At 41.0% G+C, this 144179-nt stretch overlaps 7 protein-coding genes and 3 non-coding genes across 18 annotated transcripts in view; 3 read left to right on the forward strand and 7 right to left on the reverse strand.

Moving 5' to 3' along the window:
• Nucleotides 1–1272: 1272 nt before the first annotated feature.
• On the reverse strand, nucleotides 1273–18762 carry LOC133411167 (major facilitator superfamily domain-containing protein 8-like). The gene is made up of 11 exons (XM_061693144.1): nucleotides 18483–18762; nucleotides 17926–18111; nucleotides 16469–16531; nucleotides 16238–16357; nucleotides 15028–15107; nucleotides 13705–13996; nucleotides 8060–8133; nucleotides 7098–7311; nucleotides 2245–2367; nucleotides 1847–1977; nucleotides 1273–1445 (listed from the first exon to the last, which is right to left on the reverse strand). Exons 1-11 carry the CDS (start codon nucleotides 18592–18594, stop codon nucleotides 1365–1367), a joined length of 1476 nt encoding a protein of 491 aa, XP_061549128.1. The 5' UTR covers nucleotides 18595–18762; the 3' UTR covers nucleotides 1273–1364.
• A 5922-nt stretch (nucleotides 18763–24684) lies between these two features.
• kcnmb3 (potassium calcium-activated channel subfamily M regulatory beta subunit 3) lies at nucleotides 24685–36802 on the forward strand. The gene is given in 6 exon segments (XM_061693145.1): nucleotides 24685–24770; nucleotides 30322–30468; nucleotides 30470–30523; nucleotides 30980–31155; nucleotides 35238–35538; nucleotides 35540–36802. Coding segments are annotated over 6 exon segments (837 nt in total). The 3' UTR covers nucleotides 35613–36802.
• Nucleotides 36270–68636, reverse strand: LOC133411165 (phosphatidylinositol 4,5-bisphosphate 3-kinase catalytic subunit alpha isoform). 2 transcript variants are annotated; one of them, XM_061693141.1, is made up of 21 exons: nucleotides 68090–68636; nucleotides 65901–66301; nucleotides 63901–64110; nucleotides 63546–63796; nucleotides 63121–63366; nucleotides 62894–62979; nucleotides 62713–62818; nucleotides 60307–60459; nucleotides 59996–60130; nucleotides 59333–59457; nucleotides 59099–59180; nucleotides 58718–58882; nucleotides 58265–58368; nucleotides 49769–49940; nucleotides 47112–47218; nucleotides 46262–46383; nucleotides 45956–46034; nucleotides 41483–41653; nucleotides 41227–41344; nucleotides 41004–41155; nucleotides 36270–40056 (listed from the first exon to the last, which is right to left on the reverse strand). In XM_061693141.1, the coding sequence occupies exons 2-21, from the start codon at nucleotides 66250–66252 to the stop codon at nucleotides 39786–39788; spliced, it is 3207 nt and encodes a 1068-aa protein (XP_061549125.1). In that variant the 5' UTR covers nucleotides 66253–66301; nucleotides 68090–68636; the 3' UTR covers nucleotides 36270–39785. The 2 variants fall into 2 exon arrangements, with proteins under 2 accessions (XP_061549125.1, XP_061549127.1); XM_061693143.1 differs by lacking the exons at nucleotides 36270–40056; nucleotides 41227–41344 and having other exon boundaries at nucleotides 41042–41155.
• Nucleotides 68637–71278: 2642 nt separating this feature from the next.
• On the reverse strand, nucleotides 71279–74077 carry kcnmb2a (potassium large conductance calcium-activated channel, subfamily M, beta member 2a). Its single transcript, XM_061694380.1, has 5 exons — nucleotides 74067–74077; nucleotides 73882–74001; nucleotides 73576–73746; nucleotides 71649–71844; nucleotides 71279–71563 (listed from the first exon to the last, which is right to left on the reverse strand). The coding sequence occupies exons 1-5, from the start codon at nucleotides 74075–74077 to the stop codon at nucleotides 71279–71281; spliced, it is 783 nt and encodes a 260-aa protein (XP_061550364.1).
• A 10946-nt stretch (nucleotides 74078–85023) lies between these two features.
• On the forward strand, nucleotides 85024–116853 carry tbl1xr1b (TBL1X/Y related 1b). Of its 6 annotated transcripts, none has more exons than XM_061693828.1 (17): nucleotides 85024–85220; nucleotides 87811–87877; nucleotides 100612–100904; nucleotides 102552–102655; nucleotides 103475–103620; nucleotides 103748–103970; nucleotides 106424–106556; nucleotides 107740–107881; nucleotides 108007–108070; nucleotides 108145–108242; nucleotides 109720–109780; nucleotides 111087–111208; nucleotides 111323–111397; nucleotides 111492–111619; nucleotides 112091–112256; nucleotides 112329–112430; nucleotides 114609–116853. In XM_061693828.1, exons 4-17 carry the CDS (start codon nucleotides 102598–102600, stop codon nucleotides 114633–114635), a joined length of 1545 nt encoding a protein of 514 aa, XP_061549812.1. In that variant the 5' UTR covers nucleotides 85024–85220; nucleotides 87811–87877; nucleotides 100612–100904; nucleotides 102552–102597; the 3' UTR covers nucleotides 114636–116853. The 6 variants fall into 6 exon arrangements, with proteins under 6 accessions (XP_061549812.1, XP_061549815.1, XP_061549817.1 ...); XM_061693829.1 differs by lacking the exon at nucleotides 85024–85220 and adding an exon at nucleotides 85437–85635; XM_061693830.1 differs by lacking the exon at nucleotides 85024–85220 and adding an exon at nucleotides 85674–85931.
• Nucleotides 116854–126477: 9624 nt separating this feature from the next.
• Nucleotides 126478–131135, forward strand: b3gnt5b (UDP-GlcNAc:betaGal beta-1,3-N-acetylglucosaminyltransferase 5b). 2 transcript variants are annotated; one of them, XM_061694653.1, is made up of 2 exons: nucleotides 126478–126587; nucleotides 129789–131135. In XM_061694653.1, the coding sequence occupies exon 2, from the start codon at nucleotides 129994–129996 to the stop codon at nucleotides 131122–131124; it is 1131 nt and encodes a 376-aa protein (XP_061550637.1). In that variant the 5' UTR covers nucleotides 126478–126587; nucleotides 129789–129993; the 3' UTR covers nucleotides 131125–131135. The 2 variants fall into 2 exon arrangements, with proteins under 2 accessions (XP_061550637.1, XP_061550638.1); XM_061694654.1 differs by having other exon boundaries at nucleotides 129867–131135.
• Nucleotides 131136–138309: 7174 nt separating this feature from the next.
• eif4a2 (eukaryotic translation initiation factor 4A2) overlaps nucleotides 138310–144179 on the reverse strand; it is a 7694-nt gene continuing 1824 nt past the window's right edge. The window contains exons 2-11 of one of the 2 annotated variants that reach the window (XM_061694823.1): nucleotides 143666–143711; nucleotides 143460–143592; nucleotides 142295–142434; nucleotides 141741–141909; nucleotides 141546–141655; nucleotides 140896–141039; nucleotides 140408–140545; nucleotides 139795–139884; nucleotides 139151–139230; nucleotides 138310–138866 (exon numbers count right to left, since the gene is read on the reverse strand). In XM_061694823.1, the coding sequence (XP_061550807.1) occupies nucleotides 138860–138866; nucleotides 139151–139230; nucleotides 139795–139884; nucleotides 140408–140545; nucleotides 140896–141039; nucleotides 141546–141655; nucleotides 141741–141909; nucleotides 142295–142434; nucleotides 143460–143592; nucleotides 143666–143711 (1057 nt within the window). In that variant the 3' untranslated portion in view covers nucleotides 138310–138859. Of the gene's footprint in view, nucleotides 139082–139150; nucleotides 139231–139794; nucleotides 139885–140407; nucleotides 140546–140895; nucleotides 141040–141545; nucleotides 141656–141740; nucleotides 141910–142294; nucleotides 142435–143459; nucleotides 143593–143665; nucleotides 143712–144179 lie in introns of both variants that reach the window. The other variant, XM_061694822.1, reaches the window with a different exon arrangement.
• LOC133412174 (small nucleolar RNA SNORA81) lies at nucleotides 140664–140848 on the reverse strand. The gene has a single exon (XR_009769748.1). It is a non-coding gene; the product is annotated as a small nucleolar RNA SNORA81 (small nucleolar RNA).
• Nucleotides 141986–142058, reverse strand: LOC133412176 (small nucleolar RNA SNORD2). The gene has a single exon (XR_009769750.1). It is a non-coding gene; the product is annotated as a small nucleolar RNA SNORD2 (small nucleolar RNA).
• Nucleotides 143346–143417, reverse strand: LOC133412175 (small nucleolar RNA SNORD2). Its single transcript, XR_009769749.1, has one exon. It is a non-coding gene; the product is annotated as a small nucleolar RNA SNORD2 (small nucleolar RNA).

Raw genomic sequence — 144179 nt, forward strand, 5'->3', positions numbered from 1 at the left:
TTAAAGTTTGTTTATTCCAGATTCAGTGTTTAAGCAAAATTTAAGTTTGTTGTCAGTGATAAACTTTAACACTACATTTCTGCAGAAAAGGGAAACATGCACATCGCAGTGATTTTGTGAGCCCTCGACGTTGTCCTAATTTTTAATTTTGGGCCACCATGAATTTGAGTTTGACACCCCTGATGTAGAGGATTTCAACTCCTGTCTGACAAGCTTTCATTTAATCCAGAGGTGGCAAAAGTACTCAGACTCTTTACTTAAGTAGAAGTACAGAAATGTCTCTAGTATAAAAGTACTAGTACTGATGAAAATCCTTAAGTTAAAAAAGTACAGACTCAGTAGTTTATTTAAAGTCCCTCTAAAGTGAAAATAAATGTCTTTGACACCCTACAGAAACCAATGTTGTTAACAACCTTTTCAAATGTAAATGATTACAAAAATTGCCAAGGACATAAAATGAGGCTTCAGAATCATGACAAACCAAGCGACTGTCTCCGCTCTCAAATGCTGCGTCAGTAACTGTCAGTTAATTACCTCTGCTACGACCTGGAAAAATGGATGCTACTTCATCGAGCATCTTTCTTATGCCGACGCGGCGCAAAATTAGATGTTTGCGCCGTGAAAATACATTCACTTAAAGCCTCCAGTGGCTTGAATGTATCCCACCGGGTCATTGAGACTAAATTAAAACTGATACTAAAAGAGTCTTGTAAAAGCAAAGCTACTGATTCAACTCTTTTACTTAAGATGAAAAACCACAGACTCTGACATGTGCTTAAAGTACAGTTATATACAGTACAATGGCCTATTCATTTTGATAACCGTACAAGGGGAAAAAAACCTCTGCACAGAAAATAGTTCTCTCTTTTATTAACTTGCACCGTACTCGTATTGTGAAGGAGATAAAAAAAAATCACTTGACACAACTACATACAGGATAGTCAGGACTGAACTGACAAGTGGTCCTGGGTGAACAAAACCAAACAACATAACGAATTAACTAATGATAAGTGGAAAAAAATACACCTTACCTGTTGAATGTGTTTCTTTTGCTGTTGTTGTACAAAACAACACATTGAAAAACCGTAACAGCTTGTTATGGCAAAGTAAGGAGAACACAATTTAAATATATCTGTTTTCAAAAGTTAGGAAGTAGAGGTAGAAAGTCTTCAGAAATATAAATACTCAAATCATGTGTAGTACAGTAACAAAGTATTTGTTCTTTGTTACTTCCCACCATTGATGACGAGATGTTTTATTTCAAAATCAAAAGTTTTTCCTCCGCAGTCCTCCTGCCCTTCATCTCTCTTCTCGGAGATGAAGGGCCTTCCCCTCTGTGTGAAGCCTTTTCCGGCTCTTTCCGTCTATCCCCCACTGTCGGAGCTCCGTGCACTCTGCGCAACTCTCGGCTGAGTCAGGCGGCCGTACGACAACGCCGTCATAAACTGAAACATACAGCACGCAATCCCGCTTTACAGAATTGAACAGCGAGTAAAGGCTATTAAAGACATGTTGAGTTAAGGCATCTACATCCAGGTGTATCCCAAAGCAGTGTTGCTGTTTTTCTTGTTGGTTGGTTTGTTTGTTTGTTTGTTTTTTCACTTTTGGGGTGTGGACATATAAAACATCTTACAACAGTTGAATCATACCACTTCAATATATTTCTCTTCTTGCATTTCAGAAAGAGCACACACACACACACAAAAAAACATAAATACTGTAGGTGAGGAACGGTTCCACAGAAAAAAAAAAAAAAAAAGTGTATAGGTGAATTCCATAATCGCGGGGAGGGGTGGGGAGTGGTGGAAAACAAAGAAAACATGGTAATAACAAAAGTGACACTTACTGCGACCAATAAGAGGAGACCCAACATCATGCCTATCATTATGTATAAATGATTGGTCAAGCCTCCAGCCCACAAAGGACCCAAGATGGTGGCCAGGCCCCCGACTGATCGTCTTACACCTTGGCTAAACCCTTTTGGAGACACCAGAACACAATTCATTCCCATTATTATTATTACTTTTTTTTTTCATTTTTCATTAGTCTACTATATGGAAAATCCCTATACTATAGTGATTAGGAGTAACTGCGTTCGGAATCATTCACTCCTTTCCCTATTGCCTACTCACTGTAATATACATATTTTTCGTGTACTGTTTACCGACCTATATAGTCTACACTATATATATTTTCAAAAATAATATTACTGTGGTTTCGCTACGTGTGTGCGGCCAAGGTCACCTTGTGTTTTCTCCGCTGTGACTTTGGAGAAGAGAGACACCTGAGACACTGCCACAAACGGGAGCCCCAACAGCTGCAGGAACACTCCAATAATGAAGGCCGACAGCTTCCACTCGTAGCTGCCTAGAAGGCAAGGGAAGGCAAGTTTATTTGTAAAGTAGTCTCTTATTTTTCTACCCTCCTTTGCTTTGTCGATAGCGTACACGATTTAGCAGTGATGATTTTTGTTTCGTACGTACAGTAATTCAACAAATGTAAATATTGTGAATAGTATCTATACAGTACTTTTCCAGCTCACCTGCAGCCCTAATGAGGACAAGCAATACGGATTTATTTATTGAATGGATGGATGTAGAGTTTAGTTGTTGTTGTTTTTTTTTTTTTTTTGGTTTAAAGAATATAATAATAATAGATTAACATGTTTTTTTTGTTTTTTTAATTTAGAATGATTTCTTATCATAGCAGGGGTATCTGTGTTGATAGTACATTGCTATTGGAATATAAAAAATGAGTGAAAGAGAATGCTGTACTGTAGTTTTTGTGATAGGCATCTAAAAATGCCACAGCCAGATTTTTTTTCGCATTAAATTCAAATAAAAGCAACATGATATTATTGCAAAAAAATAAAAAAATAGCATTTTCCAGGAACAATCAAAATGCAGCTGAGAAACCTACAGTGGATATAAAAAGTCTACATACCCCTGCTTAAATGAGGTTTTTGTGATTTAAAAAAGACGCACAAAAATTATTTCAAAACGTTTTCCACCATTAATGTGACCTGTATTCTGTACAACTCGATTTTGTGTGTGTGTGTGTGTGTGTGTGTGTGTGTTCTGGTCCGATGTGACCAAGATTAAACTTTTTGGTCATAATTCCTGGCGCAAACACAGCACTGCTCATTACCAAAAGAACACCATGCTGACAGTCAAGCATGGCGGTGACAGCAGCAGCATGCTTTGGGGTTGTTATTCTTCAGCTGGAACTGGAGCCTCAGACAAAGTGGAAGGAATTACAAACAGTTTGAGATAGCAGTCGGTGTTAGCACAATATCTTCAGCCGTCCGCTCGATAGCAAAAATAATGACAGGAAAAGCTTACTAGAAGAGCTGAACTACATTCGGTGTTGATCAGAGGCACCTGTGTGCTGACTCCTATATAACATGCGTTTGAATGTGTGGGCGGCACGGTGGCCGACTAGTTAGAGGGTCTACGTCACAGTTCTGAGGACCGGTCTTCAATCCCGGGCCCCGCCTGTGTGGACTTTGCATGTTCTCCCCGTGCCTGTGTGGGTTTTCTCCGGGCACTCCGGTTTCCTCCCACATCCCAAAAACATGCATGCTAGGTTAATTGAAGACTCTAAATTGCCCGTAGGTGTGAATGTGAGTGCGAATGGTTGTTTGTTTGTATGTGCTCTGCGATTGGCTGGCAACCAATTCAAGGTGTACCCTTCCTCCTGCCCGAAGATAGCTGAGATAGGCTCCAGCACGCCCGCGACCCTAGTGAGGAGAAGCGGCTTAGAAAATGGATGGATGGTTAACAAAGTTATAAAAGGGTGTGCACACTTGTGCAACCACATTATCTCAGTTGTTTATTTTGACTTCCCCTCTCAAAAATAAAAAGAAAATAATTTTAAAAATGTCAATTAAGTTGTAAAGGTTACAGGTCACACTAATGGTCGAAAAAGGTTTGAAATTGTTTATCTTGGTTTAATTTTTTTTATCACAAAAAAATGTCATTTGAACAGGGATTTGTAGACTTGTGAAATCTCAGTGGTAAATGTCAGTTATTTACTTTCTGATAGACTGTGATCTTTTATTCACTTCTCCAGTCCTTCCCTTGTCCACAAATATTTTGGCAGGAACACAAAGAGCTCTATCTGAAAACGAAACCTCTGCCAAGCTCCCATTTTTTGTTCAGGGATGCTCTGCATCACGCACATGTTTGTGTGAATGTGTGCCCACTCAAAAATCTTGGATGTTCCTCTCTCAAGTGAAAGCCTGTAATCTCATTTTCAAAATGCAATTTTATCAATCAGACATGCTTCTAAATGGTCCGAGACAAAATCACATTTGCAGGTACGTCAACATTGAGATTGGTTTCTTTGTTTTGCTGTTTCAGCTGTAACAAATAGTTTACAAATGTATGATATGCTTTAACAAATAGCATTCTGGTCTAACAAGATTACCGTAATCCCTTTATATGTACTCAGGCAATTTCCCGCCCCGGCACCTGTCGTTTGTCATCACAGTGATAAACGTGACACGCCGAGGCAGACTCACATCGACATGGAGACACGGGATCCAGTTTGCCTCAGTGAGCTCCAGATGGCCTTACAAATGCTGAGTGATATCATTTACAGAGCACAGCCACTAAAGTAGGCGGTTCGCAAATGTTTGGGAGCCAGGATTTTTTCCAAGGTCCCTCTTATAATCCTAACGGCAATTAAACAGAACGACCATGTGCACCCCTAAATGTTGCTTAGTTTCCAGAAAAAAAAAAAGTTGTAATGTTAGAATCACAAGTTCGTATTTGTTTTAGAGGAAAAAGTGGTAATGATTTGAGAACAGAGACATATTCTTCAAGAAAAAAAATCATGTGGCATCTATAGGCATTAGGGGTTATGCCCAACCAACCAACAAAAACAGGTTGAAGCACTTCCTTCCGGTTTAAGTGACGAGTGGAACTCCATGGCGGGAGATCGGGATAAAGCACCCATAGGAACTTCAAACATCTACAATGTCTTTCTTTTGCACAAGACTTCAAGACAGCATGTGGAGGGTCCAAGAGGATTTTGCATGCGCTTGTCTTTGTTCTGGCAGCGTGCAAGTTCTCAAGGGTGGGTAGGGGGGTACCGATGATTTTTTCGGCAGATCGTCCGTTGCAGTCGGAGTTTGTCCTTTTTTGTGGCAGTACCAAAACAGACTGTGATGGATGAACACGGCACTGATTCGATGACTGCTATGTAGAACTGCCACAACAGCTCCTGTGGCAGGCCATGCTTCCTCAGAAGCCGCAGGAAGTACATCCTCTGCTGGGCCTTTTTGAGGATGGAGCTGATGTTGGTCTCCCACTTTAGTACACCTGAGAGACTGTCAGTTAGTTACCTCTACTACAACCTGACAAAATGGATGCTACTTCATCTCACGTCTTTCTTATGCCTATGCATAACTACATGTTTTAGCCGTGAAAATATATCCACTTTAAGCCCTAGTGGCTGGAATATATCCTAACGAGTCATTGAGACAACGAGGCACTCTAAAGTGATCACACTAGCGCGGAACCCTGGTTCCCATGCTGGCTGTCAAGTCAAGCTTTTTCCCCTCCCCTTCTTTCCCCTCATCGCGGTTTGACATTTCTCACAGAGGCCTGCGCGACTCATGGCCAACAACAAGGCACTCTAAAGGACTAATTGAAGGGAAGATGCATTTTAGGGGTGTAAGCATAGCAATCAGCTAACTAACTGCATATCGCAATTGTGCCAGATAATTGATGATGCAATGAAAGTTGCTCAAGCTCTAATATAGTGGGGGTGGGTTGACTTATGCTGGATGCCAAAGTGTGTCACTGGAAAACTGAAATAGTGATAAATATTTTAACGCTTAAGGGCCACGATTGATTTCTACATAGTTCTCAGTCTTTGCACATTTTCAGGAGTTACTTTCAAACATGTGATGTATTTAGAAACAAATCTCTGAATTCACTTTACAGAAATACAAAATATATATACAAAACGGATACTAAATGAGTCTTGTCAAAGCAAAACTACTGATTCAACTCTTTTACTTAAGATGAAAAACCACAGACTCTGACATACTTAAAGTACAGCTGTATACAGTACAATGGTCTATTCATTTTGATAACTGTACAAGGGGGAAAAAAATCTCTGCACATAAAATATTATTAACTTGCACAGTACTCACATTGTGGAGGAGAAAAAAAATCACTTGACACAGCTAAATACAGGATAGTCAGGACTGAACTGACAAGGGGTCCTGCATGAACAAAACCAAACAACATAAAAAAAAAGGTTAAATTAGCTTAGCTGAAGTCCACGAACAGGATCCTAGCGTAGGTCCCCGCACCGTCGAGGTGTTCTAGGATGAAGTGCAGTCCATTTTGAATGCATCTCCGCCGACCTTTTTGCTCGGTAGGCAAACTCTGCCAACGGTGCCATTTTTCCCTGTCGCTTCCTTATTGGTGAGTCATGAACACTGACCATACCTGATGCAAGGGAGGCCTGCAGTTCTTTAGATGTTGCCCTGGTTTCCTTTGGGACCTCCTGGATGCGTCGTTGTTGTGCTCTTGAGCTAATTTTTGTAGAACAGCCAGTCGTGCGAAGGTTCCCCACTGTTCCATGTTATCTCCATTTGAGGATAATGGCTCTCACCGTGGTTCGCTGGAATCCTAAAGCTTTAGAAATGGTGTTGAAACCCTTCCCAGACTGACAGATTTCTAGTCTGTTCTTGAATTTCTTTAGATCGTGGCATTTTGTTGCAACTTTTTTAGCCAACTTCATTTTGTCAAACGGGCTCTGTTTAAGTGATTTCTTGATTAGCAGATCTGGAGGTAATCAGGCTTGGGTGAGATTGGCTCAAAAATTGTGACTAACCACAGTTAATTCATGATTTAACAAGGGGGCTCATTACATTTTCCACACAGGGTCATGTAGCTTTTTCCTCAACAAATAAAACCATAATTTAAAAACAGCATTTTATGTTTACTTGGGTTATCTTTGTCTGATATTTGCATTTGTTTGATGATCTTAAACATTAAAGTGGGGGGAAACTTTGCAAAAATACCAATACCAATACCTTTTCACAGCACTGTATATGTGTTGCCTGGGCCGGTTAGTACCTCGGAGGTTGCAGAGGAACACGAGGCACCAGATACAGGCGGTGCAACAGATGACCAGGCCCACAGCCAGCACTGCACGGTCGGCCACCTTCCCGCTCAGCCAGCGAACAAAGAGGAAGCCCAGGATGACTTCCACCCCACACAGGCTGTACATCACACTGTTGCCCAACTCGTCGAAGCCGAAGTAGCGTTGCGTCAGAGGAGTCACCATGGTCTGAAACATATGGTTACAAAGGCATGAAATGCTTTACTCAGTGAAAAGGAGGACGCCCGCATGAGAGCAATTCTTCGCGTTTTTTCTATTTTCATACTAACCAGATGGCGATCCTGGTCAATGTAAGACCATTTTGTCAAAGTAGTTTAACGCTTCATCTGTAAAAGTAGAACCAAGGGGCTGTTCAAAATGGATTATGCATGCTTCACTATGAAGCACCAACTAAAAGGAGTTCTGCCAGTCAATCAGTGAAGGGTGATAGCCAGAATACTGCATATCATATTTTTTTTCCTCGAGTGTGAAAAAAAAAAAAAAAAACAGATACCGCGAAGAAGCGGGGTGTTCCGCCAATAACGGGGGATAAGTTCCCCCCGAAAAATTTGAGAATCGGTTATACCATTAATAATTGATGATCATTATAATGACCATGAAGAATAAAAAAAAATACTCCTGAAAACAACCACAAATATAATAACCACACAAGTATTTGTACCTCTGCTTAAGTAGACAGTGTGAGTACATTTGACACCTCTGGTTAAGTTATAGTATGTGGTACAAGTACTTGATGTTCTTTTTTTCCGAGATTCTGAATGTGCTTCACATCAGCTGAATTCTGAGAATGACGGCTCTGTTACTCATATTGATCTATTTTTTGGGTCGGAATGAGGCTCCGACTGCCTAAAACAGCGTGAATTGTGGACTTTGGGGGATTCGGGCTGATGGGTGCGGGCTGTGTGGCAGATCTCACCTCCAGCGCAGTCTGATTGAAGAGAGTGATGAACTGAGCTGTGAGAAGAACAATCACCTCCTCCCTCAGGAACTCTAAAGGATGAAAAACAAAAATGACAGAGAGCTGCACTGAGCATCCAAAGAGGGAAAAAATATCATAAAATCAGCTCAAGTGCTACCATTAAATTGAAAGCTTAAACTGGCAATTTATGCCGAGAAAAGGAGAAAAAAATAGTTGGTGAGTTACGATTGAAGAGGCAGGCTGTGCACAACTTGGCCCGTCAATGTTTTCCGTGGGAGATTAATGGCTTGCTTGTTTTTCCTCTGTCCAAAATGCAATAAAGACAAGAACAAAGTGTATTCTAATCAATTCCAAATTTTGAGTTTATCTTCTCCAGAAGGAATTGTTGAAAATGGATTTGGATAGGAGGGAAAACTGAGCTACGCTTGCTGCTAAATTTGGATGTGTATAAGCCAGATGGCTGAAGGGAACTGCTTGGTATTACAGTTCTGGATGCACACATGCTTTCTATGTGACTTTACAATCAGTGAAAAATGTACAGTCACTCAACACATTATTTACACCTTCACATCTAATCTATAATGAGATTGAATACGGTGTCAACCGTTGCTTCTATAATCCAATCCAAGTGTGTTTATAGAGCACGTTTACAAACAATAGGGTTGACTAAGGTGCTGTCCAATTTATTTGAAACACACACAATATAATAAAGATACAGTGGTGGCTTGAGATATGAGTTTGATTTATTCCGTGAGTACGCCCGTAACTCAAAACACCCTATTTCAAATGAATGGAAATGCTATTCATCTGTTTCAGCCTCCCCTAAGAAAAACATACAAAAAAATGTTTGGAATGTGTTCTTTAAAAATGAAACGAACATTCTATGATATTGTCAAAGGAGAAACCACAGCTTGTTGCTTGGTGCTCATTTGTTTCCCGACCCAACGACCTCACTTGCAGTGGCGATGCGATTCGAGGATTTATTGCCATTACAATGATGTACTGCGTTATTAATAGATGTAGCCTTTAGTAATAGAAGTGTTCTTTCTAGATTGTATAACTTAATACAGCCCTTACCTAATTAAATAGATCTAATAAAATAAGCATGATCTGGAAAAGGTTTCTGGTTGGAACATACTTGTGTATTACAAAAATGTCATGTACAGTAAAGTAATTGCTACTTTTAAAAGCTCCTCATGACACTCAAATTGATTCACAATGAAGGATTTATTTGGTTACATTGAACAGTGAATAGTTGCTAGTTAATCCACAGTTTAAAGAATAGAAATGTATGCCTCACCAAATGCATAAAAGTACGATACAAGGACTTTATTTTTTTTCTTGTCTGTCCAAAGGATCTGAAGAGGTGTTGGGCCTCAGCTATAAAGTGCAGACACTGATGTTACCGAAGGCAGAGATTCAAGTACAGAAATAGAATGCCGTACAAGTCATTTTAGAGTAATGGCATCTTTTCCGTAAGAAAGGGAACGGCGCTTCCTAAAAGTGCCACCACACTTTTTGAATTTTATTTTAGTTTTTTAACCTTCGTTACTATTGACAGACCTTAACAATTGACCTGATTTACAATAGGATGAATGTCCTGTTTCCATGCTGATATGGAAATTGTGTGACAATTGTTTCCATATCAAGACATTTGGCCCTGCGAGACTAGATATTTTAGATTCTTAAGCCATTCAAGTAGCAGTCTGTTAGTTGTTAGTTGTCAGTTAGTTGTTCTTGTGCGTTTTGATTGATTTAAGGGCAGAGAAACGTCTTTCACTGGAGGCAGTCCTAATTGGAGTAACTAATGAAATCTTGTTAAGTCTAAATAGTTCATGAAAACCCCACCATAGCTAGTTTTCGTGTCACATAAATATTAATGCACTAACCCCTTGACGGTTTACTACCACTGTATTGTAATAATTTTATAGTCACTTTTAGAAGGTTAAAGAGTTCACAGTATGATTATTGTTGTTATAGTTTGCTATTTGGGGCAGCACGGTGACCAAGTGGTCAGCACGTCTGCCACACAGTTTGTCGATTCTCAGTTAGGCTTTCGTGTGTGGATGTTCTTGCCGCGCTTGTGTTGCGTGGAAAACCATTGCAAAATTAGGCACAGTTTTAACATTAATGATGCGCTTAAATATAGGAATTAAAAAAAAATCTCTACTTAAATCATGACTTAAATATTTGTGTATTGTGCATAAAAGTTGTAGCTAAACATTTTTATTTTTTAAGCAAACAGTTCTTAAAGAATAAATGCAAAAGTATTAAATATTAAAGTTAAATACAACTGAACAGTGGTTAGGCAGTGATTCTTTCGCATACCACTAAAGCGAGCCCACGTATCCACACTGAGAATCACTGGACTACACAGTATGGCATTACCAGACTTTACCAGACATTACTAGACTAGCAACCCTTTATTGCGCAGTGACTTTTTTTTTTTTTTTGTCAATGTCTTTATGGCACAAAAGTGTTCTCTGTCAATTGACTGTCTGTTGTCGTACTAGAGCGGCTCAAACTACCGGAGACCAATTCCTTGTGTGTTTTTTTGGACATACTTGGCAAATAAAGATGATTCTGATTCTGATTCTGATAACGATGCCTGTGTGGGTTTTCTCCGGGTTTCCAGTTTCCTCCCACAACCCAAAGACATTCGTGGTAGGTTGATTGAAGACTCTAAATTGCCCGTAGGTGTTAATGTGAGTGCGAATGGTTGTTTGTTTCTATGTGCCCTGCGATTGGCCGGCGACCAGTTCAGGGTGTACCCAGCCTCTCGCCCGAAGATAGCTGGGATAGGCTCCAGCAGGCCCGTGACCCTAGTGAGGATAAGTGGAACGGAAGATGAATGAATTAATGAATGATGAGCACATTCCATGTAGTTTGGACCAATGAACAAAGCTCTCCCTCCACCCTACGGAGCGAAACGTTTAAGCTGTAGAGTGCTGCAGACTCACATTAGACAGAAAGTTACTGCAGAGCCTTCTGCTGCTGCAATGACTGTCTAAAATCAACCCTCTTTCAGAACTAAACAAGAGTGGACTGTTGAATCTATGACTGTATTCAGAAATAAGATCAATAATAAAAAGCTCGCTTGTTGATAGGAATGCAAATGCTCCCTTGTTTTGTTGCAGAATATTCCAGCCTGGTCGTAACTTTTCCCTCCACAAGAAAATCAATAGAAGAACGTTGAGCGAGCGCACGACCGTTTCTTTCTCCATTTCGAGTCGACACAGCATGCGTAGTCAATAAAGGCGCTGTGCTGTCCGTCTAGCTGTTCCTTTACCACATTTTCACAGAATGAAAGAATCAATATCAGGGTTTGATACATGCACAAATTCCGTACAATACACACACGCGCACTAACTTACAGTATGGAATATAGATAATCAATGCAAGCTTTCAATGGCTGTTTACATGTAAACTGAGACTAATCTTGCAGGGTAAGTTTTCCCAACCTTTATTGAGCCAAGGCACATATGTTACATGAGAAAAAAAAGCTCACAGGACCCTACCGGACAAAAATGGCACATAAAATATATATATACAGTATACTGAAGTAATGCTGATCTCGTCTCAGTTTTCTCACAAATTTACTCAGTGTGAAATCTGGGCCTGTTTAGTTCAACAGAAAGCTATTATTCTCTTGTATGAATGGCAGCAGGTGGATACAAAGGTTAATTGTACCTTCTGCCAACTACTGGAAGAACATTAATTATTCTGCCTGATACGATACTTCGCTAACACAGATAGATGGACAAAGATACAAGATTTGTTGTAAATAAAGTCATTTTTGGGCCAAATAAGACTTTAATTCATTCACTTGTGCTTGTTTAACGACTTCACATAAATTAATGGGGACTACTGGGTAAACTAGAATAACAATAACTATAGACAGTCTGGAAAGTAACACTGTTCAAATGGAAGGTTTTTGTGGTGTAAAGAAAATGAGCTCAAGTGAAATCATTGCAAAACTTTTCCTACAGCGATCGTGACCTATAACCTGTGCAACTCAATTGATTTTTTTTCTTTAATCTTTTTGAGAGGGGAAGTAAAAATAAACAACTGAAATAATGTGGTTGTACAAGTGTGCACACCCTCTTATAACTGAGGGCGTGGCTGTGTTCAGAGTTAATCAGTCACGTTGAAACTCACGTTTAATGAGAGTTACCACACACCTGCCACAATTTAAAGCGTGTCTGATTAACCCCAAATAATTTTAAGCTGTTCTAGTAGACTTTTCCTGACATTTTTTTGCTTTCGAGCAGAAGCCTGAAGGTTTTGTGCTAACACTGACCGCTAATTGCAACTGTTCATAGTTCCCTTCACCTTGACTAAGGCCCCATTTCCAGCTGAAGAAAAACAGCCCCAAAGCCTGATGCTGCCACCACCGTACTTGACTGTAAGCATGGTGTTCTGTCGGTGATGAGCAGTGTCGTGTTTGTGCCAAACATACCTTTTGGAACTATGGCCAAAACGTGTGTTGTGGTTTGTTGTGACCATACTGCATTTTCCTGTATTTTTTTTTTATGGGCAATGTATAAAAAATACTGTATGTGTGTAATATTAACAGAATTAAAAATAAAAACATTTGTTTTGTAGTTTAACCCTTAAAATACCTCTCCCACACACTGTAGTCACTTTGACACTTATTTAAATACTTTTTGAACACAAGACACACACAAAAAATGCAAGCTTAAAAATGAATAAAAACAATTTTAACAGAAAGATCTGTATTACAGCAAAGGATCATTGCATTTTGTACGTATGATCTCAAATGTCACCTGTATGATCTAATTAGATTAGAATTAAAAATATCTAGTAATGTGCTACATGAACCCTCGGCAAAGGACGAGGTCAGGGGTTGTTAAAAAGTGGGAGATAATTGGATTCTATTTCTGTTGAACAGATTTCTGGATTTTATGTCTAAAATAAACATAAGCAAGAATATAATTTTAAAAAATAATAACATTGTAATACTACTGTTAGATATATTTTAGTAGTTATCATTTATTTGCTTAGCTTGCATTAGTATTATGGACAATATTTAGATAGAAAGATGTCTCGCCTTCAAGAAGATGACTCAGCAACATTTGATGGAAGGGCGCCTTGACCAAGGACGTGATCGGATGTGGTCGGGGACGGGACAGGTGTCGTCTGGTCCTATGTTTTGTGTTGTGTCTTAATGCTTAGAATATTATGTCTTGTAGAACCCTCCTATTTTTAAATAAATGTAGGAGCGACGGGGGAGATTGTTTAGAGCGTGTTGAGAGGCTGTAACCTGAACAATCTCCCATGCGCCCTCCTCATGAGTAAAATGACCAACGTCTTCATTCCTTTTGTGTTTATTCATTATAATGTTTGGTGAGATAAATCCAACAACTACACTCAACCCAAACATTTGTCAACACTTAAATTCTGGGTGATTTATAACCTTAAATTTAAAAAATATGTTTTATTTGTGTGAAGGATACAGCAAAGGATTACTCTATAATGCCACAGTTACACTTGCAGGATCGACGTGTATGTGTGTGCCAGGAAATATGTATGAAACAAATCTGAATTTGAATGGGAATAGGAATAATGTCTCTTTTTGCCTGAAATAAAGGAACAATGAATTCTAAAAGATGGTTACTCACCTCCACTCATGCTGAAGTTACCTAACGCTTTGGATCCAACTGAGGAGGCCTCGTGGAGAGTTTGCATTTCAGATGAAGTGGGGGACTCCAACCGGTTGGCGTTGACAGCTTTGTAAGTGTGCACCTGCATACCATCCGATCCAATCAGAGGCTCGACTTCATCCACCTCGTCTTCCTCCAGTTTCATGTCTATCATCAGGACTGCCCCCTCTGTGGTGTCAATGTCCGGTAAATCCCAGTAGATTGCCAGGACCACAAACTGGAGCAGCAACCACAACAAGCACATGAAGAGCTGTGAGGAAGAATTGGAAACACATTCAGGAAATACATACACAGCGTTGACCTTGACACAGCAATAACAAATTATTTTGCATTTTTACAGCATAATAATTCCTATTGTTCAAACAGTTACTATTGCACTTCATCCTTAATAATTTCCTAAAAAGAAGACAAATTGTAAAAAGATTTAAGCTGTTGATGCGTCGTTATAAATAGCTTTCAATGTGTTTATACATAATATAAGCAATTTGTTACGCATTTTGATCCCTTTACTCAATGTGAACCGAACCATGAACTTCAAACCAAAGTATGTACCGGACCGTGATTTCCTGTAGCGATTATACATGCATGTGCTGGTCCCACGGGGATAAATAAAGTTTTCTGAATCTGAATTTCACTGTCGTTACCAAGGGCAAGCAAGTTTGACACCACTGCATTAGAAGCGTGATATCAAATATTTTGTCTTTAAAAGACAAAAATGCTCAATTTTGATCGACACTGTCAATGAGATTCATTTCACATTATTTTTATTGCTATGTTTGTACAGCTGCATTGTCTCGTATTGAATTATTTATATTTCGCCTCTGTAGGTAGCTAAATGAGGTAAACAAGATTTGGGCGAGGCTTAGGGAGCCCAATAAGAAAATCTCAGCTCTGTAATGAATTATGGAAATTGGGACTTCTTGTGGAGAGCAGTTTGATTCAAAGCACAGCTGAGGTGCCCTTGAGCAATGCACCAAACATCAGATTACTCGAGGCCCATGCTTATGTACGGTATATGCAAATAAAATAAAATAAATTAAAAAAAAACATTGTAAAACTGTATTTGCCCTTGAGAGGATAAAATTATTGTTTTTCCTCTTCTAAATTATGCAGGAGAACAAAATGAAGTGTTGATCGATGCGTGTCGTTGAAGGTCTTAGCAACAAGTTATATTCTTACTCCAAGGGAGTAAAAAAGGACACGATTAAGTCTTTCTGCACAATCTCGCTGTGCTGATGACGTTTTGTGGGAACCTTAGATTATTGATCAGGATGCTGTTACCCCAGGAGATGTAAACTTGTTGACAACAAAGGGTCCAAGTTTGAAATTACACAGCCGCAGAAACAGGTTGAACGCCGGCCCTGGAGAGACAGGAGGAAGTTCTTTAAAGATGAGACAGAATAAGACAACAGCTCCACCTTGGAGATATTGTGTGTGTGTGTGTGTGTGTGTGTGTGTGTGTGTGTGTGTGTTACTTTTACGCATTGTTAACCCATTTAAAGTTTTAAAAATAGCTTGAGAACAAATTTATTAATGCTATTGAAGCTTAACTAGTACCTAGTAAAAACTGGTAAGTATTGTAAAACTCTGCCTCTTCGCTCACTCTTCGGGAGCCGTGTGACATTGCCTCACGTTGCCTCAGGATTGAAAGTCTGGATGTTTGTTTAGACAGTAAGTTGTGAAAATATTTAGGTACATTGAAGTAAGCCTGTTAAAAACGGATCGCTGTAATGCTTAGGTGCAGAAGGAACTGGTTAGCCATGAACGTAAGTGCGTGCATATTCATTTCTGCCAATCAATCTACTTTGTCAGCTTATGGTTTTATTCATTGCATCACTCATGGCTCTAAGACCTTTAAGAAAGAGTTTGGGGAAATGGTGCAACCACAGCCGTTCACTTTTGTGAATCATTAAGGTTTTGGGGGGTTGTGAACGCAGACTTTGATGTGAACAGCTCGCTGTTGGCGTGCTGGCGACGTGTCCTACAGTATAATAAATCAGCCATTTTTTAGCATATTGAACTAGTGATGCCCGCGACCGTACTGAGGATAAGCTGTAAAGAAAATGAATGGATGGATGAGCTAGTGATTGAAGATAATTTGGAGTATTCTTCCTCATTCCTCCATGACGTCAGCATTTTTCCGTCCTCTAATTAGTTGGTCAGAGCAAAACTCCATACAGCCAACTTTGAACAGCAAAAGACGTCTGTAGCAATCTGCACAGATTATTACATTTGTCTATCAGCATCTGCTGAGTATGATGTACTTTATTTCAATGTTTTATGTTTTTATCATGATATCAGATAAATATTGGTTCTGAACTGTACCAGAGGATGTATTCGGCACAGTTGTGTGCTGTTATATTGGATTTTTGCATCGTATTGATTATTTCTATAATTGCGACATGATAGTGGTGGATTAAGTCACCACTGAAGGCCTAGGTACCAAATACACGGCCCGCCAGTGGTATGTGTCTGCGGGGAGGCGACTAACCCACAAGTAGGCCAACTTGTCGACTGGCCATGATGGCCGCAAAGACACTGGCTCGTTCCTCTGGCCGGGTGCTCTGAGTCAGGAAACCGAAGATGGAGGATCCCGCTCCTACGCCGACACCTGAGAGGACGACAGCATCATCCTTCTGTTACACACGCCAAAGGTAGCCATAGGCAGCTGCTGCATTTACACGTGTATGTGTGTGTGTGTGTACGTGTGTGTGTGTCAAACCTGTCACAAGACGACTGCCTACTAACAGCCACTTGGAATAGCCGATAAAATACATGAAGTTACCTGGAAAAACAATGACAACTACCGTTAGGACCAAACGTGCATCCCCAGAGTGAAACAAACACATGACTTACTAAGGCAGCAGTGTACCAATGTACCCAAAAGACCGATTTCTCTGTGAAATATTGTTCACAAATCTGTCTAAATCTGCATTAGTGAGCACGTCTCCTTTGCTGAAATAGTCCATCGACCTCACAGGTGTAGCATATCAAGCTGCTTATTAGACAACATGATTATGGCACATTATCCTGAGGCCACCCACAATGAAAGGCCACTCTCAAATGTGCAGTTTTACTGAACTGGGAGTGTCCTGGGGGGTAGAGAAAACAAGTCAGGAACTGGTATGAATAAGCAGTATCAAAAATGGAATAGGAATCTTATACATTTTTTTTTTTTTTTTTTTTTTTTCATAATCCCTTGTTATGACCAGAAGATTGATTGGGGCCGGTGAAATATGGCCTCAGTCCTCTTCAATGGCTGTGCAAAGTTGCTGGATATTAGCAGGAACTGCACAACCCTGTCGTATGCGCCAGTGATTCTGAACTGGTGGGTCATGACCCAAAAGTGGGTCGCGGTCCCGTTTTGAGTGGGCCGCGGACAGTTTGTAAAACATTACATGGATTCAGTACAAAGGAGTACCAAGTTCCCTCAGTGAATATATTAGGTAAGCATCAGGAAGTGAAATTGCCGCATGCTGTAGCTGCTAGTTTACTCAGCCTCTGGCTAGCGGACATCATGGAGAATGGTAATTGAAGTGGACTTATATTGGTATACTTTTATATATATATATTTATACATATCATGGCAAGCAATAGGCTTTTGGCGGTACATCAAAATTTAAAACATTTAATAATATAATGTGCTGTAAATGTGTTTTCAGAGGCTATTTTTAAACAAAACATTCTCTGTAGTATTTTCAACTTCTCTAAAAGTGAGTCGCGGCTTTGCAACAATGTGGAAAATGCAGGTCGCAGGGTCACGACGCTTGAGAACCACTGGTATATGCTTATACAGAGATGCGTCATTCCCTTTCTCTGCCTCCATTGTTCCACGGCGCCAGTAAACAACAACAGCCAATTCTGTAACAACCAGACTTTGTCAACGGCATTCAAAGTGACAAATGGAAACTATTTTTGGACACATTTTTCAATCCCAACGGTCCGTTTTATCCGATATCCTTTCATATTGAGGTCCGTTTTATCGAGGGTCCACTGTGTAATGTACTTAGAACCAAATCTCTGATTTCACCTTACACTTTAATGTGCATTTTCTTTGATGAAAACACATCCCAAATTCCAACATGTACTATCCACATTGTAGTATCAGAATAGACTCAGGACCCCAGGTGACTGAACGATCACTATATCATGTAATTGTGTTCATGATTTCCAACTCACCAGCAATCTCAAAAAGATTGGCAAAAAGAATAATAGCCTTGGTGGTTCTGCTGCGGTCTGACCAGCAGCCAAACAGTGGTCCAGTGAGAAGCCCGCTTAGACTGAAAGCAGACAGACCCAGACCCAAGAAATATGGAGGCGCCTCTAGGATCTGGAGATATCGCCATATTGTAGGCAGAATGACAGCTGAAAACACCAGAAGGGGATCATTGAATGACCACAACAACGTGTGAATTATATGTCCGTAAAAGCTGAAGCAATCTCCTCAATGGGAGGATAGAGCCAACATTTCTCAATGTTTAGTCAATGCTCTAATGACGTTATTTTTAGAGATGGCAAAAGTACTCACACTGTACCACAAGTGAGTAGTATAAGTAAATGATGAGTAGTACAGAGACTAGTGAAAGAAAAGTGGCAAAAGGAGAAGTACTGATTCAACTCATTTAGTTAAGTCATCAGAAAATGTTAACTGAAAAATCTACTAGGTTACAGTAATGAAATATTTGCACTTTGTTATTTCCCACCAGTGGTTATTTTGAAGATCATGATGAACTTACCATATTCGATGCCGCTGAGCATAAATATTAGTCCAATGGTAAAAAATGTTAGATTCCTCTTCTGGAGATTATCCATAGTGCTGTGACTTTTTATGCAATGACCTCTGTACATGTGCAGCAGAAACACTGTGCAGTGGTAAAATCACATAATTAGACACACCACATGTCCGATTACACTGCCTGAGCCCGACCATAAAGGGAATTTGTTGCACCATTTGAAACAGTCCTTTTGGAGCATGATGAAAATAGAGATCATGTGTTGAATTTCCACGGGGTGTAGAATGAAAAGCTGGTCAGAGCACAACAAATCTGTCCAGTCTGAAATTACAGCAGTACTGTAGTCCACTTTCCATTTGGTATTTATGTTAAAGATGAAATTCTCTTAGAGTCACATCAGCGATGAAGCTCAGCGTCACGCTCAGGGCCTGATGATCAAGGAAATGTCTCGGGTTACCAGGCGAAGTCAAGTACATTGAGCTTTATACATTATTTATTTTGTTGTCTACAGTTTCATCAAACACACTGAGTAACTGATGGCAAAATCAGCATTGCCAGTAAAGTATCTGCTCCAAATGTAGTCCAGTTTCGTTCAGTTTTATGTTGACTGTGAGTTAAGCTTTGGCTCAAACACCTTCAATGGGCTGATTTGTGGATTTGTGCCTTTGCTGTTGGCTTAATCGAGTAGCACCAAGTATCAGGAGCATTATGGGCCAAGGTACATATTTTACATATAAAAAAAATTCACGACACACCACCCACAAAAATGTCACAAGAAGTATACCGAATCTTCATTATTTCAATTTATACGACAGTTACTTCCAAGCAAACAATTGGATTGGACAAGTGTCAGTGCATGAGTGATGATATATAGTACAAGAGCATTGGGACTTATAACTTTACATTTCACACAGTCTCACAGGTGTCCTTAGCCATTAATCTGGCCTACATCAACAGTCAATCTCTTATCTAACATTACTGTGGATTGTTAAAAACGTAGCTTTGCAAAGATGGGCATATTTCCAGAAATAACAATTGATTTAAACTATAAATTGTCTTGAGATGAGGATGAAGGCAAATAGAGAAGCCCAGAGATGTCACTGCTAAATGCCAGGTGTTTTCACATCGTTAATGACACATTAATGACACATTAACGACACATTAAGTGTACAAACAGTAGTAAACACACGGCCAATAGCATGACGTAACTAGCCCAACCACCCCAATCCAAACAACACAGCCCGTGGTGGCCCCAAATATTTGCACAGTTCTGTACCATTCTAAGATGGGCCCTCTTGCTCTGTTTCATTGCAGCTAACAAACCCAGGACACGGTTGAAAATCCTTGGCTATAGATGTCTCTAGCTCGCTCTCTCAGGCATAGTTAAAACAGCCACTCCTACTCAATCCATCTGTCTAACTCTTTTAGTGGACCCCTGGGCAGTTGGTTGTTTCACAAAAAAGACATGCTGGCAGAGGAGTTGGCCCTGAAAATAATTACTCTATATTACTTATTAAGGGCCGCCGGTCAGGAACACCACCTGCTCTCACTTTCATCACGTTATCTTTCGTTGTCTTACCATTGCTAATTCATACAATTTGTTCACTGTCCACAGCATTAGGTATGCTTGCACTAATCTAATCTGGTCAGCCATTCATTTTCTATACCGTTTATCCCGTTATGGGTCGCAGGGACCAGGAGCCCATCCCAGATGACTTAGGGCAAATGGCCAACTACACTCTGGACTGGTCACCGATCAATCACAGGGCACATGTAGAGGAAAACAACCACTCACACTCATAGTCACACAGTCAGTGAGTGGGAATACAGACGTTAGGCAAGTAAAACCATAAGTAACTTAATCTCATAATTACTGCAGTGTTTTCCAACCTTTATTGATCCCAGGCACATATTTTACATGAGAAAGATCTGATGGCACACCACCTAACATTAATGTCGCAAAATGTTCACAGTAAATTGGAACCCTAAAAATATCTCTCTATATCTAAGTAATATCTTTCGAAAAAAATAAATATCTATCTTCGTTCTCTGCTTACCATACATACCACCACTTGCACTCTCCGCTCCAGTCGTTTTATTAACCTCTTCGTTCCCAAAGTCCACACTACTTTTGGTCAATCTTCTTTTCAATTTTCTGCCCTCAACAACTGTAACACTGTTTTGAATCTTTTGTTCACCGTGTGCTATCATGTAATGTACCGTAATCCATTATGTAACTATGTAACTATATCCCACTGTACAGATTTTGATCTATATATTTGTATTTGCTTTTATTTTGCTTTGTTTTACTCTGCTGTCTGCTGCCAGGTAAACATTGCAAATGAAAATTTCATGTCACTTGCCTTCCTTGGATAAGTAAAAGTTAAATAAAATAAAATAAATAAAGATTAGTAATTGCCTATAGATGCCACACGATGGTGGCAAAGCACTGTTTTTCCATTAGACAAAGCTATGGACCGACTAAATGAATCTCCTCTCCTTAGTTCAACATAGTTACTTGGCACCAAGATGCCACCAGATAGCAACAAAGCAAAACAGGGAAAAGGTGAGGGTTTTGGGGGGGTTTTTTTGCGGAAAACAAAGAAAACTTCCACCACACTCCTAAAAAATCTGACCATAAAATTTGCGACTGTCCGACTGCGAATATGTGAGGGTTCACTGTAAGAAGAAATAATGATGGTTTTGTCTCATTTTACTCTCAGATTGACCAACTCAATGTGTTCTCTGGGCCTTTTTAGTTGAACACAAAGCTATTATTCTGCTGCATAAATGGCTTCAAGTGCCTACACGGATTAATTGTACCTTCTGCCATCTTGTGCAGGAGCATTTAATTGTTCTGACTGTCACTTTATGTGGCTGGCATAGAGAGGTCAACATAGATAGTTGATTTTTAGTAAATAAATGGGCATTTTCAGGCCAATTAAGTCAAATTGCATCATTTCCGGTGATTGAGAGTCATTGCGATATTACACAATTTTTGTTGAGGGGAGCACATGGTCCAAGAGAGCAGTTTATGGCAGTCTGCCAAATAAATCTCTTGAATCCAATTCCAACTGGCGTCTGTCTATTGCTGTTTCCAGAGAAAATAGGAAGTCAATGTAAGTTGGAAACACCAGCGAGGTTGTGATGATGTGATTGAGCTACATTCGAGAAACCCCTTTCCACAGCATCATCATGGTGTTAAAAAGGCAACTTTTCGAGGTATAAAGGCATTATTATTGCAACTCATTTATATTGACAGTAATATTTTTTACTACGTCTTTTGTCAACCAGTTTTTTTTCTGTCCTTAGATTAAATGCGACAGGTCAGCTAACACGCTGTGTTTAAAACAGCAGTTGGCCGTGGTGAAATAACAGTGAGTCAGTAGTCACAAAAACAAGAAGAAATCTGAGCCAAGAACTTGAAAAGAAAAAAAAGAAACAAAAGTAAAATGCAACAAAAATTATAGGAAAAATTCTGCCATGTATACAGTACTCCTGCACAAATTCAAGAGTTGCATCAATAATAACCTTGATATTGCTCAGTTTTGATGGTCACTCAGAGAGGAATAATCCATTTATCTATTTTCCATAGTGCAGTTCATCATTAGGGTGAACGGGAGAGCTGGAGTCTCTCCCAGCTGACTTTGGGCGAGGGGGGTACACCCTGAACTGGTTGCCAGCCAATCGGAGGGCACTAATAGACAAACAACCATTCACACTCACATACTGACCTATAGACAATTTAGAGTCTTTGATGAACATAACATGCCTGTTTTTGGAATGTGGCACGAAACTGCTCCTCAGAACTAACACTGGGCTGCCAAATCGAATTACACATGCATTTAAAACAACCACACAGCTTTGCCTCACGAAAATCCTCTTAGTTGGTTCAGGCAACGGCGAAAGTTTTTTGTTTGGCTTTCCAAGTGAAAACGGAATACGTGACCAGTGGATAGGGAAAGTCGATCAACAGGGGAAGAAACGTGGTCAGCTATGGGTGCCTAGCAAGCATTCCAAACTGTGCTGATCACTTCGAAACGGCGTGTTTTGAGAAAGACTTAGCAGAAAGCATTGGATACAGAGGCAGAGGCTGAAAGCAGCTGCAGTGCAAAACTATTTTTCCTATGGCCATCAGGACCTCAACCGCCAGCAACAGAACTAAATCTCAAAAAACAAGAGGTGAGCATTTCCGTGTATACACCTACGACTCAATTATGGTTACTATGCACTGTGGAGTAGGAAAAAAAGACCCACGCAGTGCTTTTCAGTACTGTCGTCTGTACTTTTGCCTATATGACAAGCCAAAAGACACATGGCAAAAACTCGTGTGTAGCATGCTATAACGCTACTCAAGTGAGGGGCACACAATATATAGGAATACTGCATACTATGTAAAAGCTTGTGCCATGTCACTGAAACATATATGAATATATAATACGTATAGTCGTGCTCAAAAATATTGGCACCCCTGGGGTGGTATTATTTTAAGCCATGACTGTATAAAAGACATTCTTTGGAGATACCGTCACATCGAGCCAGTGGCGACTCTCTTTTTCTGTTGTACAGCTGCCACTTGGCTGCTCGTCGTCGTCACCGTCAGGTTCCGACCTCCTGATCGGCTCCAACATGTACGCTTTGATGATGCCAAGTTCAGTTGGGTGCTCCTGTACGTCGAAATCCTCCTCCTCCTCATATTCCAACACGTTGCTCGGCATTCCGTGTAGAGTGTAGCACGCTGTGTTTGGCAATTGCAACGTCACTTCTGGTAGCCCTTGGGGTGGATAGAGTAACCACACCCCGGTGTCTTGAACTATGGGTATGTTCGGGGACGACTCAATATGCGTCATAAAAACCTCATTTTTAGCTAAACTATGGTTGAAAACTTGCTGGAAGTTACGTGCATTTATTACATAACATATATACAATGCAAATATGAATTTTAACTGACCCCATAACATCTTTGTCATCTGATCTTTAATGCTCAAAAACTATGCAAAAATTCATAGACATGCTAACAAATAGCATGGCAGTGTTGTGTGGCAGTGTTAGAATGTCTTAATTAACGCATATTTGAAGACAAAAGGTGCAGTAACACATGTAGAGAGCCAATATAACAATAGTATGTCGACGAATACATCCCTCTGCCATGCAATGACAAATACTATGACAGCTTATTGGGTCATCTACAGTAGTTGTGAAAGTCTTCTTGGTTTGTGTCAGCATGAATGTATTCCCCCCTGGTGGCCAAGTCACACACACCAAATTAGGCACAAACTGTTTATTTCTTTGCATTGTATTTAATTATGTTATTAGTACTACATAAAACCGCCGTTCAGTTTTTTTTTATGTTATTATTATAATTAGTGTTATAACCGTTGTCTTTTTGTACTGTTTATACAATATTTTTGTGTTATCCATTGCTCTTGTTCTCTCATAATATATTATACAGTATGTGTTTAAATGTGTTTGTATTGTTTTCAAAATCTGTTGAAAGACCAAAAAATATAAGTACCTAGCCTAGGTTTTATTTAAATAGGGTGTTTTTATTTTGCAGATTTTCGTTCATTGTGAGGGGATCTGGAATGTAACCCCCACGATGAAAGGAGATTTCCTACATATGTTTTTATAAATTGAAATTGTATAGAGGGCTATTTGCCTTATTAAAAACACATGGGGACGCTGGAACAGATTAATGGCATTTTCATTCAATTTAATGGGGAAAGATGTTTTGAGTTACAAAGATGGTCAAATAAATTAAAACCATATGCATTGATCTTGAGCTGAAGTTGAATTTTGGTACATGACACATTGCTCCAACAGACAGCAATAGCTCCACTGCTTTAAAGTATAAAGCAAGGTTGTTGTACTCAGGGTTCAAACAAGTCATGATGTTTGTTTCAACCTCTCAGGCCCACTGAGAGGCCATTATGCATCCTACCTGGCTTACCTCGGCTGGTTTCTATAGAAACATACATGAGGGTGGAGGGTATTTTCACTCTAACCTTTAAGTCTGGGTAAACAACAGGGTTGTTCCCTCAGCAGCCGGCTCTCATTCATTCGGTTTTGTCACCACGGGCTCTGGAGCATGCAGAAGATAAGCCATGTTCAGCTGCTGACACAGAGATATTTGACTTTCTGCTAGATAGAGAGCAGCTTGTTAGGCAGATATCTGAGCCTGGTAGTGACTGACAACAGAATTGGAATGTTCTTGAACATGGCCTCTCCCCGGAGATCATTCAGCATCCCAATTAACATCAACCTGCAGGGTGCTCGCAGGCGGCAAACACGGTAGGAGGACCATCGACCTGGCCGGCCAGACTCTTTGGAGATCGTTAAAAACGAGTTTTTACCTCGGCTTCTCATTAAGATTCTGGGAGGGAGTTTGGAGCATACATTCTGCATTAGCAACTCTGTTTTAGACGGAGTACCACACTGCAAAAACCGGACTCGGAAAAACTAGGTGGAAAAAGTGATGAAATGTGGAATGTATTACTTCATGTAAACAAAATTGTCTGCCAATGCAACAATCTGCATCAATGCTGTTGATTTTTGTAACTTCTTGTGTGCAGTGGTTCCTTGAGAGACGAGACCTGAATTCAGTTTTTCGAGACACGAGCCGCTGTTCGGTTGATCTTTTGCTTTGACTTGAGGGATAAATGCTCCACTGGTGGCAGTCAACCCAACTCACTTCACAATAGGCAGCAGTTTAGCTGATAGTGAGCAACTCTTCAAAAAATACACTTCAGTCTGTTTTTTGTCTTGTTTTCTTTTTTTTTGCAACACTCAGCTAAGTTTACTGACAAACTAAACATAAAATAACGAGTATGACACATATATTTAAAACAATATAACTTTGCCTTAGGAATACCCCTGCTAGCCAAATGCTAATCCATAACGGAAAACACCGTAGATGGGCTAATGATTACCATTGATAGTCACTGTGTTATAACTATTTAAGCATATGATATTTGAACACAAACAGTGGAGTTGTGGAACAGACCTTAAATACAGTAAAACAATAAATTGTGGTTACAATATACTGTATAAGTACAAATTGTACGATAATTAACTTGAATGCACAATAATAACATAATGCAATCAATATTATTATTTTGTCTGAACGTTGAGTTGCACTATTCTAATATTTTTAGCCTTTTCTCCTTTGTTTACCCCAATGGAATCTATCTTGTTATCAGTAGGCTACTCCCGTTCCGGTCTCTAGGTCTCAGTCTCACTATTTCATAAAAACAAAACAAAACTCATGCTCTACAGTATCACAGCGTCACACTAGTTAATCACCAATCCTAAAACAAAACAACAACAACAAAAAACATTTTCCCAAAACTTACTTTCCCCCACAGCAACAGCTCACAACGCATTACATAAGTAATAACACGCACACATATACATACAACAGATCTTCCTGTAATCAATCAAATAACACACTTTCATCAAACACTTGGCCAAGATTGCAGCTTTGTGTGACATGTGTCGCATGTCGTATCTTGTTTTCATATCCTGGTTACACAAGAGGATTTGTTGAGTTGGGAAGCAGGCTGGCTTAGTCATGCGGTAGTTTGTCCATATTCTCTTTTATTTTATATAATTTGATTCCTGCAACTATTTTTTGTGTATTTAACCCACCATTAAAGCCGTCCGTGTTCAGCTATCCCTGTCTCTAAATATTAAATTTTATCAGGATCCTGTTTTTTTTTTTTTCGTTTTGTTTTTTTTCAATTTAATTTAATGAACTTCCAACCTTTACACTGCAGTGTATCCCTGTTTTTTATTTTACTACTTCCTTTCCCCATTTGAAAGAATTTGGTTCAGTGTAATACTACCTAGGGTAGTCTAGAATACTGTTTCTTTTCAGTAGGACGGTGATTCAAATTGACTTTCTGTGGTAATTCTCACTTCAACTCTTTCGAGTGGAGAATTCTTGCCTTTGCATCCACAAAAGTTCACCGTTTACTTTCCCACTGTTTTGGTATGGAATGAAAAACCTAGTGGTTTCCCATTTCCCATTTACACTCTCATTCAAACAGTTTTCATTCACACCGGCTCGTCAGAGGACTCCGCCGTCCTCTACGGAATTTAACTACGTCTGTCAACAGCTCGTTAGAGGACTCCGCCGTCCTATACGGAATTTAACTACGACGCCACGAAACTTTCCTAGTTTCTTTAACGGAATTTAAGTACGTACACGACTCCGCCGTCCTCGCGGAATTTGTCGGACTCCGCCGTCCCTCTACCACTTGCCAGTGACTAGTATTACACAAGGTTTATTCTGTCGCAGACTTCTTCGTCGTACAATTCACTCACTCTTTAATCCTTTTTCCTAAAAATAAATGTTTTTTTAAAATTTAACTCACCAAAGTCGTCTTCAATCCTGTGGATTGTCGTCAACCTTCAGATCCCAGTTGAGGAGAACGAAGACCAGCCCCGGAAAGGGTCTCAATTGCCGTGGCCACGGTCTCTTAACTGGATGTCGGCTCCACAGCTGGAATCCTCGGGTGTATTGACATCCGGCTCGAAGGACCAATTTAATGTTGGATTTATCTTACCCAACATTATAAAAAAATAGACACAAAAGGAATGAAGACGCTGGCTTCTTTTTCTCATGAGGAGGGCGTATGGGAGATTGTTCAGATTACAGCCTCTCATCACGCTCTAAACAATCTCTCCCGTCGCTCCTGCATTTATTTGGAAATAGGGAGGTTTCTAAATTTACAAGACATAATGTACTAAGCTACAAGACACAACACACTAAGGGTAGGGTTTCAAGGTGAAAACATGGGACCAACACCTGCCACGTCCCGGCCACGTCCTTCTCTCTGATGATTCCTGCTGAGTCATCTTCTTGAAGGCGAGACATCTTCCTTTATCAAAATCGTCCATAATACTAATGCAAGCTAAGCAAATAAATGATAACTTCTACAATATATTTAACAGTCTCTCAAACACCACGCACATACATAAACACACCAGTAATCAGCAGATCAGTCACACCAAGTCGTTTTCGCCCATAAGTTGAACACACGTCTTGTCAGTCAGTCTTATCTCTTCAGTCTCAAATACCTTTAAAGCATCATTTTAATTGCTGTAAAGCACTTGGTGTTACATGTGTTATGTACTGTAGATATAACATGCACACATAATACTAATTTGTAGCTTTAACATAATTCCCACAAACAACTTAGAAATCTCGGTGAGCAAATGGAGCGCACCGTTGTTGGAAACTGCCATACGTGATATCTATAAGGTAAATGTCTTGTACTCCACACAATCCCAGGCTTTTTAGAATGTCTTTTATAGCTCATCCCCAGGCTAAAATAAAATTGCAGTATAGTATCCCAGTGTATGTATATATTATTAGAGAATCTGCCCTCCTTTTGCTTACCTTGACTTTCAAGTACGGAGGGACAGTTACTTTGTGGCCGCAAATTATCAATTCTTACACACGTTATACCTAGTTAGTGGCCACAAATTAATACTTCATGCGCACATTATACATATTGCTTGGCAACTATTTAGTAATTTGTGCACACGTTACGGAATTACCTATTTGATAGCTGAAAATTTGTATTTTGTGCGCAATTTGTAGCTATTTCGTGGCCACAAATAAATATTTCATTTTGTGCCCACATTAAATCTCTATTGTGGCTACTTTTAAAAAATGTTCCCCGTGTCTGGGGCTGCGTAGTTTTCCAATAAGCCGAGTCGAAGAGCAAATATTCATTCATTCATTCATCTTCCGTTCCGCTTATCCTCACTTGGGTCGCGGGCGTGCTGAAGCCTATCCCAGCTATTTTCGAGCGAGAGGCAGGGTACACCCTGAACCGGCTGCCAGCCAATCGCAGGGCACATCTAAACAAACAGCCATTTGCACACATTCACATCTACGGACAATTTAGAGTATTCAATCAACCTACCCTGCATGTTTTTTGGGGGGATGTGAGAGGAAACGGGAGTACCCGGAGAAAACCCACGTAAGCACGGGGAGAACAGGCAAACTCCACACAGGCTGGGATTTGAACCCCAGTCCTCAGAAATCTGAGGTAGATGGGCTAACCAGTCATCCACCGTGCCGCCTCAAAGCGCAAATAGTAGCTTGGTTATTATGACTTGCTAAAAAAAAAAAAAAAAAACATGATTATAACCTTAAATCTTTAGCACATATTGTGCCTGGCGGGTTTCAAATGTGGCTGTGTATCATATTTTAAAGGGTAAGATGACACGTAATCACGCTTACTGTGTTACTGAAAATGTCTTTTCATAGCTTGACTTGTAAGAGCTTTTGCTGCTTTGATTATGTCACTGTCATCCCAAGTTTGACATGAAATATTTAGAGTGTCCCTTCAAAGTCATTCTTGTTAAATGAAACATTTCATGTTGATGTGTTTCCATGGCTCAGGAACGCACCAAACTCCTTTGTACAAAGGTAACAGATAATATTATTGATATTAAGCCCTGTGCCAAACAAAATAGTGCACTCATAAATAGACATACATGAAAAGACATACAGTATTACTATGCATTATGGATAAAGCACAGAGGGCATTTAAAAACAGTAGTATGATCAAATATATTTTTAATAACGTCTCACTTGACATAATTTGCTCTTTAAAACCACATATTAGAAGTTGCCCAAAGCAATGGCATGCTGGTGAGTAAACATAATGTACTAACGCCACTGGAACTGGCTGGTGAGGGGCAAAATCCCCTGAGAGTATCATGTGACCAGTGATCTTGTGCAAAGAGCATTTCTTGGTTGTTCTTGGTTACAGTGCATACTATACATAACACTAATTGATAATATACCAATATGTCATATATATAATGCATACTCTACTGTACTGTTCTGAGCAATTCATCAATTGCATGGTGCACACAATGTCTATAAATGTACAAAATATATTAGCAAGAGGGCGGCACGGTGGTCGGCTGGTTGGCACATCTGCCTCACAGTTCTGAGGACCAGGGTTCAAATCCCGGCCTTGCCTGTGTGGAGTTTGCATGTTCTCCCTGTGCTTGCGTGGGTTTTCTCCAGGCACTCCGGTTTCCTCCCTCATCCCAAAAACATGCATGGTAGGTTGATTGAAGACTCTAAATTGCCCGTAGGTGTGAATGTGTGTGTGAATGGTTGTTTGTTTCTGTGTGCCCTGCGATTGGCTGGCGACCAGTTCAGGGTGTACCCCGGCTCTCGCCCGAAGATGGCTGGGATAGGCTCCAGCACGCCCGCGACCCTTTGTGAGGATAGAGCGGTACGGAAAATGGATGGATGGATATTAGCAAGAGCATGTTTTGGTTCATTAAGTGATGATATTCAGAACATAACACTGATATGAATTGATTTAATCTTCTAAAACACAATTGAAACACTCTCACACAAAAGTGAAACACTCACATTACTACTACTAAAATGTTCTACTCTCACACACTTGCAACGCTCTCATATTCACTACAGAAACACTCTTGCTTTTTACTGAAACACTCACACACACGTTCTACTGAATTGTTTTTCTCTCACACACTACTGAAACACTCCATCTCTCACACACATTACTAAAAATGATTTTGCTGACATACACTACAGAAAGCTCCTCAACATTTTTGAAACACTTTTATGCAATATTGAATTTTCTGAATCTCTCATAACATACTATTGAAATGGTCTCACACACATTATAGAAACGCTCACATTCACTACGAAAACACACATACAACTGAAACGCTTTCATTTCAGATAAGCCAGAATTGTGTCCCTCATAGCCCCTCATAGTTTATACTGCAGACTACACTGCATGTATTAATGTCTGCTTGTGTGTGTGAGACCCAGAGAGCTCCTCGACAAGGTAACGGCCCGAGAAAAAGACGGGAGCGCGGTTGCGGAAGGCCATGGGGAGCAGCGAGTTCGGAGCCAGAAGCCGGTGGCGAGCATCGAGGAAGAGCGAGCCATCTTGTTGGGCTTCAGCACGATGGCCTTCTGCACTCATGTTCTTTGTGGTTGGAATCACAATGTTCAAACCGCATGTTAACAGGTACCTATGGTGCACTGCATCAGAGGTGGCAAACGTACTCACACTTGTACTGGAGCAGAACTACAGATAATTATGTAAAAAAAATATATATAATTTTTTAAAATGACTATTACAGACTGAATTGCACCAACTGAATCGGTAGGCCTTCTCATTTGCTGTATCTTCTGTTCCAGTGATATTGGCTTTCAGTGATGAGACACTGAGTGAGAATATACTGTACTGTATATACAGAACTTTCCTCCAAGCAGAAATCCATAAACATTTGGCAACATTGTTTCTTTCTCTGCCTTTGTGTGTGTGTGTGTGTGTGTGTGTGTGTGTGTGTGTGTGTGTGTGTGTGTGTGTGTGTGTGTGTGTGTGTGTGTGTGTGTGTACGTGCACGCGTGCAGGCGTGCGTGCAAGAAGCCTTCTCGTGGCTTTTGCTGAACTCGCGCTGCCTCTTGTCTTGTGCTGCAGTAAGTGGGAGGAGGAGGGCATTTGTGTGCTGCTGCACACTGAAATCTTGGCCGAGTGGGTAGACTGCAGAGGTGTGAGGAGCATGACATCCCTGGCGGTCACCGTTAACCTCACGGGCTCCAATCAAAAAGCCTTTCTGCACTATGATGAGGAGTCAGTGCTGCTTACGCCCCAAGGTAAAGGACTCTGTCATATCTGTCTATGACACTATACTGCATCTTAAGCCTTTTATGGCAAAAATAAATAAATAAACATTTGCAGTACAACCTCTAAACCCATTTACTGTATATTCCTTAGCTTTTAACATAGCTTAAGACTTGTGTATTTATTTTATTCATTTGTTTTATTGTGTTAACACTGTTATGATTGTTTCTAAATTATGTTGGTGTCAGTCAGTGGCGAGGCCAGCCTTATTTTCAGCCCACCCAAAACTTGCCATAGCCCATCCTATGAATTTGTCCCCAAGTTAATTTGAAGAAAAAAAAGAATGATTATTTTTTATTAAAACGTTCTGTAGTTTGGCACATGCTTTGGCGTTGACAAAAAATTAAACCTAGTGAAAATCGGTTCAGAAATGAGCAAATTATGACTTACTTTCAATGCCCATCCAAGGGAACATCGACCTTCCCAATATGGTCGCTACGTTGGCACGTCGGTTAGCCTGGATGCTACAGTGCGCCGGCGCATAGTCTTCATATCTATGGACTGAACAGCTACACACATTTCCAGCTGCGTTAGCGCTAATGACCAGGTAATGCTTGACTTACAACGCTGACACGATCTATGAAATGACAGTTTACTACTTTTCAATGCCTCCTCCTGTATGTTATGTGTCGGCACTCACTCGGCATACCGCATAGCTATTAGCTAATAAGCCACTAGCTAATTGAGTAGCAAAGAGTTTTTGTCTATCTGTATCTACGAGTATCTGATACGATATGAAATGTCTCCGTGAAGTACTTTGTACCAAAATAGGGTGTGTTCATATGTGGTGTGTGTTTTTGTTTTTAAGAGTATGGTCTGCAAAAAGTCAAAATCTTACCAAGAATATTTTATTTCTAGTCAAAAGTAATTAAAATTAGACGCATCACATAAAAATAAATAATAATTTCAATGAGAGTAAAAATAAATAAATAACTCGTGAGCTAACAGGCTGTTCTGTGAATTGTGGCATCCAGGAAAGATGCATTTTCGGAGTGTAGGCACAGCTAGCTAACTGCGTGGTGCCGTGGTAGAAATGGGCTTACTAGTTGTAACTAAGTAACTTGCAATTTTGCCAATAACCACTGATGCGAATGAAGGTGCTCAGGTGTATATAGGTGTGTGTAAAATAATAATAATAATAATAACTTACTCCCCTGGCAAACTTTGTGTCTACTTATTTCAAGTAAAGATTTGCTTGAAACAAGTGAAAATTGTCTAAAAACAAGGTGATGAGTCTTATTTTTTTTAAGATTTTGAGTTTTTGCAGTATTGGTGTTTATTTTCAGTTAAAGAAAAGTTTACGACAGGACACCTAATAAAACACTATATGGACGTATGCTATTTTTTTTCTTAAAGAAATCAGCCAGGTGCAGGTGAGACAAAAAAAAAACATTACTGCAAGATGCGTTTGTCTTTGTTTCTTTTTTGTGTAGTTATATGGTATAAATTACATTTCCAACAGTGTTGTCTATTGCTCAAATCAATCAAAACTTATTTCTTCTTTAATAAAGCTAGAGACTAGCGAAAATGTTTTTAATACTCCTTTCCTCTGTGATGAAATACTCATATTGTATTCACACTGTGACAAAAGGTCTGTGGTTTTCTGACAATAAACCAGACTTTTATAATGTATTGAATAAATAGCTCTATAGATATTACAGTAATAATAATAATAATAATACTTTGGGTAATCCACCAAATGGTATTTTTCAAGGTCTAAAAAGTTCAGAAGGGTGCATTCCAAAATTATTTAGGTCAAAATTAGGTCATGGGCTCAGCCCACCCAAAGTACTCGACCTAGACTCTCCCCTGGTGTCAGTGAAATCGGTGTAACAGGAAATTGTGTGCTGCCATATATATACTATATTGCCAAAAGTATCGCTCACCTGCCTAGACTCACATATGAATTTAAGTGACATACCATTTCTAATCCTTATGGTTCAATATGACGTTGCTTTGCAAATATTCATATTCATCCCAAAGGTGTTCTATTGGGTTGCGATCAGGACTCTGTGCAGGCCAGTCAAGTTCATCCACACCAGACTCTATCATCCTTGTCTTTATGGACTTTGCTTTTTGCACTGGTGCACAGTCATGTTGGAAGAGGAAGGGGCCGGCTCCAAGTGTTCCCACAAAGTTTCGGAGCATGGAATTGTCCAAAATCTCTTGGTATACTGAAGCATTCAGAGTTCCTTTCACTGGAACTAAGGGGCCAAGCTCAGCTTCTGAAAAACAACCCCGCACCTTGAAAAAACTTTACACTTGGCACAATGCAGTCAGACAAGTACCGTTCTCCTGGCAACTGCCAAACCCAGACTCGTCCATCAGATTGCCAGATGAAGAAGCGTCACGACACATCTCCATTGCTCGAAGAGTCCAGTGGTGGCGTGTTTTACACCACTGCTTCTGACGCTTTGCATTGCACTTGGTGATGTATGTCTTGAATGCAGCTGCCCGGCCATGGAAACCCATTCCGTGAACCTCTCTGCGCACTGTTCTTGAGCTAATCTGAAGGCCACATGAAGTTTGGAGGTCTGTCGCGATCTCCTCGCACTATGCGCCTCAGCATCCGCTGACCCCGCTGCCAGTCAGTTTACGTGGCCCACCGCTACGTGGCTGGGTTGCTGTCGTTCCCAAACGCTTCCACGTTCTTATAATACAGCTGACAGTCGACTGTGGAATGTTTAGGGGCGAGGAAATTTCACGACTGGACTTGTTGGATAGGTGGCATCCTATCACAGTTACACACTGGAATTCACTGAGCTCCTGAGAGCGACACATTCTTTCACAAATGTTTGTAAAAATAATCTGCATGCCTAGGTGCTCGATTTTATACACCTGCTGGGCAGGTTCTCCATAAAACACGGCAGGTTACGAAAGCTCGAACAACAGTGCAAGCAGACACGTTTGCCTAAGCATCCACAACCATTCATAAATTGTAGCGTAACTCGCACGGTGCTGCCTCCTAGTCTTAATAAAGCTGTGTTCTCCATCTGTCATCCATAGCTCCCACGCCGCTCGCAACTTCACTTTGAACGCCCTGTTTACACGGATGTCCAACAGTTCGTCAAGCTCCGAGTTATTGCACTCAGTCCAATGGTGACTGTAGAGACGCTTCTCCCGGCTGTTCGTTGCTCATTAATCCATTGCTCGAGTTGCTCTTCCAACTCGGGCCACCTCGCCTTGTTTCCGCGTTTTGTTTTTCTTTTTTTTTTTCGCGGAAACTCAGCTTCGTCTTCTTGACTTGGCGAAGCTCGTTTTCCTGCTTTCTCTACTTGCGAACCATGGATTCGTTGAGCTTGAATTCTCTCGCAGATGCGGCTGCTCGATTCCAATGTTCCTCCGCGTGACGAATAGCTTGCAGTTTAAACTGTGCTTCTTAAGCGTGTCTCTTCGTAGGTGCCATTTTCGGGGGTCCTTAGCCAAACCGATGCACATACCAGAACATACCGAGTCAATCGCTACAGACCTCCAAACTTCATGTGGCCTTCAGATTAGCTCAAGAACAGTGCGCAGAGAGCTTCACGGAATGGGTTTCCATGGCCGGGCAGCTGCATTCAAGACATACATCGCCAACTGTGGGCGTGTCTTTAGCCTCCTCTGTCACACGCACCCTACCCCCTTTAACGTCCGCATGCTGTCCTCAGTCACGTCCGCCTTCCTCTATATAAGCAGCGTGTCGGCAGGAAATGCTCCCAGTCAGTCAAGCGGAGCGCTCATTAAAGTCACACAACAACATTTACAGATTTTGGAACTCGGTGCACACATAAGGCGCGCTGCACTATAAGGCACCCCGTCCATTTTGGAGAAAATGTAAGACTTTTAAGTGCGCCTTATGGTCGTGAAAATACGGTATTTGAATGGGTGAGCGAAAACTTTTGGCAATATAGTGTGCGTATATGTGTGTGTGTGTGTGTGTATATATATATATATATATATATATATATATATATATATATATATATACACACATGCACACACACATATTCCAAGGAAAACATGGAATGTTATTTGATGATCACAAGTAGTGTCAGCATTGTAGTTAATGGTATAGTTCTTTCTTTGCAGTGTTTTTACATCCCCAAATGTAAAATGGATCAAACAGAACTTGAAGGTGAAGCCCTCAAGGTGAAAACCAACTTGGACTCTCAGCTGGGAAGTGCCTCCTCGTGCCTCACAGACCTCGCCAGGCACCCCGGGGATGTCATCTTGAGCAGAAAGTACACTCTGACGAGGACCCTGTATGCTCTGCTGTGGCCTAGCCTGATGCTGGCCGGCGGAGTCCTGCTGGTGGGCCTGGTGAAAATGGTGCACTGTCTTGTTCATCTGTCGGGGGAGATAGGCAGCGTGACGGCAGATGACTTCCAGATGCAGTCAGGGCAAATTCTACAAACTCATCCAGAGGTCGGCTGTTTCCTCGCCTATCTGACTGCGATGTTGACGTAAAAAATGTTGACTGCCCATCCAAGGGAACATCGACCTTCCCAATATGGTCGCTACGTTGGCACGTCGGTTAGCCTGGATGCTACAGTGCGCCTATCTGACTGCGATGTTGACTGCCCGATGATAGCTGGGATAGGCTCCAGCACGCCCGCGACCCTGGTGAGGAGAAGCGGTTCAGAAAATGGATGGATGGATGGATAGTTGAACACAAACGTTGCAGCATCACATATCAATACTTACAGGTATACATTCTTCATCCTCTGCAGAAAGCAACAAATACTACTGCAGGTTACTGTCACTTACGGTAGATGTGAAACTTCATTTGTCTGCGTGACATTGTACCGACCCCTGGTGGCCAAGCCACATACTAGAAGGAGCTTCAATTAATTTATCAAAATGCACTAACTTTCATTCTTTACATTTAATTATGTTATGACTATGTTTTTATAAAATACATTAGAGTGCTAATAATGGCATTAATTCATTTCAATCGAGGCACATGGTTTGAGATACGAGTGTTTTGGTTGGGCGCGGAACAAATTATACTCATATCTCAAAGCACCACTGAATTGAGTTTTCATACAGCATAAGCCCAGCCCTTAAGAATAGAATAAAGAATCTCCCTCAATAATGATTTATTGCTGGAAATGTTTTATTTCTTTCGTCAAAAAAAATCACAATTGAGCAGAAGTGCCATTACACAAACATTTCATGTTTGTTCACAGTAAAATAATAAAGATCATTATTTTTATAGGGAGAAATGCTTTATTTAACAATGGATACGTACAGTTTCTTATCAGACGTCATATGAGGATGACTAAAACAAGTATTTGAGGAGGCTTTATATTTATAATATATATGTAGATATGTACACAGATGGATAGATAACATATGGACCTTTTTTTTTTTTTTTTTTTTAAAAAGGCATGCAGGGTATCTTTTTTTCCCCTCATTGTGCTTTTTGTGAAAGCTGTCATCAACCCATGTCCTTCATTCATCCACTCAAACTTTTGTCTTTCATATTTTTTTCAACAACTACAAGCTGTCTACTGGGTCACTATGAGGATGATCAACATTTTTTGTTGGGTTTTTTTTGGGTTAGCAATTCCATATGAGTTTGATTATATTTCAAAAAATACAAAAATATATTACCTCTGTAGTTATTCAAGGGGGGGGTGGGGGGGGGTGCATTTGCACATATAGTAGCAGTAGCAGTTCTGTTACCTTCATTGTGACTTTGTTGTACCTCACAAGTAACAAGGTCATTTCTATACATGAAATTCAAGTAAACAGCATCAGGTCAAAAAAAAAAAAAAAAAAAAAAAGTTATTTGAGGACCTCGTACGTTATGCAGTTTGACAAAGCAAAAGAGAAGCAGTATTGTTTCTCCAAAAACTACATATAAATGGGGTCTCAGTTTGAATGGGTCCGGCCCAAGCAATTAACCAGGACTGGTTTTCTTTATCTAAAAAAGGGGAGAGGGGGGGGGGGATTCCAGGATACCACTCTGCGCGTGTACATGTATATGTGTGAATGCATCATTTGGTAAAGCTAGGTACCTGTTATGTCTGAGTCTGTGCGGCGCGTCATAGTTCCACACACAAGGGTGACAATCATCCGAAGGAGGAGGACACTTGGAAAGTTAAAAAGATTTTTTAAAAAAAAGTCAAAGTGTAATAAGCGCCAACAAGCAGATGAGCATAACTGACTGATTTCAAGTAAGGTTAAAAAGGCAGGGAAACAGTTCATCTCCTTATTAGGCTTTTGGAAATAAAGTCAATGATCCGGTTACAGTGCAGCATTGTGCATTATTTTCTTCCATGTGTATAATCTGTTTAAAGTTTACGACACTTCTCAGTTTGGGGCATTGCTTTCTTTTTTCTTGGCTTAACTGTTTTTTTTGTTATTTTTGCAGAATACAGTACTTAAGATCACAATTTGCATAGTGTAACAGCATAAAACAAAAGACAAAACAATTTTTTCTACCTCCCATTGCTTATTCCAAGTGAGACCAATTTACACCCAAGTGACCATGTGTTTAGAGAGGTTAGTTCAAATCTGCGCAATTTGACTGCGACCCAATAATACTGATAAGACAACACGAGACAACCGCCCCCCCCCAAAAAAAAAAAAAAAACACATACTGCAAAGATCAGTGCGATGAGAACCGGTATAGACGAGGGAACTTTTTTTTCGTTTTTTTCCAATAAGACTGCTGAGTAGAGGGGTTTACACATCTAGTAGTTTGGCTCAGTATAAATTGACTCAAAAATGAATCTGTGCACTGTACGTTTACACGGCGATGGGTATACAGGGAAAAAAAAAACATCAAAAGTCAACTAGTGCGCAATAACTTCTAAACTGCTGGCTAATTCAGCGAAACAAGGTAAGTCCAGGTTATAAATGCTATTATTTAAGTGTTTGCCACAACAATACCTGTCAGTTTTGTACTTATAGAAAGCAGTTTGAGAATTTATCCGATATCCTTGATATCCAGCTTAAGGTCCATGAACTAGTACGCTATTTGTCCTCAGTAGTCATACAATTCAACACACTAGTAGAACAACTATGTCTTACTATGCCTGTGGATATTCTCATTCATCCAGGTCATTTCATTGACAGGGCATCAAATCGAATGAACCAAAATGCCCACTAGTAGTTTTGCCTCATGTAGCTGTCCTACTAGTGTGCAGAAATACTCTTACAGTTGTGGAAGGCAGTAGTGGGAAAAAATTTACTAGTAAGAAACAGTCATTCTACTAATATGGTAAAATTGTCCTACTAGTGAGGACAAAGAGAATATTAGTGCATGGACCTTAAGGTGGCTATGAAGGATATCAAATAAATGCTCAAATGGCTTTCCATAAAGAGTTTTTTATTTTATTTTTTTAACACTAGTAGGACAACTACATGTTACTAGAGAGGCAAAACGACTAGTAGGCATTTTGGTACAACTAGTAGGGTCCAGGAGGCTACTAGTGCACAACATGTGCCTCACTAGAACAACTTTGTCATACAAGAAAACTATCTTACTACTGAGGGAAAACTGTAAACTAGATGACAACTACACGCTACTATTATTAGTGACATTCGTAAGTGACATTATTAGTAAGATGCAGTCATTCTGGTAGTGCACGAATTGTCTTACTAGTGATGACAAAGATTATACTAGTACATGGACCCTAAGATAGATAAAGGATATCGAATATATTTTATATTGGATTTATTTAATAACCTTGATATCCAGCTTGATATGCCCGCCAACAATTTTGCCTCACTAGTAAAATGTAGTTATCGTATTAGTATGACAAAGTTGTCCTATTAGTCTGCACAAGTGTCATAAAATAGTGGGAGGAAGTACTGGAGAAAAAATATATTGATTCTATGGGCGCACACGCTCTACTCGTGTGCTGATTTGTTTTACTACTGAGGACAAACAGGATACTAGTACATGGAGCTGGAAATCAAGGCTTTGGAATAAAATGCTCAAACGGCTTTCCATACGAACTTGAGTATTGCTAGTTCCTTTTTCAGGATTGTCATGACTAATCTGGATCAGCTTCTCTGTGCCCTTTTCTTTCTTCCACATGAACCAATATTGTCCTCACCTTTATCTATCGTTCATAATTTTCAATAAAGTAGTGGAAAAAATTTACTATGACTGTTCAGTTGTCCGGGATTAAAAAAACAAAAGATCCCTCTGTGCTCACAATGTACAACTTCATAGTGATGTTCCTTGTAATGCTGATGTCTGTTGATGGATATTTAAAAAAATAATAATAAAAAAAAAGGGAGGGGGTGGGGGGGATAAAGTGTCTCTAGTTAGTTCTTATGAAGACTGCCGAATGTGCCCAAGGTCCATTCAACTGTTTTAGTTCCTGTGGAGGGAACTGATGAAATACAACTCCAAGCCTTCTCAAGTTCATATAGTGCAGCCACAAAAGAAATTCACATGGGCGTGAAAACATTTGGTGTCCCTGATACAGGCTCTTCTTAGTAGCCCTGTGTTCATACTGCGCTGGCAGGTCATGGTTCAGAGTCACATGCTGGCGAAAAGACGGACCAGGTCTTAGTGTGGTAATTCATTGCTGCTACCGTGTTTTTGGTTCTCGGTGCGCATCGCTACGTTTCTGTTAACTCGACTACTGTGGATGCCGTTTCAGTTCATGGCGTGCTGGCGGATGGTGTGAAAGATCCAGTCCATTTTAGTAGTCCAGCCGCCATGGTGAGCGTCGTTCATCTGCTTCATGAAATAGTCGAGAGCCTCCTGCTCTGTCTTGTCCAGGGCCAAGGTCTTTCGGATGTAAGCGATGTCATCAAACGACTGCAACTCTGGCATCCCCGAGCCCAGCATCATGGAGAAGAGGTTGATGAAAAGGTTGGCGTGCTGCCGGATGGCCAGGTATGCCTTGTAGCACATCTCCTGGAACCTGGTGGGCAGGAAGCAAAGCCAAAACCTCGTTAACAATAACCTTTGTCACAAAGGTGGACGTACAGTGTTTCCCTACAACAGTGGTGCCCTGAGATACAAATTTAATTCAACTAACAATTTCTCTCGGTTAATCGATGAATTGGATTTTTTTTTTTTTAACTTCCATCCCTTTATTCAAAAACGGGACATCATTTTAAATTGACAGTGCAGAAAATACACAAATTGATGATGGTTATGATGACATTTAAGAAAATAAGCAAAAATGTTGATCACTGTTTTCCATAGTAAAAGCAGATGTTTGCAAATGTCTTATTTTGATTCCACACAAAGATGATAAGTGTGCTTTCATGGAGGACTGAAGAAATCTAAGAATATTTACAGTTGAGAGGCTGAAACTCAGAGAATTTGTACAGTTAATGTTCCTAAAGAATTCATCGCTCAAAATAGTTGGTTTATGAGATCATCGATAAGTCAATTAATCAATTAATTGTTGAACCTCTAGAGTATTGTTATATTATCTGTCGAGGTGTTGCTGCACCATTTGTGTTAAAATATCCGTTGCTTAAAAGGCTATAACACCGCCGCATAGATGCTATTCATTCGCCCGTCTATGGTGTTTCTCATTATGTGTGAGCATTAACCTAGCGGCTGGCAAAGTTGTGGTTCTTTTAACACACAGTGTAGTTCTCTCTCTTTTGTTTAGTCTAACAGTCAATTTCAACTGGGGGTGGCAGTGTTCACTATCTGCCTAATTGCTGCTTGTTGTGAAGTGAGCCAAGTTGACAGCCAGCATACAGTGCTCATATGTATATATTTAGCAAAACAAATGGCCTAAAAATCTCGAAAGTTGAGGTACCACTGTATAGTGGTGCTTTGAGATACGAGTGACACTGTGCTGGCCAACCATTAATAAAAACCCACATTCATATTGAGCACTGACTGTACCTTTCAAATTCTCTTGTCTTGGTACACTCTTGAGTTCCTTTGCTAATGACGATCAAGAAGTCTTGTGTCAGAACAAAGGGCACACGCTCTCTCTTGTATCCAAACTTCTTCTTTTTGTGGTCAAGGAAATGGCCAAAATCTATGTGGAACAGCTGCAAAAAAAAAAAATAAAGATAATAAAGTATAATGGAACATAAAATTTATGTCATATTGTGAAATTTACCTGTCCATCATCTTTAACCATGATGTTGCTATTGTGTCTATCCCCTATGCCCAGGATAAATGTGGCGACACAATAGCCTGCGCATGACCGCGTGAACAAATCTACGGCTTGGTCATACCTAAAATAATAATCAATAATAAATGTCAAGAATGACAATGTGCATCAGAATGATGGTATATGTCCTAATGTGTGTCTTCTCATTATTCTGACTAAATCACTAGCAATGCATGCACTAGCAATGGTTGATGCCACTCACATCTCGCCCTTGTTCTTATCCTTGAGCCACTGATGCAGCGTGTGGCTGTTGAACTGCAGCGCCCCCTTTAGGCCTCCTTTACACTGGATCTGCATGATGGTGTGAGAATTCCTCACCACCTCAATTAAACCAACGCAGTCACCGATGGACAGACAACCGTAGGGGAGCATCCTGGAAAAAAAGAAAAAGAAAGTTGAGCACTTAGATCAAAGATTCAAAAACCTTGCACACTAATTGAAAGGATTTTCAGTGGTTCCTCAGATCAGCTTAAGCCCCTTACACACTAGCCATCTAAGCCGGCTTTTTCCACTTTTCTCGAGGCAATGGTTCTCAAACTGGGGTCCGCGAGCCATAGTTTGCTAAATAACGTGCAATAATGATAATGTTGCGGCAGTACGGTGGTCGACTGGTTAGCACATCTTCCTCACAGTTCTGAGGAATCCCGGCCCTGCCTGTGTGGAGTTTGGACGCCCGAAGATAGCTGGGATAAGCTCCAGGACGCCAGCGACCCTAGTGAGGATAAGCGGTACAGAAAATGGATGTTAATAATGTTGTTTTATTTATGCATTCATGCATGTGGACGGTTGCGCCACTTAAGCAAACATACTAAACGAATGACTCCTCCTACCTTAGCTTTGTGGCCAGTTAAAAGTTTTTATATCATTGTAATATATCACATAAATCTGACATGCCTGCATGAATATACAGACCCCTCCACAAGTATTGGAACGTTAAGGTCAATTCCTTTGTTTTTGTTGTATACAGAAGACATTTGGGTTTCAGATCAACCGATGAAAATGAGACAAAAGTTCCGAATTCCAGCTAGATGTGTTAAACAACTCATGACAGAGCACCTTTTGTTTGAACCCACCCACTTTTCAAGTGAGCAAAAGTATTGGAATGTGACTGATGGGTGTTTCCAGTTGCTCAGGTGTTGCCTTTTAGATTGATTGCTTAAACATTAGATAGTGCTTGTTTTTTTTTCACATGTGAAAACTGCATTTGTTGTTAAGCAAACACAGACCAGAGAGCTGTCTCTGGGAGAAAAGCAAACCATTTTTAAGCTGAGAGAAGAGGGGAAATCGATCAGAGCTATTGCACAAACATTGGGCATAGCCAATACAACAATTTGGAATGCCCTGAAAAAGAAAGAAACTCCTTGTGTACTGAACAACAGACATCGAACAAGTCGGCCAAGGGTATAAACAGCAGTTGATGACAGAAACATTGTGAGAGATGTGACGAAACACCGAAAGACAACAGTCAGTGACATCACTGCCAACCTCCACAGGGCAGGGGTGAAAGTATCACAATCCACTGTTCAAAGAATACTTTGAGAGAAGAAATTTACAGGCCATACCACAAGATGCAAACCACTCATCATCAAAAAGAATTGAAATGCCAGATTGCACTTTGTAAAGAAGTTCAGAGATGAGCCACAAAAGTTTTCTGGACTGATGAGACCAAGATTAACCTCGACCAAAGTGATGGAAAGGCCAAAGTATGGAGAAAGAAAGGGTCTGCTTATGATCCAAAACACACAACCTCATCCGTGAAGCATGGTGGAGGTAATGTCATGGTTTGGGCTTGCATGGCTGCTCCTTGAACGGGCTCACTAGTCTTTATTGATGATGTAACTCATGATGGTAGCAGTAGAATGAATTGTTGTCTACAAAACAATTTTGTCTAGCAATTTACAGAAAAATGCATCCAAACTAATCGGGAGAAGCTTCATCATGTAACAAGACAAGGACCCAAAATACATTGCCAACACAATAAAGGACTTCATCAGGGAGAAAAAGTGGAAGGTCTTTGACTAGCCAAGTCAATCACTGGACCTTAACCCAATAGAGCATGCATTTTATCTCCTGAAAAGAATAGTGAAGGGAGAAACCCCCATAAACAAACAAGAACTGAAAGACGCTGCAGTAAAGGCCTGGAAAAGCATTTCAAATGAAGAATTATGACACCAAATAGTAAATGTTATTCACTTTAAATTAATTTAATGATGTCTGTTCCAATACTGGCGGTTTGGTGGACGACTGGTTAGCACATCTGCCTCACAGTTCTGAGGACCTGGGTTCAAATCTGGCCTCGCCTGTGTGGATTTTGCATGTTCTCCCCATGCCTGCGTGGGTTTTCAGAGTACTCCGGTTTCCTCCCACATCCCCAAAACATGCATGGTAGGTTAATTGAAGACTCTAAATTACCCGTAAGTGTGAATGTGAGTGCGACTGGTTGTTTGTTTATATGTGCCCTGCGATTGGTTGGCAACCAGTTAAGGGTGTACCCCGCCTTTCGCCCGAAGACAGCTGGGATAGGCTACAGCACACCCACGACCCTAGTGAGGATAAGCGGTACGGAAAATGAATGAATGAATGTTCCAATACTTTTGCTCACTTGAAAAGTGGGTGGCTTCAAACAAAAGCTGTTCTGTCCTGCGTTGTTTAACACATCTACATGTAAATACCATGAAATAAAAGCTGGAATTCTGAACTTTTGTCTCATATTAATTTTGTGATCTGAAACTTAAGTATACAACAAAAACAACGGAAATGACCTTGCCGTTGCAATACTTTTGGAAGGGACTGTAGTTTTTTTTTTTTTTTTTTTTTAAATAAATAAATACTAGTAGAATGAAAGGCGTTTTTTTTCTTCTTCAGAAAAAGGGTGTTATATGAGGGACCTATAAAGTTGTATTTTTGAAATTTGGTTGTTAACATACCAACACTGATAGAATATTAATAAAATAATATATTAGGACTTTTTCATGGAAAAATACAACTATACTTAACTATAACTACTATAAAATGGCTGGCGACCTATGGTTATGATCTGGCGACCTATGGTTATGATCTGGTTGTTGTTCAGTCATCAGATTTATCACGTCTCAGTTCTTGTAAAGAATTACTTTGTTCTTGCAACTACACCCTCCCCTATAGAGTAGGCAACTTTTTAATTCCTGTTGCATTTAGGAGTACATTGTGGGTGGCGTGGCGCAGAGGGTATGAGTACACACTGCAACCGGAGGATCGCCGGTTTGTATCCCCACCCGAGCGCATGCCGTCATTGTGTCCCTGGGCAAGACACTTAACCCACAAATGAACGTGGTTGGTTGTTTGGTGGTGGTCGGCGCCGTATGCACAGAATGGCACCCACGCTTCTGTCACACTGCCCCAGGGCAGCTGTGGCTGCACAAGTTGCATACGACCACCAGAGTGTGACTGAGGAGTGAATGAAGAATGCATGAAATTGTAAAGCGTCTTTGTAAAGTGCATTATTATTATATCATCACTGTTGGGTGTAAACCATGTATGACCCAAAATGTTCGATTTCATATTTTTCACATATCGATACGGTCGGTCTGTCCCTACGAGATTATTTTCACGCATTATTAACCTATTCAAAGTGTTGAAAATAGCGTGACAACAAATCTCTCTTAAAAACTTGAATTGTCTGAGAAGTAAAACCCCCTCCTCTTCCTCATTCCGCAGGAGCCATGTGGCATTATGTCGCTTCAAGCTTGAAAGTTTGGATGTTTTTCGACAATAATGAGTGAAAATAGGTTAGATATGTTTGAGTAAGCCTGTTTTGTTCAAAATTGATTGCTGCAATGCTTCACTGCAGAAGGAAGTGGTGAGCCACAAAGGTATGTATGTGTGCAGATTAATTTACGCCTATTAAACTACTTAGTCAAGCTCATAGTTTTATTTATTATATCACTTTAACCTCTGAGAAAGAGTTTGGGGATGATGTAAGCACAGTCATTTGCTTTTGTGAAGTACTAAAGACCTTTTTCTGGTTGTGGGGTTAGCATGAGCGCAGACTTTGATGTGCATGGCTGTTTTTTTTATTTTTTATTTCTTGAATAGTGATCTAGGAGACGTGACGATTCTGCCTGACAGTAACGATATATTTATGTTAAATTGGTGCTTGAATTATGAAGGCGTCATTGGAAAAGTTTTTTTTCCCCCCTGTAAAGTGTTCTTAAACCCAAAAGGTTTAAGAACCCCTGGTTTAAGGTACCGACGCAGGATGGGGGCAGTTGAATTCGACCTGTGAATGTGCTTGCTATTGATGTATCAGAACCGCGACCAGAGTGTCAACTTTAACACCAGAGACTCTCGCAGTCCAAGCAAGCCTGTTTCTTTTGGAAAGCCAACATAGCTGTCACACTGACATAGCCAAGCAACTAATTAGTTCATTGTGTCCAACCGCATTGCCTGTCCCTCTCTCACAAGTTCTGTCTGGAAGAGATGGGCGGATAAGTACAAGCTCTACTGTTACACCTCTGATGCGCCAATTTACCAGGAAGGCAATGTCAAAGCAGCTTTAGTTTCTGATGACCTTAGGTGGTTAGAAGGGTTTGCAAGTAATCTGCATTACGGCATAGATCAGAGAACATAAAAGTTATCCACCGCCTTATTAATGAACACCTGCATCCTTGCTGTCACCGTCAAGTGAGGCGCCTACCTGAGATCAAGGCCTTGGTTCTGCCAGATGTTCTCCATTATCCTAATGATCTGCAGCGTCAGCATGTCTTGCCTCAGATCTGCAGTGGAACAGTAAGACAAGGAAGTAGACGACAATGAGATGTGTATCAATTTGGAGCTCCTGTAACAGCAACTGTATGATGCGTTATGGCATTATGGAGGAGGGCTGTCAAAGTTACTTTGGTCACACAATGTGCAGTGATTTGGATACCATGAATATAACTTTCAAAGTAAAGAGAACGGCAATGCCTGTAGGCAAGAAAGAACAAATGTGGATAAAACTCACCATCTCCGTTTTTGAAGATGATTTCGTTGTTCTGAAACAGGAGCTCTGACATCATATCTGGATTTTCCCAATTAAGCCACAGAGGTCGCTTGGCAGATGACATCATCCGACATTCTTCCAGACTGGAACAGAAACCAGTAAGCAATCAGTGAGAAGCAGAAAAAGAATGTTATGACTAGGGAAGACACAGTTGTCTTAAAATATTAAAAATAAATAAATAAATAAATCAAGTGACCACCTTTTAGTCACGGTACATTCCAAACCCAACTGCGATAGGGTGAAAATCCATGCTAAAAACTTTTTTTCTTTTTTAAATTCACCCCCCAGGGACCAATATCAGCCATCTTTCAGGGTCCCCTCCTAGCCAACAGCCAGCAATAACTAGTAAAGGGCACGACACGGGGGAAGAGGTTAATCATCAGGTCAGGCCCAAGGTAATTGCTTAGGCTCACTAGCAGAAGCCTTAGAAGATGCAGGATGCTTGTGGGCCATTGTACGGCTTAAAACAAAAAGTTCAGAAAATATTCACACAAAAAACAGATGCTACCCGCTGTTCTGTCAGAGCTTTTGCGACGTGAATATCATTAACCAATCACAGCCCAAGAAGATGAAAATCCCACGAGACTGATCACAGTCCCATTGTTTATCATCGGGAGTTAACGTTCAACTGATTAAAAACACAAACACTATAAACCACAAATTACCGCAATATAGTGGAATTTTCCGATGTTGACAAGTAGATACATTCCACAAAAACAATTTGTGGTAGGTGAACACTATTCATTTCTCAAACGAGTGGGACACATTGGCTACCAGCGGTCAGGTGCATTACGTAAGGATTCTGAAGTACCGGAGGTTTCCCAGCTGATGTGCTGGATTCAGAGGGGAAGTGAAGCTCTGCAGTGCATCCATATAGTCTGGCCTCCTCATCTGCTCAACCAGAAATTTCATTTGAACCTGAGAGCAGAGAAACAGGTAAATCAATAAGGTGCCAGATGTGAACAGCTGGAGGAGTCAAATCAGAGCAGTAAATAGAAGCGTAGCCCATCTGCTGGTTTGCTTTGGAAAAATTACCAACCCTTCACAATGATGTAATTCTACTCTGGGCTGTGGGTAGGATTGGGCATCGAGAATCGAGAAACGATTGGGACCGGGACTAATGTTCTGGTTCTCCCGGAACCATTCAAATTAAAAAATTTCGGTTCCAAGTTTCGATGCCTAGTCCTCTGGCCGCGAAGAAGAAGTGGAGAACTTTGTTCAAATGAATGACCAGTCGCCTCAGTACAACACTTGGAATAAGATTATAGTGTGCAAAGGAGGCTTTTACGATATGTTGTCTGACGCGCTCCGAGCCTCAGCCTACACCTCGTCAACTGGGTGAGTGAAACAATAAAATATGTCTATGCAAACATGGAGACAGCTAACAAGGTAAACGGTTGGGTGCACTTTTGCTCTGATGTTTTTTAGCACTTATTTTAATCTTCAAACCAACGTAAGAGCCGATGAGGGGGGGAAAAAAAAAAAAAAAAAAAAAAAAGGCTTAACACTGGGCTAAAACTTCACCGTAGCAACTTTACATCACAATTAATTGGGACAAAATTCACAAATGTTGTCTCACTGTATCACAAACACTAACCCTGTGCCTCATCGGAGGGTAAGGAAAGGAATCAGCATTTTATAGCATTTGGTTCCATCCATTTATTAAAAAACACTGGTGCCGTGTGAAGTTACTTTTCGTGCCAAAATGCTGAGTTCCGGTCCGTACCCTTCAGAATAAAAGGCTACAAGCTTAAAACAGGAAGTCAAGTTAAAACGTGCACATATAAACCATTTGACATGATGAAACAGTCCCAAATAACTATTTTAACAATGCTATATTTAACTTTTAGCTGAAACGTTAATTAATGAATATTAAGCCAATTGGGTGAGTTCCACACACATTGCGTTTTAGTTCAAAGGTTTGATTTTTATACTGGTTATAAAGAACCTCGAGTCAAATGTTCATTTTAGTCTATGCAGCGGGCTGCTAACAAAATGGATGTTCCTAATTTGGACACCCTTTATTTAAACCATGCAAACTTGTTTGACCCAACCCCCTAAAAGAATCGGAATCAATAATTGTTTGGAACTGGAATCGCTCAAATTCAAAGGATGCCCAACCCTAGCTGTGGGGGTGAATATAAATGCCCGCCGGCCATGTATACTGTCCACACCTCTTGGCAATACCAAGCAAGAATGATGAAAAGATTCTGAAAACTACATCTGAACTAAAAACAATAATAAAAAAAACTGATGTACACTTTATGTGCTGTGTGGAAGATCAGAGGCCACTTCGCCACACAGATATCACAGTTGACTTGCCAACATCCATCTCTTTCATAAAATTTACCAGTTATGTTTAGCCTTTACAAATATAGTAATGCAAAGAAAGTAATGGTTTACCTACATCTTGAGCATTATAGAAGCACTGCTTCATAACAAGAGGTGTATCTAATATTCTGACTAGGGTTTAAGTTATATAATATTTTTTGCAGTATCGTTTATTCTACTGATTAAATTCTTAAATGAATGTGCTTATTACGTATTTGTTCTGTTAGGGTTTGTTCTATAAACCAAAACAAAAGACATTCTGTCTATTACACGCTCTTTCCTCCTGGCTCACCACCGTCGCGCATCCATATTTTCATACGGAATGGTGCGTGAGTCTGCTGTAACATTAGTCTGTGTGGAAAAATGATCATTGCGAAGCTTTGAGGTGGAGATTTTGCTTTCACCTTTTTTGTAATCAAATTATTCAAGTTGATCGAGTAATCGTTTCAGCACTAATTTGTAACTTCTCATATAGTTAAATAAGGTAAGCAAAATATTATAGCGTATAGAGATATCGTGTAATTTAGTGCGTTAAAGTAAAGCTGACAAGATCTATGCAAAAATGGATGGCTGTCTAAAGTTGACGTGGGATTGGCATCTTTGGTAAATGACAGAAAAATTAATGTCAAGTATGCATTACTACTACGACTACTACTATGGCTGATTGACAGAGTCAATGAAAACTGAGCATTATTAGCTGTGATACATCTTGATAGTGGATCTCATCACATATTGCAGGTGTGGATATACCCAGTGCTTCTCAAGAAGTCAGTGATACGTATATGACCTAGTTATTTAGGATTAGGTTGGAAGGTAACTTCATGCTAGCCAGTTAAAATAATAGTCCAACTAGTCATTTGCATTTCAAGGAAATTAGATTACATTAATAATGATAAGTGTGTTTGTCATTAATTTGCATACTATGAAAATGTTCACCGCTGCCTTTGTTAAACGGTTATAAAAAAAATAAAAAATTCAAATATTAGAACTCATCAAGCGTGAACCACGACAAGAAAACAGCAACCATTCCAACAGCATTCCGCTATAAAGTTTTATAATGACCTCCGTGGCCCCAGGGCCAGATGTTGAGGAGATTAAACAATGATTTCGCCAAGCAGCTGTCAGCAGTCCGATTACCTTCTGTGCTTCATCCTTTTTCTCCTGTTTGAGGAGGTCAGTGAGATTGATGAGTTTCTCCATGGCCTCCACCTGCCGGCTCAGGTGTTTCAGGTACATGCCACAGGCCCGGCAGTACGACTCCAGCAGGAGTCCAAACCTCTGGCTCACCGTCTTGTTGTGCATTTCTGATCTGAAGACATGGTGGTGAAGAAACATGGTTACATCTGTATAAGCATTTTTTTTATATTTTTACTGTATGTCCAACAGAAATGTATTAGTCCCACTAATACACTCTATTAAAAATACATTTTGGGATAATAATGAGAGAATAAGGAATTTGTACATTTGAAAAAACAGTGGCTATAAAAGGTATACACACCCCTGTTCAAATACCAGGTTTGTGTGATATAAAAAAGTTTTTTTTTTGTTTTTTTAATTTTAATTTCAAAATGTTTCCAGCATTAATGTGACCTACAAGCTTTACACTTCCATTCCAATATGCCACCACCACTTAGAGGTTATGAGAAAGGTGTACACTTTCATTCTAATATGCCACTGCGACCTAGAGGTTATGAAAAAGGTGTAACCTACACTTTCGTTCCAAAATGTATAGTACGTATGCTGCATATATGTACAGTTGTCTTCATAAATTTACATAGCCTGGCAGAATTTGTAAAATATATTTTTTTAAATACGTCTGATGACTGAACAACAACCATCAATTTCTTTATGGTTATGTTTTGTTTAATGATAATGCTTTTCTGAAATTCTTGACAGTTTAATTTGAATCCCATTAAAATAAATTCAGTGTGTTTCGCCTGGCCCTTCATGTTTTCTTTAAAGAATTGTACCCATCTTAGAAATTCTGCCCTGGGTAATCAAACATATGAGCACAACTGTGTGTTTTCTCATTTACTAAAAAAAAAGGAGAGCTTTGAATTTCAAAATAAGAGCAAGTAAATTAAAAGGATTACGTGTTCAAATAAAGTGCTTAATTTCAGAATAATTCCTTGAAAAAAACTAACAAAATACAGATAATACTTCATGTTTTGATCATATGTGTAGAATTGCATATGCATTATACATGGGTAGAAGGGTTTTCCAGAATTTTGAGGTTAACTTCGGGGGTGCGCATTATACACGAGAAATTACGGTAACTGGGACGAGGCTGTGCTCAGAATTGATCAATCACTTTCAAATTCATGAGAACTCATGACACTATTCAAAGTGCCTCTGATTCTTATTATTATTAATGACTATAATACCAATAATAACCCAAAATTAAGATGTTCTAGTAGGTTTTTCCTGACATTTTTTTAATTCTAGCAGAAGCAATGCAGCCCTATGGGGAGCACAAGCCAGTGCAAAGTGTAGGCCGGTGCCAAGCCCGGATAAATGCAGAGAGTTGCGTCAGGAAGGGCATCCGGGTTAAAACTTTGCCAAACAAATATGAGCGTTCATTCAAAGAATTCCATACCGGATCGGTCGTGGCTCGAGTTAACAACGTGTGCCACCGGCGCAGTCAACCTGCAGGGCGCCGGTGGAAATTCAGCTACTGTGGGTTGAAGAAGAAGAAGAGGAGGAAAGCGGTAGAAGAGGAAAGCAAAGAGCAGAGAACTGAATGTGGGAACTTTTTAAATGTTGGGACTATGACAGGAAAATCTCAGGAGTTGGTTGACATGATGATTAGGACAAAGGTTGATATATTGTGTGTGCAGGAGATCAGGTGGAAAGGCAGTAAGGCTAGAAGTTTAGGGGTAGGGTTGAAATAATTTTACCATGGTGTAGATGGGAAGAGAAATGGAGTCGGGATTATTTTAAAAGAAGAGTTGGCTAAGAATGTCTTGGAGGTGAAAAGAGCATCAGATCGAGTGATGAGGTTGAAACTTGAAATTGAGGCTGTTATGTATAATGTGGTCGGCACGGTGGATGACTGGTTAGAGCGTCTGCCTCACAGTTCTGAAGACCGGGTTTTAATCCCCGGCCCCGCCTGTGTGGAGTTTGCATGTTCTCCCCGAGCCTGCGTGGGTTTTCTCCGGGCACTCCAGTTTCCTCCCACATCCCAAAAACATGCATGGAAGGTTAAGTGACAACTCTAAATTGCCCGTACGTGTGAATGTGAGTGCGAATGGTTGTATGTGTCCTGTGATTGGCTAGCAACCAGTTCAGGGTGTATCCCGCCTCCTGCCCGATGATAGCTGGGATAGGCTCCAGCACGCCCGCGACCCTAGTGAGGAGAACCGGCTCAGAAAATGGATGGATGGATGTATAATGTGATTAGTGGCTATGCTCCACAGGTAGGATGTGACCTATAGGTGAAAGAGAAATTCTGGAAGAAGCTAGACAAAGTAGTTCTGAGCATCCCAGACAGAGAGAGAGAGTTGTGATTGATGCAGATTGCAATGGGCATATTGGTGAAGGAAATAGGGGTGATGAAGAAGTGATGGGTAAGTACGGCATCCAGGAAAGGAACTTGGAGGGACAGATGGTGGTAGACTTTGCAAAAAGGATGCAAATGGCTGTAGTGAACACTTTTTTCCAGAAGAGGCAGGAACATAGGGTGACCTACAAGAGCGGAGGTAGAAGCACGCAGGTGGATTACATCTTGTGCAGGCGATGTAATCTGAAGGAGGTTACCGACTGTAACTTAGTGGTAGGGGAGAGTGTGGCTAGACGGCATAGGATGGTGGTATGTAAGATGACTGGTGGTGGGAAGGAAGATTAGGAAGACAAAGGCAGAACAGAGAATCATGTGGTGGAAGCTGAGACAGGGCGAGTGTTGTGCAGTATTTCGGGAAGAGGTGAGACAGGCTATCGGTGGACAGGAGGAGCTTCCAGAAGACTGGACCACTACAGCCAAGGTGATCAGAGAGGCAGGCAGGAGAGCACTTGGTGTATCTTCTGGCAGGAAAGGAGAGAAGGCGACTTGGTGCTGGAACCTCACAGTACAGGAAATCATACAAGGAAAAAGGTTAGCTAAGAAGAAGTGGGACACTGAGAGGACTGAGGAGAGCCGAAAGGAATACATTGAGGTGCGGCATAGGGCAAAGGCAAAGGCCAAACAAGAGGCATATGATGACATGTATGCCAGGTTGGACACTAAAGAAGGAGAAAAGGATCTATACAGGTTGGCCAGACAGAGGGATAGAGATGGGAAGGATGTGCAGCAGGTTAGGGTGATTAAGGATAGAGATGGAAATATGTTGACTGGTGGCAGTAGTGTGCTACATAGATTGAAAAGAATACTTCGAGGAGTTGATGAATGAGGAAAATGAGAGAGAAGGGAGCGTAGAAGAGGCAAGTGTGGTGGACCAGGAAGTGGCAATGGTTAGTAAGGGGGAAGTTAGAAAGGCATAAAAAGAGGATGAAAAATGGAATGGCAGTTGGTCCTGATGACATTCCTGTGGAGGTATGGAAGCATCTAGGAGAGGTGGCTGTGGAGTTTTTGACCAGCTTGTTCAATAGAATTCTAGCGCATGTGAAGATGTCTGAGGAATGGAGGAAAAGTGTGCTGGTGCCCATTTTTAAGAACAAGGGAGATGTGCTGAGCTGTGGGAACATAGAGGTATAAAGTTGATGAGCCACTCAATGAAGTTATGGGAAAGAGTAGTGGAGGCTAGACTCAGGACAGAAGTGAGTATTTGCGAGCAACAGTATGGTTCCATGCCTAGAAAGAGTACCACAGATGCATTATTTGCCTTGAGGATGTTGATGGAAAAGTACAGAGAAGGTCAGAAGGAGCTACATTGTGTCTATGTAGAGCTAGAGAAAGCCTATGACAGAGTACCCACAGAGGAACTGTGGTACTGCATGCGGAAGTCTGGCGTGGCAGAGAAGTATGTTAGAATAATACAGGACATGTACGAGGGCAGCAGAACAGCGGTGAGGTGTACTGTAGGTGTGACAGACGAATTTAAGGTGGAGGTGGGCTTGAATCAGGGATCAGCCCTGAGCCCCTTCCTTGCAGTGGTGATGGATAGGCTGACAGATGAGGTTAGACTGGAATCCCCGTGGACCATGTTTGCAGATGACATTGTGATCTGCAGTGAAAGCAGAGAGCACGTGGGGGAACAGTAAGAAAGATGGAGGCAGGCACTGGAAAGCAGAGGAATGAAGATTAGCCAAAGTAAGACAGAATATATGTGCATGAATGAGAGGGGTGGTGGGGGAAGAGTGAGGCTACAGGTAGAAGAGATAGCAAGGGTGAAGGACTTTAAATACTTGTGGTCAACCGTCCAGAGCAATGGTGAGTGTGGTCAGGAAGTGAAGAAACGGGTCCAAGCAGGTTGGAACGGGTGGAGGAAGGTGTCAGGTGTGCTATGTGACAGAAGAGTCTCTGGTAGGATGAAGGGCAAAGTTTATAAAACAGTGGTGAGGCCAGCCGTGATGTACGGATTAGAGACAATGGCACTGAAAAAACAACAGGAAGCAGAGCTGGAGGTGGCGGAAATGAAGATGCTGAGGTTCGCTATCGGAGTGACCAGGTTGGATAAAATTAGAAATGAGCTCATCAGAGGAACAGCTAAGGTTCAATGTTTTGGAGACAAAGTTAGAGAGAGCAGACTTCGATGGTTTGGACACGTCCAGAGGAGAAATAGTGAGTATATTGGTAGAAGGATGGTGAGGATGGAGCTGCCAGGCTAAGAGAGCTAGAGGAAGACCAAAGAGAAGACTGATAGATGTCGTGAGGGAAGACATGAGGGCAGTTGGTGTTCGAGAGGAGGATGCAGGAGATAGGCTTGCATGGAAAGGATGACGTGCTGTGGCGACCCCTGAAGGGACAAGCCGAAAGAAAAAGAATTCTAGCAGAAGCCTGAAGGTTTTGTGCTAACACTGACTGCTATTTCAAACTGTTTATAATTCCTTCCACCTCGACAAAGGCCCCAGCTCCAGCTGAAGAAAAACTGCTCCACAGCAGGACGCTGGATAACGACCGAGTACTGCCATGAATAGCAAAAAAATCCATGAGTAACTGATGCCTTCCTAAAAAGGTTTATTTTTGTCTATAGCTGCCACAAGTTGGCAGCAAAAAAACAAAAAATAACAACAAATTTCAATTAGAAGGGGCTATGGCCTCCATAAATGAAGCTCCTACCCCCTCACATCAACATAGTTCCTCTGAACCAAGATGCCACAAGATGACACCAAAGCAATATTTTTATATTAGGCAGGGTTTTGGCCAAAGCAAGAAAAACAGCAAATAACAGAGAATAGGCTTCCCCAAAAAATCCATGAATAAGTGAATTTGCAAGTAGCGAATAAGCCTGAAACACTGTTCATATATCAGCATCAACATTTTTATTGATCCTTGTGTATAACATTCTAAAAATAATGTCTTGCACGTATGCAGCGTCAAATCAAAAGGAAATCTCAAGCTGAACTAGATCATTTTAAATGGACAATTCCATCTAACATATTTAGATAATTCTATCGCTGCCAAATCACATTTGTCAGAATAGTTTGCATTTTGTTCACTTAGATCCAGAGGAATCTCCTGATAATTTGTATGAAACTTATGTACTTTAGCTATATCAAAATCCTAGATCATAGCTATTAACTCACTACTATGCTTTGCTTATTTTATTTATTTATTTTTTATTCAATTTAATAATCTTCCAGATAGTGTTCCAGAGGCACACACACCCTACACAGCAGCTGTGCAGCAATGCACAGCTATCTTATGCTCACTGCTAATATCATCATCACCTTAGCTCAGCTCTGCAGTCTGGGCACTGACAGCTGCACTCTCCACCCATCTCCCCCCCCCCCCCCCCCCCCCATCACCTTCTCGAGTCACACACTGCAGTCTTCTTGGCACCCCACTGCTCTAGTTGTATTTTATCCCAAAAAAATTGCGCACTCTGACCGAGATGGTATACAGCAAGGGTGGGAGAAATGATTGATTCTTAGATGTATCGTGGTGCAGATGTAAATGACTGAGTGAATTAATTATTTTTACAAATGGATGACTAGATGAATAAGTCATTACATACAGTATAATGCTGGAAGAACAAAAACAGTGGGGGTTGAGCTATATAATGTACAAAATATTACTGTTATTGTTTATGTAATCTTGTGCTATTAACAGTACAGGATTCCCCTATTGTTCACGGAGGAGGGACCGAGCAAATAAAGCATTTTAAACATACAGTACAAGTGCAAGCGTTCTTGTCCGCACAGAACAAACAGTCAAACCAAAACAGCTCAGAGCAGTGCAGCAGCACGTCTGTATGTGAAGCACTGCGCCAACTTAAGCCATCTGACTGAACACACACTTATAATAATTTAGGGGGAAATCAAAATTGATTGACAATCAATTTTGAGTGGTGCTTGCAGCTTCTCTTTCTAGCTCCTGTCACTAGCACATCAAAGAATAAATTAGAATAAGAAAATGTTGTGGATTTCTGTATTTCAATTCAAAAACTCATTGTATAAATTGACTACTCAGAGTAAACTATTTTATGATTGTATTTTTGATTATTTTATCTTACAGCTGACAAAAACCCACATTTGATAATCTCCAAGAAATTAGAATTTGTGATGCACCGAAATTAAAATTCTTAGCCGAAACTGAAAACCAGAAACTGTCGAATCCATGGCCGAAAGCCGAAACACTGAAAAATACCATGAGAGCTGCCAACCTATAGAAATTCACTTCCAGAACTATTTGTCTTAATTTCCATATTTTTTTAATTATGGTCAGCAACATTACAGTGGGACAGTTACTGTAGTATATTATGTAATAGGATAAAAATATTCTGTATACTGTTCAATTTCAAAACAATCATTATTCTATCATCTTTAATAAATGATGGCTTCAATATGTGTTATTATAATGTATTTATTGCATCAACATTGGAATGGTGGACGCATTTGCAGCCAATGTCATCTCTTACATGCTCTTTTTGTATTTCCTGTATCCACTATCTCTGCTGAAATGATACAAATTTCTCCATAGTTGTACAAATAAAGGATATCTTTTATTATAATTTTTTATTATATTAATGTACTTTTGAACAACGTACAACGTTGCATGAACTGATGAAGCCTGCTCGGATGAGAGGCGAAACGTCTTCTAAGACAAACAGAAGTCCAGTTGCGATCAAATCAATGCCCTGACAATGAAATAACCTGGATGAATGAGAATAATCACAGGCATAACACTTGTCTAAAAGTGTAGTTTATTCGCTGTCATTGAGGCGATGATTAGTGACTTATGCTGCGTTGACAATTGACGGGAGGCGCACGTTCACCCCGGCATCGTGTTTAGCCACGTTACCTGTAGCTCGTAGGTAGCTGGGGCAGCGCAAAATAGCATGCAACAAGTATTCCCGTTTCCCCAAACAGCGGAAAGCAGTGAGACTGGGCTAGTAGCCACTAACATGACTATGGCAAAGCCACGTGGTTCCAACAATTCATTGCGACATGCAAATTTGAATTATTGCAGTAATAAAGACGTTCATCTATGTTGTTAATGTGTGTTTATGATACCACTGGCTCGTTGAATGTTTGTGTTATTTAACAGTCATATTTATGGTTGATTTATGGTGCACCGTGTCATTATCAAACCATGACTGTAAGTTGTAGGTAATATAGTGACCTCCCAGTCAATTCAACTGGATAGTCAGCAAAACTTTATTGGGCATTGCTTGTTAATAGTACATGTTGCGTAAGTATTGAGTGTACACACTCACACGTCAGCCGTGGCAAAGAAAAGAGCGAGCGGCAATAAACAGCCTGTTCTTTCGGTCCGAATCCAAAAATGCACTTTTGGGCCAGTTTTGGCCACTGAAATTTCAGTGCATCACTACTACAATGTTACATAAGAAACAGTCAAAATGATTTTAATAAGGAAATGAGGTTGGAATTGGCCTTCTGTAATGTATTTTCTTGTGTTGAATTAATCTGTACAATTTGTGAGTTTATCTTTTGGAATTGCAATGCTGAAGTACAATGAACTCTCCTACAGTGTTCTAATTTTATTGACCCATGCATGTTAAACCATAATGTGTTGCAAAATCAAAACAAGTAAACTGGAAAGAAAAAATGTGCCTCGGGTTTGGTCAGACGACTTTGCTAATAATATGAGTGATGTTTGAATGGATTTGCATGTAATGAGAGTGTAATAGAGCCAGACAAAAATATACATCCCTTAAAGATTATTTACTGTTATGATGCGTTTTGACGATAATTTGAATATACACATTCAAACACCACTGTTGGCAAATTATTATGTTTGCATTATGTTTTAATAAACTATAACAGAAGTAAATGTAGCTTTAATTCATTGTGGGCAGGAATTCCAGAGACCCAAATATTTGTATAAAAGCAATTAGTCCATTTTCCACAATGTTCCCTTAAGTCACACAAGCTGCAGTTGAATCAATATCTATTTTATCTTATGACGTAAAAAACGTTTTTCCATGAATTTCTAATAATAAAAAAATAATAATAAAAATCAAGACCGATGTCTTTGCTTTTTATTTTATTTTATAGATGTGAAAATTAACTCACTTTAAATGCCAGAAGAAGAAATGTCCTATCCTCTGATTGGTTAATGCCTTTTTCAGCAGGAAACGGCCAAGTGGATTATCAAGGTACTGCTCATACTTTAGAACCTATTGACACAGTGAGAGAAAATGGACAAATATACAAGGAAAGCATTAATAATAATGCAGCACATCACGGCAATGTCATATCATTGATCAGCCACACCATTGTCTACAGCTGAATTATCTCAAAGATCTAATACTAAGAGCTTTATTAAAAATTGGGACTGAGATTAGAAAGGTAGGTTGACTGTCTTAAACTATATGTAAAATATTGGTATGGTGACAGTGTAGTTACAGCATTGTAAACCATAATACTAAATGATGTTACAATTCTTTGTGGAAGTATAATTTTTACACAGCTCCAGTGAAGAGTCCAGCACAGAATGAATGCACAGTACAACAAACTATAACTCACCTGAACCAGTTGAATGAGGTACTGTGACAGTTTGTCATCAGTTAAATATTTCTCAAGGCACTTTACAGCAAAATCTCTAATCATGGGATCGGGAAAGTTGCAATCCAGCAACTCCATGGCTTGTTCTGGCTTGATAGCAGGCCAATCCTTCAGAAGGCAATACATCTGGTGGGAAAAAGGTACAATTACGGCGAGTAAATATAATCACATTTGCAAACAAATCCACAAAAGATGAGCGTTTTCTTTATCAATATAATAATCTGCTGAGTTACTGTATATGGCAACACAAGTAAGCCTGATAGACATCTGTTTGCCCAAACAATGTCCTGAAATTAATACGTCAGCGAAAGGGTGGGGGGCAGGGGGAGGGGCAGAGCTTACCTGTGCAACTTCATCTCTGGAGTTCCATTTCACAGCAAGCAGGATCTTGGGAAGGATGTCAGGCATGTTGACACAATAATGTCTGCGAGAGTTTCATAAAAGAGCATTAGCAATTTGGGAATTCTGTACTAAGAAATTCAAGACAACTATTTGCCATCTACAATTTATTTGTGACTAATAGGTCACATCAAACACGCCCTTAACAATTTAACATAATCGACATGCACACTTTACCTGTGCCTCCATAGAAAGTCTTTCTCCTGCTCAGTGATCTCAGACAACGGGTCCCGGTTACACACTTGTCGAAGCTGCTCATTGTCGCTGTCTGTAAAGGGGTTGTCTCGGGCCACTCTGTTACTCTAATGCACCACATGACACATTGAAATCAACTTAACCACCATTTCAACAGCACATAACGTCATTACAAGCTTACAGTGGAACCTCAGTTTTCACATGCCCAAGTTTTCATACAACTCGAACGACGAAAATTAAATACGATGACGCCTCCTCCTCCCACACCCCTCCTCGTCGTCTTTCATAAGCCATCAAGAATCTTCAGTAATGGTAAATTTAAAATGTCCATTTATCAATTTCATTAGTAATTTATATTTATTTCACATTGTTTTCTCTATGTTAAACTATAGTTATTCTCTAGAAAATGTATTTTTTTTTGTTAATATTATTGGGGCATCTGGAACAGATTAATGGGATTCATATTATTTCCTATAGGAAATACTGCTTCAGTTTTCATACATTTCGGTTTTCTTCAGACTTTCTTTGGAATGGATTAATCAAGAAAACTGAGTTTCGACTGAATTTCTTTTTTTTTTTGGTCAGCACAGAATAATCCAGTTTCGTGGCTAATATGGTGAACCCTTAAGACCTTTGCTCTCTTACCAAACCAGTAGGGCAGTAATTAAAGCCAAGCTCTCTGGAAATATTCCAGTTTGCATGATCCTCAATAACGGTCATATCAGGGAACTTGACTGGAGAGCTAAAATGGTCAAACTCCAACTCCAGACAAGGGGTTTCCTACAAAATCAGAAGAAAAATATGGTAATCAAAGAAAGGCTCCCTGCTAGTAGGTTGATAGAAAGTTTGGTGCTTAAAGGGGGAGGTTTAAATTCTTTCATGAAGCTCTATTAAAAGTGGAGTCAGACAGATATGTAAACAACACAGAACTGTGGTAATAAGAAAATGTGGCTCACCTTGTTGGGGTTTGAGCCCGAGACACCGATGGGGTTGAGCAGATCTTCCAGGCCGTGTGGAACGGGCCAGAGGTTGAGCGCCATCTTCCCTGCTACTAGTGTATGAGTGTAGTCAAACAGGTTGATGTTGCCCCAGGCCAGAGGACAGTGCTCCTACAAGAAAATTCATAAACAATTACAACGACCGCAACAGCTCCTCAGCTAAGTTGCTTGGTTTCCATGATGCTGTTATCCAACGCCAGTCGAGAATATAAAATTAGAGCTCAATCATTACAACGGAATGCACAATACATATACAGCAGATCTATACCGAAATAAAAATTCTTGGCCAAAACCCAAAATGAAAACCGGTAGATCGAAATAGATTTTTATGCCAATTACTAGTAAAAATTAATTTATTTCTATGACTGCAGAGCAGCCAAACTATAGAAATTCACTTCCAGGAAAAATGTGTCTGAATTTCTATCCATCCATCCATTTTCTGAGCCGCTTCTCCTCACTAGGGTCGCGGGCGTGCTGGAGCCTATCCCAGCTGTCATCGGGCAGGAGGCGGGGTACACCCTGAACTGGTTGCCAGCCAATGGCAGGGCACATACAAACAAACATTCGCACTCACAGTCACACCTACGGGCAATTTAGAGTCTCCAATTTATGCATGTTTTTGGGATGTGGGAGGAAACCGGAGTGCCCGGAGAAAACCCACGCAGGCACGGGGAGAACATGCAAACTCCACACAGTCGGGGCCGGGGATTGAACCCGGGTCCTCAGAACTGTGAGGCTGACGCTCTAACCAGTCGGCCACCGTGCCGCCCTGAATTTCTATATTTTTAAAATTATACCAAGAACATTACCACAGGATAGTTATTAGAGTATATTATGTAATAGGATAAAAATAATTCAGCATACTGTTCAATTGCAAAACATAATCATTACTTTTTAATCATAAAATCATTCAAACATTATGGCTTCAATATTTGCTATTTTAATGTATTTATTGTATCAATATTGTTATGGCGGACGCAGTCGGAGCCGGAACCAAAGTATAGGATATTTCAACGTACCTTCGTCAAAAACATCAATGTATTAATGAACCTTCACCAATTATGCTTTCAACCGTAGTAAAGAAAACAAGTCTATTAAATCAGATTAATCATATCTCAAAGTAAAAATTTTAACTTAGCACTCTATTTTGCAGAGAAACAAATAACACTGCTATTAGATTGGATTGCATAGTTTATGCACAGACACGGGCTTCCTGTACAAATGTCTTCTCTTTCATGTTATTTTTTTCTATTTCCTGTATCCACTGATGCTGCTGAAACGATACAAATTTCCCCATTGTGGGACTCATAAAGGTTATCATATATTATAAATTTACGACTAATAATAAACAATCCCAATTCCAATGAAGTTGGGACGTTGGGTTAAACAAAGAAAAACAGAATACAATGATTTGCAAATCATGTTCAACCTATAATTAATTGAACACACTACAAAGAGAAGATATTTTATGTTCAAACTGATAAACTTTATTGTTTTTAGCAAATAATCATTAACTTACTTACTTTTAACCTTATAGGCCCATGTCACCCATTTCCAATTCCAGACGGCATCCTGTGTCACTGTGTATTATTTTCTATCCAGACATTTAGACATTTGCCTGGTATTTTGCTGCTCAAACTTGGATACTCTCCGCCATAACGCAGTCACAGCCAGACCTGTGACAAGTGTACTGTATCACCCAACCACTTATTTTGGTGTTTCGCGACGATATGTCACAGCAGCTTAGCAGTTAGCATAGCTTCCCGGTCTTTCTCCTGTTAATTACTCTTCATCCGTTTGATAACGATACTTGTCAGAATTGTAGGTTATTCGCCGCCATGGAGGCGATGATTGTTTAGCCGTGTTAGCTAGCCAGTCGTAGCTCATAGGTAGCTGGGGCAGATCAAAATAGCGCGCATCAAGCATTCCACGATAGTACCCGAACAGTGGGAAGCAGGGAGGTTGGGCGATTGTTCAATGTGCACACGTCGTTTTGTTTTTGTTGTTTTTTTTACAATAGCGTTTGTTTCATCAAATGAATCATTTATGAAATTTGTATTGGCCAGCATCTGAAGCGTCTTGGTGGCCCGACACAGCGCAATACTGGCCATCATTAATGTCGGACACTGGATTTTTTTTTTAAATATCCATAACAATCAGTGTTACTGGTGTAACAAGTTAGCGTTCAGTGATTTCCATCACAAAATACGGAGGATCCATAACATTTGACAACTCTGCAACAATATTAACATTTTTATTTTCGGGCAATGACATCATCCAGCTGCCCAGCTGTTCCAAAATTCTCTTAATGGTAACGTCAATAACCAGATCAAACAGACCTTTTTAAGTGTAACTACAGCTAACCTCTTTTGCTCCCTTCCTCCCTTTAACCGAACAGATGGATAGGCAGAGGCGGGCAGCACGTGGGATGTCTGGAATGTACATGTCATAGTTGAGCCACTCATTCCACCTGAAATAAACAAGTTTGACATTTTCAAATAATACAGCACAGCTGAGCGCATGCTAGTATTCTGTTGTGAATTACCTGGGATTTGAACAAGGCACGCGCTGGGTGTTGACATTGTCACACAACTGCTCTCCACCGTGGTATATCCCCGTCCTGACGTAGATCTAAAACATACAAATTATTCATCTCCATTCCTGACTACGTTATAATGTGAAGGAATAGTGTGACACTATCCAAAGTAGTAGTTTATAACAAAAAGCCAAAAATAATAATGAGGTATCCACACATATTTGCTGCATTTATACCTTGTCTATGTCTCTGATATTGACATTGACATAAGTGGCACAGAGCACCCTGATCCTTAGTGCTCCGTTGATAGTCCATAGAGACTTTGCGGATGTTTCCCCATTCATGTAAGGTGTTGCTGTGGATATTCGTCTCGCGTATGACGGCATGGTGAAATTGTCCATTGGCAGTTGGGAATATAGACTGTCTTTTGCCATCAGCATCAAGTTAGGCATTCGTCCCAACATGATGCAGCTCCGCACATACTGAGCACAGACAAAAATACATATTCTATAGATTGCTGAAATATAAATTTGCATGTTATAAATGCAGCATCTTTTCACATTTTTTATTCAAAATTAACTTGATGCTAATTTGATATGGTGCACTTTGCGTTAAATGGATAAGCATCAGATGTAGTTACCATCATATGAAATTAGATTACCTTGTACTGACTCAGAGGGTATTTCTCCAGTAAGTACTCGTCACAACCACAGACTTTGAGGATGTACTTCCCTTGATACTCCTGCACACACATCTTTAACTGCTCCTGGGAGAGGAGCATACTGCGCGTCTTCTTGCGGATGGCCTCAGCGATAACCTGCTCTGGCACACAGTCGTGGTTGATCTTCAAAGTGTACTTCTGCTTGTCATTGCTGGGTGACACAATAACCCATATTACCACAATTATTTGACCTGAGGAAAAGGAAATACAAAGCACATAGAAAACGTTTGTTAAAGAAATGGTGTAAAAAAGGATTTGGAGGATGTTTTTAGGACAACATTAGCTTTTGTCTCACCTTTATCTAGTTTGTTATAGATGTGCCTGGGCAATTCTGCTGAGGATTCCACATTGGGGGGGTAGACGTACAAGGCTCTACTGTGGGGTCCATTACAGTCTCTAAGGTCTACTGCCTCTTTGCAAACATTCAAAATGTTCCTTCTGAAGTCCTGCACTTCCGTATCTTTAACCAAATCGAACTCGCATATGGGCATCCCAATAGCGAAACCTACAAGGGAAGAGAGTTAAAGCCAATAGTAGTTTATAATAGCTGCACGTGGCCTCTGTTATAACAAAAAAAGTAGATCTTTTTCAGCCAAAACCGTTCAGCTGAAAATTACGTGATCAGATCGAGACAACTCTAGAAAATGCTCATTATTGTTTTTTCCATATATAATAGAACTATTAAAATTCTGAAGCTTCAAAGTTTGTGAAGCACAAAATTGGAGTCATTTCAAAAACCTTTTGCCACAGTTGTAATCAGTCCCAGTCAAAGAATTGTATCAAACATTCTGTCTCCATAATAAATGGTAATGACCCACTTAAATTGACACTGCATTGTTTATTACTGTGGTTGCTAGTGACTGACATCTGAGTATTACGCAGTGCAGTTCTATATGGGCTGAAATATGTGTCAGCAGAAACTGAATTGAAATAATTTAAATTTGTATTGTTTAATTTGAAACATTGCATTTAAAAACTGAATGAAATAGTATAATTTGAAATTGAATTTCTTAGTTTGGAACTGAAGTCCAGTAAACAAAAGTCAATGTATGAATTTTTTATCTGCAATGGAAATTCTAATTATATACAGTATTTTCACATTCAGTGTGATCATTTCAGATTCAGTTCAACAGATTCAATGTCAAATTAGCTGTGACTGACATTTGGGGACTGTAAGGAAGAGCAATCGATTGGCGAGTCACAGATCTCCTCTTCGGCTAATCAGCGCCTTTGTTTTTTTAAATCATGTGACATGGGGATTTCCAATAACTTGGAAATTGCGCCATGATTTTAAAGTTTAACTTGTTCAAAACTGTGGCCAAATTTCAGCCCTCCAACCTTTGACTTTAATAGTTTTGTCTTTGGTGGAAAACATCCAATTCCAAAAAAATGTCCAAAAGAAAATGGACAACGGATGCATAAGTGCTGGACTACAATTCATTTATCTAAACCCCCTAAATTCATTTGAAACAGTGCTGTCTGTATTGAGCTGTGGTGTGTGCCGTTTCTACCGCTAGGTGTCAGTAAAGACTTAGGCATGGAGTTCTATGCCTGGATGACATTGCGTTTATGGGGAGGAGGGGTATAATTTAGTCACGTCGGTGTGATGTCCTTTCCTATGTTCGAAAGTAAGCACCTTTTTATCTCTTTCTGACCGTATGACGCATTCCACAAAGGTTAGGGAAAGGTGGTATAAAGGTTAAAACACTGTAGCTGGTTAAAAATTTTACTTCCCGGAGAATCCCCATGTCACGTGATTAAAAAAACAAAGGTGCTGATTGGCCGGAGATCTGTTTATCGCCGATCGATTGCTATTCCTTACAGTCCCCGGCTGTCTGTCACCGCTAATTTGGGATTTAATTTGTCAAAATGAATCTGAAGTGATCAAACTGTATGTGGAATTATATCATTAGAATTTTCATTGAGGATAAAAAAATCTTACATTCACTTTCAAGTTTATTGGACTTCAGTTCCAAACAAATAAATTCTATTTCAAATTATACTATTCAGATTCAGTTTTTAAATGCGATGTTTCAAATGAAACAATACAAATTCAAATTATGTTTTTCAAATTCAGTTTTTGAATACAATTATTCAAGTGTATAAATTCAAATTCAGTTCCTGCTGGCACATATTTCAGCCCATAGTTCTACACCACTTAAAATATCACAATAAGCTTATTGTTAATTCAAAATCTCCCTTATAGGCTTACACTATGCAAGTGGAGCTAAAGTTGTGGGTCAATAGTGCTATTGTTATTATTTTGATAATTCTATGGTAATTCAAGAACGATACCTATTTCTCGATTGAGAATCTTCTCTTCTCTGTTTCCTACAGGCTCAATGACTTTGAGGAAGGCCTGGAAGAGTCTGAGGTCACATAACCTTCTGGTTTCATCATAAAACTCCTCTCGTTCTGCCTCCTGGGTGACACTGACAAAGATGTAGGAGCTCTCCTCTTGCAGCAGATGGTAAAGAGGGTATTTCCGGGCTTCTTTGAAAAGCTCGTGCTTCACTGTGATCAGCGTGGCCTCACGAAGGCACTCCAATGTGAGGATCATGCCATTCGGCAGGAGGCAGTCCACTTTGATGCTGGGTGGCATCAAGTGCATCCCCCATAGTTCTCCCGAGGATGGCCTGGGAGGCATGGTTGCTCCGGTTAATCCACCTGCTTATTATGAGTTCGATGTGAACCAGCTAAAGGGATAGAAGGAAAACAAGAGTTACATAAGAACAACTGAACTGTGAACAATAATGCAGGAGTCTAAAAAAATAAATGTTTGTGATTTCTAAGCTGATGGGCTTCCTTTCGGCGAGAGCAAATAACCTAATGCGGTTTTATTTCGTCCATTGGCTTGGAGGGGGAAGAACATTTTATGAACATTCTAAACACATTTTTAATAATACTATGCAACCTTTAAAGATGTAGCTCGTTGTATTCTGTGTTTCACTGCAGTCGCGTCATCCACGTTAACACTACACACCACTACTGATGACATTGAACGCATTTCCTAATTTTATTCATGACTTCAAAATTTCCCCAATTACATGCGTAAGAAAGCTCTGACAACATTTCCAAATGTATAGTTGACAAACGTCCCTCAATAACATAAAAGGTGAGTAAGATCATTTTTCAAATCCATTTAATAGTCTGAAATGTTTTTTTCTTTGATTCTGCCAAATCTGATGTAAACTGATCAATTCGTAGACATTATTTTTACCCACAGGTAGCCTTGTGATGATACTCCGACCGGCCATGATGGTTCATATTTTTTGTCACTTCACACGCTAATTTCATGGATTATAAAAACTACAAATGCCTTTTAACTGTGCTATTGACCTTCTGGAGGTTTTTTCCTATGAATGTTTTGAGTACGGTGGATGATTGATTAGCACATCTGCCTCACAGTTCTGAGGACCCGGGATCATATCCGGCCTCACCAGTGTGGAGTTTGCATGTTCTCTCCGGGTACTCCGGTTTCCTCTGGCATTCCAAAAACATTCATGGTAGGTTAATTGAAGACTCCAAATTGCCCAAAGGTGTGAATGTGACTGCAAATGGTCGCTTGTTTACATGTGACCTGAGATTCTCGGAAGACCAGTTCAGGGTGTACCCAGCCTCTCGCCTAGAGTCAGCTGGGATAGCTGCCAGCACATTAGCAACCCTAGTGAGGATAAGCGGTTCAGAACATGGATGGATGGATGGAGTGCTGTTTTTTTTAAACTTTGTAATTAACTAAAATTATCATCATCATTATATATTATCAGTTTGTGTGTTTAGCAAGCTTTCCAATGATACCAACCTTCTGAAAATATGATACAGATTAAGAAATTCATTAACGTTTTTAAATTGGACTAAACAAAAAGGTCACACCGAAAATCTTAAACACTATTGATTTAGTATTAAGAAATTGGCCAGGAATTGGTGCATTTTCATTTCAGTTTTAAAGATTCATAAATTTTCTTTTATATTTATCACAGGAAATTGGTACTTATATCAATGGCGTCTTCTTTAAAAGCTCTTTCTGATCACGCTGATCTGATGTACATAAATTACTGTTTGAAATTTTACCCACGTGCCTAATTAATGTGATAAAAAGGCAAGCATTCCATTAGTATTTGCATGATAATCTGATGTCATTGAACCAACTACCGCACGAAAGCAATGCAATTACAGTATGATCGTCTTCAACAAACATGTCAACAAACTTCTGAGCCGACTAATTTTGTCCTGGCATTTCCTCAAGTAAAAGTGCTAGGATATTGTTTTCAAAGCATAAACCAGCTAGTCATCCCTCCAAACTTTGTTATGCTACTCCCAGGGCTAACGTTAGCTGTTATTCGTTAACTGCATTTTCGCGAGCAGATCGATGTCATGAGCAATACGGAAAACCTCAATACACAAGCCAGTTTCATCTATAACAGGGATTAGGTGTTTGTTTATCAAACGAGGTAAATCAAGGGGGGGGTGACTATTCTAAGTACCTGTGTCACAGAGCTAGTCCGAACCGGTTCCAGCACAACCATTAGCAGCGGCGGCTAACTGGGTAAATCCCATTCGATCCCGCTTCGAAAGTCCAAGCATGAGTCCTTCCTAACGATGACTATGGGACTGAAAGACGCCTCTTATTGCCCAGTAGTGGTGCGGGAAATAAAAAGACTACTTCATGATGTTCTTGGTTGGGCTGCCCCCAAAGTGAACGGTACAGTATGGTACCATGTTAGCTGGTCGGAGCTAACTGCTAGCAGGCTCCTCGTGACGGACCGCCCTCTGCTCCGAGATAAGGGAAGGGGAAGCGGATTGTTGTTATGAGATGGGGCTGATGGCGGAGAGTTTACTGGAAACGACTTACTCACTTATTTATCTTCCTGTTAGAGTGAATGAGGTAAACGTGAAGGTATTCAGTCGATTAGATCATTGGTTCTTTTCAACTCGTGTCTCCCTGAAACCCGCATTTTCCTATTGGAAAAGTCGTGACCCACTTTTATGGAGGTTAATAACCCATCCAGCCATTTTCCGAGCCGCTTATCCTCCCGAGGGTCGCGGGAGTGCTGGAGCCTATCCCAGCTATCTTCGGGCAGGAGGCGGGGTACACCCAGAACTGGTTGCCAGCCAATCGCAGGGCACATACAAATAAACAACCATTCGCACTCACATTCACACCTACGGGCAATTTAGAGTCTTCAATTAACCTACCATGCATGCAAACCGGAGCGGCCGGACAAAACCCACGCAGGTATGGGGAGAGCATGCAAACTCCACACAGGCGGGTTTGAACCCAGGTCCTCAGAATTATGAGGCAGACGCTCTAACCAGTCGTCCACCGTGCCGCTGTGGTTAAGTTTATGTTTTTAAACACTCTACCCACTAAAATGTAGGGATATTCGGCCTTCAGGTTAAATTTCAGGATGAACCTGAACTGCACCACAACGAGATAGACTGGAAGAGTCACAGAAAGACAGAAGTGGACATCGTTAGAATTTCTGGGGTCCATGAATCCAACAGCAGTTTTGAATTTTAGCCATTCAGCTTTTCAGCGCTGAGATTAGGGCAGCTGCTACATTGTCATGAGATGGAATTGGTAGTGGAGAGTTTACTGAAAACAACTTCTTACTCTGATTTTCTTTGACCAAAGCGGCGATGACCCCTGTATTTCAGTCCAGTAACAAAGTATTTGTACTTAGTTACTTCCCATCACTGACAAAAACGAATATATTAAAATTAAATATCACAATCAAGAATCCTTTATTTAAATAGTACCTATCCTTTCATATTTAAACAAAGCAACACAAAGTATTTCACAAATCAGGTAAGTTAAAAACAACAACCCTAACTACTATTAAAAAAAAAATGTAAACTCCCTGTAGATACCATAACTCTAAAAAGAATTTAGTTTCCCAGTGAAATGTTCTAACAATGTAAAAATCAAATGTTAGAATAATTAACGCCATAAAATTGTTTAATCCTTGCACATACACTTACACTATATTGTAAGTAAAAGATATTCCATGGAAATAATAACCATCACGATTATTGTAAATCATTTTGTATGTTTATCTCTTGTTGAGTTGCAAAGCAGGGGTGACTCAATAGAAGATAACCTTTTTGTAGTCACACAACAGGGGAAATCTGCATATTGTCACAGGTTAGGATCATTAAAGAATCTGTAAAGTGAAATCAGAGATTTGTTTCTTAATACATTATACATGTTTTTCACCCTTTTAGTTTTCTCCTATTTTTGGAACGTGGCCAAGTGACGCACTTGGGCGTCCGTCATAAGTCGGCCTTCCACCACTATACAAGTTGAGTGCCTTCCTTTGCATTTGTGGTTATTTGTTATTTGACACAACTGTGACATGCAGTTAGCTAGCTAGCCTACACCCCAAAAATGGATAGTCGGCTGGTGTGGCCGCTTTAGAGCGCATCATTGTTGGCCTTAAGTGTGCGCATGGCAAGGTGAGAAGGCAAAAGAGCGAGGTAAAACATTTTTTTTAACAAATCCGACTTGACAGCTAAGGTGTGGACAAGGGCTTTGCGCTGGCATGGCTGCTTTACAGCGCCTCGTTGTTGCGGTGTGGAAAAGCCCCGCGATGAACGGTGGGGAATATTCCAGCCACTGGGGGCTTTGAGTGGATATATTTTCGTGGGTCAAACATTTAGTTATGTGTCGGTATAAGAAAGACACAAGACGAAGTAGCATTCATTTTTCCAGGTTATAGAAGTAGTATTTCATCGATAGCTTAGCGTGGCGTGGTTTCAGCGCATTCAAGCGGATACTCTCATAGTGTTCGAGAGCGGAGAGAATGGCTTGATTTTTCATGATTTTGAAGCCTAATTTTAAATATCCATCCATTTTCTGCCGCTTATTCGAGGTCGGGTCGCGGGGGCAGTAGCTTTAGCAGGGACGCCCAGACTTCCTTCTCCCCAGCCACTTCATCCAGCTCTTCCGTGGGGATCCCAAGGTGTTCCCACTCCAGCCGAAAGACATAGTCTCTCTCATAGTTGTTCACAACTTTCTTCCCTGTGGTGTGTAACATTTAGAAGACATTTATTTTCACTTTACATGGATTTTAAAGATGTAGGGCACTTTTTGTGAGAAACCTAGAATTTTTTTTTACAATAAATCTGGACCCCCCCTTGTCCTCTGAAACTATTCAAGTATTTATCATTCCAGCTGACATTATAACACTGCATACAAAAAGGAATTTCGTTCTAATAGAAAATGCATATAATTTTAAATAAAACAGAAGTGGAAAGTAATAAAATGGTGTTCCTCATGTTATGAAAGACTGGAGGGACCTACTGTTTGTTTTGGTCACTGGTATAATGGAGAGCACATGATTCAGAAAACACAGAAGTTTGAGAAAGGTGTCAAAATAACATTTCTCTTGTGAAAAAAAAACTGAATCTTGTATATATTGTAGATAAGCTTGTATTGTCCCTCTAATGCAAATTTATTTCACATTGCAGGTAGAAAACTTGTAAACAGTTTCTAAATAGTCATGTTTATAGTGTTATTATGACCCACTGGCGCTTTCCTCTTTGGAAACATTCATTCAGTCGCATCCTCAATCTTGAGCGAGTCAGCTACCTCAAATGCAACAGGTCCCAGAATGGTCATTTGGTTAAAAGTGTCCCTTTGCTTTTGATGTCAGGTAGCTTTGAAAACTGCTTCACCTCTTGATCTTCCCGATTTCTACGCACAGTCTGGAGAGGTACTGTGTGAGTTTGACCATCACAATTATGAGGGCCCCTCCAACAAATATGCACGAGGGCCACATCAGCGAGTGGAAGATGACGCTGTGGTCATAGAGCCGAGTCAGAAGAACCGTCTCCTGCTGCTCGCTGGGGTCATAGTAGCAGGGAACCTGCTGGTTGACCTTCAGACGCTCGGAGATGTTCATGATCATGGTGTACATTTGGGCGCTGTCCTTCTGGCATCTCGGCACATAGAAACACTGCAAGGAAAGGCTTGACTGTAAGCAGTTGTATAGTTATGACTAACTCCAAATCCTATCAAGTAAATCCTCACGCACTACTCACTTCCAAGCTGGCATCCTGTGTCTCTTCATTGTGAGATAATCGACTGATGCGGCCTGTGTTATTGACGTTCACATAGACCTGCAGACAGGGGTATTTGGAGACTCTCCAGCAGTCTGAGCCACAGTTGTAGGAACAGTTAATGTCTGCTGTGATGGTGGAGTTGAGAACAACACACAGACCCTCTTCTGTCCACGCACTGTTTTGACATTCAAATGGAGATCCGATTTAATGCAAATTCAAAAGAACCGTCAAACATTCGAAGGAATCTTATTAGAGCAATTTTTCTTGGGGTTCAAGTTGTTTAGCTCAGTACAGTGAACTCTCGTTATTCACTTGACGCCCCCTTTAAATACTTTGTAATTGCCAATAGATTCCACAGGATAGTAGCAAATCAATACTTGATGTCTAAATCAAACTCCTCAACCCGCTTTAACATACAATTGTGCCTTGAAATAAGAGTTTATCCTTTCCGTAACTCAAAACACTTGTATCTCAAATCAGCTTTCCCCATCAGAATGTATATAAATCCTATTAATCCATTCCAGCCCCCCCCCCCCCCCGCCAAAAAGCAATATTTTTGTAATGTTTTTTTAAAATAAGAAAAATAGCACTCTGTAAAAACACACAGTAATGACATAATTAAATCGAACATTAAAAATTTAACAGTTTTTGCCACATTTTTTGCTTCAATTCAAAGGACATTGCGCTTCTCCGTCTAATGTACGCAACTTGGCCACCTTGGGGCAGTATAATTCAGACATGGATATATACAAAGGAGCTGGTCACAATTGTTCAGTAAGTTGCAGTACTATTAGTTGTTCTTCACAAAGGACATACAATACAGTATATGCCTGTAAGTATTGTCTTATTATCTCTCTATATGTGTTTCTCAACTGTTTGTGTTCAAATATCCGTTGCATAAATGGTTGTGACACTGCAACACTGATGCTATACGTTAGCAAGTCTAAGACGTTTTCCAGTGTTAGTTAGCATTAAGCTAAACAGCGTCATGTTCACCAAAGCGAAGTGGTTGTTTTAAATACACAACATGTAATTATCTTTGTTTTAGGTTTAGGTTGACAGTAAACCTGCACTGGGAGTGGCAATAAACAACTTGAAACATATATATATTTTTTAGATTGGCTTTTTTTTTTTTTTTTTTTTTTTGCCAAACTGCTGCTTGTTGAGTTGAGTTGAGTTCACTACGACCATACAGTGTTCACATTTCAATTGTTTGCTGGCAAGTCAAAGCAAGCGGCATGGTGGACGACTGGTTAGAGCGTCTGCCTCACAGTTCTGAGGACCGGGGTTCAATCCCTGGCCCCGCCTGTGCGGAGTTTGCATGTTCTCCCCGTGCCTGCGTGGGGTTTCTCCGGGCACTCCGGTTTCCTCCCACATCCCAAAAACATGCATGGTACGTTGATTGAAGACTCTAAATTGCCCGTAGGTGTGAGTGCGGATGGTTGTTTGTTTGTATGTGGCCTGCGATTGGCTGGCAACCAGTTCAGGGTGTACCCTGCCTCCTGCCCGATGTTTGCTGGGATGGGCTCCAGCGTGCCCGCGACCCTAGTGAGGAGAAGCAGCTCAGAAAATGGATGGATGGATGGATGAAGTCAAAGCAAAAAATTGGCTGAACGACAGCTCATATCTCGAGAGACTCGTAACTCGGTTCGCTCGTACCTAAAGGCTCCACAGTACTTCCTTAACACCAAGATGCCACCAGATGGCGCCAATACAATACTGTCGTTGCGTTGGCCTGAGCACAAAAACAGCAAATAGAAAATTCTGCGAATGCCGAACCACGAACGTGCGGGGGATCACTGTACTGAGTTTCTATTTCATTACCATATAAATGCAGAGGAAGGAAGAACACAGTCTTCCCAGGTATAAAAGCACAGGATTTAAATATGACAATTTGGACATTTACCTTTCTGCATATGAGCGTAATATAGTGATCCCAAGCACAAAGTACATCATGACGGAGGAGAGGATCATTCCAATACCCAGGAGAATAGCTCGATCTTCACCGGGCTTGAGCGCTGTCACTGTCTTTTTCTTGCCCAGTAAATTAACCTCACGGAATTTCTGATAAATTAACCTGACAATAACAGAACAGATGAGTGAGAATTGTGTTACTACATTGAAGCGACACAGCAAATATAACAGCTTGGAAATCAAAGTGCTTGTTTACAGAGCTTTACACGATTCTCCCATCCACTTGCCCCTTCCTCACCTCCTTTCATTTACGCCACTTGATGCTGTATTTTTAGCCCCGGCCACAAAGAACATCTTTCTTGATGACCCTTGTCCTCCTTTACTCACTGAAATGGAACAAGGAGATTGCTGGAAAGACCTGGAATGACAGATGAAATAGCTTGGCAGAAGATTTACAGGCGCAACAAGTGAAACTAGACCTACCTTTGGTGCATGTCTACTCTTATTTCATGCGATTACATCTACATCTATGACTAATCCTGCTCTCCCTCATTTTTATGATGTGCTTGGAAGGGAATCGTTCTAGTTGTGGTTGACTTCCTGGTGATGGCTACCGGTTAAACATCCCATTTTGAACACAAAGAAACACTAAAATAAAATGTAAACAAGATGACAGATGAATGGTGTACTGCTGATGAGGGGTGGGGGTAGTGAAAAACCTACCCACTGGATCATGAACGCTGTCAACACAAATTCATTGGGTCCTTGCTTTGCAAAACAACAACACCTTGCATGGGGATCCTTTTTCTCTCTGCAGCTCCTACCATGGACGTAAAACACAATTTTCAAAGCTGTATGTCTGGTTTTGGTTGCATACAAGTCACAGTCCTTGATATAATCGCTGTTAATGAATAAGAGGCACTGTGAGTAATTAGTTCTGATCAATTAAGTGTTTTTGGAACAATGTGAGGGACTTATTTACTTTCATAGGGTCACTGTTGGGTGGAATATTTGCATCGCCAATTCCCCTACTTTCCAGAAAATCAAAAAAATGCCCTCCTGCTTGAGACAAAAAGCATTTACCGGTAATACTTCACAAAAACTAATAATTGTGGTTACTTCATCTTCCCAAACTCTTTTTTAAAGGTCTTAGAGCTATGAGCAATAAATAAAATGATGAGCTCAGTAAGCAGTGTCATAGGCAGACATGACCGAACAAAAACCTACCTTCGTGGCTGACCAGTTCCTTCTACACTGAAGCATTACTGTGTTCCATTTTTAACAAAATAGGCTTACTCAAATGTATCTAACCTAACTATTCTCACTCATTATAGTCTAAAAAACATCTAGACTTTTATTCATGAGGTGGCATCATGCCACACAGCGACTGCAGCGTGTGGGAAGAGGCAGTTATACAATACTTCTCAGACAAACGTTCAAGAGTTATTGTTCTCAATCTTTAAATTGGTTAATAATGCATAAAATTAACAGACTATGTGGGGACAGATCAATAGTATCGATCTGTGAAAAATGTGACGTTGACCATATTTGGACATACGAAGTTTCCACCCGACAGCGACGATAGATTTTATGTGTACAGTATATTGTATGTCTCAAACTGAAATCCTCCCAGGGGCCAGATCCTGCCCTCAGCTTTATTTTCTGTGGCCCACTAAAACAAACAAAATGCGTCTACTTTATGTTCCATGCTAAATGGATGAGTTCTTTAAATAGGTACCAACATTTAAAATTTTCCTTACTTTATCACAAGTCTTCTTTTTTCATGAAATAAATTTTTAACATAAATTGAACAAACTTCTATACACTTGTACACATATGTTTAGATACCCTGACAGAATTAAATAAGATGTGTACCATTTGGATTCAAATTAAATTTTAAGGCATTCATTAAACACAAGATAAAGAAAATAATGAAATTATCCCCATTCAGTCATGAGTGTTATTTCCGAAAAAGAAAAAAAATGCCAACATTTCATAAATTCTGCCAGGGTATGTAAACTCATAAGTACAACTGTCATTATTTTCTATGACTACTGATTTCAAATTCTATTTGTTTTTGAATATATATATATATATACACACACACGCGCGCACACACATGCCCGCGACCCTAGTGAGGATAAGCGGTACAGAAAATTGATGGATATATATATATATATATATATAGAGAGAGAGAGAGAGAGAGAGAGAGAGAGAGAGAGAGAGAGAGAGAGAGAGAGAGATGGTGAGAGAGAGAGAGTAACAATGGCATGGCATGCGGGGGAAACTGTGTGTACGTAATAATATGATGAGGTGATGATACAGTTATATGATTTTCACAGTCATAATATCCCTCTGAATAAAACCATATCTTTGATGTGGCCCAAAATGAAAATGACTTTGACACCCTCTAATTTACAGCAGTCAGATATTTTGTTAATACTGTATTGACCCCATATTGGACTGAACAGTTAAGTCATGATATCTGAATTAGTTCAGATGCAGTCCTACTAAATTGACCATGCAGTCTACAGCATATAAGCAGACACCGTTTTCATTGAAGGGGGAAACAAGTTGATGCACTGAGCGCAAGTAGTATGAAAACAAGCCCACAATTATTTTTTTACCGATGACTGATTTCTTCATTGTATTACATTCCCAGCTGCTTCAGGAATATGTTTATGAGGGTGACACAAGACATCTGAAGGAAACTATTAAAGAGATCATGCATACAATTTTGCATGCATTCCCACCCCAAAGAATCACACTTACATGATTTTGACGCTGTGTCTTACAACTTTTCCCCGTTGTGTGAGCACGCTGGCCATTGCGTCTCAAGTGCCTCAAGTTCCACACATACCTGTATTGATTTCAGCTAAACATGGACACATACATTTTCAGAATCACCGCCTTACTCTTTCAACTACCTTTACAGGCAGACTGAAGCTTGTAAACGCCTTGGAGAGTGGTTCACTTGTTGTTAGCCAAGTTCCATGTTCTACAGAGGCTGGACTAACTGTGACAGGTGACTTCCTGTCAAATAGCTCATAAGGAATAGCTGGTGTCACTCTTCTGGGTGATTTACAGGAAAGGGCTGGCAGTCTCTTTGAGTCTGACCTTGCAGAAACCTCCAGGGCAGCGCCAACAGAATGGAGAAAAAAACCTGGAGAAACAATGGTTTTTTTTCTTTGTGTAGATTCTCAATCTTTCAGGTAATGTAAGTAAGTTCATGGTAATGCTACCTTTACATCAAAAGACAGCAAAGATTTGGAAAGACTCTTGGAAAACTATCAACTCACACCTGCTCACATCTAAAGACAAGTTGTAGAGATTTTAGTCACAGCCTCGTCTCAGACTGAGATTTAAGCCCAGTCCCTTTGTTTGCAAAGCTTGTTGGAGCTCATCAATGGTTGTTGATTGTGTCACGTCACTGCAAAGACCGAAAGACAAATTGACACTAGCATCCCCCCGCATCCCTATTGACAATCGGCCAAGGGGGCGCAGTTGATGGCCGTCGCAGGGCGCCATTCGGTCCAGGACCGCCTCTGATTGATGGGCTAATGCATCGTATCTATGAGCGTGGTCATGGAATGAATTAAACTCATATCTCAAGGCACAGCGCATGAATATCACCATATGAAAACTACATATACAGTGAGAGGAGTCTATGATATGTCATAGGCGCTTCATGTTCTTGCAATGTGGGACTTCAACCAGCAGAAACATATTGCTCAGACTTAAGACCAACTGTTATGGAACCACATATCTTAAGCGTGATGTATACATGCTCTACTGACCTTACTGTACATTATACGTATATCCTGTATGGATAGGATTGATGTGGGTTGGTTCACATTTCTTCCAGTTGCCGATCTCCTGTCTTGAAGCCGTGAGGGAATGAGTGGTAAATCTCGATTGCATGTGACAGACCACATAACTGTAAAGCAGGTGTTTATTTCGATTTCTATTATTTTTCGGTGCTTGGTTGCAGTGTTCTTATAGATGGCAAAGTCAAACAAAGGTGAGCAAATTTGAATGACTAATTCAAATGATTCTCCAGTTTGACTGCTTTAAACAGACAGTGTCTCTGACTTTTTAATTTGTAAAACAATTTGATTTTGGAGGCGTTTACGCCCACATTGTTTGGTGTGGTATTCAAAGCACAATCCGCTATCAACGCGCTCTTTGATGCAGAATGTGTCAGCGTGTATTTTTGCCTTGTCCTTCCAGTGATTATTGCGTCACTGTCAGGTGTTGTTGTGTTTGATGACTTGAAATAGCCACAACTGAACAACACCCCACAGACTTAAGGAGGTGGAGAACACCTACCTGAAGTATAAACAGAGCATAGCCTGAATAAAATGCACATTCATAAATGCTGCAGTTGCTTACCACATTTGGCATAATTAATAAATAAAAGAGCAGAATGAAAAAAGAAGAAAAAGAGAAGAAAAATGACTATTATGACTAGTCATTATGAGTCAGTATTTACCATGTCAAAGTGAATGCAGCTTTATAATAACATTGTCATTCAATACAAGATTAACTAGCATATCCTTTGTACGGGATGTTATGTGCTATTTGTTGGCCAGTTACCGCCTTTTATTGGCCATGGAGTGCTCATCTGTCAACTTGCTATTTTTTATTTTTTTTAACTTTTAGCTGCATTTTGTCTCATTTTACATCATGGGCTATTGATGGTTATTGAATACGTGCAGTCATTCGAATCCTACCTCTTCCTTATGGGCTGTTATGTTAATCCAGACTTTGGCTGCAACTGTCACCAGTGGCTTTCCAAATTGTTGTAGTCTCCCGGGGCCGGCAGCTGGACATCTCTCTGTTAAATTCTTATCCAAAGCTAATAGGATACCTACCATACCTGTGTAAGTAACATGAGTTCCCAGTACTTTGTTGTCACGCTACAAATGAATTGGTCCCAGTCAGCACAATGAATGAATGGCGAGTTGTGACTGGCACCAGTCAAGGCCTGTTGCTATGTTTGTTTCAGGCACTTGTGTACCTCAAAGGAAGAATCCAGGATCTGTTATTTCAAACATCTCTGACTTGCTATGTGCACTGTACTGTATACTCGGGCACCTTGAAAGCGATGCCTTCAAGATGTTACTATTTTTTGCCAGAAGGTGTCTCTGCAACCTCAATAACAGGAACAAGACAACAATCTTCACAACAAATCCATCCAGTTGTCTTCTATACTGTTTTATCCTCACTAGGGTTTTGCGGTTCCGGTGGAGCCAATTTCAGCTGACTTAGGGCAAGAGGCTGAGTACACTCTGGACTGGTGAATATGTTTTTCAAATGTTAATCTAATATTGTTTATTTTACTAATATTTTAATTTATCATTTCCAGTAAAAAGACAGATGACCCTAATAGAGCTGACTGTAGCCTGGGAGGAAAGGATTGAAGAGTCAGCTGGGGAAATATCAGCCCCTCATCTTAAAGCGCCAGCAGAGGGGGTGAAGAGCCTATAATCTACCAGTGGATCGCCGTTGCAGTCACACTGGAGAGCACCTGGCTTGCTTTGGATCAGAGGGCCAACTCACAACAACCCAGTGAATACCATGAATGACGCAAAGCAGGCAGAGCCAGAATCTGGATGGCTGTGGCTGAAGAGGAATGAGCGGTGGCTGAACCAAGCTGGCAGGGGAGAGAGGGGTCAGAATTGAATGGGGAAGAACCCAAGGGCTGAGGGGCCAGTTTCAGGATTTTGGTTTTGCTGTCAGACTCCACCGTGGTGGCCCAATTGAAAACCCAGTGAAGTCTCTAGGTTGAAATCATACAGGTCTGCGTCCAGTTGAATGATGTCTGAACGTAGCGACTTCCAGGAGAAAACTCCTGTCGAGAGTAGTGGCTGCAATATTTATAGTTTTAAAACAACATATGTATTAATTAGATAAAATAATGAATCAATAGAAAAATAATGAATAAACACATTTTTACAAATTTTATGGGAGAAAAATGCTAAATTATTGTAACAAATATTAGAAGATACCAACTTGTTATGACTTTAATATTTAGGGCCATCCAATTTGTAGTAATACCTTTGAAACCACGCATCCATCCATCTTCTATACTGCTTATCCACACTAGGGTCACGGATGCGGTGGAGGCTATCCCGGCTGACTTCAGACGAGAGGCTGGGCACACCCTTGAATGGTCGCCAGCCAATCACAGGGCAGATATACTGGTAGATATACAATGTACATTCACACTGAAGGGCAACTGAAAGTCTTCAATTCACATTACATGCATGTTTTAGGGATGTGAGAAGAAACCAGTGTATCTGGAGGAAATTAACGCAAGCACAGGGAGAACATGGAGACCTTACACAGTGAAGAGTGAGCCCGGACTCAAACGCCCAACCTCAGAACTGTGAGGCTGTGTACTAGCCACTTGTCAACTGTGCCGACCCGCTCTGAAATCAATTTGAAATGAACGTTTTACAAATGTAACCCTGCACATATATATATATATATATATATATATATATATATGTACATACATATACATATGAGTGTGTGCATAACCTGTTTGCAGCATGTTTCTTCTCGCAAATCTTCGAATTCCACTCAATGGTTACCTGTCTCTATGTGACCTGTGATTGACAGTCTACCCAGTCCAGGGTAGGTTGGCTTCAGTTTACTCACAACCATGATGAGGACAAATGTCAAATAGATAATGGCTGGATGGCTAGATTACAGTCAATAAGGTGTTTTCTAACTTTCTGGCACACGAGGAGATCAACAATCTTGGCTACGATCTAATCTCTAATCTCCTCTTTGTCCCTGATAGCAGCAGCCGATACAGCAGATCACGTTCTGCAAGGAGTGTGTATACTGATCATTGTTCTACTTGCACTGCCTTATCCAACAGATGAGTAAAGAGAACAGTACAGTGCTGTATACCGGTATTCCTAGAAAATCTTCACTGGCTCCTTTTTAATTATACCTGGGCCTGGATTCAGCCTTGGAAAAATAGCAAACCCACAGCGCAAAAGACACTTGGCAAACATAAACAAATCTTACAAGGTGAGGTGAAAAAATTATTCAAAGGAAAATAAGGCATTCATGTGTATTTCATTTTTAATTTAAATATAGCAACAATGATTGTAGGCTACCCTTGAATGCTACATTTGCAGGTGAAATGAGATTAAAGAGGCGAAGAAAGGCAATTCTGTATCTTTGTTTCCCGAGATCTAAAAATAGCTCTTGCTGAGCAGGCACTAAAACTGACATGCAGTTCCTTCTACTGCTCCATTTTCTGTTTGTCTTTAGTTACACTATCGCAGTGCATTGTGTAATGCAGACAAAATATGCGGAAACTGTTAACACAAGGATTCATATTTGGAAGTGCATGCAATGACACCACCGTGTTGTTTATCAAGCTCTGGAGTCTTTAAGAGGGGATAATTGTGACTCCCTATAGTATTCATACTAGTCTCTCATTTAGTTTTTTTTTTTTTTTTTACACACAACAATCTGCGCACTCAATTTGTGTTTAGCCACAAAAATGTAATCAAGGCAAAGCTGCTGTTTCTAAGATGCTACATGGAGCACACACACCCTACTCCTGTATCCAAGTAACACAATGCCAACAGGTCCACCTCATATTTATCAGCATTGCTGCTATGCTTATATAGCAACCTTGTGTTATTGTCCTGCAGATTTACTCCCCACCCCCACACAGACACAGCTGTACTCCTGCTAGTCACATTTATGGATAAAATGAGCACACACACATCTAATTTTGAGACCATTTATCTAGAATAATACAATAATGTAATTTTTCACTGTTTTCTATGCATACAACATGTGCATGTAAGAATGGATGTACAGTATTTAGGGAATTTGATTGCACATAAAGTAAATCATAGATTGCGTAAAACCTGGTTTGGAAGGAATTCGCCTCGGATCATTGGTGGGGAACACCCGTACACAGTGGGAATGCACAGCATGTATTTTCATTCTTTCTGGCTCAATAACAGAGAAGCAAACTGGCACCATATGGGAAACCACTCATACTTGAACCAAGCAGCAATAAACCTGGAATGCAGTATTTAGGCATTATGTATCAAAATCCATTATTGCAGAAAACAACACTATAAAGAGCGTTTAACATATTTTACATCTGTGCAAGAAAATGATGATGTACTGTGATATTTATTTCTGAGCATGTGGCATAGGACGTGGGAGACTGGGAATTGCAGATTAAAAAAAAACAGATGAGCGCTGCAATAATTGAGTGGGAGGAAGGCTCAGACAGCTCAGAGGCTGTAACTGCAGTATTTCTGCTTCAGCCAAATCCATCACTTGATAACATACCGTATGTCATACTGTACTCTATATAGGCTATGAATACAGTAATTGTTAACCTTTGCCATTCTTACTACGACTATCATATCACTATTTGATACATTACATTAGCAAAAAACAAAATAATCAGTCGTGAAGGCAACAGTGGTTTGACAAAACATTTGAGGTAGATTAACCTTTCTTTTCTGTCATATTGAAAGAAACTTAAACACTATTGCTTGTAAGAAGATAGTATGAACCTTGCTACATGCAAACAAAGGCTCTGAAAAGTTTTTCTGCAGGTGCAGCAGTGAATCTGAAAGCCCTGCAAATGTGATATTTCATACTATGTCATCATCTCACAGAGAAGAGGACATAGGCAGGTTGGCAATGTCCACCGGGAGTGCTGAGATGAATCACTCCTAAAATGCTTTCAGTCTAGTACAGGTTAAAATAATGACACTGATTTCTGAATTTCAGTTCCCCAATTTTTTGTAAGCGTGAGAACCTAGTTGTGTCCCCGCCGAAGTTCTGATCCTCGGCTACAGAAACTGCCCCTAGAGATGTGGAATCTCACCTGTCTGGCAGGGCAGGAGATATAGTTGGGCTCACCTTGACGCACAGCTTGAGCTCTGGAACCAGTCCTGCTGAGAGGGGTTGGAGTCTCTTCCGCTCTAAAATACACCATGGTAAAAGGTGCCGCGCAGGTGCGGACTTCCTTATTCCCCAAGGGCTTGGTGCCTGTATATGGATAAGAGGGTACCCTCCTTTTATCTTCGGATGGGCCATCTTGACCTTTGTTTGTGCCTATGCACACGGCAGCATAGTGCACCCACCGTTTTTAGAGTCCTTGGAGGAGGCGTTGTAGGGTGCTCCCACTGGGGACTCCCTCATCATGCTTGGGGACTTCAATGCTTATGTGGTCAATGACAGTGAAACCTGGAAGGGGCTCTATTGGGATGAATACCCCCAAGCCCCCATTCCACCCCACCCAGCCAGACACTGAGTAATGCTTTGATATTGGACCAAAACAAACACCATGTTCGGACATACGTCCGACATAAGTGCACTTGGCAAAAGAACACCTTAGGCCACCGTTTGATGATTGGCTGCATGTCTTGGATACTCAGGTGACGGGGGGGCTTACAACTGATCATCACCTGGTTGTGTCTTGCGTCGGATGGTGGAGGAAGATGCCGGTCCGAGCCAGCCAGCCCAAACATATTTTGATAGTCTATTGGTAAGGTCTAGCTGAGTCCTGTCAGAAGATGTTTTAACTCCCACCACTGACAGGACTTTAACCACATCCATAGGTGGCATGGATTGGCAGACCAATGTCCATCTTTTTAAAAAGGGGGCTCGGAGGGTGTGTTCCACCTACAGGGGGATCACACTCCTTAGCCTCGCTGGTAAGGTCAATTTGGGGGTTCTGAAGAGGAGGGCCCGTCAGGAAGTCAACTCTCCAATTCAGGAAGAGCAGTGTGGTTTTCGTCGTGGTCGTGGAACTGGACATGCTCTACACCCGCAGCAGAATCGATGAGGATGGGATGGGAGTTCGCTCTGTGCTCTCCATGTGCTTTGTGGACTTGGAGAAAGTGCTCAACCATGTCCCTCTGGGAGTCCTGTAGAGGTTCATTCAGTCCCTGGATAACCAGTGTCAGAGTTTGGTGCTCATTACCGGCAGTAATTCTGATTCCTTTCCAGTGAGGGCCAATGTTGCCCTTTGTCACCGATTCTGTTCAAAACCTTTAAGCACAGAATTTCGAAGCACAGCCGAGGCTTTGAAGGGGTCTGGTTTGGTGGCCTTTGGATTCCGTCTCTGCTTTTTGCAGATGGTGTGGTTCTGTTGGATCCATCAAGCCACGATCTTCAACTCTCGCTGGTGTGGTTCACAGCTGAGTGTGAAGCGGTGGGTGTAGTGCTGTCTCTGGGTCAGGAATGAGATCCTGTTCTAAAGGGAGGAGCTCAAGTATCTTGGGGTCTTGTTCATGTTTAAGGGAAGAATGGATCAGGAGATTGACATGCAGATTGGAGCAATGTCTGCAGTGATGCAAACTCTGCATCGGTCAGTGGTGAAAGGCGAAGTTCACGATTTATGGCTCGATCCACGTTCCCACCCTTACCTATGGTCATGAACTGTAAGTCTTGACGGAAAGAACAAGATCACAGATGAAAGCGGCCAAAGTGAGTTTCTTCCGCAAGATGTTTTGGGCTTTGCCTTAGAGATAGATTGAGAAGCTTGGTCATCGTGGAGGAGCTCAGAGTAGAGCTGCACCTCTGCATTGAGAGGAGTCAGATTTGGCTTGACCATCCGGTTAGGATGCCTCCTGGACACCCCCTTGGTGAAGTGTTCCAGGCACGTCCTACCAGGAGGTGGCGACGCGCCTGATTTACCAGTCAATCTACGTTTTCACCATCACCTACTGTCATGAGCTGTGGTCATGATTGAAAGAACAAGATCACGGATACAAGCAGCTGAAATGAATTCCCTATGTAGGGTGTCCGGGCTCTCCCTTAAGAGTCAGAAGCTAGGCCATCTGGGAGGGCCTCAGACTAGAGCCACAGATGCGGTAACTCGGGCATCTGGTTAGGATGCCTCCTGGACGCCTCCCAGGTGAGGTGTTCCAGGTACGTCCTATCCCGGGGAAGACCGAGGACATGCTGGAGGGACGATGGCCCTTGGCTGGCCTGTAAGAGCTGGACAAAGTAGCTGGGTAGAGGCAAGTCTGGTTCTCCCTGCTTAGGCTATTTACTCTGCGACCCGAACCTGGATGAGCCAATGAAAATGGATGGATGATGGACTGTGGAGAATTGTTATATAAAGGAATAGTAATGAGTGGTACATAAGATTATTAGTGAGAAGCATAAATATTGTCATGCTATCATCTTCATTTGAGGACAATGGATAAATTAATGTGATTATGGAATATGTATCGAGCTAAAGAGAAAAAAAATCTGTGTAGAACAGAGATTGCAATGATGATGTAAGCTTGTTGTTGACTTTCACAGTCTGAATGGCTGAGGAAAGGATAGGGGTGAGGATGTGGGGTGAGGATGGGGGTGGGGGTGGAGGTGGGGTGTCATTAATCCTGGCTAGTGGTGACCACACACGCACAAATGAGCTGTGGAGTGGGGGATGGGCGCGCACTCTGTTGTTATGACTGGTACTTGGCTGCGGTACAAACTTCCAGGGCCTTGGTATATTACATTTTCCTCTCATCGCTCGGCTCGGCAAGGATATGTGACTCCATTTTACCGCGAAGCCGTCGCACATTCGCAAAACAAGAGGGGACATACACCGGGTGTTTGATGCTTTTCGGAAAATAGGTTAGTCACCGATGTGGCGATTTTCTCTGCCGTTACTAGCCCTACTTGCTTGTTTAGAAACGCGCGCGTGTGTGTTATTGATTAGTGCGGCGTTAAGAATCGTATATAAAATAACCGTAAACACGCAGGGAGAGTAATGAATATGAAATGAGCGCGGCGCTTTGAAAATAACAGTAGTTACAGGCAGCTCATTTTCGCCTGCTCGGTCAGGCCACTATGGCGAACGTCTGAAAGCGTTGCAGGCTTCTTAGCGCCTGCTTTTAGCTTTAATATTTGAATCTAACGATTGATATTCACATTTGCAACAACAACAACAAAGAAAAACGATAATCGATCACACACACATGAAACGCTCCGAATTGTACACGACAACTGTCGGGAGATATCGTCGTATTTCAAAAGGTTTTTAAGCCAAGTAGGTACCAGATTATAGCGACACTTAGCACACTAGCGTTTAGCCAGTTTGTTAGCATCTTTAGCGCAAAGGTTAGCTTGGAGCTACCTAGCAGTGTCCTAGTATAGGACTTGTTCCAATCCCCTCGAAAAGACGCTAATTGTAATGTATTCAGTGGCGGGGGTGTGATGGAAACATATACGAAACATCAGTTAACACTTTCAATTGTATCACGATAAGATGAATTCAAATTGAAAGAGCGACCGCCATAAGAAAGCATTGCCGGCTGGGGCGTCGCTGTGCTGTCGTTGTAAATGGTAACAAAACAAAACAAAACAAAAATAGCCAGTTTAACTGTATTTGAATGACATTAAATATGCGATCATTTCTGTTCATAGTGTATTAAAAAGAGTGAATGAAGTGCCGTTGTCATTTACCCTACGTCCGCATGTGAATGCAACTGTACTGTAAATGATGACTGAATTTAAATGCATGATTAGTCATTCATACGTGCAAATAAGGGTACAGTGGTTGACTAAGTGCATCGGTGGAGGTCAACACTGTATTATTATCTCGAACCCATTCACCGCCACTGTGCTCTGGGTGGTGGGGGGATGGGCGACGTGTTTCCGCAAGTGGCTAGCACTCCACGCTATCCTGCTAATTTAGCCCCCGACAGATAAGCATGTTGGCACGCTTTTGCATACACGTGACTTAGTTGTGAAGGGGAAACTTATAAATATAACGAGGGGACAAAAGCAAACGTGTAAATACGACGTGAGCCCCCCCGCCCCCCACTAGAAAACGGCAAATCCAGGGTGACGCAGTTGATTGTCGTTAAATTTAAATCTGGGAGTAAAAGGCCACAATGGTGCATGGCACAATGTTGAAGTGGTTAATGAGATATCAGATTTAACTTTGTGTAACCTATGCATATACCCCACTTTAAATAGCGGTCGTCTAGTACAGTACAGTGTACAATACTGTAAAGTTTCCTTTGTTCATAGCAGACTGCACTCTAAATGCAACATTTGTGGGCAAATGTACTGTATATAAACAGCTGTGGCAGGAATTAAGAGACAAAAAAACCAAAAACAGGACCCTTTTTGGTATTTTGACCAATTTTCTTTTTCTGCAAACAGATGCTTTTCTAAATGTAAATGTTGTCAGTAGTTTATAGAACAGTTAACTGGGTGGTTGTGGTTCAGTTGGTAGTGTCAGTCATCCTGTGACCGGAAGGTTGGTGGTTCCAATCTCAGCTATCGCAAATTTCTCCCTGTGGGCCTGGCAATGTATAAATGTGTGTGAATGGGTAAATGTGAGCCTCTGTAGCTACTAAACCACTATATAAGTGCACTCCATTTACCATGGAATCAAACACAAAAGTCCCCTTTACTTATACCCACAAAATCAGATAAACTGATATTTTGCAGTGGCCTCTCAATTTTGTTCAGCTCTGTATACTGTACAGAACAAGCCTACCAAAAAATTAGAATAGCCTATAATGATCCTCTGAAATGATTACTTTTTAGATGTAAATGGACTAGTGCAAGTAGAATGTAAGCGCAAGAGTCAATACTTTGTTAGTCGTTCTAAGAAATCTAAGGTGAAAATCTATCTGCCGGATAAATGGGACTTAACAATTCAGTCATGTTTGTCTAAGAAAGGTTAATGCTATACAATACCATTTGCAGATTTGTAAACATTGAACGTTGCTTTTTAGTAAATATTAAGCTTACATCGGTGTATCTGTAGTGTATATATGTATCATGTCACTTTATATTGCTTTATATATGCCTGGACCTTGAGTGTGTAAATAAAGCAGATTGATTGATAGTATATGTTTGCATTATCCATTCCTAATTGAGCTTTAGGTTGCTGACCCATTTTCCAATTGTTTGGTGTCACGCCTGTTTGTTTACTTTTCAGCCATGCTGACACAACTCTGCTAAAGTTTTCATTTGATACAAGTTCATTGTCATAGTGCTGTAAAATTTATGGCATGTTTGGATAGGTTTTGACCGTGGCTGCACACTTGTCACTTGAATTTAAATGTCGGTTTACATGGCAACGGGTCATCTGATAGCCTATGGTTTTAGCAGCTGACTTAACAATGAGGCATAATATTTTTCAGTGATGTAATATAAATGCTTCTATGAGCTGGTTGACAGAAAAATCTTTTTGTGTGTGTCTCAGGGGTTGAGTGTTCTTGTTGAGGACAACAAAGCAATGATGCACGCATAAAGCTATCCTGATCACATGGGTAAGATATTTTACATTTATTTGGTCTTATTATGCCATGTATCTATGAGAGTGTTTTGTATTCAACCAGCATGATGACGGTGCTCATTAATTACATTAACTACTATCAAAACCCATTGGTCGAGCAGGAGCACCTATTTTCATTAACGTGTGACCTGCTGCCATCTCTATTGTTTCTAGTCCAAACATGACAGCAGTTGTAAAGAGAGGGAGGTTGGTTGCAGCTGTCATGTGCTTGCAGTTGTTTGTTTCTGCCACTGTGGCTGATGATGATGGTTAAATTTGTGTCGTGTTTGATCATAGTAACCACAGAAACAGCAGTGATGGAAAATTGAGAACACATCTCTTGTTGTTTTGTAGTTTTAAGTGTGGAAGATCAGAATTTCCTAACGACTAATTCGATGACAAATTGAGAATACCAAATCGAACGGCTTCAAAGTGTTATACAATAGCAGTTTATTAATTAAGAAACAAGTCGCGACTTTGGGCCACAATTGTGCACAGTTCTTAGTTTGTGAATAACATGTTTACACTAATACACATTAGAATATGTTGTTCTGTTATTACACTAATTACTGAGTTTTGCATCAAGTTTGTACTGCAGAGTCTACACAAGATTGTTTTTAACTGCCAACAGACGAAAGTTGTCATTTGGCTTATCGTTTCATATTTTTCAGTTTTGGTGTCCAAGTATCAAAAATAGGGATGCACCAATACCATTTTCTTAGACCAAAAACAGGTACTTTTATATTGAGTACTTGCCATGTACTGATAGTTAATAATGCCATTAAATTTTACAATTGTGATGAAATCATGATGTTTTAATTCTATGCAAGTATTGTTAAAAACACAAGCCTTTCTTAAAAAGGGCATAAGTCTCACTCAAATAGAAAACTTTTTAGGGTAACAACTTGTCGTTACTGACATTTTAACATCCAACTGCCCGTTTTTCTAATTCTTATCGCACATTTCACTTGAATGTAGCCAGTAGGGCGGCACGCTCGACGACTGGTTAGCACATCTGCCTCACATTTTTGAGGACCGGGGTTCAAATCTCGCCCAACCTGTTTGGAGTTTGCATATTCTCCCCGTGTCTGCATGGGTTTTCTCCGGGTACACCTGTTTGCTCCCACATGGGTGGTAGGTTCATTGAAGACTCTAAATTGCCCATCGGTAAGAGTGGAAATTGTTGTTTGTCTATATGTGCCCTGCGATTGGCTGGTGACCAGTTCAGGGTGTACCCCGCCTCTCGCCCGAAGATAGCTGGGATAGGCTCCTGCTTGCCCGTGACCCTAGCGAGGATAAGCGGTACAGAAAATGGATGGATGTAGCCAGTAAGTAACACAAGGCATTTCAGTAATGTGGTTTCTCATTCAGAGCACTAGGGGGCACTACGTAAAAGGAGTACATAGATAAGAGACAAAAAAGAATGTAGAGTCAGGTGGCTATAAATAAGTTGGACTATAGATGCCTTGTTACCTCTGCGTTAACTACAAAACTGCCTCTTGAGAATACCACAAATTATAATATGAAACTGACAGGACAACTGACGCGATACCTTTTTAACTGCTTCTCTTTACTCGCGGAATCGTGATGGGAATGCGGCTGGCTTGGCTGTAGTCGAGCACTGTGGAGTTGAGTGGACAACTGGGCACGAAACCCGTTGCTTGCCAGACAATAATGTGATAATACAGATAATATGCAGTTGGCTAAAATTGTTGTCACCTGTGTTTACCTTAAAGTATCTCCACACTGCTGACATGGCGCCTCCCTGGAACGTACAGTGGGTACGGAAAGTATTCAGACCCCCTTAAATTTTTCACTCGTTGCTATATTCCACCCATTTTCTAAAATAATTTAAGTTCATTTTTTTTCTCATTAATGTACACACAGCACCCCATATTGACAGAAAAAAACAATTGTTGAAACTTTTGCCAATTTATTAAAAAAGAAAAACTGAAATATCACACAGCCATTAGTATTCAGACCCTTTGCTGTGACACTCGTATGTAACTCGGGTGCTGTCCATTTCTTCTGATCATCCTTGAGATGGTTCAACACCTTCCCTGGAGTCCAGCTGTGTTTGATTATACTGATTGGACTTGATTAGGAAAGCCACACACCTGTCTATATAAGACCTTACAGCTCATAGTGCATGTCAGAGCAAAGGAGAAACCTGAGGTCAAAGGAACTGCCTGAAGAGCCCAGAGACAGAATTGTGGCAAGGCACAGATCTGGCCAAGGTTACAAAAGAAATTCTGCTGCACTTTTGGTTCCTAAGAGCACAGTGGCCTCCATAATCCTTAAATGGAAGACGTTTGGGACGATCAGAACCCTTCCTAAAACTGGCCGTCCGGCCAAACTGAACAATCGGGGGAGAAGAGCCTTGGTGAGAAAGGTAAAGAAGAACCCAAAGATCACTGCGGCTGAGCTCCAGAGATGTAGTCGGGAGATGGAAGAAAGTTCTAGAAAGTCAACCATCACTGCAGCCCTCCACCAGTCGGGGCTTTATGGCCGAGTGGCCTGATGGAAGCCTTTCCTCAGTGCCAGACACATGAAAGCACGCAGTGAGTTTGCTAAAAAAAACACCTGAAGGACTCCAAGATGGTGAGAAATAAGATTCTCTGGTCTGATGAGACCAAGAGAGAACGTTTTGGCCTTAATTCGAAGCGGTGTGTGTGGAGTAAACCAGGCACTGCTCATCACATGTCCAATACAGTCCCAACAGTGAAGCATGGTAGTGGCAGCATCATAGTGTGGATTTTTTTTTTCAGCTGCAGAGACAGGACAACTGGTTGCCATCGAAGGAAAGATGAATGCGGCCAAGTACATGGATATCCTGGACGAAAACCTTCTCCAGAGTGCTCAGGACCTCAGACTGGGCCGAAGGTTCACCTTCCAACAAGACAATGACCTTAAGCACACAGCTAAAATAACGAAGGAGTGGCTTCAGAACAACTCAGTGACTGTTCTTGAATGGCCCAGCCAGAGCCCTGACTTAAACCCAATTGAGCATTTCTGGAGAGACCTGAAAATGGCTGTCCACCAATGTTCACATCCAACCTGAGAGAACTGGAGAGGACCTGCAAAGGAGGAATGCAGAGGATCCCCAAATCCAGGTGTGAAAAACTTGTTGCATCATTCCCCAAAAGACTCATGGCTGTATTGGCTCATAAGGGTGCTTCTACTAAATACTGAGCAAAGGGTCTGAATATTTATGGCTGTGTGATATTTCAGTTTTTCTTTTTTAATAAATCTGCAAAAATGTCAACAATTCTGTTTTTTTCTGTCAATATGGGGTGTTGTGTGTACATTGAGGAAAAAAATTATTTTAGCAAATGGCTGCAATATAACAGAGTGAAAAAATTAAGGAGGTCTGAATACTTTCCATACCCACAGTATATTTCTGTTTGGTGAAGTGGTATCAGTGTGTAGTATTGGTGCATTTTTACGAGTACTGTACAGGCATACAGTCTCTGTTGTTGGTGCATCCTGAATCAAAACATTTGAAAAAAAGATTTAAAAACCATAGCATTCACATTTTTGTCTAAAGCTCGAAAATGCTACTCTAATGCTCAGAGATATTTTTGTGTTACGTTGTCAGTCTGGTCCTGCGCAAGTACATCACAGCCAAAACTGCAATGCTAGACTAAAGGACTTTGTGTATTTGTGCGCTAGCAAAGTGTAGTTTTATTGCGTCGTTACTTGGCATTCAAAAGATTTGTTTACAAACTGTAAGGCAAGCAGTTAGTGTGTTTATTTTTCTTGCATGCATATTACATCATATGTCAGTGTGAACAAGAATTGTTTTTTGACAGTGTTGTCATCTGTACATGAAACCTTTCGAAAATTCAAATTTAAAAAAGCATTCCGTTTTTGCAAAGAGCCTCATTGTACTTGCTGTCAGTTGCATTACAGTGATCCTTTTCACACTTTAAAGATCCATAGTTGTTAGAGCGATTGGCTACAATTAGGGGTGGGCATCGTTTGAATTGGAACAATTCCGATTCCAGGTCCTCCTTTCGATTCTGATTCTTTTTGTGGAGAGGTTCAAAAAAGATTGCGTGGTTTAAATAAGACGCCCCAACGGTCATCCAATTTTTTGCTGCCCGCAGCATAGACTATAATGAACATTTGATATGTTTGATATGTCATTTGCTATGATATGTCATTTGCCTGCATTATACTGCAGTACTTAACACAAGGTGGAAAGGCTGGAGAAGAGAAGTTTGTTCTCATCTCTCACTTCCTTGTTTTCAATCAATCACATATCATTTAGTAGTGCCGCTGGCCACCCCAAAATCCTCCATATGCATATCTCCTTTTAGCGCCGCTGCCCTTTCAGAAAAAAAGTGTCACAGAAGCCAAACGAAAAGGCAAAACACACGCAGAATCAATGGTTTGATGAAATTTGGTTTACTGACATATTTAGCTAATCAGACTGACCCATGTGTCTATTTTGTACACTTAACCTATGGTTTTGCAATACAGTAATCATAGTCACATTCCACTAATCACAAATTCACCAGTTTTTTTTTTTTTTTTTTTAAACTGAACCTATCCCCAGTCATTCACTTAAATGCTAACTTCTTTGCAGGTTTTGTGCTTTTTCTGAAACACTAAGATGCCAAAGCCGTGTCTAATAGGAAAGTAGCACATCGTTATCAAGGAACTAGATGGAAGTGATGCATCTTGACTGAGAGACTAGCTTTGTATGTCGGAGAGGAGCCAATTTTAGCCTGGGTTGTTGGCAGAAGAAGTTATGGTTGTCGCTTGTGCACTTCTGGTTCATGTTTTTTCAAAATAAAATCAGCTATATGCCATTTATCTTCAAAGTTAATGTTGTAAAATGAGTTTAAAATGATATTAAACTTTTTTGGGATTATAGTTTGTTGTGTATTTAATGTTTTGACTATTAATATAGGCAATTAAAAATATTTGGGGGGGGTTGTAAATTACTCCCGTGTTTTTCGCTATTCGTGCAGGACTCTGTCCCTATTCCCCACCAGGGATTACTGTAGTCCTCATATCAGCAGCAAAGGTAACACCCCATTTGTATAGCTTTTTGATAGCTCCTCTGTTAAATGAACAATCTGTGTTAGTCAGCAGGACAACAATCACTCTTCAACTTTGGTGACTGAAATGTGGCTTAGCTGCGAGCACAGTATTTAGAAAACTCCTAAGATCCTTACACATTGTACTTAGTTTGCGCCGCATATATTGCGGGGCAGAGGCGACGGCACAGCGCAAGCTTGCACATATGTGTTGGTGGTTGCAAAGCGAAGAAAAAGGAAGTAGCCTGGTGCCTTTTCCCGTTGGTTTGGATGTAAAGTAGGCTGCAGCTCAGCAATATGCATTTCTTCACACGTATTAAGTGCAATCTAATGAATGACTATGCAATATTGTCTTAATTAATATGTGCAGTAACCGAACACAATATCATAATATGGTCAGTCATCCTTTTAAATGTGAACAATTGTATATTTTGTAAGTAAGTGTCTTTTGATAATTGTGTTTTTATACTGTATTTCTACTTCTTTGTTTACCTCAATGATGCAAATTGAGAGATACCTAATATTGTCATTGTTCCTCTGACAGTAACCCTCTATTCTATTATTCTATTCTATATGTCACTGTTTCAATGGAAAGCCCTGGGTTTGCTTATAATTGGGGGGGGGGGGAGCAGTAGCAACTAAAAGAAGCGAAAGAGTCCATCTGTAATTATTGGCATGGCAGGATCTGGGGGAGTTTAGGGTCATCCGTGAGCTACAGCTCCATGAAGTGCACTATGAGGGGTACTTCAAACTGAGCAGGGAGCAGTTTATTTTTAACCACGCCGGGGTACGTCATTTGTCTCGTGTCCCAGAGCTTGGGACACTGCATTAATTATGGATTCCTCCATTTTCTCTTCCATGCTGTTTTCATTGTAGAACTCCAACAAAATCTCTTGCTGTTTTCAGTCTGAAATCACTCTGCCACCATCTCTCCCATTGGCTGCGCTAAGATGTCATCACTGCGCGCCCAAAACAAAAAACGGCAACCTCCGCGTTGCTGTGCTAAATTTAGTGTGAAAGGTCCTTTAAAGTAACATTTTACACCAAAATCATTTGTTTACTCAGTCTGCAATGAGTGCACAGCTCTGAAAGTGTTCACCCTGAGGAAGAGCTTTACAATAAAACACACCGGCTTTGATGAAACTTATCTACCCAGAAAAAACATCTGTGTAAAAGTATGAAAAATTGTGCACAAATGTTGTTTCTTAGTGTTTGCTTTACCTTTTGCCTTGTATTGCCTTTACTTCCCCCTCCTTGAGCCGTCACCTTATCGTGGTGGAGGGGTTTGTGTGTCCTAATGATCCTAGTAGTTAAGTTGTCTGGGGCTTTATGCCCCTGGCAGGGTCACCCATGACAAACAGGTCCTAGGTGAGGGACCAGACAAAGCATGGCTGCAAAGACCCCTATAATGAGAAAAATTATTGTATCGCTTTTTCCCGGACGCGGGTCACCGGGGCCCCCCTCTGGAGCCAGGCCTGGTGGTGGGGCTCGAAGGAGAGTGCCTGGTGGCCGGGCCTGCACCGATGGGGCCAGGCCGGGCACAGCCCGAAGGGGTAACGGGGGTCCCCCTTCCCATGGGCCCACCACCTGTGGGAGGGGCCATAGGGGTTGGGTGCATTGTGAGCTGGGCGGTGACCGAAGGCTAGGACCTTGGCGATCCGATTCCTGGCTACAGAAGCTGGCTCTAGGGACGTGGAACGTCACCTCTCTGGCAGGGAAGGAGCCCGAGCTGGTGTGCGAGGTCGAGAAGTTCCAACTAGATATATTCTGGCTCGCCTCCACACACACTTGGGCTCTGGTACCAGTCCTCTCAAGACGGATTGGACTCTCTTCCTCTCTGGAGTTGCCCATGGTGTGAGGCGGCGAGCAGGTGTGGGTATACTTATTGCCCCCCTGCCTCGGTGCCTGTACATTGCGGTTCACCCCGGTGGATGAGAGGGTAGCCTCCCTCCGCCTTCGGGTGGGGGGGACGGGTCCTGACTGTTGTTTATGCCTATGCACCAAACAGCAGTTCAGAGGACCCACCGTTTTTGGAGTCCTTGGATGGGGTGCTGGAGAGCGTTCCCGCTGGCGACTCCTCGTTCTGCTGGGGGACTTCAATGCTCACGTGGGCAATGACAGTGAGACCTAGAGGGTGATTGGGAGGAATGGCCCCCCCGATCAGAACCCGAGTGGTGTTCTGTTATTGGACTTCTGTGCTCACTACGTATTGTCCATAACAAACACCATGTTCAAGCATAAGGGTGTCTACACATGCACTTGGCACCAGGACACCCTGGGTCGTAGTTTGATGATTGACTTTGTGGTCGTGTCATTGAACTTGTGGCCACATGTCTTGGACACTCGGGTGAAGAGCGGGGCGGAGCTATCAACTGATCACCAACTGGTGGTGAGTTGGCTCCGATGGTGGGGGAAGACGCCGGTCTACATGTGTTTTGTGGACTTGGAGAAGGGGTTCGACCTTTTCCCTCTGGGAGTCCTGTGGGAGGTGCTTCGGGAATATGGGGTGCAGAACCCCCTGATAGGGGCTGTTCGGTCCCTGTACGACCAGTGTCAGAGTTTGGTCTGCATTTCCGGCAGTAAGTCGTACTCGTTTCCGGTGAGGGTTGGACTCCGCCAAGACTGCCCTTTGTCACCGATTCTGTTCATAACTTTTATGGACAGAATTTCTCAGCGCAGCCGAGGCGTAGAGGGGTTCCGGTTTGGTGGCCTCAGTATTGCATCTCTGCTTTTTGCAGATGATGTGGTTCTGTTGGGTTCATCTAGCCGTGATCTCCAACTCTCACTGGAGCGGTTCGCAGCAGAGTGTGAAGCGGCTGGGAGGAGAATCACCACCTCCAAATATGAGACCATGGTCCTCAATCGGAAAAGGGTGGATTGCCCTCTCCAGGTCAGGGATGAGATCCTGCCCCAAGTGGAGGAGTTCAAATATCTTGGGGTCTTGTTCACCAGTGAGGGAAGAATGGAACGGGAGATCGACAGGCGGATGCGTACAGCGTCTGCAGTGATACGGACTTTGTATCGGTCAGTTGTGGTGAAGAAGGAGCTAAGCCGAAAGGCGAAGCTCTCGATTTACCGGTCGATCTACGTTCCTACCCTCACCTATGGTCACGAGCTGTGGGTCATGACCGAAAGAACAAGATCCCGGATAAAGTGGCCGAAATTTGTTTCCTCCGCAGGGTGTCCGGGCTCTCCATTAGAGATAAGGGTGAGAAGCTCAATCATCCGGGAGGGGCTCAGAGTAGAGCTGCTGCTCCTCCGCATTGAGAGGACCGGGAGGTTCCACCGGGAGGGGACCCTGGAGATGACCCAGGACATGCTGGAGAGACTGTCTCCCAGCTGGCCTCTCAGCGCCTTTAAAAAGGCAGCGGGTGCAAAACTGAGTTCGGTTGTACTTTATTGAAGTATTTAACAATATACTCACGTTATTTTTTGATCAATCCTCATCCACAAGTCCATCAAAGTCCTCATCTTCTGTATCCGAAATGAACAGCTGGGAAAGTTCTTCATCAAACACGGCAGATTCCCTCTCGTCATTGTCATAGTCAGTCTCGTTGCCGTGCGGCTCCTCAGAAATGCCGGCTTTTACAAAAGCTCGAACAACAGGGCAAGGAGACATGTTAGCCCAAGCATCCACACTCCATTCACAAATTGTGGCGTAACTCTCCCGCCGCTGCCTCCCAGTCTTAGTAAAGCTGTGTTCGCCATCTGTCATCCATCGCTCCCACGCCGCTCGCAACTTCACTTTGAACGCCCTGTTTACACCGATGGCCAGCGGTTAGGGTTCCTTCGTCAAGCCTCCCGGAATGATGGCAAGCTCCAAGTTATTGCACTCAGTCGAATGGTGACTGGAGAGACGCTTCTCCCGGCTGTTCTTTGCTCATTAATCCATTGCTCTTGTTGGTCTTCCAACTCGGACCACCTCGCCTTGTTTCCGCAGAAACTCAGTTTCGTCTTCTTGACTTGGCGAAGCTCGTTTTCCTGCTTCCTCCACTTGCGAGCCATGGATTCGTTGATCTTGAATTCTCTCGCGGCTGCTCGATTCCCATGTTCCTCAGCGTAACTGATAGCTTGCAGTTTAAACTGTGCTTTGTAAGCGTGTCTCTTCATAGGTGCCATTTTCGGGGGTCTTTAGCCAAACCGATGTTGTTTTGCACAATGCACATACCGGAACTATCTACCTACTGGGGGTGTGTCCTCTTCACACGCACCCTTCCCCCTTTAACGTCCGCATGCTGTCCTCAGTCACGTCCGCCTTTCCTCTATATAAGCAGCGCGTCGGCAGGAAATGCTCCCAGTCAGTCAAGCGGAGTGCTCATCAAAGTCACACAATAACATTTACAGATTTTGGAACTCTGTGCACACATAAGGCGCGCCGCATTATAAGGCGCCCCGTCCATTTTGAAGAAAATTTAAGACTTTTAAGTGTGCCTTATGGTCGTGAAAATACGGTAGTGAAGTCCACATGAGTTGGCGTGGGCATGTTCTCAAAATAGGTCACCAGAGTTGGGGCATTGTGATTCCGTGGAAATGTTGGAGAAGTGATCATTTGAAAATGTAAACAGTTACAAAGTATTATAGGAATAAAGTATTGCAGCCGTTTTCCCATTATTTCCTCTGTGCAAAGCGGATGACCAAACTTATGTAGTGTGTGTGTGTGTGTGTGTGTGTGTGTGTGTGTGCCTAATGTTGTTGCGTTTTATGCATTGACTGTATTTGCTTCCATTAAGTTGCAATTCGTGATTGCACTTTGTAAAAGCATATATATTAGCCTTTGGTGAAGTAGAATTTTTTTTGGGGTACATTTATTTTTTTATTAGCTATCATTTATTCTTATTTTAAAGATTAATTTTGCACTGAAAACTGTTACATATTTGTTGAAAAGTAGTACAATAAAAATAAAGATTTTTCCCTAACGAGGAATAATCGTGATTACAAGATTGATCAAAATAATCGTAATAATGTTGGCTAAAATCATGCAGCCCTACATTGCATTATCAATATTTTGTTTATACAGACACATCTCTTCCTCACAATTTAATTCATCTAATTGAGGTCGAAAGGAATAAAGTGCATCTATGCAACACATATGTAAACTGCTCAGACAGGCTTCTGCAAGCACGCGTAGAAACCGTAACAATAGCACATAAAACATGTCAAGTCACTACTCATTCATGATGTTATTTTGCTAGAGCCCAAGTGTGCTCTATATTGATTGACATCCAGTGACTGCATAGCATAGGTAGTGCGGTGAGTCCAGTGAATTGAGTCATGTTACCAAGAAATCCGTTTAAAATTAAATGATGGTAAGTACAAGCTACATTGATGTCATAGCAGGGCACACATGGCCAGAAAAGAAACATTTTGCTGAAGCTTCTAAATAAAGTAATTGGTAATAATAAGCAAAGTGTTTGATGGCTGTCGTAAGCCTGTGTCATTGATACAACATCAAGGCTGGATGGATCCATACCTACATGTATGTTGGCTTTGCCAAATTGATTGACCGTAGTCTTTTTCTGATTGTCTCCTCTTAAGTGCAGTTCTTATCCAAATTATTCATTCAAATTGTTACTTTTCGTGCAACAAAAAAAGTCTGTTTTGCATCAAATTTAGAAAATGCACAACAAACAGATTAAGCACCAGATGAATAAATATGTTTCCACAGCCATTTGTATATGAAGTCCCTTCCAAAAGTGTTGGAATGGCAAGGTCAATTCCTTTGTTGTTGTTGTATACTGAAGATGTTTGGGTTTCAGATCACAAGATGAATATGAGAAAAAGTTCAGAATTCCAGCTTTTATTTAACCGTATCTACACAACTAAGGACAGAGCACTTTTTGTTTGAAGCCCCCCACTTTTCAAGCGAGCAAAAGTATTGGAACAGAATGATTAAATTAACTTGAAGTGAATAGCATTTAATATTTGGTGGCATAACCCTTACTTGCAATAACTGCATCAAACCTGCAACCGACTGACTTAAAAAGACTTGCATTCTTCATTTTAAATGCTTTTCCAGGCCTTTACTGCAGTCTCTTTCAGTTCTTGTTTGTTTCTGGGGGTTTTATCCCTTCAGTCTCCTCTGCAGGAGGTAAAATGCATGCTCTGTTTGGTTAAGGTCTGATGATTGGCTTGGCCAGTCTAAGACCTTCCAGTTTTTCTCCCTGATGAAGTCCTATGTAGTGTTGGCAGTGTGTTTTGGGTCATTGTCTTGTTGCATGATGAAGCTTCTCCCGATTAGTTTGGATGGATTTTTCTGTAAATTGGCAGAGAAAATGGTTTTGTGGACTTCAGAAGTCATTCTGCTGCTATCATCATGCGTTACATCATCAATAAAGATAAGTGAGCTCGTTCCAGAAGCAGCCATGGAAGCCTAAGCCATGACATTATCTCCACCGTGCTTCATAATGAGCTTGTGTGTTTTGGATAATAAGCAGATCCTTTCTTTCTCCATACTTTGGCCTTTCCATCACTTTCTAGAAGTTAATCTTGGTCTCATCAGTCCATAAAACTTTGTTCCAAAACCTTTGTGGCTCATCTCTGCTCGTCTTTGCAAAATCCAATCTGGCCTTCCGATTTGTTTTGCTGATGATTGGTTTGGATCTTTTGGTATGGCCTGTATATTTCTTTTCTCAAAGTCTTCTTCGCACAATTGATTGTGATACCTTCACTTCTGCACTGTGGAGGTTGGCAGTGATCTCACTGACTGTTGTCTTGGGCGTTTCTTCACAACTCTCACAATGTTTGTGTCATCAACTGCTGTTGATACCCTTGGCTGACTTGTTCAATGTCTGTTGCTCAGTACACCAGTAATTTCTTTCCTTTTCAGGACATTCCAAATTGTTGTATTGGCTATGCCCAACGATTGTGCAATAGCTCTGATCGATTTTCCCTCTTCTCTCAGCTTCAAAATGGTTTGCTTTTGTCCCATAGACAGCTCTCTGGTCTTCATGTTTGCTTAAGAGAAAATGCAGTTTCCACAGGTGAAAGCCAAAAACAAGCGCTAGCTAATGTTTAACCGATCAATCTAAAAGGCAACACCCGAGCAACTAAAAACGCCCATCAGTCACGTTCCGATACTTTTGCTCACTTGAAAAGTGGATGGGTTCAAACAAAAGGTGCTCTGTCATGAGTTGTTTAACACCTCTCGATGTAAATACCATGAAATAAAAAGCTGGAATTCTAAACTTTTGTCTCGTTTTCATCTTTTGATCTGAAACCCCCAATGTATTCAGTATACAACAAAAACAAAGGAATTGACCTTTCTGTTCCAATACTTTTGGAGGGAACTGTATGTGTACTTTTTAATGTATTAATGGTGGTGGGATTATTCAAGATGCATTTTGAGTTTACAATATTCACAAGGCTCTATCTCGCACATTCACCTTGGCTATAGTCAAGACTTTTTGTCTACTCGAGCTCTTGAGCAAAAAATGCAGTGTCAGTATCGGCCACAACAGTTTGATAAACCAGCCTTATGCAAACTATCACCATTGAGACTAATGTTATCACTGGTGCATGTGCTTGCCGCAACGTGTTTAGCATTAATCTGATGGGTAGATGATAAGCAAAGTTTTTTTTCTTTTTCTTTTTTTTGCATAATGTGCACACAACCAGGCACTTAAATTTTTTTCCACCCATTGGGCCGAGCAATGAGGTCTCGCTTCTTAAATCAAATTGTCAGGCTGACGACCGGAGTCGGTAGCGGAGGGGAGCTCTGTTTGCTACTCCAAGGCTGAAGTCAAGGATACGTGGACTAGAGGGCTGATACCCGGCTTTCATTCCAGTACAGGAAAGTATTGTTACTCAGTACCTGTGAGCATTTTGTCACTGTCAACATAATTTTATTGATTCTGTGCATGGTCGCTTCCATGTACTGTTAAGTATGTAGACTACCAGCCACTGAAAACTCCATTTGCCACCAGAACTGTCCTTCAACACATCGTCGCTGTCCGGCGGACTCCTTGCATCTTCTTAGTTGAGTTATCAAACATTGCATTGTTAAAGTTGGTATTATACCTTATGTTGCCAACATATACCATTGCATACCAACATCAACAACACCCCACCCCAAAATCATGTTCAGTCGCTAATTTATTTGCCCCCCCCCCCCCCCCCCTCCCAAAACATTATTATGCTGTCATTGATTAAAAATGGTTGGACACTTTTTCAGCACCAGCTGTCCATATCAAAGTCTTCGCTCACGCCAACCCTCTGACCAAACAAACAGCTTTTAATACAGACAACTTTGGTTTACAGATTTCCTCTAAATCTTTCTCAAGGTCTTTGAGCCATGAGTGATGCAATAAATAAAATAAGACGACTAAGCAGTTTAATAGGCAGAAATTAATCTGCACACACTTGACGTCATGGCTGACCAGTTCCTTTTGCAGCGTTACAGCGATACATTTTTAGAAAAACAGGCTCAAATGTTTTTAACCTCACTATTTTCATTTGTTATGGCCAAAAAACATCCAGACTCAATCTTGGGGTGACGGCTCCAGCAGAGTGAGGGAAGAGGCAGAGTTTTACAACACTCAGAAAGTTGAGTGTTCAAGAGAATTCAATAGATTTGTTCTGAAGCTATTGCAATACTATATTTAAAAAAAAAACATGGGGTAAAAGAACCATAGTCTTGATTTGTGTAAAAATATGAAATTGGCCATATTTGTAGATTTGACGTTTCCACCTGATTGATGATATGCATTTCCTTCCACTTTTGTCTTGGAGACTTTTCAGAAAGGCTTTTGACCAGACTCGCATGATGGAGACAAGAGTCCCTTGTCCAGACCCCATGTTTATTTCCACAGTCGCATTTAAACAGTGCTGGTTCTGCAAGAAAGAATCTGGATTCCAGAACGCAAGCACTGGGATCTGTTATTATGGTGCTTTTAAGCCCATCTATTCCTGACTGAGTTAGAAATACCCTGTGATGGCTGCCTCATGAAGATGACTACTAATTATTTCCAGTTGTAGGTTAATGAATGGAAACAGTTTCCCTGCCCGGAGCTGGGAGGAACAAAACTTAATTTGTTCTTCAAATAAAAGGTCGCTTGTGTGTTTATTGGTTAAATTTATGTTCCCCCCCCACCCTTTCAAATTTCAGCGTAAACAAAGTTTACATCCATCCATTTTCTGAGCCGCTTATCCTCACAAGGGTCGCGGGAGTGCTGGAGCCTATCCCAGCTATTATTGGGCAGGAGACGGGGTACACCCTCAACTAGTTGCCAGCCAATCGCAGGGCACATATAAACAAACAACCATTCGCCCTCACATTCACACCTTCGGGCAATTTAGAGTCTTCAATTAACCTACCATACATGTTTTTGGGATGTGGGAGGAAACCAGAGTGCCCGGAGAAAACCCACACAGGCACACGGGGAGAACATGCAAACTCCACACAGGCGGGGCCGGGAATTGAACCCCAGCCCTCAGAACTGTGAGGCAGACACTCTAACCAGTCTTCCACCGTGCCGCCACAACGTTTACAGTACTTGTTTATTCTGTGAAATGCCATCCACTGTGTATTTTTACAGTGCATCGCCCCTGTTTTTCATTACTCTATGGTGTGTTGTGCCATGAACTGTGAATAAGCAAATCTGTTATTTGTCTTTCCTTTCCCAGGCTCCTATAGTGTGCTGACCAAATGGTTTAATGACCAGGACTAAAAATGAGCATAAGCAGTGATGAGGTTAATTTCCTGGTTTACAGATACCTGCAGGAGTCAGGTAGGTCCCCCCCCAAATATACAAATTAAATGAAATTTACTTTAAGACTTTGTCCACATGAATACAATATAACAAAATGTATCTGTTTTTGTATTTGTTTGTTTTTCTGCCTTTGATCCACTTCCTTCTAATAATGTTTTGTCACTTTTGTAATTCAGGAGTAATTGCGCTTCACTACCATTTTATGTTCATGATTCCCCTTTCTTGACATGGACATGGTTTTTATGTTGCCTTTTTCACAAATGCACTTGATCCTCTAAATTGGCCTTACAATTAATCTGAATGCGTTTTCTTCAGGGCAGCAACGATTTTTAGAATAATTCGATTACAAAACATTTTAAGCAATATCTCTGCCTTGAAACTTTGTCGGGAAATTTTTTCCACACAGACACATACACGAGCTGCTTCGGCCACAACTGACGCCCAGACACTCAAAAAGTACTGGCTAACATTTAGCCAGTTAATCGCCAGTTGCTAACCTGACCCAACAATTGCGAACTACGCAATCATTCGCTGATGCACAACTCGCTCAGCAGGCCAGGCCTGCCTTTTAAAGCCACACACACACACACACATGCTCAAAATAACAAAGTGGACTGCGTGATTGGTGACCCCAAGTAGACAGCATTAATACCTGCACCTCGTGTGAACATTTTGTTGTTTAATAATGCAAAATCAATTTTGATCCGATTACTCGAGTAATCAATGGGCTAATCTGTTACAGTACAGTTAAAGATGTATGTTTTACTGAATATTTGCTGTTCTTGACATGTCCATATTTGAAACCATACTTGAACTCTCCAAACTATTCTTCCCCAGGCTTCTCACACTCAGCATTCACCTTTGGCATAGAGAGCCACATCAGCCAGTCCAACATCAATGGAGCCCTGGTGCCCCCTGCTGCCCTCATCTCCATTATCCAGAAGGGCCTGCAGTACGTGGAGGCTGAAGTCAGCATCAACGAAGTCAGTCGTCATCTTTACATTGACACACACAGCTTCATTTTATTACTCCAGTGTTGGTTTGTAGTAATAGGGTTGATTAATCACATTTGTTTAATGATTTGTCTTGTTGTTTGTTTTTTTAATGCAGGATGGGACCTTATTTGACGGGCGCCCCATTGAGTCGCTGTCCCTGATCGACGCAGTGATGCCCGATGTAGTCCAAACCAGGCAGCAGGCCTACAGGGACAAGTTGGCCCAGCAGCAACAGCAGGCGGCAGCAGGCAGCAGCAGCAGCACTGGGCCCCAGGGAAGCACCAAGAACGGCGAGGGTGCAGCCAATGGGGAGGAAAATGGATCCCATGCCTTAGCCAGTAAGCAAGCTCGTGGGCTATTGAACAGTTTTGTTTTCTTGTTGGTGTGAGTGGTGCTGCAGTTCACTATAATAAGGATTTTTAAATAGTCTTTAACAATGTGTTATTCAGAATCTCCTTAAATGTTTTCCAACTTTAGAGTATTTAGCATTCAGTAAGGTCCAGTGTGTCAGTCTACAAGTTGCAAGTCCGAATTTGTGTAATGATGATATTCGTTAATGCTAGTACGGTATGGTAGCTCACCAGTTGCCAACCATTTTTGTGCCACATGCTGGTTTCACATAAAGCAATATTTTGACGGACCAGCATACAAAAAATTAAAACACGAGTAAAAATACTACTCACTATTACGCTGATTGTAGATGTTGTTGTTAGTGGGAACCTTGCACTTGTTTCTTTTCAACAAGCCATTCCCATCTTGGTGTAATGGGAGACATTGACATATGAACTGTGTTGCTTATGTCCAGTCTACTCAGTAATTTTGTTTTGGTCATAGTCATGTATGAGAATATGAGAGAATGTTGAAAATTGATGCTTGGAATTCTGTGCTTTTTTTGGCAATCTTTCTATTCTGCCTGGATTTGAATCCTAAACACAACTGCATGCGCAGAAGCTGTCTTTAAGGCTTCATTACATGAATTGGTCGCCTGTCGTGAAATATTGCAGACAGCAGGCTTAGTGGGTGACAGTCACCTGTAAGCGATAAACCCATATTTTAAGTGGAATGCTGATATTGTCACTTAACTGCAGATTTTTTAAAATCTTTCCCTTTTTGAAGTGTTTCGAAGAAGTCTTTTTCTTTTGACAAAGTTTTGCTTGCTTGTGGAATTACTTTTTTATGACTGCCATATGACCGAGAAGCACTTTAACGTATGTATGGAGGCACAGGTGGATGTACCTGATATTCAAAATAAAACCTGTTTCAGATCAATAAAATAGATTTAATGTGTTGTCTGTGTTGCCCAGTACATACTGCGACTGGGCGGTTGGGGACAGCTGCATTGGTTGATGTTAGTAAATTTTTTTCTCTATGTATACGGTTTGTTGTTCCATAGAAAAAGAGAGAACATCGCTTAAAATAAACCCCGACACAGTAGTTATGCACCCTGTCTTCCACTTGTTGAGGCGCTTCCATTGCCAAAATCATTTACAACAACATGCGATTTATAATAGCAGTCAGTCGGATAAGAGTTTGTCGGGATTTCATATCCAGCTCATGAACTTTTTAAAAAATTATTATCCTTGGTTATGTTAATGTTATTTGTTCATGTTATTATTTAATACTATTTAAGGTTTAAACCAGGGGTCTACAAAACAGTCCATCAAACAATTACCTGTTGTCATGTACAGAAGATATTACTACTACATCACAACTTTCTGTTATAGGTGGCAAGTAGCAGTGACGTGCAAAGGGGTGGGTGGGGGGCGGGGTGTCCAACGGGTATGGCTTCCGCTCCAATTCCAACCTCAAAATTCTGGAAAACCCTATCTATAATCCATTTTTATAATGCATGATTTTGCTTCTACCCATATGATCAAAACATGAAGTATGATCTGTATTTTGTTAGTTTTTTTTCAAGGAATTATTCTGAAGTTAAGCACTTTATTTGAACACGTAATCCTTTTAATTTACTTGCTCTTATTTTGAAAGTCACAGCCCTACTTTTATTTAGTAAATTAGAAAACACACACAGTTGTGCTCCTAGGTTTGATTACCCAGGCAGAATTTGTAAGATGGGTACAATTCTTAAAAGAAAACATGAATGACCAGGTGAAACATTTTATTTTAATGGGATTCAAATTAAACGGTCAAGTATTTCAGAAAAGCATTATCATTAAACAAACAATAACCATAGAGAAATTAATGATTGTTGTTGTTCAGTCATCAGTCATATTTAAAGATATATGTATTTCACAAATTCTGGCAGGGTATGTAAACTTATGAGCATAACGGTACATATATGCAGTCATACGTACCCCTGTCATATTGGAATGAAAGTGTAGGCTACACATTTTTTATAACCACTAGGAGGCGATGGCATTTTGGAAGGAAACTGTACAGCTGTTTCATAACCACTAGATGGTGCCATGCATTTATAAAATGTGAAAGTTTTTTTTCCCATTTGCCCCTATACCTATGTATAATACGCACAATTGACTTTTGACAATTTTTTTTTTGGGGGGGGGAATGCGCATTATAGACTGGAAATGACGATAGTCGTTCAGGAATAGGCTGCAGCAGTACTTTGTGGCAAAACATGTATGTAAGAAATTCGTTAGTATATTTCCTTTAGCTTCTTTCTTAATTTACGCACTAATCTGACAACTCGTTTTAGTTGTGGTTTTTCAACAGTTGTATATTTTGTAAATGAATTAAATTCACTTCCTCTTGTATTTTTTTTATTTATTTATTTATTTTTTCTTTCCCTAAACTGATCTACTTCCTGTTTTAGATCACCACTCTGAGATGATGGAAGTGGATCGGGATGTAGAAATACCCCAGAGTAAAGCCATGGTCCTCAGAGGTCACGAATCAGAAGTTTTTATCTGTGCCTGGAATCCAGTCAACGACTTGCTGGCATCTGGGTCAGTATCAAACTTGTCCACTACTGGACCATTTGATTAAAACACCTTTAAGAACCATCAACCTTATTTATCTTTGGATTTAACTTACAAGACACTGCGTGTTACAGTCTGTTTGGATTTGTGTGTTGAGAATGAGATAGGATTCCTCTGCCCATGCTTTGAAACCTACTGATATTGCACTGTGTACAGTAATATTAACTTTGTAGTCTTCACTAAGCTTACGTTTACTTATTACTACAACTAAACTTATTTATGCTCTCTTACAACAAACCAACTGAATAATAATTAGTCTTCTAAGGCTTAAGACTTGATTTGCCTAGATGCCTTGCTTTTCTTTTAATGATGGTCCAGAAATTGTGCTCCACTAAACTGACAGCTGATTAGAGTTGAATGTGTTATATTAACGTTTCTAAACACACTTGTGCCTCGCCGTCTGAATGACCTGACTTGAGTTTTGTTTTAGATATGAGCCGCTATGAGCACAAACTATGGTGGCCGCAAACTGCACAACAAGCTGCAGTATGGCCGATACTGAAAAATTCTTCAAAAAGGAGGCCAAGCGCTTGCTTCAAGCCGTTTATATGCAGTTCAAGTTTACTTTAAAACTGAACATACAACACAATGCCCATTGAATTATTACAATGCACAAACGGTTTAGTTCTTATACATTCTATTGATTTATGACAGTAGTTTTCATAATGTACAATACTGTAGAGGGCTGTTTTTCTCATTAAAAATTGTCACAAAAGTCTGTTTTTTTTCAAAGGGGAAAGATGATCTGAGAGACAAGTGTTTTGAGTTAAGACCACGATCCCAAAGCAAATTAAACTTGTAAATCAAGGCACCACTGTATTCCAAAACTTTCTTTAATCTGCGGTATTATTTAACATGCAGTCAAAGTGATATCATGTTCCATCACTACTTCCCAAATTTCCTCTTCTAACCACACGCAGCTGTAATAGCTTGTGAATTCTTTCCCCCCCCCCCGATTGAATGATTTAAGCATATATTTTTTGGAAACTTTCCGTAAATTACTAATCCCGTAAATTTAATTATTCAAAAATGTAATCGGCAAATAGAAATTTAGCTGAAGAGGGTGCATCGCGCTAATAACATTTTAAATTTGGTTAAAATTTAAAATGATCACTCATTCATGTTTTTTTTTTTGTTTTTACTCTGACAGGTCTGGCGATTCGACAGCTCGAATCTGGAACCTGAGTGAGAACAGTTCAGGTGGCTCCACCCAGCTGGTTCTGAGACACTGCATACGAGAAGGAGGCCAGGACGTACCAAGCAACAAAGACGTCACCTCACTAGACTGGAATGTGAGTATGTGTTCAACTCACCTGTATGATTGCTCATGTTCAATGAGCGCACATGCCTGTGATCTACCTGTGACCACTTTCTCAGTTTCTCTCCCATTTAATGATGACAAATCTTTGTCTTTCAGAGTGAGGGCACACTCTTAGCAACAGGCTCTTATGATGGCTTTGCTAGAATATGGACAAAAGACGGTAAACTCTCAGCTTCTAGATTTGAAATTTGTTGTATAATTTTTCCGCTTATCTCAATTGTGTTGCGTTTACAGGTAACCTGGCCAGTACTTTGGGTCAGCACAAAGGTCCCATATTTGCACTGAAGTGGAATAAGAAAGGAAACTTCATCCTTAGCGCTGGGGTAGACAAGGTAAATCATTCTGGGAGGTATGGACTTTAACTAACATTTATGTTATGGTGATGTCCCAGGGCTTAAGTGTATGTGTACATACAGTACGTGAAGGACAAACATACACATATTCTCTGTAGTCTATCCTCAGTATTTAGATTAACTGTGCTTTTGGGTATGTGTGCACTGTTACACGATAATGTGGCCATTACATGACTTGAGGGTCCTCCTTATTAGAATCAGAATCAAAATTTATTTGCCAAGTATGTCCAAAAAATACACAAGGAATTTGTCTCCGGTAAGTACATTTTTTATTTTATTTTGTTTTTGACATTGTGCAAAAAGATGCAGAGTCCTCTAGCACTTGGAGCAGTTCGAATGACTAATATTGCAATAGTCCGGTGCAATGACCATTGTGGAAAGGGCGCCGAGACTTCAAACGAGTACTGCGATAATCTGGGACAATGTTGGTTGTGCAAATGTTGCAGATACTCCTCAGTCAGTGTGCAAATGGAGCAGATGCTACTCTGGCATGAATGGCCAGTATTGGTCAACAACAGATATGCAAATAGTGCAGCGTGGCGAGACTACTACAGTGAGTCCACGAGTAGTATATAATTGACCTGACAGAAATGTGACAACAAACTCAAGACAAAAAAATTGCCAGATGTTGTAATGGAATTGTAAATTAGGTGTTTAAGAAGTTGAATGCAAGAAGGAAGAAGCTGTTGGAATGTCTGCTAGTTCTAGTTTGCGTTGATCAGTAGCGGCTACCTGAGGGAAGGAGCTGGAAGAGCTGGTGACCGGGATGTGGAGGGTCCGAGAGGATTTTGCACACTCTTGTCTTATTCAACATTGCTATCTTGTGTTCATCAGTAGAACATGTGGCACCAACAACACTGTTTTTGATGTCACAGCTGTAAAATCATTGATTAAAAACAGTGGTTTTCTTTTGCTTACATTTTGCAAAGTGAAGTGATTCATGAAGAGGATATCACACGAATACAAAATATTCAATTCTTTTTTCTGTCACTTGACCTCACAGCTGACAATGAATTTGATACCAAACAAAAAAAAAATTGAAAAGAGAAGCTGTCTGAAGAGCTCAGAGACACAAATGCATGAATCTGGCCAACATCCACTAAAAATAGTGTTTTGTTGCAGTTAATGTTCCCAAGATGAGCCTTTACTAATAGAAGATGGTAGAGACAAACCGGACATAATGTTCATTCACTGAATTCAGCGCCATATATACCATATTTGAAAACTTTATCATTACAATTCTGTTCTTGCTTTATCATTTTGGGACACACTGTAGATTTCTGATTAACAATTCAATAAAAAAGTAAAAACAGACCTGAAAGCCTAATTACTTGCCAAAAGCGACATATGCGCAAGTGCAGTGGATTGTTTTCATATATTAATATTTAGCTATTTTATCACTGCCGGTTTTTGAATATTCACTACTAATAATTAAAAAAAAATATCTCTCACTCAGACCACAATTATATGGGATGCCCACACAGGAGAGGCAAAGCAGCAGTTTCCCTTCCACTCAGGTGAGTCACGAGTTTGATTAATGGATTAAGTCTAAACACCCCTGTTCAAATGCCAGGTTTCTGTGATTAAAAAAAAAAAAAGACTGAAATAAATAATTTCAAAACTTTCTCCACCAAGAATGCGACCTATAACCCGTACAACTCAATTTGGGAAAAAAAGACATATTTTACGGAGGGGAAGTGAAAATCAACAATTTAGATAATCTGGTTGCACAATTGTGCACATCCTCTTTTAACTGGGGATGCAGCTATATTCAGAATGAACCAATCACAGCACACCTTGACATCGCCCAATATGATTGCGTATTGTGACCAGCACATGGCCTCCCGCGCTTTCTGTTGTCAACGTACTTAGTCTGCATTGTCAACATTTATTCACGTGCACAAACCAATGTTTACCGAAGCCTCATAGCATGATTCAACAGAATGCCAGCAGGTGTACATAGAAACGTTAGTACTAGCACTACCGTCTAGGCTACATAACGTTTTTAGCCTGCTTGCTAGCTGTATCGTATTAAAAGTACGTGAACAGTACCTCAAGCAATCCTTGAATGAACGTCCTCTCCCGAGCACTGGTGATGGCCACCACACGTTAGTCCTGATTTTGTTCTCCCCCCCCCCCCCCGTACCCCCCACACAATTGGCTCAATCCATTGTTGTTGTTGTCGCCATGGTAAATGCTGTATCTGATCACGTTGACTGGTGACACATTTTCTGGTTCCGCCTCCCCGTCAGCGTTTGATTTGACAAGCTAAAGCCCAGTGATTGTAAAAGATGGGATACGGCGGTATTGTAATACGTCGTGTAGTGTCGCCATTGTCTGACCGGGATACGGCAAGATTTTATGGCAGTAGTCTGACATAGTGCAGTCGTGAAAAAACTAATTTGTCTTGTAGTCTGATCCAGGCATTAAGGTAAATGGAAGTCAGCACACAACTTGCTCCAATAAATTTCAGCTGTTCTAGTAGGCTTTTCTTGACATTTTTGTCAGCTCTTACAGAAAAGCTATAGTCCGCAGAGAGGTTATACAGGTTTTGAAATGATTTATCTTGGTCTAATTTTTTTACATTTAAAAAATCTGGGCATTTGAACAGGGGTGTGCATCTCTTTTTGTATCCACTTTATAAACATCACACAAATAGATCATTTTACCCATCAAAATTACATTGTACATCTTTGCATCACTTAACTACTCATGATGCAAACTCACTTATTGAGTAGAGGTTACAAATTAATTTACATTTTCAACTCATAAATAAACCCACATTGATTAAAAAACATTTATTTATTCTGTTCCTCGCCCCAGCGCCTGCTCTGGACGTTGACTGGCAGAGTAACAACACGTTTGCATCCTGCAGCACAGACATGTGCATTCATGTGTGTAAACTGGGTCAGGACCGACCCGTCAAGACCTTCCAGGGACACACGGTAAGGCAGCGTAGTTTTCTCAATGGAGCAAAGTTAATTTATCTGTAGAATTCTAATAAGTCGTACGTTGACATCCCCCTAAACCACCCCTTATGTTACCTTTACCTGCTATAGAATGAGGTCAACGCTATCAAGTGGGACCCCACTGGCAGCTTGCTGGCCTCCTGTTCTGATGACATGACTCTAAAGGTCAGTCCATACACATGCAGTCTGGTGACCACATTGCTGTGTAAAGGTGCAAGCTTGGCACTAACTGCTCGGTCTCTCATGGGATTCTTTGTAGATATGGAGTATGAAACAGGACATGTGTGTCCATGACCTTCAAGCCCACAGTAAAGAAATTTACACCATCAAGTGGAGCCCTACGGGACCCGGGACCAACAACCCCAATGCCAACCTCATGCTGGCCAGGTGAGTTGTGGACCTTTATGCTCATATCACTCCTAGTCTGACTTTACACAAAGGGCCGACACATACTGAGCCACGCGACTGAACTGAACCAAAAATTTAAAATTTCAGAACTAAATTAAAAGCACTTAAAAAAATAGGGAGTTACTTTTCAATCAATCAGTGAATGCATTTCATCCGGACAGTAGGACCTATCCAAACTTGGAGACTGTCTGTAGTGGGACAGAAAGCATATTTTTTCCTACTGTTTAATGTGTATGAGAGTGTGAGAGAGCACACCGTGCAGTGTGTTTGGGAATAATGCACTGTTTTGCCTGTTCTTGTACAAGAGATGGATTAGGGAATTAGTTGACGTTTTTTCCGCTATTTGCGGCAGGGCTCGGTGGGGGGTTTACTGTGCTGTATTTCATTTGTGTGATGCGTACGTTTAATTTTAATAAACTTAACTCTCTCGTGTACCCCTCTCCCTCACAGTGCATCGTTTGACTCAACGGTGCGTCTGTGGGACGTGGAGCGCGGGGTGTGCATCCACACGCTCACCCGCCACCAAGAGCCCGTATACAGCGTGGCCTTCAGTCCTGACGGCAGACACCTAGCCAGCGGCTCTTTCGACAAGTGTGTTCACATCTGGAACACTCAGGTATGTGCACTTGCTTGCCCTCTCGCACACACACGAGGCTGTCGTGGCTAACGTGAGTTTGTGTGTCTTCAGACTGGTGCTTTAGTCCACAGCTACAGGGGGACAGGAGGGATCTTTGAGGTGTGCTGGAATGCCACCGGGGATAAAGTAGGAGCCAGTGCATCTGATGGATCTGTAAGTACCTCTTCGACTAATCTCTGCCTCTCACCTCATCACCTCTGCTGAGAGGACTGACTGACTCCACTCGCTTAGCTCAGAGCAACATGTTCACTCCAGGAGTTCCAATTTTATTGGCCCAAAAGGTTAAGAGCAGGCCGTAAAACATGTCCCGTCAGATGCTGAGGTCGACTACAGGCCACCTTGTTTCATCTGAACCCTCCTCAATACAACTTTTGAATTTCCCACGCAAGGGCGAGCTGGGTTTTTCCTGGCTCAATTTGAGGTGGAAGTGGTATTCTGATCTTGAACAATTTTTCGGCGCAGTTTATTTTTTTTACATTCATTTTATTGTTTTAACGTTTTGTATTTCTTCAAATATATACAGTGGGACCTCCATAGAACGAACTATTAGGGGCGGCGGTTCAGGGTTGTCCGATATAGACGATTGTCCATTGTCCAATTGATGCACTTTTTTTTGAGGCCATATGCACCAATATTACTGTACAGTACAAAATTGTTTTGTAGGTTTTTTTTTGTTTTTTTTTCATGGCCTAAAATGCCCAGTACAGTACAAAGTCATTGTAAATATTAAAAGAAAAGCTTGAAAATGTTTGAAAGTTTCACATTTTATCCTTTTAAAACGCCAGTATGCTTGGTGATGGTGACATTGTTGACGTACAGTACTCATCGTAGGCCAGTCGCTTTCATGAGCCGTGAGGAATTAGTGTGCTTCCTGGTTTCTAATTGGTTGCCAAAGGCGAACGGCTTGACAAAAAAATCTGAATCAGAATCATCTTTATTTGCCAAGTATGTCCAAAAACACAAAAAACAAGGAATTTGTCTCCGGTAGTTGGAGCCGCTCTAGTACGACAACAGACAGTCAATTGACAGAGAGCACTGTTGAGACATGAAGACATTGACAAAAAAAACAGTCACTGAGCAGTAAAGGGTTGCTAGATATCTGGTAATGCCGGTAAAAAAAAAATTGACAATTGTGCAAAAAGATGCAGAGTCCTCCAGCACTTGGAGCAGTTCGAATGACTAATATTGCAATAGTTCGGCGCAATGACCATTGTGCAAAGGGCGCTGAGACTTCAAGGAGTGTATGCGGTTTAAAGTGACGAGTAGTGCGATAATCTGGGACAATGTTGGTTGTGCAAATGTTGCAGAAACTCCTCAATCAGTGTGCAAATGGGGCAGATGCTACTCTGGCATGAGTGGACAGTATATGCAAATAGTGCAGCATGGCGACACAACTACAGTGAGTGCACGAGTAATGTATGATTGGCCCCACAGAAATGTGACAACGAACTCAAGTCAAACAATTGCCAGCATGTTGTAATGGAATTGTAGGTTAGATGTTTTTAAGAAGTTGATCGCAAGAGGGAAGAAGCAGTTGGAATGTCTGCTATTTCTAGTTTGCATTGATCGGTAGCGCCTACCTGAGGGAAGGAGCTGGAAGAGCTGGTGACCGGGGTGCGGAGGGTCCGAGAGGATTTTGCATGCTCTTGGCTTATAATAATAATATATAATCTGTTTAAGGACCATAGATTCGCATCTCAGTTTTTGGTAGACCGTGATTTTAGAGGAATTATTTAACATTAATACTTTTTGTGATTGTAGAACTCATATAAACGGGTGCTGCTGCACCCTACACAAATGAAAGGAAGGTAGAAATAGACACAGCAGTAATATTTCATGCAATATTCCGAATGCATTGGGGGGGAAGACAATTAAATAAGACAAAACAATCTGGATAATACACTAAATCCATTGTTTCCAAAGCTTTGAGGTGTGGATTTCTTTTCAAAAGTAACTTTTGTCATGTTTTTGACATTATTATGCACTTTTTGTCACCATGGAGAATCCCAAACCGTTGCTTGTTGTGAAGCGAGTTGAGTTTGGTACCAATCGTAGCTCAACTTTTTGCCTGCCAGTCAAAACAAAAAGTTGGCCAAGCAACAGCTCGTATGTTGTAAAATTCATAAATGTACAAGTGTATTTGATTATTTTTTTCACGGAATACTTACTCTAGTAATTGTTCAGAGGACTACTTTTTGCTTTTACCCGAGTAATCTTTAGCAACAATTCCCACATCTGGTAAAGTCCTGGATGAGGACTGTTGAGGAACTGTTGACTCGTGTGGCTTCCTGCCTGTAAACTGTCAGTTTTGTCATCCTCTTTCCTCTGCAGGTTTGCGTATTAGATCTGAGGAAATGACACTCGTGCGGGGGAGCCATGGACCGACTACGAATGTGTACATAGCCAAAATGACTGACTGTCCCTGCCTGTCCGCCACACTGCTGTAGTCCCCACCAGACGCCATGGCCTGCCATTTCACCCCCCCCACCCCCCCCCTTCAAACACTCATTCAAGGACCACATTTTCGCCACATCCGCTTTTGGGGACACGTGAGAGACTTTCAAGAGGAAGTCGTTGCTTTCTGTTCGACCCAGTCCAGATTCCCGTTCGTTACATGCAAACCAAAACAGCGGAATTCCTCGTTTGTCCTCTTTTTAATCCTTTGTACCAGAATTCTAAAGATTTTTTTTGTTGGTTTTGTTCTCTGTTGGTGTGTGCATATTGCATATGTCAGCATTTGGTGTCCTGTGGACATTGTTTTGAAATTGGATTTTACTGTAAGTTTTATATTGTGTGCTGGGGAGAGAATGGGGCAAGAGCATGAAGAGTTTTTTTTTTTTTGTTTTTTTGTTTTTTTTTAAATCTGTCCAGCGGGACATCACTTTCTTGGCACTCTTCAAACATGCAGATGTATAGCTTAGAAGGTACATTGGTTTATCCATTATTTTTTATCCACTTGTTGCATTTTTTTAAATTTTTTTTTTTAGGCATTGTAAACAAAAAATTGCATTGTAAAGCAAATAATCCCAAAAAATCCCAATGTCCTTTATTTGCATTTTTCTGCCTGTTTTTTTTTTTCTTCAGGTTTTCACAATTCATCAGGTTTAATGTTGAGCTATAAAAGAAAAAAAACCTCAAGGCTTAGAGAGATTTTTTTTGTACTTTACGTGTTGGTCTCACATATTGTGCAGTCGCCCACAGGCTGGGATGTGACCTCTTGTTTCTGTCGAAGTAAAGGACCGTGGCGCAGGCATTTACAATGCAGCAGCAGCTGGGATCTGTGGGTAGAGAGAGAAAGGGCGTGGAGCTTTAACAGCTTGCATCCATTCTAACAGTAAATGTGCTTGCATCCTCAATTCAAGGCAAAGTAATGCTGAGTGATAATCAGACTAATCCCCTCTAATTGGGCACCACGAGTTTCACTGTTGAACACAACTCGTCGAACTTGATTCAAAATTTTTGTGATCGGCACTCTCGCTTCGCGCAAACGATCTGGAGACAGGCTTCATTCGAGCCTATGCACGGATAAGAATGATGGCGCTTTTTTTTTTTATATATAAATATTATGCCAAGTCTGTGCTTGTTGTTAAAATGCATACATTTGTGTGCCACTCTTGCACGTAGAGTGGATTCAAGTACATTTTCATGTTTCAAATGCAATGTGTGATGTTCTCCTGCGTGACAAGGGGCCGTGACCATGAAGAATGTTTTTGTTTGTTTTTGCTTTTTTTGTGATTAAAATACCATTAAACAGTCATTGGAAAGATGAACTAGCTGCCCTTCGAAAGGGTTTTCTTTTCCTGCACTTTAGAGTAAAAATGGAGAAACAGGGAGGTGTGTTTTTATTCAAGTTGAACACATTTAAAGTCAGAAAAAAAAATTAAATAGAGGAAATACAGTCCAGTGCTCTAATGAGATTCCACGGGTTTTAATCACATTTCTACTGACTCATAAATGTTGAAGCCAATGTCTGCATTCCAGGTGTCATCTCACAGCCATAAATAGCATCCGCTCGATACAAATATACAAATACATCGGAGGTTTGTCACAAAATTACCCATTTGAAAAGTTTTGTACTATTTTGAAGTTTGCTTTATTGGTGTCGATGGTGACTGAGTTGTACAACGAATACACAATTTCAAAAATGAGGTCCATGACAGTGGAATGGTATTTTTTAATGTTTGTTTTAGATACGCTTTTTACACTGCATTCAAGTGGTAGCTTTTTTCTTTTTGTTCCTACTGAGTAAAAAAAAAAAGAAAAAAAAAAAAATAATAATAGTCTGATTCTTCTATCTTTGCTATGTTTGAGAGCCCTTGAAGGTTTTGTATTCCTCCAAACTTTTGTAATTCAGACTGATTTGTAGCTATGTTCTCCAAAATGAACAAAAAGAGAAAAATCTGGTTAATTGTTGATGTACCACAGAAAATGTAAATAACAGTTTGCAGATCTTTTCTTTTTCTTGTGATGTCTTTGCCCTCACTTGCGTTGTACTCTCTCACTCACATGGTTGCAGTCTGACTGTTGGAATATCAGTTGGATCTCAAGGTCTAGAATAAAATCTATTTTGATAATATCACTTGGTTTCATTTTTTTACCCTCCCTCCCATGTTACAATGCCACAGAGCCCCAGACATGGCTTGGGGAGGAAAAAAAGATACAGTAGTCCCTTGAGATATGAGTTTCATTTCTTCCGTGACCTCACTCGTCACTTAAAGCACATATCTCAAATCATCTTTCCCTATTAAAAAGAATGGAAGTTCCATTAATCTATTACTGCTTTTCCCCAAAACACAAAATAAAAATTGTAATCCATCCATTTTCCAAACCGCTTTTCCTCACTAGGGTTACGGGTGTGCTGGCCCCTGTCCCAGCTGACTTTGGGTGAGAGGCGGGTTACACCCTGAACTGGTCACCAGCCAATCGCAGGGCAAATATAAACAACCATTCGCACTCACATTCACACCTGTGGGCAATTTAGTCTTCAATTAACCTACCACGCATGTTTTGAGAATGTGGGAGGAAACCGGAGTACCCAGAGAAAAATCTACGCAGGCACAGGGAGGCAGGATTTGAACCCGTGACCTCAGAACTATGAGGCAGATGTGCTGACCAGTTGGGCACCGTGTCGCCGAAAATTTATAATGTGTATTTGAATTATTATTATTAATAGTGTTTTACTTTATAAAAACTAGTGACAAATAGAATGTAAAGTATGACCAATTTCATCACACTTTTGCTTTGATTCAGTTGTCATTATGCTGCTCCTTCTGCTGTGTTCACCTTGGCCACCTGGCGGCAGTATAATATAGAAATCGATAAATCCATGGAGATGTTTTAGCCCCCCAGTAAACTGCAGTAATTATTAGTTGTGCTTTGCAGAGGATAAAGTATATCTGCAATTCATTAGCACATAGCTGGTGTTTCCAATCATGTGTTAGCGTTAACATTGAGATAGCAAACTTGAAAGCTAACCTATATGGTTGTTTTAAATACACATTATAACTCATACTGCACACATACTGTAGATGTAGATTTGTTAGCCTCTCTATAGGTGAGCAGACTGAAAACTGTGGTTGTTTAAATCCAGAAAGTGTCATTCTGTAGGATTTATGTTTAGTTTGAATGTGGGGGTTTCCATAGCTGCAAGCCATAATCATCCAAATAAATTTGAAAAATCCAATCATGAAATATTTTGTTCATTGTTTTGTAATATTCAAATTTCTTGAGATGGTGAATTTTGGGGTTTCGATAGATGCAAGCGATAGACAACAAATCATAAAGGGAACACTTAAACAACAACACAATGTATGTAACTCCAAGTCAATCACACTTCTGGAATATCAGCCTATCCAGTTTGGAAGCAACACTGATTGTGAATCAATTTCACCAACTGTTGTGGAAATGGGAAGACAACTCTATACAGGAATGGTTCTGCAGGTGTTGACCACAGAACGTTTCCCTGTCCTCAATTTTCTATCTGATTTTTTTTTTTCACTTGTGCATTTTGCCATCTCTCTCACCACTCGAGGGATTATGAGGCGTTGTCTACAACCCATTCAGGATGGCACATCAATGCGCACTGTGACAAGAAGCTAAGCTGTTTCTCCGAGCACAGTGTTGAGGGCGTGGAGGCGATACCAAGTGACAGGCCAGTACACCAGGAGGCGTGGAGAGGGGCCGAAGGAGGACAACGACCCAGCACCAGGACCGCTATCTGCTCCTTCGTGCACGGAGTAAGAGGAGGAGCACTGCCAGAGCCCTGTAGGCTGGCATGTTTCTGCTCAAGCCGTCAGAAATCGAGGGTGGTATGAGGCCCCGGTGTCCACAAGTGGCGACGCTGTGAAGAGCGTTCTGCTGTCTGCAACATCCTCCAGGCGGCGAGTCAGTGATAGTCTGAGGAGGCATTTATTTGGAGGGGTGCACAGCCCTCCATGTGCTAGTCAGAGGTACCCTGACTGCCATTAGGTACCAGACCCATTGTATGCTGGTTAGGGTTTGGCATCGAGAATCGAGAAGCGGGACTAACATCCCGGTTCTCTCAGAATCGTTCAAATTAAAATATTCCGGTTCCCAGTTTTGATGCCTACAGTCCGCCAACTGTAAGTGGCCTCAGTGCAGCACTTGGAATAAGATTGTATTGTACAAAGGAGGCTTTGGCGATGTGTAGAAGTTTGACGTGTGCCGTGTAGGCTGAGGCTCCGAGCCTCAGCCTACACCGCGCAGAACTTCAGTCAAGTCAAATTGGGTGAGTGAAACAATAAAATACGTCTATGCCAACATTGAGGCAGCTAACAAGTTAAACGGTGGGTTGCACTTTTGCACTGATGGTTTTTAGCGTTTATTTTAGTCTCCAAACCAACGTAAGAGCCGATGACGGAAAAAAAGGTTAACATTGAGCTAAAACTCCACCAAAGGTCAACCTAGCAACTTTACATCACAATGAATTGGGACAAAATTGAATGTGCAGAGGAGCTAATTAAAGCAGCAAATCGGTGCTTCGTGCCTTTATTGTTGACGACACCCAGCTCAGCTGTGCAACGAGAGAAGGGAGTTAACCCCTGCGTCTCCCGACCACAGTCAAGTGACCGTAGCAGGAACACTTCGTATAAAGAAACTAAAATACATTAAAATAAAAAAATAAGATGCTGTACTTACCATTACTGCTGAGAGTGTGAAAAACGGAGGGCGAAAAAGGCAAAGATACTCCCGGCGCACAAACATAGACAAGCACTATGCACTAGCTAAGCAGAAACACTGTGGTGCTGGGACAAAATGGCGGACGAGGCACGGGCGTCGTAAAGTCGAAACGTCGTAGGTCGAGTACGTCGTAACTCGAGGACTTCCTGTATTTAACTTTTTGCTGAAACGTGAATTAATGAATATTAAGTCAATTGGGTTAGTTGCTGCTAAGAACATTTATGTTCATAATTTGGACACCCTTTATTTAAACCATGCAAACTTTTTTTGAACCAGCCCCCCAAAAGAATCGGAATCGAGAATCGTTTGGAACCGGAATCGAAACGAGGAACCGGAATCGGTTCAAATTACAATGCTGCCCAACCCTAACGCTGGTGCAGTGTGGCCCAGGTTCTTTCTGATGCATGGGCTTTGTGGCTGGAGTGTGTCAGTATTTCCTCCACTATGAAGGCATTTATGTTATGGACTGGACTGCTTGTTCCCAAGACCTGAATCCAATTGATCACATCTGGGACATAATGTCTCGTTCCATCCACCAAACGCCACGTCGCACCACAGACTGTTCAGGAGTTCTGATTCATGCTCTGATTCAGGTCTGGCAGGAGATCCCTCAGGAGAACATCTGTCGTTTCATCGGGAGCGTGGCCAGGCATCGTAGAGAGTGCATTCAGGCACGTGGAGGGCACACACTACTGAGGCTCATTTTGACTCGTCTTGAGGGAGTTCCACAGAAGTTGGGTCAGCCTGTGATCTGATTTTCCACTTTGATTTTAAATATGATTCTGAATCCAGGCCTCCATGCGATGGGGATTTTGATTTCCATTAGTCATTCTTGGGTTACATTGTTGTAATGCATTTAACTATGTAATTAATAAAGATTTTCTACTGGAATATCTAATTCATTGAGAGCTAGGATGTTTTTTTTTTAGGTGTTTCCTTTATTGTTTTTAATTATACTCTGTGTGAAGTGAATCTGTAGGAGTTTCAATTCTAAAATTGAAGTACAGAAACAAATGACATTTTCTACCATAGTCAAATTTATGAAGACACACCTGTAATTACACACTTATTACTTCATATACTTAGCTCTTCAAGTACCACCATCATGACCAACATTAAAATCACAGAAGGCCTTTGTGTTCATCAAAAACGGGACAGCGCTTTTATTCATTCATTCATTCATTCATCTTCCGCACCGCTTATCCTCATTAGGGTCGCGGGAGAGCTTTTATTCCCCAAAATACAGTATATTTCATGAAACTATGGATTCAATTAAAATGTATGGCCTATAATTGTTTGTTTTTTTAATCCTGGACCTAAATTACGGAAGCGTATTGCATTCACTTGGATAAAAAAAAAAAAAAAAAAATTCTGTTTTTCTGACAAAAAAAATTTCCACCTGTTTTTCTGACTATTTCTTTTCAGTTTTTTGGACACATTTTTTTCCACCTGTTTTTCCGACAATTTTCTTTTTTTTTTTTTATCCAAGTGAATGCAATACGCTTCCGTACTAAATAACCAGACAGTTCTTAAAGATTAAATGCAAATGTATTGAACTTTCAAGTTAAATACAACTGAACTGTACTTGTGCAAGGATTCTTGGAGAATTACTACAGCAGATGAATGAAACCTTTGTCATGTGATCGGTAAACAGTAGGAAAAACCCTCTCCTTCAGAGTTCAGTTACTGTACTGTTCAAGGTTGCCACAGTGATACAAGCGGCTGAAGTTCGACTATGTTGATAAGGACTCAACAGAGAGGCACCCCCTCCTCAACTGTTGCGTCATAAGAATGGTGCCTAATGAGATAAAATAATAATATGAACAGTGAGGATAACAGTCAAGATAATAAAAATATCAAGCGTAGCTAATACAGTGCAAATAAACTATGGGATATTTCATCTGTCAAATTTGTTTTACAGTCATTTTCGATAGTGATGATACATGAGGACGTCATGGCAAGGAGACGAGACGTGGCAGTAAAACAGGTCAAAATCCAGACGTCAGGGTTGAGGCAGGGCAAGAGACTAATTGCATACCAAGTGTGGTCTAACCAAATGCGAGAGTGTAGAAATAAGTCTAAAGTAGAGATTGCAACATTTCTACAGATTTAGCCGCTCTCATTTCTGCAGGTAGGGCATTCCAGAGCACTGGAATGTGTGTAAATTTACTCGAAGTCAGAACTGGGTAGAGTAGCCAAAAATGTTACTCAAGTAAGACTACTGTTACTTTAGAATAATATGACTCGTCAAAATAAAAAGTAGTCTTAATAAAAATAAAAATAATTACTTGAGTAGGAATAAGTAGGCGGCACGGTGGAAGACTGGTAGAGCGTCTGCCTCACAGTTCTGAGGACCGGGGTTCAATCCCCGGCCCCGCCTGTGTGGAGTTTGCATGTTCTCCCGTGCCTGTGTGGGTTTTCTCCGGGCACTCCGGTTTCCTCCCACATCCCAAAAACATGCGTGGTAGGTTAATTGACAACTCTAAATTGCCAGTAGGTGTGAATGCGAATGTGAGTGCGAATGGTTGGTTGTTTGTTTGTTTGTGCTCTGCGATTGACTGGCAACCAGTTCAGGGCGTAACCCGATTCCTGCCCGATGATAGCTGGGATAGGCTCCAGCATGCCCGCGAACCTAGTGAGGAGAAGTGGCTCAGAAAATGGATGGAATAAGTAAGTGTGCAGTCATAAAATTACTCAGGTACTGAGTAACTGGGGAGCATGTTCTGTTTTATTATTTTATTAATCTGAGCAAAGGTCAAATAGACAAAACTATAAAAAAGGGATTATGCAAATGTACGCCCTTGTTTCTGCCAGTCTTCGTGTAATGCTCTGCATCCGTGTTTACAGTTGTTAAAAATAATAATAATGTCTCCCATGCTGAAACAGGCACGCATAAAGTCCTATTTTCTAAAGGTTACTGATGATTTTACATTTTAGGCATTCATCGTACAGGCAATCCTCATTGATAGAGCAAATAGGGGTGGTCCATTGAAATACGTTTCTTTTTAATAATGGTAAAGACAAAAGTGCATAACGGTAAGCACATACATCTTAAAATTGTGTGAATTACACAATTTACATGTGTTGCCCTTCAATTTTATTAAAAGTGCATTATTAGGGGCTGTTTCCCTCCAACCAGCCAAGGAACTTTGAGTTCCTGGTTGCAAAAGCTTCCTGTGGCCCTGTGTGTTTCCATCACACTAATTACTTCAGGGTAGTTTAAGCAAATAATTTTTCCACTACTGACCCCTACTGGATTAAAAAAAATGCTGGTATTTCAAGATTTCAATGTCTTATTTTATATCTTAATCTGAATTTCAAATATTTTTGATACCTTTAAAACCTAACCCTTTATTCAGGTGAGGCAATCGAGGACTAATTTTTATTTGCAAAGCCAACCTGGCTGCAGACAGTTTTTGAGGTAGGGAGTTTTATGATATACAGGTATATTTCAAAATAAAGCCCAATGGAGGGCACAAGCCAGTGCAAACTGTAGGCCGGTCCGAAGCCCGGATAAAGGCAGAGGGTTGCGTCAGGAAGGGCATCCGGCTTAAAACCTTGCCAAACAAATATGAGCGTTCATCCAAAGAATTCCATACCGGATCGGTCGTGGCCCGGGTTAACAATGTCCGCCACCGGCGCCGTCAACCTGCGGGGCGCCGTTGGAAATTCAGCTACTGTGGTTTGAAGTCGAAGGAAGAGGTGGAAAGCGGGTTCTTCGGCAGAAAGAGAAGAGGAAAGCACAGAGCCTAGAATTGAATGTGGGGACTTTGAATGTTGGGACTATGATCGGAAAATCTCGGGAGTTGATTGACAAGATGACTAGGAGAAAGGTTGATATATTGTGTGTCCAGGAGAGCAGGTGGAAAGGCAGTGAGGCTAGAAGTTTAGGGGCAGGGTTTAAATTATTTTACCATGGTGTATATGGGAAGATAAATGGAGTCGGGGTTATTTTAAAAGAAGAGTTGGCTAAGAATGTCTTGGAGGTGAAAAGAGTATCAGATCGAGTGATGAGGCTGAAACTTGAAATTGAAGGTGTTGTGTGTAATGTGATTAGTGGCTACGCCCCACAGGTAGGATGTGACCTAGAGGTGAAAGAGAAATTCTGGAAGGAGCTAGACGAAGCAGTTCTGAGCATCCCAGACAGAGAGAGAGTCGTGATTGGTGCAGATTGTAAATGGACATGTCAGTGAAGGAAATAGGGGTGATGAAGAAGTGATGGGTAAGTACGGCATCCAGGAAAGGAACTTGGAGGGACAGATGGTGGTAGACTTTGCAACAAGGATGCAAATGGCTGTAGTGAACAAATTTATCCAGAAGAGGCAGGAACATAGGGTGACCTACAAGAGCGGAGGTAGAAGCACGCAAAAAAATGGAAAGGCAGTTGGTCCTGATGACATTCCTGTGGAGGTATGGAAGCATCTAGGAGACGTGGCTGTGGAGTTTTTGACCAGCTTGTTCAATAGAATTCTAGTGAGTGAGAAGGTGCCTGAGGAATGGAGGAAAAGTATGCTGGTGCCAATTTTTAAGAACAAGGTTGATGTGCAGAGCTGTAGGAACTATAGAGGAATAAAGTTGATGAGCCACACAATGAAGTTATGCGAAAGAGTAGTGGAGGCTAGACTCAGGACAGAAGTACGAGCAACAGTATGGTTTCATGCCTAGAAAGAGAACCACAGATGCATTATTTGCCTTGAGGATGTTGATGGAAAAGTACAGAGAAGGTCAGAAGGAGCTACATTGTGTCTTTGTAGATCTAGAGAAAGCCTATGACAGAGTACCCAGAGAGGAACTGTGGTACTGCATGCGGAAGTCTGGAGTGGCAGAGAAGTATGTTAGAATAATACAGGACATGGACGAGGGCAGCAGAACAGCGGTGAGGTGTGCTGTAGGTGTTACAGACGAATTTAAGGTGGGGGTGGGACTGCATCAGGGATCAGCCCTGAGCCCCTTCCTGTTTGCAGTGGTGATGGATAGGCTGACAGATGAAGTTAGACTGGGATCCCCGTGGACCATGATGTTTGCGGATGACATTGTGCTCTGCAGTGAAAGCAGGGAGCAGCTGGAGGAACAGTTAGAAAGATGGAGGCATGCACTGGAAAGAAGAGGAATGAAGATTAGCCGAAGTAAGATATATATTACATATATTACTTCTATATATATATATATATATATATATATATATAAGCCACGCATGTTTTGGGGATGTGGGAGGAAACCGGAGTACCTGGAGAAAATCCACCCGGGTACGGGGAGAACATGCAAACTCCACGCAGGTGAGGCCGGATTTGAACCCGGGTCCTCAGAATTGTGAGGCAGATGTGCTAACCAGTCGCCCACCATGACACATACATGTGAAAAGAAATTGTAATGACATGAAACATACACGCTCACTAGTAAAAACATCACACCGAAATGACCTAAAAAACCAGAGGCCTGGCACGAAGCATCAAAGGAGGAAACACCATCTCAAGGATCCCTCTACTCTAAGGCACTCCCAAAGGCCGCGGACACGGACTACCAGCATGGAGCCCCCAGTGCAGCGGCACAAAGAACCCGCACACAGAACCGGAGACCCCATGAGACGAAACTACGGCCCACCGCGGCTCCCGGCGCAGAGGCCTCCATCTGGGGAAACACTAAAACAATAGAATCAATGTAGAAGAAATGATCTGGAAAAAAAACAGGAAAGAATCAAACGTTTAGGCTAAAATGACATAAATAACATACCAAGAAATATAACAAATGATCAAAAATATAAATAACAGACCTAAAAATGTAAAAGCTGAACTAAACGAAGCATAAATAATGACCTAAGACAATAAAAGCAGAAAGTAAGAATAAAAGCTAAGATGTATAAAAAATAATAATAAATATTTAGTTAAAAATCGAACATGGAGGGATGAATGGATAGTTAAAAATTAAAATAAAAAAGTAGGCCTTCAGCCTGTTCTTAAAAACCACTCCCAGTTGAAAAACATCAAACTTTGTGTATTTACAACAACCACATACTCTAGCTTTTCCTTAGTTACATCGATTTAGCTTAATGTTAACAAACAATGCAAAACAACATTGACGTGCCAACGGTTGGCATCGATAGTCGCGGTTTCAGAAGCAATAGGTATTGGAACACAAACAGTGGAGCAACACTTTTAGATAATTGGATTGGAGTGTGTTTAGTTACTAGTGTGGTCGGACTGAATTAGAACAGAACAATTAAATGCTCTTTCACTAGATGGCAGACGCTTCAATTAACATTATTTCGAGAGTAAAGGTGTTTTTTCCTGAATAACAGGCATACTATTTTGTGGATAAAGTTGCATTTTTTTAAATTCACTTGTTAAAACATAACTTTCATAACGTTGACTTAATAATCATTCGTAATATTAAGACTTGGTTGGAAAACGTACTTCATTTTGTAAGATAAAATTTTTTTATCCCAAAATAAATCCATCTGGTCTTGTTGAGATTACATCTTTTGTTTCTGGAAAAAGTACAACTTTATTCTAATAACGTTACAACGTTATTTACTCGGCGCCACACTGCGGCGGTTTGACAGCAAATCATTACGTGTATCAGAAAGAAAAAAAAAGCTCTTTGTTCACAATTACTTGTTATTGTGTTTTTTTTATTTTTTATTATATGTACCAACATTAGTAGTGGTATCAGTACTCAGTATCCGTATCGGTGAGTAATCAAAAGTGAATACTCGGACTGGTATCGGTCTGAAAAAAGTGGCATCGAACATCCCCAGTCGTTGTTTATTTGGCGTTCCGACTATGAGGGATTGGAAAAATATCTCCCCTGTGAGGGCTCCCTGGACCAAAACGGTTTGACAACTGGATTAGACTTAATTGCGCTTGCTGCATTGACGGAAAAACTCCACCCCCATCCACACCCAGAGTGAGGAAGCAAGAGTTGAGAGTGAGAGAGAGAACGAGAACGAGAGGTGGGCAACATTTTTGCCTGCTCAGTCAACACACTCCACACAGACAGACAAGACAGCAAGTCAGAACAAACTAGATGAAGGAAAACTAAAGAGCAAACTTGAACTTGATGAACTACAGTTGACTTGGTGGAAAAAGGGGGACCGTTAAAGCCACTCTTGGGGTGAGTCTTCAGTGATGGTGTGCCTTCTATTTATACAAATGGTGACTTTGGAAGTATGTGGTGCACATTCCCTGTGCTTGTTTTAGATGCAGCTTAAACACTTGGAATGTTGTTCTCCAGTAGAGCTGCTGTATTTTTTTTATATTTTAACACAAACACACTGTAGTAATAGTTGAGTCACAGCGGGCCTTGGCAACACCCTCAGTAAACAGTCTAGCCTGGCTGTAACCACAAGTTCGTTACTTGGATTTGTCAACCGGACTGCGAGGATGAGGTAAGAGCAGTTTCTTTTTGTCCTGTAGCCTACTGTGTGGTCCTTGTGTGCTCATTGTTATTATTGGGAAGGGCCGTACAGTGCAAACAAGGTTGATGATGGTGGTTGGGTTTCTCATTACCCTCAGTAAAGAGAGCCAATTTGAGCCAGTGACCCCATTATGCACCACGCATCCAGTGGTGCTGTTTAAAAAGCTCTCAGGGTGCGCTGGGAGTCCCAGGCCCCTCAGGCTCCATTATGATCTGCCCCCTTGCAGGTTTGAGTGCAGGAAGCAGACTATTCTCACCCATTGCATTGTGCAGCGCAGCTATTCTGATGCTGCCCATTGTGTCCCCCACGCTTTTCCACGGCTCTCAGCGCTTTCACGGGGTCGTCCACTTACCCCCCACCCTGGCCTCCCTTGTATGGCGACATTTGCTGTGTTGGCTTTTTGCATTCAGATACCAATGTCTGCCAAAGGCCCCCTTCACCCTAACCCTTCCTGCAGCTAACTCCTCCCCCCAAAATGTTTTTTTGGGGGGGGGTTACTGTTGCATACAAGCGTGCTTTCACGTCTCAGCAGACTCACGGCCTGCCGCAAACCGGGCCGAACGCTGCTAAACTTGAGAATCATGAGCAAATTACAGTCGCCAATCAACATTCGCACACCCGGCGATTGATCCTCGCACACATGCTAACTCACGACAACAGAAAACTGCGTCCCCTGGTGTTCTTATTCAGAAACGTTTAAATGCACCACATATACATAACAGTATATAACATATTTTTTTTATTGTTATAGACTTAGGATTTGCTTGGCTAAAACTTCAACTTGATATTCATGAGATTCTACTTGATCTAGACTTGACTTGACAAGTCTTGCCTGTATATATTTGAAAATCTTTATTTTCAAGATAGCTTAGCTACTATTTGTTTTGTGTTTGAAAGAACAGTTTTTGCGTGTAGTGCGCTAACCTGGCCACCCACCTGTATGCGATGATCCGGAGTGCAGAGGCCACCTCATAAAACAAGTATCAGGGAGGGAGCACCGAAGATGATTAAACTTGCATTCAAGGATTATGTTTTTGATAAAATTGGGAAAAAGAGACTGACATCATGACTAGCTTTGTAACTCAAAGGTAAGAGATACAACAAGTACGACATCGGTCACATTAAATCCCACAATGACAAGTAAGCTACGCGCTCCTCAGTTTAGCAAACGGGTAGTTGGTCAAACATTATCTAAGCATTATGTTGCTTATGCGTTACATTGAGGTGACAATAGAGACTCTTTTGGAACCATGAAAAATTGGGTGATTGTAAATGCGTTACTCCAACCAACTAACGCGAGTACAAGTACGATGTACAAAGTAGCTCATGGCTGAGCACGATTGTATGACCTGATTTACAGTATAACTTGTTATCCCAAGGAATTATTTGACTTTCTTCATTTTTTGCCCCAGTATCTTGTAAGACTTGAGACTTACTTCGGACTTTCCCATATCGGACTTACTCTCACCTCTGGTTCTTATTGGTACTGGTTGTGACCGACTCAGCAGCCAAGGTGCTGTCCTGATCCGATGCAGACCAAGTTCATTACCCGTGTTCATGAACCTGAAATCTTGCCTGTGGACCGTTAGAGCAGCTGCTATCAACTACTTTGCTCTTACTGGCGCAGTAATGGCTGAGCAGTCAACTGGGAAACACTACGGTATTTTTACATACAAGTGGCAAAAGTACTCACACTCCTTACTTGCATAGTGCTCGCACTGAGATGAAAAAAATTCTCTGGATACGCTAACAAAACAATGTGCTCCCATAGCTTTGCTAACATTGTGAACTGACTAATGACAAATGCTAAATTTGCTAATGATAACAACGACAAAACATACACCTTACCTGTATGGTTTTTTTTTTTAATTAGACAGATTTTTATATATATATATATTTTTTTTTTTGCCAAATGTGACGTGTATCTGATTTTATCATGTCAATGTGAACACCACAATTCAGATTTTTTTCAAATCTGACCCAGGCCTCTTTTGTATGTGCATATAAATCGGATATGTATCCGATGCAAGTGCAATCTGGACGCTCACGTTGTGCTCATGCGACATATGCGCCGTCAAAAGACGACAAACATCACAATTGTTCAACAAAACAGACACGCACAAAAGCAACGGCGGACAAAGGAGCAGTGGCGAAAAGAAGATTCTTTCGAACTGATAAATAGAAAATGTTGACTAAGGTTGCACAAAATTCTTGAAATTGCGAGGGGCCATATTTACTTCCATAAACACAGTGCCTCGTGTTTGTGCGCATGTCTGTTATGTCACAAACTCATTCCGTCCATAGTAGAAGTCGCATTTGTTTTTGTAATGTGAACGACTACATAAAAAGGTTGAATTGAACAAAAAATCCGAATTGGGCATCATGCCCTGCAAGTGTGCATGTAGCCTAATCGTTCATCGGTGAGAATGTGTGAATGTTTGTTTGTCTCTAGGCGTATGTGCCCTGTGATTGACTGGCGACCAGTCCAGGGTGTAGCCCGCCTCTCGCCCAAAGATAGCTGGGATAGGCTCCAGTTCACCTGCAGCCCGATTGAAGATAACTGGTTTGAAGACGCCAAGATCTCAACCACGGGTGACTTTATCCGTCTGTGTCTTTTTTACGTCACGGAGGTTGAAAACAGTACCAAACCCATTTTGACAAAGTAAGCAGTAAAAAGTACAGTTTTCAAATGTAGGAATTCAAAGTGAAAAGTCATCCTAAAAATGCAGACTCAAGTAAATTCCAGACACCTAAAATTCTACTTAAGTGCAGTCCCAACGTATTTGTCCTTCGTCACTGTTTTCACATGTTGACAAACTCCATTGAATATTCAATAACTCCCTGTATATGTTTGGCCACAGTGTTGTCACCACAGTAAATATGCTTTCCTTCCTCAGATGAAGATGAATGACTGGCTGCTAAGTGGCTTGGAGTGCCTGAGTAATTCTTCTGTAATGGACAATGTTTCCCAGCAGACCCAGTGACTCCCATCACCGCCTAGAATGGAAGACCCGCTGAGTGCTGCAATGAGGTGCCACAGTAACACAGCTCCAAGTGTTCGCAACCCACCCCGCCGCTTCACTACCCCAACCAAGTGACAAGATGCTTTGGAGATTCAGCCGTTTATGGAAGAGGCAGTGCGTCCGGCTGATAACCACCTGCTTGGTGCTTTCGGTGGTCACAGTTTGGTGGGACAACGGCATGGTGAACCACGTCAAGTCCTACTCATATCGCCTCCTGGTGAACCGCTTCAGCTACATCAACAAGAGCCTCACCATCACACGAGAGCAGGCCCAGAGCTTCCGGAACTTCCGCAACCTGCTGGATCACCCGGATAAATGTGCTGGCCAAGACGTCCTCCTCCTGCTCTTTGTCAAAACGTCCCCGGTGAACACCGCCAGACGCGAGAACATCAGATCCACTTGGGGTAATGAGACCTTCATCCTGGACTCACTGGGAGTGACGGTTAAGGTGGTGTTCGCGTTAGGCGCACCCCTCGGACCCAACGGCACGGACGCTATTGTTCAAAGGCAGCTCTTCCGAGAGGACCGTCGCCACGGCGATTTGATCCAGCAGGACTTTTTGGACTCCTTCCACAACTTGACCAAGAAACTGATCATGCAGTTTCATTGGATGCACAGGTGCTGCGCTCACGCTCGTTTCCTCATGACGGCGGACGACGACGTCTTCGTTCACATGCCTAACTTGGTGGCGTACCTGCAGGATGCCAGACACAAGGGTGTCACCGACTTCTGGGTGGGCCGGGTCCACAGGGGGGCGCCGCCAAACCGCAGTAAGGACAGTAAGTACTACGTACCTCTTGAGATGTACCAGTGGATGTCGTACCCGGACTACACGCCCGGGGCGGGCTACGTGGTGTCCGGCGACGTGGCGAGCAAGATCTACCACGCTACTCTGACACTGAACGCCACGCTTTACATAGATGATGTGTTCATGGGCATCTGCGCCAAGGCTGTCGGCGTGTCACCGCAGGAGCATTTGTATTTCTCAGGGGAGGGAAAGGCACCTGACCACCTGTGTATCTATAACCAGATGATTACCTCTCATGGCCACGTGGAGGACCTCCAAGGCCTATGGAAGGTGGCGACGCACCCGCAGGTGAAAGAGAGGACGTCTGGACTTCTAGGCAGGCTGTATTGCACGGCTGTGAAGATCTCTCTGCTTTGTCGATACCATCTCAACGGCTACCCTTGTATAGCCGCTTTTTATTGAGGCCGTGATCATGCGAGCATCACTTAGGAATACAGTGGTACCTTGAGTTACAAATTATCCGACTTGCGAGTTTTTCGTGACATGAGCCACCACTCGGCTGATTTTTTGCTTTGACTTGTGAGCAAAAATGGAAGATGCGAGCAGTAGATGGTGGCAGCAAATTCAACTCACTTTACCACAAGAGGCAGTTTGGCAGCTAAGTGAATATTTCTTCAAAAAAGCGATTTATTGCCACTCCCAGTCGAAGTTGACCGTGAAACTATACATAAAATAGAATCACATTGTGTATTTAAAACAACCACATACTATAGATTTGTCTTACAAAAGTCCCCAAGCTTAATGCTCACACACAATGCAAAATGCCATAGACAGGCTAACAAATAGCATTAGTCCCTTAGTTGTGAAACTTTTCTTCGCTTGTGTTTGCATGTCTGTTGTACACGGCCCCTTGGTGGCAAAAGGGTGCACACCGGAAGGAGCACAAGGGGAAAGATGAGAAGTTGAGATATGAGTGTTTTGGGTTACAAGCGTGGTCACGGAACCAGTTAAACTCGTAAGTCACAGGTGCCCCGATTTCTGAGTTTCTTTAGTTATGATAAATTTTTTGCATTGTGTTGCAAGGAAAAATTAGAGTTACAGACAAGCTTCTGATAGGGCGCCACTCAGGCGAAGTGGGGGAAAAAATGAAATAAATAAATATATTTTAAAAGTCCATTGCCGAAGCACTTTCAGCTGTTTATTGAATGGGATGAACACTGCACTGGTAATGTAATTTCGGGTTTGATTCCCGGTCAGTGCCCCGGTACCCAGCCACTGGCAGTCCCAAAACCTGATTTAAAAAAAAAAAAAAAAAAACAGCAGGTTATGTCAGGATGGGGCATCGAGCGCAAAAAGGTGCCAAACAAATCATGCGAGTGACTCGCTGTGGCGAGCCGAAAGTCACAACAACAACAATAAATGGGACAAACAGTCAAACACACAAATAGACAACGAGAACACTCGCAAGCAGCTATGACAGACCAAAAGTCACATCGAGAGGCTCGCTGAGACGAATCAGCCATGTTCCTGACTTCACTCAGGAGGCCACGCCCCCTCAAAGGCACCCAGCTCAGGCATACAGTTGTTATGACTTCCGGCTTGTCCCAATCTGCAGGAATTACGCTTTTTAAAACCAGTTTTTCTTTTGACATTCTCTTTTAAATAAATTTGTATACAATACTGTCCTATGTTTCTTTATTCCAATCACATTAAAAATGGTGGCGGTTTTGGGGGTGGGGGTTGGAAAGGATTAATGGAATCATTTCAATGGGGAATATTGATTGGATAAGCAAGTAAATTGAGTAACGAATTAAATTCATAAGTCAAGATACCACTGTATAACATCAGTCCTTTCAGTCAATCAGAGGTGACAAAAGTACTCAGACTCTGTACTTAAATAGAAGTACAGATACTCTGGTATAAGTAGAAGTACTTTAGTGATTTGACTCCCTTAAGTAAAAGATCTGAAGACTCTGAAGTTGACTTAAGTGCAAAAGTAAAACATCCTTTTTACTGTCAATTATATACAATATCTGTTTTGATAGCTTGCCACGATTCATTTTTTCTTTCCTAAACCAAGAACAAGCATAGGCTTTCATGCTATCAAAACAAGATGTTCCCATAGCTTTGCTATCATTGTGAATTGACAAAAATAAAATAAAATTCAAAAATGCCTAATTCGCTAATTATTACAACTGGAAAAAAAAATACACCTTACCTGTATGTGTTTTTTACATTAGCCGTAGAATTATTCAACGAAAGAAGATGGCGGGTTTTAGGCTGACATAAGACACAATGCATTTGCCATGAATACCTCTAGTAGCCAACCAAATCAAACAATGCTTGTAAATAAGGCCATGGATGGTAGGGCTGTAACGATACACCAAAGTTAAGATTTGATTCATATCGCTCTATCAGTATTAAACGTACAAAAACACACCTAAACCAGTTGGGAGAGGCTTGCTGAAGAAATGTTTAGTCAATCTAGCCTTGTGTTTGATTTTCCTCTTTAAAATAATACAGATATGAATTGAGTTTGGTAGCACCGTGGATTGAACACACAAACTCTGGGAGTTGGAAGGCGTGTCGCAGTTTTACAATTTCAAAGATGAGACAGGTCCGTGTTTTAAGACTATCGTGATTTTGGGTTTTGATACAGTATCGTTACAACCCTAATGGATGGGAGATAACTTGTTTCCCCGAATATATTGCTGTCGTCGTTAATACTCCCTGGTTGACGTTTGTCCGTGTCACTTCTGTCCCTGTTTTCTTCTGTCTTAGAAGCCCGGAGATCTATATCAATCGAGAGCTCAAATGCAGTTGACTTTACCTCTCAGTTATGTCTTTTTCGTCTTGTCTGCTGAGGTTGAACAAAGCAACAGGCCTTTTTTTGACAAAGTAAGGCGTAGAAAGTAGAGATATTTGTGTTCAAAAGTAAGGAGTAAAAGTAAAAAAAAAAAGTTTTCAGAAAAATAAATTCCTGAAAAATCCACTGCAGTACCGCAATGAAGTATTTGAACAAGGTGACTAATTACTCACATGACTGACATGAACTCTGTTACCGAGCTCTGGTCTGTTCATTTTAAATCTTGACAGAAGTGAGACAAATTGGGCAATTAACCACATCCATCTGACTTCAAATGTTTCTCAATCACTCATCCTGCCTGCTAAAAATATAAACATTTTGAAGAAGCTGAGGACTTAATTAGATATTTTCTTGGATACAGGTGCTGTTTCTTGACTGAAGTCAACTAAAATGACTTCTTAAATGACTGACTGCAAAGCAGAAGTGACTTGAGTGACTTTTGTGTTCCTGATTATGAATCCAAAGGATCAACAATCTAATGCGTCCAAAAATATCTGCATGGCTTTGTATAAAATTCCACACAGAGAAGGAAAATGCCGAATTTGACTGATAATCCAAGCAGTTTGTGGACTGAAATAAAACAAATTGTCATGAAAGGGCCAACTTTTCTATTTAATGAGTTGTTTGATTTGACAAATAGCAGAATGTGTACATTCATTAAAAACATGAAAACTAATTCCTAACAACCTAAATCTAATTTTGCAAATTAGTATGATGCATTACAGTTTACCACCATCGCAGAGTACAAACACACTAAATGTTTACAATTCAGTTTCAATCCAAAATTAGCCTTTATTAAAAAGCAGAATATCAACTTCAACTAATCTGTGTAGGTGACCAGTGTGTTTGCACTTCTGTAAACTCATTAGAGGGCAGCAAGTTCCAGTGGGTACGGAAAGTATTCAGACCACCTTATTTTTTGTACTCTTTTTTTTTTTTTTTATATTGCAGCCATTTGCTAAAATCATTTAAGTTAATTTGTTCCACATTAATATACACACAGCACCCCATATTGACAGAAACAAAACGGAATTGTTGAATTTTTTGCAGATTTATTAAAAAAGAAAAACTGAAATATCACACAGCTGTAAGTATTCAGATCCTTTGCTCAGTATTTAGTAGAAGCACCCTTTTGAGCTAATACAGCCATGAGTCTTTTGGGGAATTAGTTTTTCACACCGAGATTTGGGGATCCTCTGCCATTCCTCCTTGCAGATCCTCTCCAGTTCTGTCAGGTTGGATGGTGAACGTTGGTGGACAGCCATTTTCTGGTCTTTCCAGAGATGATCAATTGGGTTTAAGTCAGGGCTCTGGCTGGGCCATTCAAGAACAGACACGGAGTTGTTCTGAAACACTCCTTCGTTATTTTAGCTGTGTGCTTCAGGTCATTGTCTTGTTGGACGGTGAACCAGTCTGAGGTCTTGAGCACCCTGGAGAAGGTTTTCATCCAGGATATCCCTGTACTTGGCCGCATTCATCTTTCCTCCGATTGCAACCAGTCCTCCCTGCAGCTGAAAAACACCCCCACAGCATGATGCTGCCAACACCATGCTTCACTGTTGGGACTGTATTGGACAGGTGATGAGCTGCACCTTTCTCCACACATGCCATTTAGAATTAAGGTCAAAAGGTTCTATCTTGGTCTCATCAGACCAGAGAATCTTATTTCTCACCATCTTGGAGTCCTTGATGTGTTTTTTTTTAGCAAAGTCCATGCGAGCTTTCATGTGTCTTGCACTGAGGAGAGGCTTCCGTCGTTCCCCTCTGCCATAAAGCCCTGACTGGTGGAGGGCTGCAGTGATGGTTGACTTTCTAGAACATTCTCCCATCTCCTGACTTCATCTCTGGTGCTCAGCCACAGTGATCTTTGGGTTCTTCTTTACCTCTCTCACCAAGGCTCTTCTCCCCCATTGCTCAGTTTGGCCGGACGACCAGCTCTAGGAATTGCGATTGCTCAGTTTGGCCAGCTCTAGGAAGGGTTCTGGTCATCCCAAATGTCTTCCATTTAAGGATTATGGAGGTTAAATATGAGTGTCACAGCAAAGGGTCTGAATATTTATGGCTGTGTGATATTTCAGTTTTTCTTTTTTAATAAATCAGCAGAAATCTCAACAATTATGTTTTTTTCTGTCAATATGGGGTGCTGTGTGTCCATTAATGAGGAAAAAAATGAACTTAAATGATTTTAACAAATGGCTGCACTATAACAAAGAGTGAAAAATTTAAGGGGGTCTGAAAACTTTCCGTACCCACTGTATTTCTGTCAATAATCCCTCATAGATACTTCATCATGGCTCTTCATGTAATATATCTGTTGCATTGATTTAGCATTCCCCTGGAGATTTTTTTAATAATTTCTCATTTAATGTATTATAATAATCCTCTTTTTTTAATTGACATGGTATGTTAAACACTGTATATTGACCTGGCAGTGCCATAAGGGACCAAGAGGGGGGCCGGAATGCCATTGTGAAAGAAGCTAATCTTCACTCCCTCCTCTGGGGAGTCGGTAACACAATTGCAAACACCTTGAGACCACCAACATACCGCTTGAGACCACAATGGAGGAGCTGCAGGACTTGTTTATAGAGAAATATATTTTAATTGGAAAAGAACAAATTTTTTTCATCTTATTTGTTTTATGTTTGATCCTTATGTACAACACTTTGTTACAGCTGTGTTTTTTTTTGTTTGTTTTTTTTTTTTTATATAAAGTGCTCAAGATATAAAGTTGCCTTTTTTGCTTTCTGGGATTTTCCAATAAACACAATTTGAAAATAAAAAACTGTTTTCAATAATTAAACAAGGCAGGTCAGATTAACCGCGACCAGTTTTCTCTGGGCACTCCGGTTTCCTCCCACATCCCAAAAACATGCATTAATTGGAGACTCTAAATTGCCCGTAGGTGTGAATGTGAATGGTTGTTTGTTTGTATGTGCTCTGCGATTGGCTGGCAACCAGTTCAGGGTGTACCCCGCCTCCTGCCCGATGATAGCTGGGATAGGCTCCAGCACGCCCGCGACCCCAGTGAGGAGAAGCGGCTCAGAAAATAGATGGATGGATGAATACAATGAGTACTTCAAAGAAAAGGAATATTAAAAATATTTTGGCTATTCTCTAGGTCTATTAAGGAAGAAATAAGTTGTTTATAAGGTCACCTTTTGATTTAATTTGAGTAATAGATAACTCTGTTGGAAATCTACTATTTACAGTAGAACAATTACACAAAAACAAAAATGAAGACAAACTATCACGCAATGTTTTTTTAAGTCTCACCTGCACCTTGCTGACTTTAGAAAAAAAATAAAAAGCCTATATCTATCTATTGAAAAGCAGACATTTGCTAAGTGTTTCATGAAGTGTCAACTAGCATTTAACTAGTTTTAACACACGTACTTATGGAAATGAAAGCCGCCTGATGGTGCCAGCGTTTTTTTTTTTAAACTGAAAATAAACACCACACTGCAAAAACTCAAAATCTTAAAAAAAATATATATTTTTTTAGATAATTTTCCACTTGTTTCAAGCTGTTTACTTGAAATAAGTAGACGAAAAGTTTGCCAGTGGAGTAATTATTTTTTTTTTAACACTGACTTTTTTTTTTTTTTTACGTGACGCGTCTAATCTGAATTACTTTTGACTAGAAATAAAATATTCTTGGTAAGATTTTGACTTTTTGCAGGCCATGTCAATTTTTTTTTTGTTTGCCCCATACGCTTCCAAAAACCAAAACACGTAGGAACACACCCTATTTTGGCACAAGATACTTCACGGAGACATTTCATATCATATCAGGTACACTGGGCAAAAACTCTTTGCTATTCAATTAGTTAGTGATAGCGCCAAGTGCTTAATTAGCTTACTAGCTAATAGCTACGCATTACAAGCCCGTCGAGTACATAGAGGCGGCGGCATTTCATAGATTTTGTTAGTGTTGTAAATCAAGCATTACTTGGTCATTAGCGTTAACACAGTTGGAAACCTGCGCTGTAGCAGCCCGGCTAACAGACGTGACGACGTAGCGGCCAGGTTGGAAAGGTCGATGTTCTCGTCCAAGGTAAATACATGGACATTGCAATTAATTCATAATTTGCCAATTTCTCAACCGATTTTCACGGTTTATTTTTAAATCAATGCCAATGCTGGTGGTATCACCACAGAAAATTTTTCATAAAAACAAAACACGAAAATATCTATTCGTTTCAAATTAATTAGAGGACTAATTCATAGGGTAGGCTAAAATACAGCTGGGCTCACCACTGTCTCAAGCCTGTATTTTTTTGGGGGGGGTTAAATAAGTAAACTGTTCATTATATTCTGTAACTGTCTTGTACATTGTGCAGTATTCAAGAGGAAAAAAAATGCCACTTGCAGTTTACACGATATTTACACAATGCATAGCCTTAATTTTACATTAAAGATTTTTACAAATTATTATTATTATTTTTTTTTAAATTGGCCACATTCTCCAACAAGAGAGAAAAGTGTTTTGTACGCAAACTATAAACCGTTATTGCGTAGTGTTACCACGTAGTATTGGAACGTATAACTGTCCTTTCGGGTTGCAGCGTTGCTTGTTTATTTACGTTCCGGGTGGCTGTGGCTCAGTAGGTTGAGCGGATCCTCCAATGACAGGAGGGCCATCGGTTTGGATCCCGGCTCAAGACTGTCTGAACCCTTTTTTGCTTACAGTATTTGATTACGCATTTGAATGCCGAAAGTAGTCGGTGATGTTACTGGCATCGCCGGTGAGTTATAACCTCAAGGACAACAACTGTAGCTTTAACAGCAATTTTCATTTATTAAGACATTCATACAATTTGAGAGGAGATCTGAAAAGTAGTACAGGGGAGGTGTGTGTGTGTATATACCTGAAAATGCTAATATAATCTATCATGAGCGAAACCCCATCAAACTATGGCCAAACTGAGAAATCCTGACAGCAAGAAGGATGAAAACAATACATTTAAATAGATTCACAAAAAAGCAAATATAAAATCTACTATAATATATAATACTGTGGCAAGTACCCCTGGTAAGCAGGCTCACAACACATCGCACATGTTAGCATAACAGAATTTGCAGACTTTATACAGCACTTATACCTTTTAGTCCACAGGTAGGTTACTAAATGGTGGAGCACATCGAATACATGCATTATAATAGAACATGAAAAGAAATGCCTGAAAAGGACCACAATTACAGACCCCATGGCTTTGTAGCTTCAACCAGCCAAAACCATGACGGTTCAAAGTCTACAATTGTCCAAGAGGGACTACCATACAAATCCCCTGACGGAAATATTCTGATCCAAGGTTTAGCATCGCTCCCTCACCCCCTGGAATAATAAGCACAATGAAAGTGTACAGTCAATTATCACTGCGTTTTATAAAGGAAAACCAAAAGGCTCAAATGAGGTCAGCCACATTCATGGGCATCTCCTCCACTGTAGTATTGTAAAATGTCTCAATGTCGCGCAGAATCCTCTTGTCCTCTTCAGTAACAAAGTTAATAGCAACTCCCTTTCTGCCAAAGCGGCCACCGCGACCAATTCTGGACAGGGGCAAAAGGTCAGGGTTCACATCAGGAGGATGTTCAACTCCCACCTCCAAGTAAACTTACCTGTGAATGTAGTTCTCTCGGTTGGTAGGTAGGTCATAGTTGATGACTAGGGACACTTGTTGCACATCGATCCCCCGAGCCTTGGAGAACAATTAGCAATGAAAAAAAAAAATAAAATCCATATTCGAGGGTTAAAGTCCTGAATGTCGCTCGTGTATAAGTAACAGATTCCTACGTCAGAGGAAGCCATTGTGGAGCACGAGCCCCAATCTCCCAAAAGTTCACACTGCCGGGTCATTGCAAGACTTCCACAGAATTCGTTTAAACTTTTGGGATTTACACAATTATTCATCCATCAACATCTATTTCAATGATTCCCAACCACTGTACCACAGCAAATCATTTTCATTTTTAATAATCAACCTCACTTAAAATTGGTCCAAAAATGTTCTGCGTTTATGTTCATTCTATGCCAGTGACAAATAAATGCTTTTCCACTAGATGGCAGAAGGTAGAATTGTGTGACCCACCGGTTGTCCATCAATCCATACATACAGTCCAACGGAATACTAGTTGGTCTTTAAATCAAACAGGCTCACAACTCACAAAGTAAATAAAGAATATTCCCTTTTTTCATACTTTTTGTAAGATTTGTTTGGTCGTGTGCCGTGAGACTTTTCAACACTGCTCCATTTGATACTAACCAGCAGATCAGTAGTGATCAACACTCTGCTTGAGCCAGACCTAAACTCCCTCATAATGACGTCACGCTCCTTCTGGTCCATATCACCATGCTGTGGAGAGAAAAATCAAGAGTTCCTGTTCAGTTGCAGCTGCACCATCAAGACTACTAAAGCACAGGTGGGCAAAACCTTTTAGCTCAAGGGGTCAGGCGGTCTGTGGCCAGAAGGTCACCCAGGGATGTTGTAAAAATAGCTCAGTGACAGACATTTTCTAGGATTGTTGTAGAAACAACAATTGCAAAGCGTTATACAAGTAGAATTTATTTTTTTAAGTAGCATTGTGCATTTATCAGTTTCCTACCTTATTAAACCATTGTTGAGTTATAGTGAGAACTCATTAACATGTTTTTACATAGACGATTACCATTAATAAGCAATTTGAGCAAATTTTTTATGTCTGAAGTGTGTCTCAAACTCGTAGCCCTTCTCATTATTCAATACCCATGAGGTTATCTCCCAGTTTCAAGAAGTTTGGTGACCCCTGATAGAAATGAGGGATTTAAGCCGTGGGCCATATGTGGGCCCTCTGGACCGTACTTTGCCCACCCCTGGACTTAACGGTCCCTGATCCTACCAGGGCAGAAACTGTGAAGTCTCTTGAATGCATCTTCTCAGTCAGCCAGTCCACTTTTCTTCTAGTGTTGAGGAAGATCACAGCCTGTGTAATAGTCAGAGTCTCGTAGAGGTCACACAGGGTGTCCAGCTTCCACTCCTAAGTCACACGCACAAAAAAATAAAATAAATAAATAAAATTAACCCCCCAAAAAAATTTCAGTTACGTCGACAAAGTCAATTGGTCAAGCGCAATAAAGTCCTTGACGAAAAAGCCTTGATGTAACACAGCATCTTGAGACAATGGACAGCAGACATTAAGAAAGAGGTCCCTCCACGCCTCATTTCCGAAACTGTGGCTTTAATCTCCTTCCCTGGTGTACCCGTGCTTACACATCCGCATCGGCTGAGCCCCAGGAGGCTCAGCTTCTGCAGTTTGAGCAGGGTGCTTTAGAGAGAAGGCGCGTTTATAACATTTTAAAAAAATCTCTCCTCCAAATGCAGACCCACCTCCCGCTCCACATTTATGTAGAACTGCTTAATACCCTCAAGGGTAAGCTCTTCTTTCTTCACCAGGATGCGGATGGGGTCCCGCATGAACTTCTTAGTCACCTCTAGCACATCTGTAGGCATGGTGGCAGATAGCAGCACAACCTAGAGAAAAAAAGAAATTACGCACATCTTAGCCTCATAGCAACCAAGAAAGGCTAACTAGCAACTCAAAAACAAAATTCCCTTTTCACAAGGAAAATGGACCAAGCCATGCCATGTATAGTGAAAAAACAAGTAATTAACTCCTTCCTAAAAAACTCATCCTATTTTAATAAAGCTGAAATTATAAATATTCCACAAACTGAGATACAAAATACTGTAAACATTTGAAATGCTATGAGTGTCTTCCCAAGTGTTTTAGAATTAGTTTGTGGCACATTTGTGTTTAAACTATTAGTATAGAAAATAATCACTTAAAAGCACATCATATATTTGCAAAGTTTTGTTATTTTTGCAAGTGACCAAGTTTGAGTTAACAACAACTGGACATTAAGGTTTAACCACCTTAAATTTTTGGCACAGTGAGTCACCATCATCAAGGAGAAGGAATCAATAAACAAACACCTAATGCAAGACGTAAGACTTACTTTCTTATGAAAGAGTCTTACCTGAATGTTTGTACTCAGTTTCTGGAAGATCTCATATATCTGATCTTTGAAACCTCGACTCAACATCTCATCAGCTTCATCCAGAACAAACATCTTGATGCATTTTGGGGCTATACACGAATGCAGCGTTATGAGAACATTTGGCCACAGCCTCGATCAAGCTCATTAGAAAAAAGTTTGAGGAGTCACACTCACACAGATGTCTCCTGTTGAGCATGTCATACACTCGACCCGGTGTGCCAACAACTATGTGCGGGGCCTCGGCCTGAAGCTTCTGGATCTCACTGCGGAGATTGGTCCCTCCAATGCAGGCGTGGCAGGTTGCCCCCATATAGTCGCCAAGAGCCAGAATGACCTTCTGAATCTAAAGAGAGGGAGAGCATAGGACATGCACGCCAGCTCAGTCACACGGCAGAACTGCAGCACACTTAGTCAAACTGGAGTGATTGGTGTGTCAAGAGCTCCCAACATGAAGAGTCAGTCCCGAAAGAATGGTATGCCATCATGTCACCCAGTTATTTACACCAACAAATTCCCAAAAGAAAAAAAGGAAGTTAAGCCAGATCACCTTTTAGACCAGTGCAGTCATGGACGGAGACTACACCAAATCTTAGGGGTATAAATTTCACATTTGCAGAATTTAGACAAGTCTTTAAAGAACGGTACCTTTTGGGTCTGAATAGTGTCCTCAATGTGCTGCCTAGGTCTGAGACACTGCTGAGGTATTCATGACCTCAGGAACAGCATACCTGCTGAGCCAGCTCTCTGGTGGGAGCCAAGACCAGAGCCTGAGTCTCCTTCTGCTCTATGTCCAGCTGCTGCAAGATAGAGATGGCAAACGTGGCCGTCTTGCCAGTGCCTGACTGGGCTTGAGCAATGACATCATAGCCTAATGGCAAAATGGCACAGAATTATTCAGGGCCAGACGACAAACAATAAAGGCAGTCATTTGTCAATACTTTTAAGTCTGATTCCCAACCACTATACCACAGCACATTGAAAATGATCAAATTATTTAATTAGATGGCAGGAAGTACCTATTAATAGAATTAACCTGTCCATCCACACAACAGAATAAAAACTGTTACAACCAGTAAGGCCCAGATTTCACACAAAGCACATTTGTTAGCAAATGGAGACAAGATCATTTCAGAATATAGGCAGAAACCTACATCTAAATTTGGTCAATTCCATACTTCTTGACAAATCGCTTTCCATTGACTGTTAGCATTAATCTGACAATTTATAAAACAATAAAAGTCTATTTAAATATAAAATGAGGGTAATAATTTTCTGTTGTTCGCTTAGTTTCAGAGTAAACTCCAACAGGGGGGGGGGGTCAATAAACATCTTAAAGCACACTCCGGGAGGGCAGATTAACATACAACCTGCAAAGTACTCTACGTGGCTAGTGACGTTAGGTTCGGCTATCATTTTAAGGTTAACCTGAATGTGTGTCCATTTATCCAGTTTCTTCTTGCATCACCACAAGATCCCATCTTAGACAGGGTGTTTTGGTGATAACAGAATTTCAGACAGACACTGAAAATGCAGTTTTGGGCTATTTTCAGCGACTTAGAAATTTGTACTGTCCTGAGTAGGACAGTGTCTATACGTACATAGGTGGCAGTGCCACACCGGCGTCACGGCCCTGGGGCACCATAAATGTCGGTCGGGCCCTGAGATAGGATTCCACCAGGAAACAATATTTTTTTGTGATGCTTGGTGTGCGCTGAGACTTTTCCTCTACAAAAGTAAAATGTGCCTTGGCTCAATAAAGGTTGGGAAATAGTGACTATGGAGTGATCAGTGAGAAAAAGGTATCCCCATTAATGGGTAAGTCCCGAAAGATGGTAAAGCATCATTTCACTCAAATATACCAGAATTAATTGGTTTTTTTATGCATTACTGTACCTTTAATGCAAGGGATAATAGCCCTCTGTTGAATGGCTGAAGGCTTCTCAAAACCATATGCATAAATTCCCCGGAGAAGAGTCTCCTTCAGGTTCATATCATCAAAGTTGTCCGTAATGTCATTCCAGTTGCTCTGAAAACAAAACTCAAATGAGCACAAAAGTGGTGGCACTTTGCGGTATTAACAGGTTGAAAAGTGTGAGTACCTCGATGACACCATCTGGCTCCATTCCATCTGGCCCCACATGGTCGCTGTGAAGAGAGAAAAACAAAACAACAAAAAATATTAAATTCAATTTTATTTCTATAGCTCTAATACATAATAGAAATTGTCTCAAGGCACTTTACATAATTGAGCAGGTCTAGAAGCATGCTCCTCACACTAAGAGATCAACTGAACTCAACATGAGCAACCACTAGGCCATGGAGGGAAAAGGGGGGGGGGTTTCAGGTATCTGTACTTAGTTGCCACCTCTGGGATGAATGTATTAGTATTATTAAACTGTACTAATTGCAGCAGAATTAAAAATTTTATTTTTTGGTTGCACTTGTGGAATCACAGAAACCTACAACTAGAGGAATGTTGGCACATTTAATAGCTAAAGCTAGACATGTGCAAGATCACACCACACCAAGGTATAACCATGCAGTGGCAGATTTACCATTAGGCAACCAGGAAATTGCCAAAATATTTCCAGACCTCCCCCCCAAACATTGCAT

The sequence above is a fragment of the Phycodurus eques genome, chromosome 13, assembly GCF_024500275.1.
Source record: "Phycodurus eques isolate BA_2022a chromosome 13, UOR_Pequ_1.1, whole genome shotgun sequence".
Lineage (NCBI taxonomy): Eukaryota > Metazoa > Chordata > Actinopteri > Syngnathiformes > Syngnathidae > Phycodurus > Phycodurus eques.

Excerpts from the sequence above, each read along its gene's own strand:
- tbl1xr1b (XM_061693828.1), top strand. The coding sequence starts at position 102,598 with ATGAGCATAAGCAGTGATGAGGTTAATTTCCTGGTTTACAGATACCTG. Across the intron at positions 111,209-111,322 it reads AGACCTTCCAGGGACACACG|AATGAGGTCAACGCTATCAA; the intron begins GTAAGGCAGCGT and ends TACCTGCTATAG. Across the intron at positions 112,431-114,608 it reads CCAGTGCATCTGATGGATCT|GTTTGCGTATTAGATCTGAG; the intron begins GTAAGTACCTCT and ends TTTCCTCTGCAG.
- kcnmb2a (XM_061694380.1), bottom strand. Across the intron at positions 71,845-73,575 it reads TTACGCTCATATGCAGAAAG|TGCGTGGACAGAAGAGGGTC; the intron begins GTAAATGTCCAA and ends ATGTCAAAACAG. Across the intron at positions 71,564-71,648 it reads CACAGGATGCCAGCTTGGAA|TGTTTCTATGTGCCGAGATG; the intron begins GTGAGTAGTGCG and ends CTTTCCTTGCAG.
- LOC133411165 (XM_061693141.1), bottom strand. The coding sequence starts at position 66,252 with ATGCCTCCCAGGCCATCCTCGGGAGAACTATGGGGGATGCACTTGATG. Across the intron at positions 63,367-63,545 it reads ACCCTCTGAGTCAGTACAAG|TATGTGCGGAGCTGCATCAT; the intron begins GTAATCTAATTT and ends GTCTGTGCTCAG. Across the intron at positions 41,654-45,955 it reads AACCAAGGCCTTGATCTCAG|GATGCTCCCCTACGGTTGTC; the intron begins GTAGGCGCCTCA and ends CTTTTTTTCCAG.
- LOC133411167 (XM_061693144.1), bottom strand. The coding sequence starts at position 18,594 with ATGTACAGAGGTCATTGCATAAAAAGTCACAGCACTATGGATAATCTC. Across the intron at positions 18,112-18,482 it reads GCTCAGCGGCATCGAATATG|CTGTCATTCTGCCTACAATA; the intron begins GTAAGTTCATCA and ends TGGTGTTTTCAG. Across the intron at positions 16,532-17,925 it reads CAATCTTTTTGAGATTGCTG|GTAACTTCATGTATTTTATC; the intron begins GTGAGTTGGAAA and ends TTGTTTTTCCAG.
- b3gnt5b (XM_061694653.1), top strand. The coding sequence starts at position 129,994 with ATGCTTTGGAGATTCAGCCGTTTATGGAAGAGGCAGTGCGTCCGGCTG.